The sequence below is a fragment of the Sinohyriopsis cumingii genome, chromosome 3 (assembly GCF_028554795.1).
Source record: "Sinohyriopsis cumingii isolate HCF-2022 chromosome 3, ASM2855479v2, whole genome shotgun sequence".
Classification (NCBI taxonomy): domain Eukaryota; kingdom Metazoa; phylum Mollusca; class Bivalvia; order Unionida; family Unionidae; genus Sinohyriopsis; species Sinohyriopsis cumingii.
The window spans coordinates 47111382-47255560 of NC_142963.1; the positions used below are offsets into that span (position 1 = coordinate 47111382).

The window sequence follows — 144179 nt, forward strand, 5'->3', positions numbered from 1 at the left end:
GTTGCTCTATTCCAAGAATAACACCCTTCACACTTTTAATGAATCTCAGTTGCGTGCCTTTAGCATTATATTACTCTCATTATTTCCACTTAAGCAATTTCGAGTTTGTAATGATGCAGATTTTGGGCTCTAATTTTAATATAATGTGGTTTATATCCGATTTGGGATCATTTTATTCAAAATGCACGAACATTTATTTGCCATTGAATCCTTGGAATTGCTTAGTCAAGAATATGTCTTCGCCGAGCGATAAGAGCTGTAGGCGTTGAAGGAAACAAGTGCAAAATTAATGATCCATATGCCATGATTAACATTTCTTATTCAACTACATATGTGTTGTCTAATACGTTAGTGATAAGAACAAGTTATGAGGTTTTCTCCCAGAAGATATCTACGTTTAGAATTAGAGTTCAAGTGAGAATTTGCATGATTTATAAATGTCGTCAATTTAGTAGCTTTGCTAGAGATGTATACAACGTTAATGTTGAAGTAGAATGGATGAAATCATGTTCCCCACACTTCTGATTGATTTTTATAAGATATGGAACGCATGCTACGTCAGTCTGATGTTTATCGGTTCTTCCTTATTTTTTGCATACTGTAGTGAAGCTCGGCGAATTTTTATATTGCCTTATATCATTGAAGAAATGAAATTTACAGGTAATATTAACTATGGAAAGTTTTACCGAATATCAAAACTGGAACTTTATATTAAATTATGAGTGTTTAATGTCGGAATTTAAAGGTTTGACAGAAACATGTGATTCGTATTTTCTTGGAGTGTTTTTCGACCTATTATTCGACACTTTACTAATAGTTGGAATACTGGTTAAAGGTGATAGCTATAAAAAAATGAATAAGACAAATCAAGCTTGATTTTGATACATAACTCCATGTGTGCTTGCAAATCCCAAAAACAAGCAATGAAAACAGATTTGATTTATGGCTGCACTTTCCTTCATAATATTTTTAAAATTTCTTCAAAATGACAAAATATCAATGTGACAGCATGCATTACTGACCATAATTGCCAATGAAAGGAATGACTAATTTTTTCCACCAAAAATGATACACGGTATCTAAGGTGATGATGTACAGTCAAAGCTATCGACAACCACAGAATCTTTTGTATTTAGATTGTAGCCGTTAAGTTACGAATGTTATCATCGTTGCCTTACAGTTGTTATGCCAGTATAAATGAGAAGTATGCGTCACAAATATAAACCCACATTTAATACATAATATAATCATATAATATTATTGAAATAACGTTTAGATCTCATGTATTGTTTCGTAAATTTACAACCAACTATTATAGAATTACAAAATATTTACATATTATTCTATGATATTTTCCACTCAAATATGAATTCAAGAACAAAAGACAAAATAAATATGCATGTTTGTTCTTCTGAAATTACAGCCAGATTATGAAGCTGAATATTCCGTGATAAAGATAAAATGTATCATTGAATTCCTAATAATTTTATCTCTGAAAGCAAATATTCCGTTGCAAAGAATGTCGTTGTATGAGCTTTTTGATATACTATCAAGCACACTATATCCATAAACATACTAAACTGTCGCACCTAAGAGAGGGGTAAAGGTTCTTTTTAAATTTTATTTGGGTTGTTGACAGACATCGATCTACGTAGACACATATATCAGCAAAATGTTTAGCAATGTATCTCTTTTCCAGATATTTGGGTGACCCTGACACGGACGGTTTAATTTCTGCAACAACTCTCCCTTTAATGTCTCACCTCCCAAGTCAGACTTCGCAAGCCGAACATCTTTGCCCTGATTTATCTCTATTCCAAGACGTTTTAGTGGAGACGATAAACATTAAACTAGGCCCGGCATCGACAACCTGTAAGACCTGTCTATTGTAGGATGTATCTTACAAGTTATATTTGTCTCTTTAATTTAATTATCACTTTAGTACATACTTTTCAAAGAGTCGTGCCATAGGGTCATTGGCCTCGATCTTCCAATGCTCGAATTATCGAACCAGGATATTCTGGTTGTTTCTGTTGTGACGTAGCTGCTGCTGCTGTAAAAACGCCTGCTCAGGGATCAAATTCATATTCTGATTTTTTCATGTTTTCTTGGATCCTCATCTGATTATAGTTTAAGCGCTTTTGGTTCCTATTCCACGTTAGGAGTTCTTCTTCGCCAGGCCGTTTTAGGTTTGCTATATTCCTCATCCATCACTTCTCTTGCACTGTCAGTCAGGGAAGGTACGGAATGGTCACACAATTCCTTAAAACTTTTTTCAAACACCTGTCTTCAGAGATGAATGTCCATGTCTCCTTCAGACATTCTTCCAACTCATTATCATCCATGTGTAGTGTAGGTTCTGACTATAATAATTGATGTGACATCCATAACAATGTTCCATGATGAGGCTTGTGCTTTTTAGTCAAATCACGAACAAAACTGAGATACTGCAATCTGATGTTCAACATGAAGCTGGCCCACCTATATAGGGTGGAAATGTCTTTTGCCACCTCTATCGTCTGGAGTGAAATCAAATCCCCCCAAGTCATATCATTGTCGTAGGAATTAACGTGACTGCTGTGGACACCTAACAGTGATGTGGCCTCAAACAGTGATAAATAAGAACACAAGTAAGTTTTCTAGACATAATTCAATTCAAAGGGTCCGTTTTACATGCTCTGATTATTTAGGGTGACTTCTTTGTTTGACACGTTGACGTGTTGGAACTAGAAAGGATTATGATTGAAGGCTGCATTGTTGACGATCTCAGTGAGCAAAATGTATTGATGTTTACAATCTATCATCATACGTTATTGCAAAGTTCTTTCAACAAACTCCAGAACAGTGCCTTTCATTTCAGTAATATCATTGGTGAAAACAAATGAATGTATATATTTTCAATTCTCTCTGGAAAGAATTTGTTTAAAATTCGGTTACTTTATTTAACATACGAGAAAAGAGTATCGAACACTTTATTTGAAAAGAATCTTTAAAGCTCACATTAACATTGAGTTTCTTCTAAACTTAACTGGAACTACCCAAGCTGATTTTAAAACTTGCCAGTGGCACAATGTTTGAATGTCTCTGCAAACAGCAGCATAATAGGGTCGTGCTAACATTCTGTCAATAAGTGTACAGATGGGATTGATATTGTTGCTGCTCCATCGTAAGTTGACCAGCTAACACCCTTCTTTTCTTCGATTGGTATATGTTGGATTGTCATGCGATATATGTCCGACGAGCTATAGGCATAAAAGATGATATCTGAACAGGAGTAATCGGTTCTAATTTAACATCTGGCGTCACTTCTGTCGTTTTCACTTCTGAGTTTAATGATGTGGACATGTACGTCTTGACCCAGCCAATATTCTGTGTAGTCGTTTTAAGCTTGCGTTACTTATCAACTGATGTTTTTTGCACCTCTTCGTTTTCTTCTTACTCTGTCATCCACGTATATATGTCTGCCAATCTCTTGAATGTGTGTGTGTGCTGTGATGCTTTCCGGCGAAATAAGTGATGACGTTGAAATAAATGTCTCCACCGTTATGAATTGTTTATGATTCTAACAAAAATGTTCGAGTTTTCAGCATTATTCATTCTTCTGTATATATATATATATATATATATATATATATATATATATATATATATATATATATATAGTCTTAACGTTCGTTCTTAATATATATCCAAGCAATACATTACACGTACGGTTAAACCGTAAGTGCTTGATTAAATCATTTCTACTAACCTAGTGTTTTCACGGCTAAATACACACACACACACACACACATCTACTATAGATATACATACATACATACATACATACATACATACATACATACGCTCATACGCACACACACACACACATACAATCTTCTGTTACGTGTTTAGGTCGAAAAAATAACCGTAATAAAAGAAAGAGTCAAAACGGCAAGCTTTGAAAAATGTAACAATTAATTAATTTCCCTGGGAAAAATATTGAAAGAAAACGAAAAAGTAAGAACGTACGATTTTAAGAATCTAATCAAAAAATAATCCAAAAATAATTTACGAATCGAATTTTAGAAGTTCTAATAATGAAATGTTCAAATGAATTCAAGTTTGAGTCCAGACGACAAATCCAAGATGGAAGGCTATGACGTATACTGTATCCTTTTTGGTTTTCTATGGTCAACATTTCAGTGTTATTCACAAACAATAATCCGGTGTTTGAATTAATGAAATGTCTTTGTCCAAGAATTCTGTATGAAAAAGAGTTATCCTTTAGAATCCAAATAATTCGAATATACAACAAATTATAATTCCCCAAACAGGTCACCAACAAACGAACACCTTGACATCAAGTGTTTTAAGCCCAGACTGAGAAAAAGATCTATAAATAATGATTATACAATAACTCGAAACGCAAACAAATTTCCGGAAGAGGGTCAACTTTCCAGAACCTCCGAGAAGTATTTTCGTGTAAAGGCACGTAGTCACAGTATGACCTGGACAAGAGCCAATCATTTTACCCTAAGAATAAGATAAAAATTCTGTATATTTTAATTCATCTTGACCCTGCAAGGCAGCTACTTTCCGCTCGGCAGTCCACTGAAAATAATAGTCTACTATCTATCAATCTATCTATCTCTATATCTTTATGTTTATATTATATTACTACTTCCCCGCTATATGGAGAAATACAACAACAACAAAAAAACATACTTACCCACTTTTGTATATAACAATCCAACTTTAAAAATATTTAGGTCCTTTATAAAATTCTGATGACTAGTTTAGCAATGTTTACAATAAAAGCCTTAAAGGTTAGAGAAACATTTTTATCAACGACTCCTGCTACATAAGACTTTAGATCAATATCACAAATCTTGTTCCACACAAGTTTTCTGGTTACACTCAAATCCGTTTGTTTTATTACTGTGCAGCATATACTTATATGCCACCAATATCCGAAAAAGCAATAATTTTTACTTTCATGTATGTTACTTCTTATAAATACGATGTTCTTTTGTTACGCACTATAACATCTTTTTGTACCGCATGATGTATGGATATGTATCATGGGCCAGTGGCCTATATACAAAATAAACACTATTATTACTAGTATATATATATATATATATATATATATATATATATATATATATACGATTTGCTATGCTAAACAAATGCACAGTCATTCTTCCACGAGTACATTTTAACCTTTTGAGCGCAAACTTTGGCACTAAATGCCATATGCTGTGTTTACATACCTATCGATGGATTTTAGTTGAGACCGATCGCATTAGTTGATATTAGTGGTCACAAGTGCTATATGAAATGGTTATGAAGTTCAGCTTGTACGTCATATACATGGAAAAGGTCTCTAAAGATGTCTGATTACTACCACTTTGCCAAAGATAAAAATGTCAAACAAATATTATTTGTGTGTTATATATATATATATATATATATATATATATATATATATATATATATATATATATATATATATATAGAATTCATGCTGTAAATAATGGATATTTGATATTTTAACAAAAGATTAGAGTTACATGATCCACTTGATTTGACATAAAGAATGAAGTTACTGAGTATATGTTAGTCGCTCCTTAAATGTAATAAATTATTGCATACTATGTCAATGCCATGGAGGTTTTGATTTCGGTTACTTTTAAACTAAATGGTTTACACTGTGACGTATGTAACAATTATCAGTCCACCGGTCTAGATTTATACATCTAAGAAGTAATATGGCATGAATAAAAAGTTGGTAAAATTCTGGAAACACTTCTTCCCTAAATGATGATTCTAGCTGGACGTATAAAATGCATTACAATGTGTGGCTTTTAAATAAGGTATCTCTTTTCAAATTGATTTTTGTAAGCAAAGTTAATGGCGATTGGCTGTTTTATTTTCAGTGTATTTTATATGCTGTGTTTGTTTGGTTTCCATTTTTGTTTTGAACATTCATGTTATCATTTTGTCTTTACAAAAGTGAGTCGCATGTGAGAGAGTCGTGTATAAAGGCGATGACTAACTTTTTCTCTTTTTCAATAATATGTAGTAATTTATCATGTTCGACATAACGTTGGATTTGAAATTGCTTTATTACGTTTCCACGCATCAATTAGGATCTATTGATGCAAGGAATCTGAAATATACCGCATGCTTACGTGATAATTCAAACAAAATTAGATTCCTAAATAATTTTAATAGCTAAAGTTTAACACGACAGCCATATTGTTCGTGTACAAAGGCATGAACTTTTAGCACTGATCGTTTATTTCAATATTACTGTCAGGAACATATTCACTGCATCAAGCCCAGAGCAATTTTACAATGAGTGTTGTAAGGAAGAAAAGCTATACAACTTCCTCTTATAAATCTCTTAGTTGCCATTACATTATTGGAGAAATAATTTGTAATGTTTAGAGTTGATAGATTCTGATTTAAAGGACAAAAAGTACAAAAATGTGCTCAAGATAAAGGTAACTGAGGGCATATTATATTTATTATAACGAATATTTCTAGCCAACATGTAAAGGGATCTGTAAAACAAATTCATCTCAAAAGCTATTCTCGCGAATTTATGAGAATAAAAATGTTTTGCATATGTAACAAAGAACTTAAGCAGTTTCGTCTTTAAATGTTTGCTGGAATGATTCCATGCAGGTCTTTAGGTCATGAGCATTGCACATTTTATATAGCATGTGTCAAAATATCTATATAAATTTCGAAGAAAAGACAATTGACAAACATGTTATCCTACCCAAAGTACGTCAGAGGCGTAATTTAATTGTTTTATTTGCCATATCGATATGTCCCTGATACCAAATCATAAACCGATAAATCCTTTACCCACGTAATAATGAGTACATTATTATACCGAGAGTGGCGTGTAGATTTCGCACTCTTTACCAATAAGTACACTTAGTAATAATAAAGTATAATGGTCTCTTGTCCATTTCTAATGTTAGGCAATTTCTCAAAGTGAGGAAAGCATTGATTTAATTATTTTGCTTTACATAAGGAACTAATCTAGTATTTCTGGTCACACCAAAACCTGAATCTGAGTGTGAAAGAAGAGTGTGAAAGTATAGTGCTTTCTGCCCGCTAGCTCGAATTATTTTAATTTTGAGTTGCATTTTCGTTTCTTCTCTCTGCGTTTGCATATATCATTCCTCTTTCTACATTTACATCTGTCTTCTCTTTCTCTTTGATTTCGGTTTTTCAGCATTTCTTACTAATCCTTAAACTTTCTAAACTCTATTTCCATTTTTATATTTAACAGCAATTCTTTTAACCCAAAAGCAATGTTATATCCCACCCATTCACTCAAAAATGTTTCCTCTACTACTGGATCAAAAAATATTTTTCTTGCTTGCCAAAGATGCTTTTTTTTTAATAGAAAAATGTCTGGCAGGATCAAGCAAACCGTCCGTTTTGAAGACTGTAACCCTTCCAGAATGGGTTTGAAACAAGGTTCACTACATTAAATGATATTGCAAAAGCTTGCTTGTTTCACTAACATTTTCTTGCATATGTGAAATTAAAAGTACGAGGGACAAAGAAGTTTTATAACAAAGTGAATTCAAATTGCAAAGGCAAATTGAGCTTCTCTAAATATTTTTAACAACTTATATCCCGGAGGAGCCACGCATAGTTTGTTACGAATTAATGTTCTTCATCTAACAAACAGAAAGAAGCAAAACAGATATGCTATTTAAAACGTAACACATACTTTAATCATCTAACGTATATAACGAATGTTTAAATCGGAACTTCCAGTAGTGTGAATGAACTCCTAATTAATCCCAACCGATTATTTTCCCCAAAACAAAACTATTGAGCCATCCGAAACAATTCCAGGTCCTAAATATGATGGTCTACGAATAGACTTAAATGTGCTGAAGTTCCAGCAACAAGTTTGGTGTGTCACAATGACCTTGTCTTTGAATCAATTTACAATAATCAAAAAAACAAGGTTTTACTCCTAACACTCATATGAGCCTTTGTAATTCCAGGAAGTAATTTAAATGATTAAAGCCTCTCAAATTAAATCTAAATAGAACATTACTACTTCTGAGGACTGAGTATAAAATACAAACAGTAATAAGAATAGCAAGTGTTATTTGTTTTTCTCCATTTATGTAGCATAAGGACTCACGATTATATGTTGTAATTTATCTCCACGTGACATGTATCGCAATATATTCCCAAGTGACGGATTACGCAATACTCAATCATATCAATGGAAAACTACATTACAGTGTAAGTGATCCGATTACCAAAGCATGCTGGCTCTAGAACTAAAATCCAAGTAAACAACATATTTATAGCACCCATAACTTAAACTATAATCTAAAATCATGGACAAGTATTAACCACGTAATATGCTAGATATACATAACAATCCTCTCAAGCAGGAATATTTAAGAAAGGAACCATAATACTTAATGGCGAATGATTTTACAGAACCAAGTAAATATTACTGGAGTTGCAATATATTCTTGTGCCTAAACCAGATAATACATTCCGTAAGAGTAGTGATTATAGAAGGTCTACAGTGTCACTAAAAATGGAATATTTTAAATGCCAATAGATAAATGCAATAACAAAATTGAATTTAAAAATCGCAAATGTGTTAACAGAATTGATCTTTGAAAGGGATTCTGGCAAATTCCACTCACAGAAGGTGCAAAAGAAGTTTTGGCAACACAAGATGGGCGTTATCAGTATAATGTTTTGCCCTTGAGAATGAAAACAATTCTCCAGTAACATCCCAATGTCGCATGAACATGCTGAAAACTGGTCTAGATTATGGTGATGTATACATTAATGACGTAATCAACTGCAACGAAACCTAGGCAGATCACTTTGGATCCATTTCGTTAGTCTTCTTCTTCTTTAGTGATGCAAATCTGGCGTTGAATTTAAGTAAATGCGATTTTTGTCCTCGCTTGTGTTACATTTTTAGGAGATATTTTGGAGGTAAAATGTGTAGAAGGTAGCGTCAAGCCTAGCTCTGACTTTCCGGTGCATATTAGTAGCTAATGCTATTTTGGGATATGGCTAAAATTATTGGAAATTTTGTTCAAATTTCGCCATCATCTGAAGAATCTGTTTAAAAAGAAATCCTTGTTTCATTTAGCATGAAATGTCTGAAATCTTTTGGCAAAATAAAGACCATATTTAAAAGTGCATCAGTTCTTACAGCTCCAAATTTCAGCCACTTATTGAAAAGGTATGTTGATGCACACAGTGTCGGGATTGATATAGTACTGATTCAAGAATATAAGAATGGTGTTTGCAGTTTCATAATTATCAAACAACTACCCCAACCCAAAAGAAGTTTCAGTTGAGAGATGACATGCTAATCTGCACACGTATCCATTCTTTGTTTTGTTTTGACTTCTATACGGATTAAGTGATTATGTCCGTCTCTGTATATGCACAAAATGTTAAGTAATTCATCTTGAATACTATGAGATAGTGAATATGCAACATATAGCTACTGCATATAACCACTTCATAAATAGTTCATATTGGAACATCCTAAACTTTAACGAACTGACTAGGAATATGACTACTTCTGTTAGACTCCAACAGGAATGAACAGCTTCGAAGAGGGAGATACTTGACATTCTCCAATGTGTGCATTTGGTATTTAAAAAATCATCAAAAGATAACACTTTAATAGGGGTAATTAAAATTTCAGAATATTCATGCTCTGTACGAGACAGTTCTTTATTACTGAGCAGTAACTAGCGCATCCTCTCAAAGTTTTTGTCATTCCACTCTACATACTTCATATGTTTGATTATCACATTACTAAATTTCCATTCACATTTTGGAATATGGTTCATGCACCAAAACCTGTACTTCTAAAATAATTTGTTCCATTTGTATTATCGGACATTACGAAAAATATATCGACGCTATAGCTAATGAACATTACATTATGTTCTGAAAGATTTTCAGATAAATTAATGAAATCACAAACATAACTCAACAAAATAAACTGTTAACATTTCCACCTTTCTGTGCGAACTTTATATTATGTGAATGCATCAGCTCTGCCCTTCTAACAGACTTTCTGAAGGAGCTCAACATCTAAACCTTGTCACATACATTCAGCTATGCTTTGGTTCCAAGTGATGCTTGACGAAATCGTGTTACCAAAGATTCGCTGAGGGATAGACTATTTGAAAGCAGCCATGTTGATGGGAGTGCCGTTTTCCAATGTATGAACAATATGCCACAGATGAAGCTTCAAACTTACATTTAATAATTGGATACTGGGACTGAGAAAGTGTATAGAGATGGATGTGGAGCAAGTTGGTGGATGCACTGACGAACTGTTCACTAATAAATAAAATTTTGTTGTATAGTGCATTAATTTGCATAACTTTTAAACCGCCCGTCGAATAATTAATATATTGTTTTCAAACAGACAGGTGTACTCTTGCATAATTATGTCGGAAAAGAATGTTCTATATCGACATTTGATCCATTTTACAGCTGTGCTCAAGTTTTGTAAAAGAATGTCATCTTTGGAGCAATTTTGAAAGTTGTAGGAAAGGACATAGACAAGTTAATTAGCCCGTGACAAATTATATATTTTTTAACAAACTACAATGCAAATTCCAGGCCCGTTTATTATTTGCATTCGGTGACGCTTATATCGAAAAAAGGATAACACTATCAAATTAATAATGATTCTTATGTATTATGATCCCTGCATCTATTATCTCTTTTTTACAGTTTTTATCCCATGTGAAAGGAATAACTTTCACTAAAGTAAATAATATTTATGTTATAAAAGTAAGATGCAGCATCTAACATTCAATTTTAATCTTAATCTATCTTATTTCAGTTAGATATTATACTGGATTGCGACGAATAAATACTTTAGTTGATTAACATGCTACAATTCTAAGGGCAGTCAAAGGAACTGCATCGAAATATGTGAGATAAGAGAAGTCTGCTAGAAAACTATACTTACATGGCAAAAATTGATTTCATTTTCTAAGCACTATGTGTTACACTTATAATCCCATCATTGTTTGCACTGGTAGGGACTCTGAAAACGCTACAAACAGGGACAGAACGTATCGGTATGATCAATATCCCTTTCACAAGCCGTAGGAAAAGATGCGAGACAAAATATGTATTCTCACAACAATATATATGCAGTTCACTCTTTTGTATATTTTGCCTTTGTATTCACTCATGTATGGATGAATCTTACAGGACTTCGAACCTTGAAAACGAGATTAACATTTCATACACATGGATCCAATGCGGCGAACATATCCTCGTGATAAGATTACCTTGCACACTAACAGCTGTGCCGGGAGAAATGAAAGGTCGTTTGAATTAGGAACGTAACCGATGCTACTTATTATTTTTAGATTTCAAACTGGTCGCCTTCGACATTAGTACAAGGACAAAATTTAATCTCTGACGTCCAGATCTGATGTAAAAATATTGATTAAATTTAGTTTGGGAACTTTAAGTTTGTTTCACTGTAATAAGGAACCCCGTGATAAGTTGTAACTTAGAAATATGATAATAGGGTACATCAATGACCAGTCCATCTTAAGTAATGAGTTTATCATTATGAAAAGAAGGAGCGTTAAATCACTTCTTACTTTTTAGTATGTTTTATAAGCCTGACTTTCTGCTTGAACATTGCAATATTACTTTTCAAACATTGTTTCTCATCACCATTGTACTCATAATGTACAAATAATTAAAAGGAAGCTGGCGGAACGTATTAGCCCTAAACTCTTTACATTAACTCAATCCTTATGCTGGTTTTGAGCAAGCTATATAACGGGATGCTTTTATAGTTATATGAATCCGTTATCAAGGGAACTACTTTGTACCATGTACTTTAATTATTAAACTTCAGTGATAATAAAAGTTTTGCATTTTAATAATGAGAAACAAACTTCCCCCGATCTAAATGTTTGCATCAGTAATTATTGTTGTTCAATTCATAAGATAACAGAAAAGGTCTTACCTGGAGGGATAAACAGGACTATTTTTCACCAAATAAAAATACAGACGATCAAAAGCAAGAATATCTTGTTTATTTTCATCCCAAACTTTAACATAAGTGTCTTGCGCCAGAGCTCGTCACATTTCTAATGTATGTTTTATTTGAAATAAAATTTATAATATATACATTAGTGTAATGGCATATAAGCACAATTCTGATTCGAAAGGCCATTGACATAATTTGTCAGTAAACCTAGTAAAATAAAACTATTATTAAAATGTTAAGGAACACGAGCCCTTCAAAATAAAAGTGAAAATGTAATCCCAAAAGGTGTATGTTACATTTTAGATGTTAAATTCGCGGCAAATCATTTTCAAATACACTATACACAAAATAAATACTCTCTTTGGAATATAGGCTTAGATTTTAATATGGTATTTTATTGTAACACTCAAGGATAGTCTGGTGGCATATTGAGTTCACATAGTGAAATGAAAGCATATTCATTTCTGACTGGTTAATAGCCAGGATGACGTGGGAGATAACGTATGGAATCTATAATAAAGCATTGATTATCACCTCGCCTCACTCTAATTCAAACAAGCCGTCTATACGGACACATTTTGGATTTCTATATAAATGTGTTTCAGTTTATGTTAGTTATTGAAGCAATTTGATGCTATTACGGTTAAGTTATGCCAGACGATTTCGGGTCAATATAAGGAATAAAGGCTTCATGCAGCCATTTTCAGACCACATATGGAATTACTTTCCAGACACGTGATACTTTCGTTTCCAAAGATACTCAGCTAAAAACAATATACACTGAATTTGAATGGCGTATACCAATGAAACGGAAAATGCAATTTTTTTTAAAATTTCTTCAATCATGAGCAACACTGAGACAGTGCGTTATCTACAATGTTTGCAAGCAGTACGAGACATAAAAATGGATTTACCTAATATTAGGCAATATATACAACAAATTAGTAGAAGATGTACACCAAGATGCATGCATTGGTGAGTAATATGCAACTTTGCCAAGGCTCCAGGTTCAATCGATATACCAACAAGGCTTAACTAGATGTTGCGTTGTTCAACATGTATGTTCAAAGTACAGCATTACTTGTCTATATCCAAAACTTTATTTTACACAAAATTTAAATACTTATCTTCATACGAGATATATAAAGTATCAAACAATAAGAATGAACGGATGCAAGTCAGGTCATCAGCAAATGGAGTTAGTGTTGTTGGTGGGTGTGAGACTATTTTTTTTTTGTTTTCATACATTGCAGTCTCAGTTATTCATACCGTGGCGTACACGAGAATATCTTGAGAGTATTTTTACGTTTTAAATTATCGGATGAGGGTACGAGAACTTTTATACATTACAAGTTCATGTAGTGAGACAAATATGTTATTACGGTGGAGCAAAATAACAGATAAGAGATACAAAAGTAAAATAAAATTACAAGTGAATATGGTAAATTTCATCTTTAGAAACTTTTCACTTATTCGAAACTTCATAACTAGCAATATATATATATATATATATATATATATATATATATATATATATATATATATATATATATATATATATATATATATATATATATACTTACTATACAATAGATATTACAAAATAAACCAAACCAATACGTAAAGTCTCGAAATATTAGAATCCTTCATATAAATGTTGTACAAAGGGACATAATTCAAATTTCAATCTTTACAATAACATGGTTTAATGTGTATTGCATTTACTATATAAACTATTCACTAATCTATCAATTCAAAACAATATAGTAAATAAATGATACATTATACATACTAGCAAGTAATAAAATGTTTATCACTATTCATACACTTCTAATATTGCCATATACCAACTCATTGAGAAAAATATATTCTCTCAATGCAACTTATTACGTAACTGACAAAAGTAAATGTTTATAAAAGAGTATATATTCTAATAATGTTATTACATTATCCCTGATGAACTCATAACCAATTTATTCACTATATTAATAAGAATAAAACAAGAACTAATTCTATTTTTAATGGTCTTACCATGATTGGAATATATCTTGGAAAACGAACACTGAAGTGAGTACTAATAGTAATGAGGAAGGGTGTATTCGTGTTCAGTGCTTGAAACACAACTCAGAAGTTAAAATAACGCCGAGTAACAGTTACAAATTGTATAACATCAGTATGTGCAATGAGATATTCTTAAGGATGCAATAGTTTTAGAACCATGCTACATTTTTGGGGTTCCTGAAATGAAAATATCTAGATATTTCCTTGATGAAATTAATGACACAAACGTTTCACAGATGGTTACTATTCGTCCTGAATTAGCGGTTTTGCCAGTTGAAAATGTTTTGCACTAAGGCATTGTTTAATGCTTGTTAATGGCCAATACAAATATTATAAAGAGACATACTTAAACAATAATATATCAGCATCATAGATTAAAATGGATAAGTAGAATTTTTGCCGTCCGGCTACAATGTATAGTTTCCATTCTAAGTAATCAGAATTGACCATGTACAAGATAAATGTATATAAAATATCTTCAAGAAGTAGCAGGGTGTAATACTCTTTAAACATTAAAAATCCAGAAGGAAGATACTGCACAAAGTCAAACCAACAACAGCTACCTATTTTAACCATTTAAACACAAATCCGGGACGAAGATAATGCACAAGGTCAACATGCAACAGTGATATAAACGCTGACAATAACCTGATTATTCATTCAGTTTTCCAGTCTAAAAATCTGATATACATAAGGTAACTTTAAGACATAAACTAGTATATGCTCAAATACTTTTGGAAGACAACAAATTAATTACTATTGACATTAATATTAATGACAGAACTACAAATTCTTAGATTTACAAAACATAAACAGTTTCAGGAGAGAAAATTTAACAGGTTATTTACAAACCTTGCAAACATTTTAAAAAAAGAAACAATAGATGTAATGTCCTGTAATATATACTACCAAACAAGGAGAGGATACACACGGGGAAGAATAGTATAATGAGTAATATCAGAGATAAAAAGAAATATATTGAAGTATACAATCTAAATTGCATCGTTGCAGAATTACTTTAATCATGCAATTCAAAAAAGCGATAAAAAGATTAAATTCTGATTAATGATTTTAACACTAAACTTTGGACCTGATCAACAGGATAACATCAAATTATGCGCATTGACATAACTGAAAAAATGAAAGATGACGGAAAGAATATGGGACATTTATAACAAAATGAACGTAAATAAAGGCACGATCAGAGCTATGGAAGCATCTAAAGATTTTTCTATTACTGATTTTATCTATAAGATCACAATTGTACCGGTGTTATTTTCACCAGTTTTTACAAACAAATAGGATAAATAATATAAATCACAAACAAAAATGCATTTACAAGCAGAAGAACGAGAGTAAGAAAGACAAATGCAGTCATGAAGTGGTCAATAACATCTGTACACTGCAAGATTTCATTGATGCAATGGACAGAAGGAAAAAACGAAATAAGAAATATTTCAGCAAATTTAAGCATTTATTCTAACAGACGTTGTCAGAAACAGATATTCTGCTACTTCACAACCTGATCTGGCGTATTAATAATTTCCGTACTTAAACGCACACACAAACACACACACATGCACACACAAAATTACAGCATATTTAATAATAATATCATATTCCTGTAACAACAAACTTCTCCTTAATAGTCTTTGATTCTTATTTTTCATCTTGCAGATGAAAGTAACGGGGTTATGGTCACTAAACACAATAATCGAAGAAGGATCTGAACTAAGGTAAACTTCATAATGTTGTAATGCCAATATCAAAGGCAAATATTCCTTCTCGGTTGTTGAATAATTTATTTGATGCTTGTATAATATGTTTTAGAACAATAACACACGGGATGATCAATACCATTTAAATTTTCTTGAAACAAAACTGCTCCAAACCCCAACATCACTTGCATCAACCGACAGTTTAAATGATTCACTGAAATTGTGAGGTGTAAAAACTGGTGCTGTTTTAGGTATGCCATTTAACTTGTTAAAAGTCTCCTGAACTTGTTTTTCTTACCTAATTTGACATTTGTTCAGCAATCATAAAAGAATTTTGAAGGACAAATCAATAGTATCTGGCCATACCTACAAATCGCATCAGTTACTTTTTATTTATAGGCACAGGAAATTCAGAGATAGCCTTGATCTTAGCATCAACAGATTTAACTTGTCCATGTCCCACGATATGTCCTAGAAAGGTTACACTAGTACGGCAGAAATCACTTTTGGACAAATTAATTGTCAAACTTGCATCGGTGAGTCTGTCAAAGAATTTCAGATTGTTGCTAGATGTTCTTTTCGGGTGTATTTGTAGATGACATCATCGATGTAAGCATCACAATGGTCTAGAGTAGAGGTAATAACATTCATGAGACGTTGAAATGTACTTGGCAACCCTTTCAACCCAAACGGCGTTATTTTATGTTGGTAAAGTCCACCTGGAGCCACGAATGTCGAAATTTATATTGCCCTTTCCGTTAGTGGAATTTGCCAAAATCGTTTCAGAAGGTCAAATTTGGTTACATACTTTGTATTTCAAATCTTATCAATACAGTAGTCGATTCTTGGCAATGGAAATGAATCTGTTTTTATCACACTATTCACCTTCCTATAATCAGTGCACATACGGAAATTTTATCTTGTTTAGGAACAGGTATGCATGGTGAACTCCAGTCACTTTTACTAGGCTCTAAAAATTAATTCTCCAGCAAATACTGAATTTCATTTTTAAAGTATTCCAGTTTGAGAGGTTGGATCCTGTACTGGTGTTATTTCACAAGTTTGAAATTTACAATTTGAACGTAAGCTTGTTCGTTCTTGTAGGAACATCTGGAAATATGTGCTCATAAATTCAAAAAATAACTGTTGAAGCTCATTTCTTTCTTGCTTTTGCAAATATGAGCTTTCATAATATCTGAATTCCGTAGATTTGTCACTTCAGTATCAGGAGAATTCTATGATATTTCATCACATAAATCTTCACTGAGTGGAACAGTTACAGCAGAATTAATTGCATTTTTAACCTTCTATCTCTTTCCTTATACTATTTTATCAGGTGTATGTTACAGTTGCATTTGTTTACGGCTCCCAGGAGTATTTATGATGTAATTTAAATAATTTCGGTTCCTGTTAACTGTGGAGGGACCATATTCCTTGACCTAAAGAGTATTTTGTGGTATGGGCAATAGAGCCACGACCATATCGCCAGGCTGCAAGCTCCTTTCCATCGAGTTTTCATCATTTCTTGACTTCATTTTGGATTGAGTAGAGTGCAGATCTGCTCTTGCGACCTCAAAAGCCTTTGACAACCTAAACTAAAAATTGGAAACATAATCAAGAACATTAAGATGAGTATCTTCATTAGAAATAAGTTTCTCTTTCAATAAATTCAATTGGCCACGCACAATGTGTCCACAAAGCATTTCAAAGGGACTGAATCCAAGAGATTCTTGAACCAATTCCCTAAAATCAAACAATAGCTGACATCCCAATCTTTATCCGTATCAAAGCTAAGTCTGATGGAATATTTATAATGCCCTTTGCTTTTTATTGTGATTGGCAGAAGATTTGAATTGTTGGATGTCTAATTCCTACATAACTTGCTGGAAAATTCCGGACATGACATTTGAGCATTGATCAGACTGGACAGATTAGGAAAAGACAAATTGAGTGAAAAAAATAACTTTATCAAAGCTTCTACTATTATTTTAGATTTTATATTCCTCAAGGGAATTGCCTCTGGAAACCTTGTTGATGCGCACATAATGGTCAACAGGTATTGGTTACCACACTTGGTCTTAGGTAAGAGACAAACACAGTCTACCATAATTCTACTAAATGGTTCGTCAAGGACAGGAATAAGTTGCAGATGAGCCTTATATATATATTCTCATTGGGTTTTCTACCATTTGATAATTATGAAAAGATCTGCATTATTAATCAACATCACTTTTGATTTTGGCCAATAGAAGTCAGCAAAGATCTTCTGATAAGATTTATTAATCCCTTAATGACCAGCCAAACGAGTTTCATGGGCCAGACTAAGTATTTCCTGTCTGTAAGGTTTTGGAACCACAATTTGACAGTTCACTGACCGCTCATCACAAGCAGGTACCTCGAGAGGTCTCCATTTTAACATAAGAATTATATTTTTAATGAAATTACAGAAAGGAAATGCAGTGGCTTCAGTTCCACTAATGGCCTTTTGAAACAAACAGGAGATCTCAGGAACCTTTTAGTGTTCGACGACAAGTGATTGTCGTTTGTCACCCTGATTAGCATACAGAGAATGAGTAGTTAAAAGACGACCACTGTGATTAATACCTTTTGATTCATCCAAGCAAGGAGTGAACGTTACCTCATCAAACGCTTGACCAATATATGTGTCAGCAAAGGAATACTTTCCTTATTAACATCATCCTCACGAGGTTTCGTTGCCATAGCTCTGGTAACTGCACAAGCTGGGAATAAATCAAGGAATTCTTTTCCAATTCTATCGTCTTTCTGATCCAAGCAAGGTTTGTCAGTTACAAGTGGATTAACCACAATTTTGTATGCAGCTAGGTTGTTGCCTAGTAATAAACGAATGGTCTCAATTGGTAAAACAGACACTGTGCCGACTGTCACGGGTCCTGAGGTTAAGTCAGATGACAACATTTACACCATGGGGAGGAACATTAACAAAGCCGCACTCTACTCCCTGAGCACTCTCATTAGAAGAAGACTTCTCAGACAAAGCCAAAATGCCTGACATTAAAGACCCTGAGAAGCTCCCTTGTCCCTTAAACTTTTAATATGGATAAAATTCGCCGAATCGCCCAAGAGTGATATAGAACCCGTCGATAACAGTGGTTCATAATTATACATAATAAAATCATACTGAAGTCTGTTAGACCCAACCAATGTATTGTTTTCAATATATGACCGTCTCATTGTCCTCTTGAACTTTCAGCATTTAGAATAGGTCTGCCTTGACTATGATGCCTATCTTTCAGTCTGTAGCAATCATAAATAACACGTCTTTTTTTCTTGAAATAGGTGCACGTAGGAAGAGACAAGCTTATCAGAAGCTTCATTTTTTAAAGTTGGGCCAGTCTGAGCTTTAGATGTACTTGTATTCGACTGAAATACGTATCTGCCAGACGATTATTGAGTAGAAGTCTTATTTACAAAAGAACTTTATTAGTAAAAGAATACCCATCACACGAGCAGCATTTTCCAAGTTTTCAATCGGATGCTCGTCAAGATAATAATTAATGTCAAGATGGACACAGTGTTGAAAATCGTCAAGTGATCATAATAATAATAATAATAATAATAATGAGGACTTTGTATAGCGCCTAATCTTTAGAAGCTCTAAGCGCTTTACAACACTGGACAGCGCCTATAAGATAAAAAACATATAATGATATGATTACACACAAAAAACCATGACATTAGAAAACATTAAGAAACATGCTAAGAATATTTAAGGTAGGAAACATTACTAGGTATTTAAGTTTGTTCTTGCAGTCGAAATAAGTGAGTTTTGAGAGCACTGTGTCTTTGTGCCTAAGTTCAGTGGGCAATTCATTCCACGTTGCTGGGCCCTGGTATGCAAAAGAACGCTGTCCATATGACTTTGTTTTCATAACGGGAATAATGAGTATACGATTGTCAGAAGAGGAGCTTAAGTATCTTGCTGGCGTGTAAACATGGGTGAGGTCGGATAGGTATGTTGGACTAGAGTCCGACAGTGAAACATAGCACAGAGAACAAATGTTGTGTTTGATTCTGGATCGAATGGATAGCCAATGTAATGTACGGAGCAGCGGGGAGGTGTGCTTTGATCGTGGTAATCTAAGTATGATCCGAGCAGCTGTGTTTTGAACTTTTTGAAGTTTCTGGAGCAGATATTGAGATGAACCAAACACTTTGTTTGACACTTTCATAAACTCGTTCAACTTTCTTGGCTAAGCACCATTTATCCAATAACTGCTCATTTTCTCTAGCAAATTCGACATGAGTTTGTCCAGCTTATTTCAATTGCTTCTTAGCTTTTGCCAATAAGCTTCAGGGACTAACAAACCCATAACCGCGTAGGATGCATTTCTTAACCATATCATATCAACCACTTTGGTGAACTGACAGTAAATTATAAATCACTTTGGTAAACTGACGGTAAATTATAAATATCACTAGTCTTATCAGTGAGTACACATTGTAATAATTGAGTCCAATACTCCCTTGGTCATTTCAAATTTTCAGCAACTTTTTCAAAACGAGTAACATATTTTCTACATGTTTTCCTCTGAAAGTGGGCGCTAACATTATTCTTTGCAATATCAAAACTTAAATTTGGGTTTGAAGTATGAATCTGCTTTACATTTGCAAGTTCCATTTCTTTCATTCTACATTGATATTCCCTCTCTTATCTCTCTCTCTCTCTCTCTCTCCAACAGAAAATGCATTTGCTTTTTCTCTAAATGTATTTTTTTTCTTTTTGTAAGTGCATTTGTTTTTCTTTCTCTCCTTCCTCCTAATCTCACTGCATTTGCATCTCTTTTTCTTTTGACTCATTTGTCTTTCTTACTCTCGTTCTTCTGCTTGTAAATGCATTTGTGTTTCTTTCTCTCTTTCCTGTCTCTCTCTCCACTTTCACAAATTGAACCTGCGTTTGTTTTTCTCTTTCTTCTTTCTGACGTTCCAGCTTACTCAACTCCAATTCCTTCTTGTATTTTAATTATAATTCCTTTAGTTTTATGTCAGAGTCTGATACAGACTTACTTATCGAAACCAAAACACTGTTATCCAAAACATTCTTTTCTACCAAATACTGAACCAAAATATTTCCTATTTCCTGATTTGTTAAGGAAACCTTTACCTCAGAAAGATCGTATTTTCTGGCAAGTTCAATCAATTCATCTTTTTTTGAAAAGGTCTAATTATCCCTGTGTAGGATTTGAAAGAAAGATTTCCACTGTTTTTGACATTTTAGAACATTTTGCCGATTTCACTAAAGATTTAAAAATTAGGGTATTCAATTTTCAAAAAACATTTTTCTGAAATATAGTTTACCCAAAATTCACAACTATTCGAGGACTAGCGCCTAATTCTTATGTTACCTGTTTAGGCTCAAATAAACAGTAACACAAAAAACAGCAAGCTTTGAAAAATTAACAACTTATTTATTGCCCTGAAAAAATACTGCAAAAATAAATAAAGAAGAACTTACGGTTTTTAGAATCAAATCCAAAAATAATCCAAGAATAATCCACGAAACAAAGTTTAAAAGTCATAACAATGAAATATTCTAATGAATTCAAGTTCGAGTCCCGACGAAAAATCCAAGATGGAAAGTGATGATGTATACTGTTTCATTTATCGTGTTGGAATGTCTATAGTTCTGTGTTATTCACAAACAATAATCCGATGTTGGAATACCGAATAAAATTTTTATAGAAATATCTTTGTTCAAGAATTCTGTATGAGCACTTAAAATATTTTCAGGGAAACGAATTAATATTTTAGAATCCAAATAAACTTAATAACAATTAACATGTAACTCGAACTGGCTACCAGAGAAGGAAACGACTTAACATCAAGTGTTTTAAGACCAGACTGGGATAATTTCTCTAAACCAATGGTTTCAAACCTGAATACTGCGCACAACAAATTCCCGGATGAAAGGTCACGTAATCATGTTTACATCACGTACTCTGAATGTGGCCCTCATTTTACTCTAAGAATAAAATAATAAAAGTTGTTTACTTCACTAAAAACTATTTACAAGCCTAGGGTCACGTATTCAACACAGCCTTGATCTCAACCTCATTACTCCCACAATAAAAATAAATTAAAGAAAACTTGTTCACGTGACTGTTACTAATTTTGAATTAAGGTCGGTAACTAGGTCAGATTTATGTGTTTACAAATGTAACAGTCAAGGTCGAACTATTTTCTGAAAAAATCCAAATCACTTTAACAAGATTATAGTATAATAGCATGCACAATAAAAGTATTTTTTTTAAAGCTGACAAACAAACGATAAAATTAAAATAAACATGAATTAAATCAGATATACGTAACAGATGGTTGCAATTATGTCCCGTAAATGCTTAAAATGCAGGAGTCCTAGAGAATGTTATAATAGTACGCCGTCATTTTTCCTTTCCCTATTTTTCTTCAAAATATCAATGCCATCTAACCAACTCATCAAGTTTATGTACTTGATTCTCTAATAAATGCTGCGGATAGTCGCACTTTTGCAAGTTACGTATTGTTACTAAGTGAAGCTTGATGTCATCTACATCACCTGAGTAAATTCGTTTAAAACGTATTGCAAGTTGCTAGGGTATTGCCCTTTTTGTGTCGTCTAGGTGACTTCATTTAATATGGAGATACGTGTGCTCCGTAATTAGTTTTAGAAACTTTGGTCCACTTAAAATTCACGTTTAACCTTTTTGTGAATGAATGCATATTGAAACAACTTTTGCAGTAGGTCTGGTACTAATGGATTTTGTTTTTCTATTGATGCAACTCAATTATGTATTTCTGCTTGTGATGAACTGAATTTATTATTGCAGAGTCAATGCCGTACCATGTTCAGGTGATTGAACAATGGACTGGCATTAAATCAATCACACCTCTGTTTCTGTTGATTGTTTGGAATAATACTTTGGAATAATATAATGTTTTAATTGAAATTCTCAACAAGGCGCTAATGAATATAAACATTTTTAGTGCCGCCAAAAGAATTTGATTTCTGTTAGACATATAGTCGAAATTACAGTACAATTTCGCGGTGTGTATCAAGTTTAGTATCAAACACATGGGCCATGCATTTGGATTTGCATAAATAAATAAAATGGTGTAGTTTGAGGAAATTCAAGATACATAAATGTACGTATATTTATTGATATTCTTATTTCCAGCTTAAGAAAGCACATATTTATGCCCTGTCACTAGCATGCTTCCTGTGGGATTCCAGTTGTGATACGTATGGCTTATATCGCCTACTTAAAATTAGACCAAAATAGTTAAACAGGAAAATGTCAAAAACAAAAAAGTATCTCTTGTGTGACAGCCCACTTAGCAAACGGAAACAATTTCTTCTTATTGGTTTATTATCTCCGATGCTTTTAGTTTATGCCAAAATTCTTTCACTTGCATTTTCTCTACTTTCGAACGAACGAAATGACTTGTTTAGTTCATTCACAAACAAGTCTTACCAACCAAAAGATGAAGTATCTAGTTCATGAGTGTACATGGTTTGATTACAAAGTAGTTCCTAATAATCTACACTTTTTTTAGTCACACGTGTCGTCCAGCTGGAAGCCGTGTAGCATGGAAAAATACAGCAGATGTCTGACAATGTAAAGACAACTATATATATGTATATATATATACATACATCTGATATATAATAAAGCCTATGTAAGTTCCATATCAATTTCTGTAATTTGAATTTGTTTTAACTGCATAAACACGGTAGGCTTCACGCAACATAAACAGCTAGCGGATAATATTGACGTCTGATGGCCACATTGTTCTGTATGCAAGATTTAAAAGATTTAGTAACTTATGTCAGTAGTTGAATAATTTCGTTTACGTCACCGAACAATGCTTGAAAATAATGGGTTGTATAAATGGATCATCCAATCAAGTGAAATGAAAAGAATGACTTTCAAATAGGGAAAGAGTTACATACAAACTTACAAAGGGAAATGCACATATATGCATATATTAGTAAAAAGTTTATTTTTTATTAATTGATTACTTCATTAACTGATAAGGTAACTGGTCTAGTGAGTAAATGGTCACTTTATTGATGTTCTGATAAATGTTTCACGTACGAAATCTTAAAGTATACCTAGGTCCGTATTTTTGAAGTAATAATCAAAGAAAGACTGTTTAATGGGAGAAAAACACATAAATGCATCAAATATATATATATTTCTATGTTCTTGCTTGAATTGGTACATCAACAATTCTGTGTCATTTACTATAATCAATGGATGCAGAACGCACACCCTGTCACGACCACATCTTGATGTATGTAACGTTACACAAACGTCTCTGGCCTGCGGTTTTTAAGTAACGCAAACTATGAAATATCATTTAATTTGCACAGGTTATTCATACTTACACACATGCACATAAACAGGAATACGTGGAAACAAGTTACTTGCTAGACATTGGTCAGTGAAGCAAGAATTCTACATCGGTCTTTTCGTATAGTGTGTGGATAAAATTATCACCATGAAAAAGAAATTCTTAGCATTGATAAAGAAGTGGCAAAAGTTTATTTTCGAGTTATATTTTTCACCGAGGATGTTATGTGTGTAAACTTATGAAACGAACCTTAGCCAATTCAACCCATTCTTCAAGAAATGTGAAAGCAATTACAAAACGAGCTTTTAACAATGAGCCATCAAAACTAATTGACATATTGACTAGAGCTTTGGTCAGGTAAAGAAAATCAAAACCTTCAAAAGACTAATATAGGAAACGTTAGTTATACATTTACCAATCAAGTGATGGTATTTGAGCTTAATCAAAAATATATATATAATGCACGAAATGTAACAAGATCACAGCAGTATGAGAGCTCATCCAAATTAGCTTTGGAAAACATCAAAATCAAAATGTATGAGAGTAAACTCTCTCAAAAATACAAATAATCAACAGCCAATACTAGAAGTTTAGGTTTATCAATGCTGGAATTAATTTGTTTTCTCTTTCATTGCGTTGTTTCACATTATCAAGAGCAGAAGTTACTATTTTCGTTTTGTTTCCTGAGTATGAACTATTCATACATTCCAGGTCTGTATGATTTTACCATAAAAATGCAGTCTTTCATAATTCTTCGTTTAGTAGAATAAATGTATCAAATGTATAAAAGAATCAGAGGTTATGTTTCCTAGATTTAAACTAAGTACTACATATTGTAAAAGAGCTTTCTGAAAATACATTCTTAGAAAAACAATTTACCGTAGAAATATTAAACATGTAAACTTACAAGGTATATATATATATATATATATATATATATATATATATATATATATATATATATATATATATATGGCACGGTTAATTTGATTCCGCTTAATTGTCGAAATATCTAGGAAATAGCGCTTGCTAATGTCATTCTGCGATTATTTCTTTACATTTTTAAAAATAAAATAATATACAGAGAGCCAATAAATAATGTCACAACAGAAAATCACTCTGGTTGTCGTAGAGAACAGCAATGCAAATTCATTGGTGAAGTGTCAACAAACGTGTATTAAATATTCATGACGGTTATTAGCTAACAAGAGAATGTCGTTTCATCAGTCCTGTTCCGTGCTTCGGGTCGATCTTTCACGACCATCATGTCTGCACCAAGAAAAGTAATGTAGTTATTTCCTGCATTTATTATTGGAAAACATCGATATACAGTTCTTAGTTTTTATAATAAGAACATGTTGCTCGCATCGTACTAATTAATAATAATAATAATAATAATAACGATTAAACTATTCAGTCGAATTGTGAATTTTATTTCTTCAAACAGTTTCAATAACACCACTATTTGGAAGATATCATCTGAACAACCAGATTTCATAAAGACACTCTTAACGTGCACCGTTTTATTCTGAAGAAAGTTATCAGTCCACAGTGCGAGAAAATTCACTACGTAAATATTGTTTTAAATTATGAAACTGAAACGTTAAAACAAATAAACAGTAAAGTCACGTACCATTATCTTCCTTATATTAGTATCGCTTTGAAGCGCGCAGATGGAATCGCTCATCTTCACATCCTTCAGGGGTTTTATCGAGCAATGACTCAAACAGTGACAATAAATAAGCTTTAAAGCGACTATTATTCAAGACATAAAACAACTCTAAAACTTTGTTTTCTTGGGATGTCTGGATAGGAAAATTGTTCTTCCATCCATAGAAATATCACACACTATTGTAGGAAGAACTCCAGTTTTAATTTCAGCATCTTCATATCGTCTTATAACAATGTCCCTCGATACACCGCAAGCATGGCGAAAAGGAATATAAATGCAATGAGCAATAAGAATCCGTCACAGCTCAACATGAAGCACCATAAAATATCACCCACGTTTTGCCAACAAACATCCGCTGTCTTTCCTAGTCAAATTGAAAGCAACCACTCAGATATACGTTTCTCTCGAAAAGACTTGTCTATTTTTGTATCTATCCCGTGATGTTGTAAGACGTTAGTAAGTTCATCTATGTGGTCACTTTCTGACACGTCTTCGTCAGCGTCATCTTCTTCGTAATCATCGAAATCATTCGTCGCCGTAACAATCCACGAGTCACTATGGTATTTTGATATTTCTTTTACTTCACACCTTCTTTCTGGCTTTGCATCCAAAGCTTTGCGGAAAAATTTCATGATCCTTGGAGTAAACCGTCTCCACTGAGAAGGAACGCGAGTTGTTTTCCTCTTTTGCCATGCTGTAAATTCATTGAAATAGATATCACCTAAATCGGCATTTTCCCATGGAAAGTTTCCGGTCATCATACAAAACAGCATTACACCAAATGCCCAAACGTCCCCACATGTTTGAATGGTAATGTTTTCATTTTTGACTGCCTCGCAGATTTCTGGCGGTGTATAAGGAATGCTTCCATTTATTTTTCTTATAACAGTCCCGTCTTTCCTCGCCATACCAAAGTCCATCAACTTCACCTTACTGAAATCGGGTTCAAAGATTAATACATTTTCAGGTTTAATGTCTCTGTGGACTAATTGTTTACTATGCATAAATTCTAATGCAGACGCAACCTGACGAATCACAGTTTTGGCATCAACCTCCTGCATTCCATGTTGTGGCGGAATAGCATCGAAAAGATCTCCAATTGGGGCGAACTCCTGAGCAAAGACATAGGAACTCCTTGTTTCGAAAGCCACGTTATAAGTTTTCACAATATTGCTATGGGGAGACAAAAAGTAACTGGACTGGAATTCTCTCTGAAATTCCTTTAGCTTGGTACTACACTTTGGTAAAACTTTAAGAGCAACATGTGTACCAGTCTCAAGACATTTGGCTAACACCACCTTTCCGTAAGTTCCCCTCCCAAGATCTCGTATTATTTCATAGTGGTCCTTTAAATTTAGCTGAAGGAGATTTTCTGAATTACTGGTCCTGGGCGACTTTGGGGGACTAATATTCATTGTCATATTATGTTTTAACTCACTCTCCTTACACCAATCATATTAAACTACAAACACAATAAACCGAAGACTTGAAATGTAGATGAAGAGTTCGTCTTTAGTTCCGCATTCAACTACCAACAGTCTGAAACGAAAATAGATTCCATGAGTAAATATTTACGTTGTATTTTCATCGGGAGTGGGTTGACACTAACGGAGTTTAGAAATGTATAACAAAGTAATTCCTCCATAACACTCCTTGGAATATGACACAAACTTGCAAGATCATGACATCTTATAAATGTCACTATTATTTTCAAGGTTGATTATAATAAATATAACTTAAGATATATAATAGGACAGATCGCATGCGCGTGTATTTGTGGCTGTGTGTATGTGTGTGTCGATCTTTAACGCAGCTAAAAACTTCTTGAGTCATATCGCTACGATGTCTGCAGTGTGGCAGTTTATAGTGATCTCTAGCACTTGGGCATCATGTTGCAGATACAATAAAAACAATGCCATATTATCTGACAATATTATTTGCGTCGCATATACAGTGGAAGGTGATAAAATATGTCATATATATATATATATATATATATATATATATATATATATATATACAAGATTACCAACATTGATAATCAAGCATTACCTTTAAATAATTAAAGTTAATTATAAGACATATTTGATACCAACGAATGGCCGTTATTGGTAATAAGGCCACTTTTGTCACGCCTCGGTTTTCTAAACTTATATTGCAATTCATTTAGTGCACTATAAACCAATCAGTAATTAGTACACTTTGGTTTAAGAACGTCTTGCATTCCATCTATGTGTATCCATCTCGACTGTGGTACAAATGGAAACCTGTTGTTCACTGACAATACGACAAACGGTACATCAGTAAAAGTACCAGGTATGAAAATGTTTAACAAATAATTGAAATATGTATTTATATTCGCCTTCTTATTGACTGACATATCATCAGCTATCATTCGTTTTCTTTATTAATGTATCACTTACAATATTTAACAAAGAAAATACTTCATATTAAAGGTAGCCATACTTAACATCCTACATGGCTGAGCTGCATATATATATTCAAATTCCATCCACACAGTATAGTGGAAACCGTTTGGAAAATGTAAAATGGAGTACGTAATAATTAAAAAATACCATTATTCCTTAACGTCCGGCTTCGACATACCACTACGCAATATCAAACTCTAACAACGAACAAAACACGATGGAGAGAGACATACAGACAAATGGATAGAGCAAGAGAGAGAGCTAAAGAGTGTGTGTGTGTGTGTGTGTGTGTGTGTGTGTGTGTTTAGAATTATGTACGCTAGGCTGCAATCCCTGTTTATTTCAATGCAAGATCTTCAATACTAACAGAGCACGGCGAGGAGTATGAAATGAGCCTACCACTAAAGTGAGTGCCAGTGATAAATACACATCCAAAAATACCCAAAGTAGAAAGTAATCAAAATTACTTCACCTCATAAATTAAATTACTTTAGCAAGTCGGCATAACCAAAACTGACCAGCTCTGTTGACGCACAGCAATTCATTATCAAGCACGGCCTACTCTCGGGATTCTTAAAAGAATACACCTAACAACCTGTAACACGACCGGTATAATCTTAAGTTATGTTTCCTCAGCGTTGAATCCTTTATTACTATATCGTCAAGGAAAGCAGGAAATGATATATAAACATGAACTGTTGTTTTGTTGTATTTATATTACTTATCCCATCATTGCTAATCTATCTTACTGTCAACTGTCCCCATTACCAGTAACAGATAATCAGCAGAGGACGCTATGAAATAATCGACATTTCCAATCATGTAGTTCGCGACCGTTTATTTTCGATGGGGGTAGATATTGAGGGTCCCGATTATTTTTTTTTTCTGAAACAAATCCAAGCCCTTTTCCAGCCAGACAAGTAAATGTTTGATCCTTTATTCGTAATTTTATCATTAACAGAAACTGCTTTCAAAATGACATACATTGCACAATTAATGAATATATGCAAAGTGACAGCATCAGCATCTCTTGTCCAGACTTTGGGGAGAAGATGGCGACGCTTTGGGCGTGTATTTCGAATGTCACAGGTTCCACCTCCCAGGACGGTACTCTTGTGGACCCATAACTTGTGTTGAATGAGGGGTAGACCCTAAGCGTGTGTGTGTGTGTGTGTGTGTGTGTGTTTGTGTGTGTGTGTGATTTGGATTTTTAACGAAGTTTTAACAATTTTTCGGTCATGTCGCTACGATGTCTGCTGCGTGACAGCTTATAGTGATGTCTAACACTAGGGTATCATGCCGCAGATAGTTACCATCATGTCCCACTCAGTCACATTATCGTGACACCAGGCCTACCAGTCCTAACACTAGCCTCTTAATGCTGAACGAATAGCGAGGAAGCTATTACTACCATTTTTATAAGTCTTTGGTATGACTCTGACTGGGTTCGAACCCACGATCTCCCGCATCATAGGTGGACGCACTAACCACAAGGCCATTGGAGCGGTCTTGGCCCCAAAAGTCAGGGAGGAGGACTATAGAAAAAAGATGAATAACTGAAGCTTGATATAGATTTAAATCACACGCAGCGCAGAGCTGAAGACTGGCCACAGTGGCGTTCGTTGTGGAATTCTTATGTGTCACGTTGGGCACGAAGTGGGAGAGCGATCTATCGACGTTGGGTACGTCTACCTATTTAAACAATCAATTATGACTTAGTGTTAACAGCCATATTAGTCTATGCCCTAGTAAGTAGGGTACATCGGCTCATGCCGCATGTTTATTAGTGTACATATATATGGGACCATTTCAAAAGGAGATCAGAAGAATTCAAATATGCAATTCTTAAAATAGGTCTTGATGACAATACTGTGCACTACAATGATCTTTATTTGCTGCTTATATAAATCAATGGACCGGAACAAAATGAGAATTTATTATAATGGAGAGGAAAACATTATTTCCAAATTAAAATTTCTGCCCGAAGTGTATTTATCTTTGACACAAACCAGGTACTAAATCACCAGTTTATGAGTCGGATGGCCTTTCCTCTGTGAATTTTAGTTCAGGCGCGGAACTGTACATACTGTTATGTGTATGTTAGGAAACATCTATGAGATCAAACTTGCTTCTTTTCGAAAGTGAACTCATCCTATATTTACATGGAGCACGTTTTGACACTATAGTTATATACGACAAAGATTAGTCCATTTTAGATAATGAATGAAAAAAAAATTATGCGTAGTTACGTGCACTTACTAAACGAACCACTGTGTTCTCAAAATGTAGCTATATGTGGTAGATTTTGTGGAAAAGTGGAACACTGATTTATAACAGGAACCGAACAAATTATTTCGCTTAGTGACATATAAATGATCGTTAGAAAGCGCAATGTCTATTTTCTGACAATAAGTACAAAATGCGCAACAATAGCAGCAATAGCAACAACAACAATACATAAAGATGTCTCGGCCATATATATTAAACCTGCTACAAATACTGAACATACTTACATTTATCACTTAATCCTCTATTTTTATGTCTTTTTAAATATGTTAACATCTGTCTCCAAAACCAATACACTCAGTTACCTCCAACACATGTTGCTCGTATTTGTGAACAGTCGGAGTGGTAGAAAAGAATTCGAAGCCAATCCCAAGTATTGTTCAATGCTTACAGTTTCACTATTCATGCTGGTATCGGTTCATGCTAATATTCAAATGTAAATCTCATCTTCTACAGTTCCTTCATCTTAAATGCCAATGCATAACCCTCCGAAGCTTAACGCCACAAAAGAAACCAATTATTTATATATAAGTATTGATTCTGGTTGGCTCTGTTGTCTAGTTCGGATTCCTTCGGCTTGGTTCCTGATGATGCGACCGTTGCGCTAAAATCTCGAAAATCAACTGTTGAAAATTACGCCTGTGCAATACACTAATCTTCTCAGAAGTTTCGACCAGGAATAAAGTGCCTGTCTGTTCAGTAGGCCTATTGTAAAGGTAGCGTGTGAATAGTCAGGAAGGGTTTCTATCGATTTTTCTTTTCTTATCCATCACGAACAGGATCACTACAGACGCCATAACTGATCCTTGAGTTTTCTTCGAATGACTTCTAAATGTATATATTGATTCAGTGTTAATAATATATAAATAATACATACATGTAAACATACTTGTGTAGGTAGATACTTTGAGCGCTTCTAAGTTGTCCTGTTTTCAACAATCTACGCGCGCGCGCGCGCGCGTGTGTGTGTGTGTGTGTGTGTGTGTGTGTTGACAATTATACTATTTCATTGATGTTTAATAAATTTTGGCGCTGGATGGGTATAGAGGTAAATATTTTGGCGAAGAGACGACTCTTAGATAAATGAACCGAGATATATGCACCTAACAAGAAAACAAGATCGCTGATAAGATAGTTCTACATGAAAAAAGATGGCCCAATATAAATTATTCTCAAGGCTGTCTGAAATTGTTGATTAATAACTGACTGACATCATGACAGACTGGGCGTCGTATAACGCTGCAACTCCACGCTTTAAATCTGTTGTCGTGCGTCATTCATTACGGAACCTAAGAGAGGATGGGCTATATTTGGAACAGGACTGTTAAGTTAATAATATCGTAGGGATAGACTGATTAAATCAGAGCTCGTTTATCATCTAAATAAAGGATTGTTAACCCTAGGACTTTCAAACGCATCGTAAACGACGCATCTCGTTGATATATAACTGCTGCCAAACGCAAATGAAAGAGGAATGATAATCATGCATATGAAACAAGACAAATTTTTGTTTAGATATTTTAAATCAACGAATCTGTTTCTTACAATATAATTTTGACAATTATTTATTATTAATTCTTATTTAAAGCCAGTTAAATGCAAGAGATCTTCGTAAGTATTAACAAAATAGCATTCTTATTCTGGAGGTCATTCATCTCATGCCTATATCGACGTAACTGTACGAATAATTCGCGTGTATCCATCTGCTAACAGAATAAACCCAGACCTGACTTTGCAAACAGTCGAGATCTGATTAAGCTGATATGAAGCCCTGGAGTATTTTAAAAATGGTTATTTATTATTAATTCAGGTTGTGGTAGCCGCCTTTCGAGAAAAAAACAAAGAGCGCCAGTTAGGAGAAGTCTGTTGCTTTAGTGTAAAGAGCTGCATATCAGAATCTGCAGTTATTTGTTCTAATTGATTTTTTAAGCAAATAGCGTAGACCTTGATCTACCGGCGCCAAATGCGATGTAACAACTGCGAATATGTCAGTCTAAAAAAGACGTGCTTAATACGCCGATGCGGACGATGCAACATTGATGGTATGAAAAGCGAAGTAATATGAAGCACAGAAGATTTATTTTACATGACAAAATGGCCAAAGATTCGGACAAAACAATAACGAACGTTGTGGTTGAACAATTTTTTATTTTTTATTTTCATAATGTTGACTTTGAGAAAAGAAAAAGAAACGGCCATTTACTTAATCATCGAGGAAAGGTGTCCACTGTTACAAACGCCAGGAGGATCCAATTAAAATAAAATTAGACTCAATCTCAATTTTTCAATAAATCTTTTTTTAGTGAATGCTAATATTTTCAAGCAAGAGGCGTTCGACAATTTACCATGCTGTTATTTAATATTAGTTTGAAAAGCCACATATAGAAGTCCATCAGAGAAAAATCCTCTAGAAAGATTGTGTTGAAAGTAGTGATGTTTAATTATATAATAATTGTACCCCGACCATTATCATCCTATGCTATGACTAATTTAGAAATTAATTCTCGTTATCGATGCGTTTGTTCACAAAGAAATTTAAAATTCGAATTGAAGAAACTAATATAGGAAAAGGACTGAGTAAAACCCATGTACTCTAAACTGTTGCACAATAAACAACTCTTGGGAAGAGCTTTCATATTTAGAATGGATATTGTATGACCACACGCTGAATAACTGTACAATATTATGGCGATTATTATTATTATTATTATTGTTATTATTATTATTATTATTATTACACATTTTTATAAGATGCATCGCATGTTTAAGATGTGGGGTTTTTTTTCGAGAAGAGCATTACATAGAACTAATCTTGCCAATGACATTTAAGAAAATATAATAATTTGGTACATTCATTTGAGAGAGAGAGAGAGAGAGAGAGAGAGAGAAAATGCACTACCGATTTTCGTTTATGAGAAAATGACAGAGACAGAGGGACTGTACTGTCGATTTGTGTTCTGTCAATGTAATGCGAGATTAAGCATATATCCGATTTCAGCCATCATTGGTCATGAGTTTTTCTGCGGGTGATGACTCAATACAGATCAATTCAACAGTACGTGACTTCTAATAAGCTGCTTTGCTATTGGAAACGAATGCAGCATGATACTGACAAAGTACATCACGTGCAGACCTGTTTTTGATTCCATAATGGACGTTATGAGTCTAAATATGAGAAGTGAGTTCAATTGTTACATGTAGCTGTTACATCATCAAAATTCATCTCATTATCTTTGCTTTAAGATAATATTTTTGTTTAATTTGAAGAAGACTTTATAAACAAAAAAAAAGAGAAATACAACTCTTAGTGTAATTTTACAAGAGACTGGTAACACTAGCTATGTTTCGATATCATAGTTCATCTCTTCCTTCTCTTATGTTATTAACCTCTATTAATAGAGAGAAGTGCTAAACACATCAAGATTTCGGTTTTTGAAAGACTTATTATAAATCATATAATAGTAAGACTGTAGACCGAATTATTTCTGGGGGTGGGGCGGCATTTTCGGTATGTTCGCTCTCAGTGCTAGCACTGAATATAAAACACGCTGAAAACTGAATGCACACTGACAAAGAATAATGCCTTACACACAACAGTGCGCAAGGCGAACACCATAAAATGGTCCCAAGAACCTAAGTTGGACCTCGCGAAATAATCTGGTAAACCTTCAAACTTACTTTTAGACAGGAGTATTGTATTATATTCACAGAGAAAATATAGGTTTCCTGACTGTTTATAAGTTCAGTGGATTGCACAACACATTAGGAGAAATAAATTCTCGCGTTAATTTCAAAGGCAGTGATTGAATCTTGGATTTTGAAATTTAATATAAAGAACGGATAATAAAATTCAAGATTGCCAATTAAGTTTACTTACATCGGAATGGTTTCAGTCTCTATCAGACACAATATCTGCGACAATATTCACGTTCTGATACACTGGAATCTTGCTCGTGTTTATAACACCCCTCTAAAATATTTCAATAATTTGCTGTGTCGTCTCACTGGGTATTCACTGCCCACCATGCTGTCAACATATTTTCATATCATAATAAAATACATTCAGCACACAAGCGTGAAGCGTGTAACTGGTAGTTTGGAAAGGAGTGACGCATTGTATGTAACATCAATTTATACCACTAAACTGCTAAAGATAGTCCAATATTTTCTGGGAGCACCATTCTAATAACAGTGTACGTACCTAGTACACCTTTCTGCTTTTATAATATGCCTATCCTCTAGAAAGTCTGAAAGTTATTCTGATAAGGAGGTACTCTTCTGGAATAAAAACAGCCCAAAAATATCCATAGGTAAAAAAACAGTCTAATAGCGAGGTCAATATTGCGTCCTTGAAAGAAGTAAAGGCACAAACCTCTGCTATCAATCAAACGTCTCCCGAAACCACTTTGGAATGGAGGCTATTTGACCGAATTCCTGTAAGTGGAAGAGCATATAAGTTGTCATGGGCATGTAGCCAAATACAAACCATACAAAAGTCCAGCTTTTTTATATTCATAAAGCCACAAAAAGAAGTACAATTCGGGAAAGTCCGTCATAGGACACTTAAAATATACAACTTTTTCACGTGAATGCCTTTTTCAATTCAGCTTTTACCTTTAATTTTCTTTGACGTCACATCAATTCCTTATTCGGTTTGGGTCTTGTACGTGTACGACAGATACTGTTCTGATCAACACTGCTCATGTATGAAACAAACGACGGTATACAGGTACAGTTCCAAACTATTGATACAGAGTGATCTGGTTACCTAAGTGGTCAAAGCGTCCTCCTCGGATGCGGTAGGTCATGTGTTCGAACCCCGGTCGAATCATACCAAAGACTTAAAAATGGTACTTGCAACTGCCTCCCTTGGCGCCCAGCATTAAGAAGTTAGTGTTAGGACTAGTCGGTTGGGTGTCAGTACAATGTGCTGGGTGGGACATGATGATAAATGTCTGTGGCATGATGCCCCAGTGCTAGACACCATTATAAACTGTCACACTGCAGACATCCTAGCCATATGACTGAGAAAAAAAAATGTAAAATGCTATATTAAAATCGACAGCGAGTATCATCTTTGTCTGATGTAACAGTTGTTGCGCCATCTGCATCATTGGCACTTCCACAAAATTACACCTGAAAATGAAACAGTACATCCGTTTTCGTTAATCTCGGTCTTTTTAAGGAGCTATGCAAATAAAAATATTTTTTTTTTACATGAAAGCAGCGAGGTAGATAAGAGAAATTCGAAAACTCCTAGTTCTAATGTCAGATTTTTATTTCATGTCAAAGAGTCGTGTTTCAGCATTTGATAGTTTGTGATGTACTTTGCACACATAATGAGAACAACATTTAAAAATGGGGATTTTTGCATTCGTTCATCGGATTTTTTTTTATGTGATGGATTTAACCACATACGCCCTTAAATCACCGAAGAGAACACTGTCTGTTAAATGCGGCAATTAAGCAAATATCTCAAGCATGACTTCATCAGGATATATTAGACAAGTCAACTAGACTAGAATATGGATAAATATAATTATTATTGGGATTCATGCGGCATATCTGATTAAGAACTAAAGATTTTTCCATCGACGGTGCTTTAGTACAAGTGTTGGCAGTTTGTTACGGAATGAGGCAGTCAGATTACCAGGAAAACCTGAAAATAAATACGTCGAACCTGAGACTGAATGCCAAAAGTCATTCTTCTGGAAGATGAATCGATAATAATGCTCAACGCAAATTTATAAGAAATAGAGGTTCCGGATAACTATCGATCCGCTGCTAATAATACTGGCTGTAGGACGGTATTTGCAGATTTTCCCCGATCAGTGCAACAGCATTTATCATTGTATCATTAAATACAGATCAGCTTGCTTTCACACGTTGAAGTTCTAGATAAGGTAATAAAATCAATGACTCTGTAGTGTCAATTTATAATTTTGTAATTATATATTGGTATAAATCATTATTTCAGACTTTTTCAGATATGTATGAATAAACTTAGAAACATTATATTCGAAGCGATCTTATTGCAATACCGTGAAAGGAAGGTCTAAAATGGGGAGTACCTAGGTTCAAATGTGCGATCTCAGAAGCAATTATGCATCTAAATTTCCCCATAAAACAATATTGCAGCCAATTCAGAGTGTCTCTGAACTGCTTTGTTTTAGTCGTTTTGAGCGAACAGACACACTTTGATCCTGCATTGATAAATAATATCAATCGACTATTAATTTCGTATTGTATCGTTTCTAAATGGGTTGCCGTCTGCTTTATTAACTTCAGTGGTAGCTAACGTAGTAACAAAATCGTCATCTTCCAGTGTTTTCATGGTCCATCTGTCATGCGGAAAAACTACGTAATTGAAGATAACAGGATTTTTTCTGATTTTGCCAAAAAATAAAGTCTAAAATTTGTTTTAAACTTCACAAATGTAATTCCGAGAGCTTTGATTGAATTTAATGGGATAAATACGAAAAAACTGTTGTTTTTGTTATGGCAGTTATTAAAAATGAAACTGTTTAGCTAAAATTGCAAATATGTGAGTGATTCAAATCAGGGGTGGATGGGGGCAGGAGGGACTAAGTTCTTACCATCATGTAGCTCGCATTGGATTGGACAGATTATACTCTTCGTATGAGTAACTACGTACTAAGTTTAGTTGACCACTTATGCAGCAGATACACCAAGTAAATAGTATTCAATTCAGGGTGAGTGTGTTTGCAAAAGATTACTCATACAAGATCAGCTGCAACAAAACAGGTCGACTTATGTAGGGTTTTCAATCTGGCCCCCAAAACCCACTCTCAAGTATAACTCCTACTAATCATATTCGCTAATTGATCTGGTGACATTCTTCACGACTGTAAATATTCTACGTAAATAGACCATCCGCCGTACCTAATTAAGATTTAAAAAAAATAATCAGCAACTTTTGTTTCAGATTGGTACACTTTCCAGCTGCTTATGTAGCTTAGTACCAGAATGCATAATCAATGGAATAGGTTAGGTCGAAAACACCTACTTTTCGTAACATTGAGAATTGAAAACGATCGCTTAGTAACAGTTCTGTAGCGCTATATGTTGCAAACTGTCTTATTTCGCTTAGTAACAGTTCTGTAGCGCTATATGTTGCAAACTGTCTTATTTTACCCTTTTTTATTATTTTTTTTTTTTGGTTAGGTACTGCTGCAGAGTCCTTTGTATATACAGGATATAAAATCCCAAATGTGTGTCTATCTTATCATTATTGTACAATGAAAGGTGACGTGACAGTACTATATATGTGTAGCTAACATGACCACACGACATTATCCTCCAGCTCGTATCCAGACGTTTCGAAATCTGTTTTGATATAGTTTATTGCCACATTGCAAATTAACATAACTACAACAAACACACCATTCTTTAAACTCTCGTTTGTCATTCAGGTTTAATATACAAAGTACTGAATACATACAGTATGTAGACATATTTTGCCATTGGAATCTATTTTAATCCTTCAGGATTCAGGCGGCAACACACTCGCCCTGTCAGCCATTCTTTCACCCAGGATACTTTCCCGCATCAGGAAAATTGAAACTAAATGACACATTATCCTTTCGCATATAATGTTTTATGCACTTAGAATTTTAAATAATATAAACATTCATTGAAATATGACTTATGTGGCTATTAGGATTACTCCGAGGCTGTAAAATGGACAGAATTTGATAAACTGGCGTCTTGACAGCAAGGCAAAGACCAATGTGCCAAAGCGCACCTTTTCTTGTACTCTTACAAGCCTAGTGAGCGACAAGCACTTAAATCCAATGTACGAAACAAATTATTTAACCTCGTCATCAGATAATGCTCGGAGAACAAAGGCAAAGTCCAAGTGTAACTGTCCGCTAACTAGGTCAAAGGATTATCCGCTCGCCTCGATACTTTGATTACGCAGAAGCAAAGTATGGCAGTCGCATGATATAAATTGACCTTTCAGCCAACAGGGGATAGCCACTCTCCCATTTATTCACGTGACAGTTTCGAAGTCAATACTTTCAGTTCATCGACGATTAAGGAAAACTCATCAAACACGTAGAAATCATACGCCAGTATCTAATCTTGGCGATGATCAACATATAATTTTAAGAGCCGCCGAAGCGGACAAAAGCTGGCCCAGTCAGAACGTTGCCGTTGAAATTTTAATGGCATATGTTTAGAATTCGAATTTCACGTATGGTATCAAAAATGCTTGTCCTTACAGTTCCATTTCACAGGTCGAGATTTTAGATTGTTACTGTTGAATTAACAGTAGTGGTTGACAGTTAGATTTTCTATGTCGAGGTTTTAGATTGTGTCGATTGAATTACACGGCGGTGATTGAAATTTCAATGGCATGCGTCGAGAGTTCCTAATTTACGTATTGGTTCAAAGTGTTTATGTTGAAAGTTCCATTTCATATGTTGAGTATTTAGATTTCATATGTTGAAATACACAGCGCTGGTTGAAATTTCTATGTCCAATGTCGAGTTTTTAGATTGTATTTTTTTAATTACACGGCGGGTGTTGAAATTTTAATGTCATATGTCGAGAGTTTCAATTTATCATATTGAATCACGTTGATTGTGCTGAAAGATCCATTTCATATTTTGAGTTTTTAGATGGTATCGGTTGAATTACGCAGCGGTGGTTGGACATTTTATTGTGCTTGTCAGAATTTTTATTTTTTGTGGTGAAATGATGTGTTGGTGTTAAAAGTAACATTACACACTGTCCACTTTAACAAACTTTAACAATTCAAAGTGATATCGAGTATTAAGATACATCGTTCGTGTATTCAATTATGAGGCGCCATTACGTTTCATGCATTTACAGTTTGAAAGTTCACATTCACAGATCGAGAATTACTATGAATTTCTTCGCTAGAGGTCGCTCTAGTGAACGGATTGTGTTATTTTTAAACAAGGAGGCTGCTACTCGTTGCTGTGAAATTCAACAGATGAAATCTAAATACTCGCCATATGAAATGGAACTTTCATCACAAACAGATACATACAATGTGTGAATTAGGGATTCTCGACATATGATATCAAATTTCAACCACCGCTGTGTAATTCAAAATATACACTGTGAAACGTCGACATAGGAAATAGAACTTTACACCACCAGTGTATAATTCAACATTTAAAATCTAAAGTCTCGATCTATAACATGGAGCTTTAAGGACATGCAGTTTCATCCAACACGTGATATTGGATTTCTCGACATACGAAATTGAAATTTCAACTGCAACTTTCTAATCGGACCAGTTTTTGTCCTCTACGGCGCCTCATAGAAATTGCAGTGTGCATAGACACAACTTCGATGTGAAGAAAAATGAAAAAGAAGAAACAGTTGTGTCACTATGACCAGAATAAGACGGGTACTTAATCTCTAGTTTTACCCAGTACTTGGCTAAAACAATCGCACGTCTCACCTGAGTACATTGCTATGAATGTGAAATCAATCATTCTAGACAAACGCAATATTTCTCCAACATTTAACGATGGGTCAGGAAGAAACGTTAGAAGATTTTCTGGAAGAAACTGAAATTCATCACAGTAGAGAAGATAACAGACAGTAAAGCGGCACGTTCGCCAGTCTTGCCTCCCGTTGTCGTTTGATCATGAAAACGAATGAGTAACACCCACGAGAAAAGTACAGATGCTGAAGGAGGCTCTTTTGTATTTACAAAGACTTTCAAAACATGTGGACAGGGTACAATACTACTACCAACTCATCCCATGAAAAAGAGATCATCTCCTTCTTGATGGTGACAAACCTGATACTGGAGGTAATGGAAGGAAAATTTAAGAAAATAAAGAGAACATGGGATGAAAGGGAGGGCTAAATCGAAGTAGAAACATGAGCAAGCACTGAAGTACTTCTCTAAAAGATGGAAAGAGTGTAGCAGCGGTTACGCCATGAGAAGATGCAGTCAACCAACTAGAAGTTGAAACAACGACAGCAGCGCCAACATCAGCAACTTTTCGTCATTACAAAGAAGGAAAATTAGGAACAATAGGCCGCGAAGACTGGCTGTATGGTCTCTGCTTCTGTCGACGGGTGGAACACAGCAAATTGTATCAAGAAGTGCCCGTCTTGCAGAGCCATGGCTAGAGTGGTACTTCCCTTGCATCCCACTATGACATTATAGGGTTGAAGGGCTTTATGGGGTTATAGTCTTTATTTAATTATGTTTATGAAATATATAGGGTATTGCAGCATTAAGGGTAGGAAGTGGTTTAATTTTTGTTTATATTGGTCCTGGTTTATATTTAAGCCGATACCGCTCCAGTAACCTAGTGGTTAGAGCGTCCGCCTCAGATGCGTGAGGTCGTGGGTTCGATCCCCGGTTCAGTCATAACAAAGACTTACAACAATGGTACTAACAGCTGCCTCGCATGGCGCTCAGCATGAAAAGGTTAGTGTTAGGACTGGTCGTCCTCGTGTCAGGATAATGTGATTGGGTGGGACATCATGCTACATGTCTGCGCCATGATGTCCCAGTACTAGACATTACTATAAACTGCCACACGGCAAACATCGTAGCGATATGACTGACAAAATATTAAAGTTACGTTAAAAATCCAAATCACACACACACACGCACACACACACACACACACACACACACACACACACACACAAACATATATATATTTAAGTCTGCTTACTTCAATCACACCCTTACACTTCTTCCTGAGGCCCCGAGTGGCCGAGTGGTCTAAATCACTCTCCGTTACGGATTACTGCCATCTCACCTCTGCCTGCGTGGATTCGAGTCTCGGATTCGGCTAATGTAGGTGTGTGAGAAAGATTGTCAGTAGGTTCTCGTGGGGCGGTGGTTCTTTCCTGGGTTTTCCCGGGTTCTTCCTCCACATTAATACTGTCCGCCATGTATAGCCTATCATGTGCTGAAAAATAGCGTTAAACCCTACAACAACAACAAAGCTTCTTCCTGTTAGTTTAGATACTGGTTAGTAGATGCGGGTACTGGTCAATTTTTGTGATTGGTTTTTGTTAGCTATATGTACAATATGTTAATGTTCTCCTTTGTCAGTTCGAATATAATTACTTACATTATGTAGCAATAATTATGCGTAATATGTATTATAGGATTATATTAATTAATTGGAGGGTTCCTATGTATAATGTGAAATATCTCTATTGTAACTGACACCAGTCTTTTTATCTGTTAGGGATGTTAAAAGACTTTGCAAGCAAATCTTGTATGGGTTTGTACTTTGTTCATAAATTATCCTAACTGCCCTCTTTTGGATTTTATCCCATTTAAATGACATAATAAAATACAGTTATCAAATACAAGTATCAAAGTGGGATATAGTAAATGAGTAGTAAATTATTAGCTTTCCTAATCTGGCCAAACACCTGCCTGTTACTTTTAGAACACAACGATCTTTTGATGTCTACTTATATATTTCTGATAAATTAACATTTAAACCGAGTTGAAACTTCGCCGTAATTTCTTACAATTTAACTTCTGCTTGACGTTTTAGGATAATTCCTTGTAAAGCTTGTGTATACGTTGAAGCTAATAGATATGGCTTATCGATGTAAACCATTCAATACAATATGTAATCAGATTTGTTATCATGATTTGGCCATTATGGAACCCTCTAGGAGCTTTCATGGAGCCTTTACTTACCTCGTCTCCAAGGGGCTAAGCTCTGTGTCAAAACAAAATCTATTTAGGTGTGTTATAATCGTTTGTTATATATTAGTCGATAACAAACTTATATAGTATTACCTTGTATTTCCGAATGCAGGTAGATATTTTTAGCAGCTTTGTGAACTTTTATGAAAGAAATGATCAAACTAGACGTGTTTGATTTAACAGAAGGTTTATTCAGTCTATGTGATGCTATAATGATCATTCATAAATCCGACTCAGATTTATCTACAATGGTACGATGCATCTCTCTCTCTCTCTCTCTCTCTCTGTTATTGATGGTTTAAGTTCCTTATGATAAATGTCATATTTTATTTATTCATGTTTTCTACACTTCAGTATCTCAACAACAATACCGTATGTACTCTCTAGTAAGTCACGTCAAAATGCAAGCAACAAAGATCCTGATGTGACCAGGTGCAATGAACCTGCAGATCAGGAGCTATGTTTTTTCTTCTACTGATTAATCCTAACAAGCTGCACAGACCCAGATGTACGACGATAGATCTGGTTTGAGCCATTTGCAGTTGCATTCATCTTATACACGAGTACAAACGATATCGAAAACACTATTTACTTAATGAGGTTAACGTATCGCTTGGACAGAACGTACTTAGGCCATTTACATACCATCAACGTCAGTCCAGTTTTATCCTTTTCTGAGACTCGTGAAATGTAAAAGTGTACAATTAATTGGCTTTCAGCTCAAATATAGTCATGGGAGGTCGGGATTATCGATCAGATTTACTTACTAACAAGATTTAAGTCATAATTTGCTGCAATAGACGAGTTCCTTTCTGTGCTCATTGATTGAATGCCCCTTTCCTGTTTTCACTTTTTTCTATCTCTGCTATGTACTGAAAGAAAGAAAAAACAAAAACTAAATGCAATGCAAGAGCAAGCGAAAAGTTTAGTCAAGTCTGTATCCCCTAAGTTATTTTGAGCAAACTTATATCATTTTGTTCAAGTTTTAAACAATGAATCATTTGTAACTCGAACACTTGTTTATACGATAAATAAGAAAAATAACCTTTAATGACAGAAAAGTAAACGTGTTTTTCTATACAGAAAAGTAAAGAATACTATAATCATTGGAACAGAGATACTTCATGGGAAATTCCATATCAAATGAATCAAAGAACTTAGCTTGTGAATGAATTTGACTTTTCTGATGCTGTATTTTAAACACTTTACAGGTCTAATACAACCGCTGGCAAAATAACCTTACTGGCCGCTAATATCTATTTGAACGAGATTTATTTAATTTCTTTTTTGAGCAGTCAAAAGTCAGGGCACATTTTTAAATTACATGTCTTTATAAGCAAAAGAAAAGCTGAGCATAATACCGATCCTTTATCTTCCCATTTAATTTTCGTTAATTGTTAGGTTGGTTGTAATGGGTTCAATATGGCCGGCAAATTATTTGGTGGAAGAAGAATGGGGACAAAACAAATTTCTAGAAGAACCAACGACCCACAAGAAGCTTTTTCACTTACCCACGCTAGCGAGCAGGTGACTCAACCCCACGCGAACTTAAGTGAGATGTCAGTTATCTGTAAACCCAAGCCTTAGAACCCTCGACCACCCGGGGCAACCACCCCGTCGCAAGTGCGCAGGTCAAAAGCGCGCCGACAAAAGCGCGCAGCGAAATATGCTCATCAAATGCGCGCCGTCAAAAGCGCGCAGCATGAACTATAAGCCTGTAATCTTATTATGACTTTGATTAATAAATGTCTCATTTCGAATGAAATAAAGTAATAGTCTGAATCACTGTTTCCAGTGAGCAGACATCAAAGTGTGTACACTCTTAATATTGTGTAAAAATAAAGTAATAGTTTGAATCACTGTTTCCAGTGAGCAGACATCAAAGTGTGTACACTCTTAATATTGTGTAGAAATAAAGTAATAGTTTGAATCACTGTTTCCAGTTAGCAGACATCAAAGTGTGTACACTCTTAATATTGTGTAGAAATAAAGTAATAGTCTGAATCACTGTTTCCAGTTAGCAGACATCAAAGTGCATCGTGGAGATGCTATAATGTGATTGTAAATGGCGAATTAAGGTGATCGCTGTGGACACATACACAGTGCTTTCTGAGCATAACCATGCTCCAAATCCGGAGAGCAACGAAGCGAAGAATATTGTAGCAGATGCAGACAGCAGACAGCGAATATACGGCTTCACAGATGTTTTTAATGAGTTGGTATATAGCAGACCTTCGGAACGTACACCAATCAATGGTTACTGGGAAGACAACTACTTGGGAAAACGAAGAAGAAACCGTCGAGGAAATCCGAGATTTCCTGTAAATTTGTGGAACATGCGAGACCGTGTAAATGACAGTTTACCACACACTAATAATTCGGTTGAGGCATGGCATCAGTCATTTCAACAGACAGTAAACTGTCATCATCTGTCTGTCTACAAGGTGGTTGACCACTTTCGCAAGGAGCAAGATCATGCTGAGATTATGATCGAACGATATCAAGCAGAATTTCGACAGCCTCAGGCATCGAAATCAAAGTACGTCAGACTTAATCGACACCTGCTAGCTTTGGTTCCAAAATACGGTAACGGACCATTGATCGAATATCTGCGCGGAATCGCACATAACGTGGCTATTTGAAAAATGATAGACATAAGAAAATGAAAATTACATTAATTTTTATAATTGTTTTGCCTTGTTTGTTTGTCTTGGTTATGCACATAATTGATAGAAATAATACACGGAAAGTCATATTAATAATATTAAACATTTTTAAATAGTGAATATTTGCTTATTTACTTGACATAAATTTTATAATGTATGCCTTGCGCGCTTTTGTCGGCACGCATTTGTTGGCACGCTTTTGATCTGCGCGCTAACGACGGGATACCCCTGGAGCCCCTATCATGATTTGATTCATAGTTGTGTTATTAAATTTGCGCCTAATTTGTTTTTACTTGATATATTCCTTGCGGTAGGGGTCCATATTAAAGTGCTGTAAAAAAATGAGAATAGAAACTTACTTGAAAACTAGTGAAGTTTGTATACGCTTTTTTTTTGGGGGGGGGGGGGCGGATTAGCAAAGGTCGTACATGCTTAAATTTCTTTTGATTGTGAAGGTCGTATACAGTTATTTTTTACTGTGACGGTCGTAGGCGCTTATTATCTAAATTAATGAAGGACGCTTACTCTTGGTTTTGAAAATTAATGAATATCATATGTGCAAATTTGTTACGGTCTTATCCATTTCAGTTAGTTATTTTAGAAATATGTAAAGTGCGTATCCCTCAGTTGGGTAATTTATTGAAGGCCGTATAATCTAACGTTTTTAGGTAGCGATGGGTTTATTTTTACCGTTTGGTTGATATAGTTACCGTCTAAGGTAAACAAAGGAAACGGTAAGGCACTCGGATGACTGGTTAGTTGAAGGAAACCGGAAGGCACTCTGATGGCTAGTTAGTTGAAGAAAATGGGAATACAGTCTGACTGTTGGTTAGCTGAAGGTAACGGGAATATGCTCGGATGACTGGTTCGTTGAAGGAAACGGGACAATACTCTGATGGCGGGTTAGTTGTAGGAAACAGGCATACCCGCTGATTGTTGGTTAGTTGAAGGAAACTGGAATACTGTTGACCCTTATTTTTCATGTTCGTCAACATAATTTGTGTGTGTTTATGTGTGTGTGCTTCTAATTTTTACGTAGATCTAACAATTGTACAGTCATATCGCTTCGATGTCTGTAGTGTGGCAGTTTATAGTGATGTCTGGCATTGGGGCATCATGCCACAGACTTGTAGCATAGTGTCCCACGCAGTCACATTATCTTGACACCAGGCCGACCAGTCCTAACCCTAGCCTCTTAATGATGAGCGCCTCGTCTTTGATATCACTCGGCCGGGGTTCGAACCCGCGACCTCCTGCATCCGAGGCGGACGCTCGAACCACTTGGCCACAGGTAAAGTTCTGAGAAAAATGACTCATGGTTTCGCATATTATTTGGTAGAAGCGTGAAAGCGTGATGACGTAGCCAATGTGTTGAGTAACTTTCACAATATTAAATTAATTAAAATTTGAGAGATTGTTAATTAGAAAACGTCTAAAACACGTATCTACACTAACCATTGGCATGTAATTCCAAGGCGTAAAAAGCACTCAAGAAGTGGTGTAATCAAGATTAGCTGGCCATTAACTGATGCCGGTAATCAGTGTGCTTTCAAATTAATTTCAGTATTGATTGAGGGCTTACAAGATTGCAGTAAGGTTGCAGACTCAAACGAGAAAAGCATATTATAAACGGTACTTGCAATCGAATAATAATTCGGGGTGTAAAAAGGCACGATTAACTGCCAGAAGTTATTTCATTCAAGGAATCAGGTATGTGCACCTTAATCTTGACTTTTATATCCGCTCTTTTATACATATATGTGTGTAGGCATATCCTTTTGAATGTGGATATGTGAGAAAGCTTGCCGGTAGCTTCTCGTGGGTCGGTGGTTCTTTCCGGGGTTTTCCCGGGTTCTTCCTCCACCATTAATACTGGCCGCCATGTATAGCATATCTTGTGCTGAAAAATGGCGCTAAATCCTATAACAACGACAACAACATATCCTTTTGTTAGTTTATTTGGTTATCTTTCTTTGCTTGTGAGTTTTGTGTGGGGGATGCCTTTTGTAAAATATTGTAGTAAGGAGTCGGATTTATATCAAGAAGCTTATCAAAGACATTATTGTTACATCACATGTATATTTTACAGATTCCAACCATCAATGATTCACTCATCGACCATGTATGTATTTTCAGGACAGAGTCTTCGTCTTGTAATTCTGTAAGTACTATCGAGTTAGATATCGTGTTCACAATGTTTTGAAATAGAAAATAGGCAGAATTATAATGAAAATAATACTGTAAAGTATTTTGATTTTTAAAATTATTACGAGGTCTTTGGTAAAATTGGTAAATGCAGCGATACATATAACTGAAGAAAGAATAATTAGATTCCAATAGGATATTTCAAGCTATTTAAATATTTCGACATTTCTCTTTAATATTTAATATTCTTGACACATGTAGGAAACAGCTAAAACATCGGGGAAACAATAACGAATACAAATTACCATGTTCCTTTTATCATCCACATGCAATTGTTTTTATATTTTTTTCTCGTACTGCAGACAGGTCCGTGACATAACTTTTATATGGCATTGTTGATTGGCATTGTAATCTGCCGTACGAATCATCAAATGCACTTGACATTGGCAGATTGGAACCCATCTAAAAAGCAACACACCACAATTATGCAATCTTAAACTTTTAAGCAATAAACAAATAAGATGTTTCCAATACCGATATTTAATGACGTAACGCATTATAAACACAGCGAGAGATAAAACATGACATTCAACACGGCTTTCAGGTAAGCCACTTGGAAACTCTTGAAATAATGAAAAGAAGGGTTGCAAATACATCCACTAATTTAAATAAGCCAGTTTTTAGTACCACAAAATGCCCTTAAATCTACAGTACTATATAATTAGGCTTGTGTTGAAACTGATTTGACATGCGTGCGGCTCATCGACTCCAACCATAAATGCTAAGCGTCTCCTTGTTTGACAATTTACTTTTTCCGTATGAGGGCATGAAATTTCACTACGGAAGGCAATTTACGACATATGAAAAACGTTTTTTAAACAAGCATACAACGAGATATGAAGTCTTTTGAACGAATTTGTTTCCTCCTTTTAACCCCTTCTTCACTTTAGATGAACTCATTTGAACCATTTAAAATTCGTTCAGTTACTTACAATCTCTTTCGAACTAGTTTCGAACTGGTTTGAACGAGTTTCCAAGTCGTTGGAACAAATTTGGATTTAAAAGTTGTTTAAACCACTTTAAAACGTAATTTCACAAGGTTTAAACTCATCCCAACTCGTTAAAACTCTTTTTCAAAGAGCTCCAAATCTTTGCAGTGTCTTTATTTGATGTCCGTACAATCAACCCCTAAGCAAAGTAATGTCGAAATTATTATTCATGGTACCACTTTTGAAAATCTCTACAAGCACTGATGGTTTATAAGAAAGAAGAAAACATCAGCTCTGAACAAGTGATGTCATTTCAAAGGTGGATATTGACCCAAGAAAAACGTCGGCAATAATGTATCGAATATCTTTGAATTTCTCCATATGTAATCAACTAATTTGAAAGCATCATAATGCTCCAAAATGATCAGTAATTGACGAAAACATACGAGGTTACAATATTTTGAAGAGGTTCACTGAAATTAGCATATGCTCGACGGTAAAGATTTATGAGAAATCGTGGTTAAACAGAGCTTTTATAAACTTTACTTAGGTCTTTGAGAATGCGCCAGCACTTTTGCATGAGAAAAAAAATTAGAGAGTAGAGCTTTGTTAAAATGCGCAATTAGCGTGTTATCTAGATTTTCATATTAATTTGTAACAACCATAAAATTCAAAAGAATGTTACTTGAATCGAGTCAATATTGAACAAGTTTTCCTGTGTCACTAATTATCTTTGAAGACATACAATAAACCTCGAATCGAGTCAATGTGATTAACTTTACTCCGCGTCAGTGTGCATGTGTAATGACGTACCTTACACCCACCCTACCCACTCATGTGAAATTCGTAGTGCTCTGTAACGGGGTGTGTATAAATTAATTTAAATTTATTTTGATAACTCGCAAACTTCCATAACTGTATAGAAGTTGATTCTTAGAATAAACATAGGAAAACTCTATTCACTTCAAGCCAGAATGGCCGTGAATTTCAGAACCTTTAATGGGATTAGGAATAAAAACAATGTATTGAGTTGTTCTGGATATATGCAATGTGATAACTGTATCATTATCACATGTAATAACTTTCCTCGTCGTAATTTCTTATTCATAGAAAGAACATGTGAAACAAGAACTTTGCAGCATGTACGTGTATTTGCTTTGTGTAAATGCCATTGATAAGATCTGATCATGAATTGACAACTGTTTGGACAATATGCACCAGTTCATTAAAGGTGACAAAATTAGCCCCATAGCTCTTATTCATAAACCCAAGCAAAATTAAACAACAGTGATTCACGTTTCCGACAACGGTTCTACGAGCTGAGTCGATTCTTCAATTAGGGATAACAACTTCTTTTGTAAAATAATCTGCAATCATGACATCTTGAGGTATCTAGGAATATCATTTAATTTAAAGAAACTTTGAACGAACATTTTAGAGGGTGGATTAACGTCGCATACACACCTGAAATTGTATGGCCTCTCTTTTACATTGTTCCGTAACTGTTTTCTCAAAATGTCGATGTAAAGTCAGAACTGATCCATGTCATGGAGTTAACGCTGAGACGTTTTGATCACATTTTTCTATTCAAAATCACCTTTCCTTTCAACAAACCGTAGCCAAATCCTAGTTCATTTTTTTGTAAGGTAAGATTTTAATTTGGCCTCCTCTTCCTCAAAATGAGACAAAACAGCAGAATATTTAAACACATTGCATACATAACCATTCATATAATATATGCGTTGCACATCACGGTTAATTATTTATTGTCGAAATAAATTCAGTAAACTTCTAACTCTACTATCACCTTATGTATGCTAGTTCATTGTTCACAATATACGCTACGACTATTCATTATCTTTTGTTTGTTTTGATTTTAATCTGCGATATTGAAATTAGTCAGATGCCTTGGTTGATATGTATGGTTTAAGTAATACGAATCGATTCAGTACAAATACTTATATTACCCCTTCCTAACCAAATGAACTTTGATCTAACAAAACAAGATCTCATATACTTTTATGCATGTGTCAAATACAGTACTTCCTAATCAAATGAACTTTGATCTAACAAAACAAGATCTCATATACTTGTATACTTGTGTCAAATACAGTACTTCCTAATCAAATGAACTTTGATCTAACAAAACAAGATCTCATATACTTGTATACTTGTGTCAAATACAGTACTTCCTAATCAAATGAACTTTGATCTAACAAAACAAGATCTCATATACTTGTATACTTGTGTCAAATACAGTACTTCCTAATCAAATGAACTTTGATCTAACAAAACAAGATCTCATATACTTGTATACTTGTGTCAAATACAGTACTTCCTAATCAAATGAACATTGATCTAACAAAACAAGATCTCATATACTTGTATACTTGTGTCAAATACAGTACTTCCTAATCAAATGAACTTTGATCTAACAAAACAAGATCTCATATACTTGTATACTTGTGTCAAATACAGTACTTCCTAATCAAATGAACTTTGATCTAACAAAACAAGATCTCATATACTTGTATACTTGTGTCAAATACAGTACTTCCTAATCAAATGAACTTTGATCTAACAAAACAAGATCAAGAGTTAGATTGGCCATTAAGGAAGAATAACGTTCTAATTAAGCATCTTAAGTACGTTGCTAAATTAAGGCAACAAAAATAGATGACATATATCATGGTTTCCGGGACAACCATTCTAAATCAAAGGCTCATTATAAACTTTCCTTTTGAAATGTTTGTAACAACAAGATGATATCTCATTTAATACGTTATGTGGACTATATAAATAGGTCTTTCCTACGGAATAAAATGCAGGCAAAAACCTTTTTAAAAAGTCTAAGCTCTCAAATAAAATCGGTTTCACATGTATGTGTCTCTACAACTCATATCTGTACTTCTAACTCTCCTGACTAAAGTATATTGAATGATTCAGCTATTACTGTAAGCAACTTCATTTTTATATTGACTACTCATTTGAGTTGTCCAACATGATGAAATTCTTACCAACACCAATGCATTTGATTTATTATGCAAAGCAAATATTTTACTACTGGAGTGTGCTCACCTGGGCAAAAAGTGCACAATGATTCTTGCCATACAAAATGTATACAACGTGCTCACGGTCACTCCCTGTATTGGCATTTTCAAGTCTAAATAGGTATTAGAACTACGTGACCCATTGGAAATTGAAAGACTGGTTAGTCAATACTTTGGATGCGATAGTTAGAAATTTTCGTGTCGCTCCTTTCCTCATTCGATGATTAGAAAGTATCAGATGTATATTTGCCTTGTAATCATTTAAATGCTACGTTACTCTGAAGAGAAGATTTAATAAATAAACAAAACAATTACATTCTTATCTCATGCTATTGGCAGTCACTCAAGTCACTGATTAATATTTAGTTCTTCTATTGTGTGATAGATAACCCTCGTTTCTTGGCTCAGTATCCCTATTTTGAAACTGTTTTGCTTCAAATTAATATTGTTCCATTAACAAAATCTGTATCAATGTGATACATGTAATCTCTGGAGGATGTTTCCTCCTTTTCAACAAGTTATTATCTCAGAATTGTAGAACTCTAGAAAAATTTCGATAATCTTACCACATCCCCTTAGTCCATCTCCACATGCTTTTGATTCATTAAACAGAATCAAAGCGAACAAGACATATATTTCGCTAACGTGATACATAATCTCAACAGACCCTATCCCGAATATTGAAAATATTTCAAGATATGAATTGTAAAAAAAAAGATCCGTTCATTAAACTTTCATGGCTACAAATAATGGAAGATAAACCAATATTACCTCATGCGAATTCCAGTCTGTACCTACAAGTAGCAAAACGCGTACATGACGTCAACAATATGTAACGATCATATATGGTCAATGGTCCTAGCGCTAGCAGATGCATAGTTCTACTTCTGCAAGACGATTCATAGACCGAGCCATAGGGCGAATAAAGCTGCATATCTAGTTCAATATTCTTCTGCCGGTAAATTTAACCAGCCTAAACTTTGATCACGTGGCCTGTGATTGTCAACTGCGTTTAATTCAGAACTTTTAGTTTTACAGTACAAAGGGTTAACAAAGTAGCAACACTCGAAACCCAAACCTACATTGGAGAGCCTGCTTATTCAATTGCTGCTCGAGCCACCTGAGTGAACACCTGAGTTTTAACAGAGCATGGCCCTAGAGTATTGCTCAGGTAAGGGGTAGATTCGTAAATTTGCCACTGTATTCTTAAGTCCGTGAAGTGAATTTCTCACCTACGAATATTTAAAGATAGGGATATATTTCTGTATAAGATATTTTCGGACTTGTTTTGTTCTTGACGCTAATATCCCATATATTCCTCTCAATGTTAATGTACAATATTCGTACACTGAGATGCAAAACTTCGGACAAGATGCAGAGTGTTTATGCATGTGTTAACATTTCACGACAGTAGTGAATAGTGACACCCTAGCGTCAATGGGACTTACCATTAAAAACCACCCTGGGACACTCTAGCGTCTATGTAAATTTAACATGGACGAAAAACCCTGGGACAATATAGCGTCAAGGGAATTTAACATGGGAATAAATCGTGGGACTGTCTAGCGTCAAGGGGAATTTAACATATGGAAATTGAACATGGTGGGTCTGTATAGCGTCAAGGGGAATTGAACATGGTGGGATTGTCTAGGGACAATGATGGTAGAGGGTCAAACACAACAGAGACAGAGACATACATACACTGGTACAAGCGCGAGATTTTTATATAAAGCATTACCAAGACCTGAAATCTTGCTGGGGTGTTCAAAAATTTGCATAATTAATTGTAATGATGCTATAAATAGCTATAATCAAGGAAATGCTCAACGACAAAATGGATGTGACTAAAAGTAACGCTAAAATGACGAAATTGTCCCAGAATTTAAAGAAAAATAAACATATCCCCGAAAATTAAGTTACAATGGTTTAGACTAAAATGGATAAAATTAGTAACTACTTACAATATCAACTTGTGTGACGATCGTGGATAAACACCCATGTATCTATTTATAGCTATAATCAGCTAAAATTCATATGAAATCCCACTATCTATTTATACTACAACTTGTGGGTTATTCCTTTGGAAAAACCCACAAGCTTTTTATAGCCTCAGCTTGAGTGACGTTCCTGTTTATGAACTCTAGTACATATGTATAGCTACAACCTGTGGAAAACCCCAAGTCCATATTTATAGTATCAAAATTTCCAGCGTCAGTGACGTCACTGGCATAAAAGGCAACAGTGCTGCAAGTGGCTGACCTGAATACGCGCTACTGTAGGTAGGTAGGTAGAATGTATTTGATAGGGATAAAGGGAGTTTTATAGGGACAAACAGAGACCAATACACACACACACACACACACACACACACACGCACACCACAGACGGAAGAAGAAAAACAAACCCAAAATATACTATTCACACAGGGAAGAGGAAAAACCCAACAAATATACTATCCAGACGTTCTTACACACACACACACACACACACACAAACAACAGATCGAAGAATAAAACCAAAATTAAAATATAGTATCCATACAAATGTATGCTAACGCGTACAAACCCCAAATATACTATCCATACAAACGTACGCGAACGCATACAAACCCCAAATATACTATCCACACAACGTCGCTAACGCATACAAACCCCAAATATACTATTCACACAAACGTACGCGAACGCATACAAACCCCAAATATACTATCCATACAAACGTACGCGAACGCATACAAACCCCAAATATACTATCCACACAACGTCTCTAACGCATACAAACCCCAAATATACTATCCACACAACCGTACGCGAACGCATACAAACCCCAAATATACTATCAACACAGAAGGGAGATAATACAAACCCCAAATATACTATCCACACAAACGTACGCGAACGCATACAAACCCCAAATATACTATCCACACAACGTCGCTAACGCATACAAACCCCAAATATATTATCCACACTCGGGAGGAAGAAGAAAAAAACAACCAAATATACGATCTACACAACGTACGCGAACACACACACACACACACAAACACACGCACACCACAGAGGGAAGAAGAAGAAAACCATTATACACTATCCACACGGAGTGAAGAAATAGACCTTTATATATACTATCAACAGAGAGTGAAGAAAATAACCCATTATATTCCATCAACACAGAGTGAAGAAGAAAAAGTTTTTGGAAAGCACCTAAGCCCTCACCTGCAATTGCCAACTCTGCCAAACACCTACACCCCCACCCCCCACCCCACCCCCAACACTACAAAACCCATTTAACCCGTTATCTTATGGCATCAGTGTGTGATTTAGGAAACATCAAGACACAAAATGATGGATGAATAGACTGACTATTGTTTACCGACTTGCATGTCTAAAGAGCGTGAGTGAAGGAAAACATCCTTCCATTTCAATTCTAACTAAAACATGATCCAGAGGGATAGAGAGAGGTGAAAGAGCACAATTTCATAAAGTGTGAGTAAAAACAAAACACGCCATCCTTATTATACAATGTCAAGACCAAGAGATACTTACGTTTTCTTTCTGGTCTATTCTCTTTTAGAAGGTAGTATGAAATTTCACATCAGGGCCAACGCATCGGCTCACATTGTCAATTTTTCCATTTCCATGTCTTCACTGGCACAAGTTCTTCCTCATCTTCAATTTCTTCTTCTTCTGAATCCCTCTTCTCTTTTTCGTCTTGTCTCTGTCTCTTCTCTTTTCTCTTAGGGCACTCTGAATCCCAGTGTCCTTTCTCCTAACAACGATATTAGGTATCTTGACTTTTGTCTCTCTTTCTTAGACGAAGCAGGTATTCCGGAGACAAATACCCATTTACTTTTGCAAATATAGCAAACTTCATCAGCACTTACACACTTTCGTATGACTCTCATCAAATCAACGACCAAAAAAGTAAGCTTGTTTGCCACTTTCGCCTGTGAATTATGCTTTCGTATGACTTTTAGCATATATTTGACCAGCAGGTCGATCTGTGCTGACTCTTCCATCTTCTTGATCGTTTGAGAGTGGAATGAATACTCTGACGCTAAGACACTCTCCTTATATACAGGGACCTGCTGCGTATGAAACCTAGTTAAATGTAATTTTGCAATAAGATGAAACGATTTCATTGAGAAAGTAAAAGGCAATGACGTGCCGTGTCGCCTCACACAAGACCTGAAGTGTTAGCTCAGATCCGTGTCAGCGATTTCGAAGACGACATAACTGAGCTTTAATCAATGTTCTCCATTTATGCCACAAAATCACGAGTCCTGATTCACGCCAAAATGAAATTTCGTTCGGTCCATAAAAAATAGTATCACATCTGAGACACGCAAAAACGAACTTCCAGAAAACTGAGAACGACGGCTTACACCTACAACGTGAAATGTATGAGTTCAAGTAGTGCGTAAAACTTAGTCAAATTAAATTTTTATAGTCAAGACGAAACGATTTCTTTTCGAAGAAGAAAGCAGACACCAAGCGACAATGGCGATTAGTGTCACACAACACTTTTCAAAATGTGCATTATTAGAGGTTTGTTCTTGCGATCTGCACGGTTAAATTAAATGTTGATGTATTTTGCAATAAGACGGACACAATTTCCATGGGATCGCCCATGGTACCATTGTTCGTGCATTAGTTTAATTTTTTTAAATATTTTTTTTATATAAATCGCCTATAGGATAGACCCAGTAAAGCATGGCCATTCTCGTCACTGTGTGAATAGCTACTCAAGTCAATTCGAAGTGAACGCGGTAAGAAAATAAGTATAGCCAATGAAATGGCTTACAACGGGTGATGCATTGTTTTGTTCTAGGACTGTGTGGCATAATAATCCCTACGCTCTTGCGTTGTTACCATTACAGTGCAGACAGACTGGAATGTGAACTTACAAGCCCTCTTTGTGTATTGTACCATTTCTTCTTACCACATCAAAATACTGAGCGTCACAGTATTGGTTCGCGTTTTCAAGCTGACCATTTTTTATATCTTACTTAAACATTTTAACATAAACACTCACACTTACATCGGTAGAGTCAGTACAGACGTGTTACAGTATTGAGGGGCATGTTAGCTTTTTTTTTCTTCAAACTAATAAATTTGGGGTTTGTATGAAGTAAAGAACCGAAAGTACAGTGAACCTCAAGGATGATGACCCAATCTGTCTGTCTATTGATGCGTGTATTTATTTAAGAAGAAATATGACCTCTAAAACACAAAGAGATACGGCAAGCATGATTAGAATGAACATAACGATGTTTTCCTTCACGCCCGTGTAATTTAGAGTTTCAATCCTCTTTCAAGACAAACTTGGTCTCCTTTTGTAGGGCTTGAAATAAAAAAAAAACTGAAAAATCTTAAGCACTTTGCTATAGATAATTTCATCAACAGACTAAACAACATAAATACCGTTACAACACTAGAAAGCCTTAAATCTTCTATCAAAAGGAAATGTATCAAAAAATTAAAGATTAACGATAACTAACCAATTAAACCGAATTTAACAAAGGCGATGACATGTGAAGAAATGTCTCTCACTTTGGAAAGGTAGGCGAATGTAATCTGTCATGCACCATCAACTTGAAAAAAATTATAAACAGAGAGAAATCTAAATTCAAAATTCAGTTGTTTTTTTTTTTTTTCAAAATTGTTTCGTTTCTTTTTTCTTTTTTGGAACAAATCTAAGTACTAATATAGAGTGGAAATGGGAAAATGCACATAAAAGCTTTGATATTTCTGAAAAAATGAGGGGATATTCCTAATGTTCATAATCACCTATATATGCTTGGACTTGTCTGTGACGTATCCACAAAACATGATGTACATATTTCTGGTCAAGCTGCAAGTGTGTGCGTGTTTTGGAAAATGGTAAAAATTGGATATACAATTTTCTCGTGACACTTATAAAGTGAAGAGTCTGTGCAAGTGTCAAAAGCCAAAGTTATATAAGTTTTGTATTTTGTACGGCTTGTAAAGATTTCCACTTTAGAAAATGTGAAGTATCACAAGTTATTATCACAAACAGAAGTGGAACATAGGGGCTTGCAAGAAAGAAAATAACCCAGACAGTTGGTGTCATCAAGAGTGCTAGAGACGGTACCCGAACTTGCTTGCTTGCTTACTTGAATTAAAGTCATTTTCGCTCCAATGGAGCATGTATCACTGGTTTAATCACGCACCGCGTGATTTTTAATTACTCCTGGGGAAGGAAAGAGAGTCTCATCCCCCAGGCTTTTATGTACTCACAGACTACTTTTAAATTTAGCCACTCAGGTGTAGGACTAACTAGTCCTTAACAAGCTGACGGAAAGGCTTTAAACATGAGTGGGAATAGTCTCACCACACACACATTTTTCTTAGTTGGTTTGAAATGCCTCAAGTGTCAACCCAAGCAGTATGTAAAGCCCGACCGACTGGTCGGTAGCGATGACGTCACATTAGGACACATGGGCGTGTGGCAGGTGGAAATCGTTCCACATTCTGCCACGTGTACGATGTTCGAGCGTGGTAAAGGAGGAAAAAAGGTGCTCAGCAAGCCAGCGATGGATGTTAAGTACTCCCCAAAACGCTAGTCCGTACTTATTTCAAATCAAGTCCCGTTTTTGCTAATGGACAATAAAAAGTACCAATAATGTGTTTTCCACCTGTGCAATTAGTTCAAATCTAACGAGTCTGTTAAATTTCCTACTTCCTAACGTATCTATCTAATATTAGTACTTAGTATACATAAAAATAACCATACTGGTCTTATTTAAATTAATGTCTAAGCGACATATACAAGTTTTGTCACTGTTAGGTTTAACAAGTTAAGTTTGTTGTGGTGTTCCAATGGGTCAAGTTTGTTTCGAGAATAGTTTAGTCAAGGAGGGATACCAAGCCAAATATGGTTCCCTATTTAATAAAAGGCAATCTTTTGGAGCCCTAAAAAGGGCTGTTTTTTCTGCTAGAAGGTACCACGTCTCTCTTTCGCCCACACGATCTTTCCCGCACTCCTAGTCTCATGATTCTTGATATCAGGAAATGCGTAGCCATGATGGGCGACAATGTAAGCAGCAGCTTCTACAAGTTGACTGATGGGGTATCCAGTGTAGGCTTGTCTGTAGAATTGGGGGGAGAACTCTGACCCCAAATCCCCATTGAGAAGGTCTTGGTTTAAAGGTGTCTAGAGATTTGCAAGCAACGTATTGTATGGCTCTTATACACTGTCTTGCTTTGTTGACGTCATACAATGCTTGATCTAGCCCCATTTCGGTGTACTTCTCAACTAGTGTCAGCGTCTCCCTCCTCCTCCTCAACCGCCTCTATTTCCTCTTCTGGTTCTGATACTAATTCTTCAGTTGAGGTAGATAGTTTCAAATCCGCTGCTATGGTGTCTGTCGCTGTTATTGTTATTGTGGTTGTTATTTCAGCTGGGATTGCCTGTAGTATCGGAGTGAGAGAAGAACGTAGTGCCTCCGATAATTGAGTCTGAGTTTGCCATTCCTTTTGTCTAACATAATTGGCCCTTTGTTCTGCCACCACTCTTTCCGGGGTGGGTTGTTTGTTAGGTATAGTCGGCTGATAAGACCAGTATGGTTATTTTTATGTATACTAAGTACTAATATTAGATAGATACGTTAGGAAGTAGGAAATTTAACAGACTCGTTAGATTTGAACTAATTGTACAGGTGGAAAACACATTATTGGTACTTTTTATTGTCCATTAGCAAAAACGGGACTTGATTTGAAATAAGTACGGGCTAGCGTTTTGGGGAGTACTTAACATCCATCGCTGGCTGCTGAGCACCTTTTTTCCTCCTTTACCACGCTCGGACATCGTATACGTGGCAGAATGTGGAACGATTTCCACCTGCCACTCGCCCATGTGTCCTAATGTGACGTCATCGCTACCGACCAATCGTAGCGGGCTTTACATACTGCTTGGGTTGACACTTGAGGCATTTCAAACCAACTAAGAAAAATGAGTGTGTGGTGAGACTATTCCCACTCATGTTTAAAGCCTTTCCGTCAGGTTATTAAGGACTAGTTAGTCCTACACCTGAGTGGCTAAATTTAAAAGTAGTCTGTGAGTACATAAAAGCCTGGGGGATGAGGCTCTCTTTCCTTCCCCAGGAGTAATTAAAAATCACGCGGTGCGTGATTAAACCAGTGATACATGCTCCATTGGAGCGAAAATGACTTTAATTCAAGTAAGCAAGCAAGCAAGTTCGGGTACCGTCTCTAGCACTCTTGATGACACCAACTGTCTGGGTTATTTTCTTTCTTGCAAGCCCCTATGTTCCACTTCTGTTTGTGATAATAACTTGTGATACTTCACATTTTCTAAAGTGGAAATCTTTACAAGCCGTACAAAATACAAAACTTATATAACTTTGGCTTTTGACATTTGCACAGACTCTTCACTTTATAAGTGTCACGAGAAAATTGTATATCCAATTTTTACCATTTTCCAAAACACGCACACACTTGCAGCTTGACCAGAGATATGTACATCATGTTTTGTGGATAAGTCACAGACAAGTCCAAGCATATATAGGTGATTATGAACATTAGGAATATCCCCTCATTTTTTCAGAAATATCAAAGCTTTTATGTGCATTTTCCCTTTTCCACTCTATATTAGTACTTAGATTTGTTCCAAAAAAGAAAAAAGAAACGAAACAATTTTGAAAAAAAAAACAACTGAATTTTGAATTTAGATTTCTCTCTGTTTATAATTTTTTTCAAGTTGATGGTGCATGACAGATTACATTCGCCTACCTTTCCAAAGTGAGAGACATTTCTTCACATGTCATCGCCTTTGTTAAATTCGGTTTAATTGGTTAGTTATCGTTAATCTTTAATTTTTTGATACATTTCCTTTTGATAGAAGATTTAAGGCTTTCTAGTGTTGTAACGGTATTTATGTTGTTTAGTCTGTTGATGAAATTATCTATAGCAAAGTGCTTAAGATTTTTCAGTTTTTTTTTATTTCAAGCCCTACAAAAGGAGACCAAGTTTGTCTTGAAAGAGGATTGAAACTCTAAATTACACGGGCGTGAAGGAAAACATCGTTATGTTCATTCTAATCATGCTTGCCGTATCTCTTTGTGTTTTAGAGGTCATATTTCTTCTTAAATAAATACACTCATCAATAGACAGACAGATTGGGTCATCATCCTTGAGGTTCACTGTACTTTCGGTTCTTTACTTCATACAAACCCCAAATTTATTAGTTTGAAGAAAAAAAAAGCTAACATGCCCCTCAATACTGTAACACGTCTGTACTGACTCTACCGATGTAAGTGTGAGTGTTTATGTTAAAATGTTTAAGTAAGATATAAAAAATGGTCAGCTTGAAAACGCGAACTAATACTGTGACGCTCAGTATTTTGATGTGGTAAGAAGAAATGGTACAATACACAAAGAGGGCTTGTAAGTTCACATTCCAGTCTGTCTGCACTGTAATGGTAACAACGCAAGAGCGTAGGGATTATTATGCCACACAGTCCTAGAACAAAACAATGCATCACCCGTTGTAAGCCATTTCATTGGCTATACTTATTTTCTTACCGCGTTCACTTCGAATTGACTTGAGTAGCTATTCACACAGTGACGAGAATGGCCATGCTTTACTGGGTCTATCCTATAGGCGATTTATATAAAAAAAATATTTAAAAAAATTAAACTAATGCACGAACAATGGTACCATGGGCGATCCCATGGAAATTGTGTCCGTCTTATTGCAAAATACATCAACATTTAATTTAACCGTGCAGATCGCTAGAACAAACCTCTAATAATGCACATTTTGAAAAGTGTTGTGTGACACTGATCGCCATTGTCGCTTGGTGTCTGCTTTCTTCTTCGAAAAGAAATCGTTTCGTCTTGACTATAAAAATTTAATTTGACTAAGTTTTACGCACTACTTGAACTCATACATTTCACGTTGTAGGTGTAAGCCGTCGTTCTCAGTCTTCTGGAAGTTCGTTTTTGCGTTTCTCAGATGTGATACTATTTTTTATGGACCGAACGAAATTTCTTTTGGCGTGAATCAGGACTCGTGATTTTGTGGCATAAATGGAGAACATTGATTAAAGCTCAGTTATGTCGTCTTCGAAATCGCTGACACGGATCTGAGCTAACACTTCAGGTCTTGTGTGAGGCGACACGGCACGTCATTGCCTTTTACTTTCTCAATGAAACCGTTTCATCTTATTGCAAAATTACATTTGACTAGGTTTCATACGCAGCAGGTCCCTGTATATAAGGAGAGTGTCTTAGCGTCAGAGTATTCATTCCACTCTCAAACGATCAAGAAGATGGAAGAGTCAGCACAGATCGACCTGCTGGTCAAATATATGCTAAAAGTCATACGAAAGCATAATTCACAGGCGAAAGTGGCAAACAAACTTACTCTTTTGGTCGTTGATTTGTTGAGAGTCATACGAAAGTGTGTAAGTGCTGATGAAGTTTGCTATATCTGCAAAAGTAAATGGGTATTTGTCTCCGGAATACCTGCTTCGTCTAAGAAAGAGAGACAAAAGTCAAGATACCTAATATCGTTGTCAGGAGAAAGGACACTGGGATTCAGAGTGCCCTAAGAGAAAAGAGAAGAAACAGAGACAAGACGAAGAAGAGAAGAGGGATTCAGAAGAAGAAGAAATTGAAGATGAGGAAGAACTTGTGCCAGTGAAGACATGGAAATGGAAAAATTGACAATGTGAGCCGATGCGTTGGCCCTGATGTGAAATTTCATACTACCTTCTAAAAGAGAATAGACCAGAAAGAAAACGTAAGTATCTCTTGGTCTTGACATTGTATAATAAGGATGGCGTGTTTTGTTTTTACTCACACTTTATGAAATTGTGCTCTTTCACCTCTCTCTATCCCTCTGGGTCGTGTTTTAGTTAGAATTGAAATGGAAGGATGTTTTCCTTCACGCACGCTCTTTAGGCATGCAAGTCGGTAAACAATAGTCAGTCTATTCATCCATCATTTTGTGTCTTGATGTTTCCTAAATCACACACTGATGCCATAAGATAACGGGTTAAATGGGTTTTGTAGTGTTGGGGGTGGGGTGGGGGGTGGGGGTGTAGGTGTTTGGCAGAGTTGGCAATTGCAGGTGAGGGCTTAGGTGCTTTCCAAAAACTTTTTCTTCTTCACTCTGTGTTGATGGAATATAATGGGTTATTTTCTTCACTCTCTGTTGATAGTATATATAAAGGGTTATTTCTTCACTCCGTGTGGATAGTGTATAATGGTTTTCTTCTTCTTCCCTCTGTGGTGTGCGTGTGTGTGTGTGTGTGTGTGTGTGTTCGCGTACGTTGTGTAGATCGTATATTTGGTTGTTTTTTTCTTCTTCCTCCCGAGTGCGGATAGTATATTTGGGGTTTGTATGCCTTAGCGACGTTGTGTGGATAGTATATTTGGGCTTTTTATGCGTTAGCGACGTTGTGTGGATAGTATATTTGGGGTTTATACGCGTTAGCGACGTTGTGTGGATAGTATATTTGGGGTTTGTATGCGTTCGCGTACGTTTGCATGGATAGTATATTTGGGGTTTGTATGCGTTCGCGTACGTTTGTGTGGATAGTATATTTGGGGTTTGTATTATCTCCCTTCTGTGTTGATAGTATATTTGGGGTTTGTATGCGTTCGCGTACGTTTATGTGGATAGTATATTTGGGGTTTGTATGCGTTCGCGTACGTTTGTGTGAGTAGTATATTTGGAGTTTGTATGCCTTAGCGACGTTGTGTGGATAGTATATTTGGGGTTTGTATGCGTTCGCGTACGTTTGTATGGATAGTATATTTGGGGTTTGTACGCGTTAGCGTACGTTTGTATGGATACTATATTTTAAGTTTGGTTTTATTCTTCGATCTGTTGTGTGTGTATGTGTGTGTGTGTGTGTGTGTGTGTGTGTGTGTGTGTGTGTGTGTAAGAACGTCTGGATAGTATATTTGTTGGGTTTTTCCTCTTCCCTGTGTGAATAGTATATTTTGGGTTTGTTTTTTCTTCTTCCGTCTGTGGTGTGCGTGTGTGTGTGTGTGTGTGTGTGTGTGTGTGTGTGTGTGTGTGTGTGTGTGTGTGTGTTGGTCTCTGTTTGTCGCTATAAAACTCCCTTTATCCCTATCAAATACATTCTACCTACCTACCTACAGTAGCGCTTATTCAGGTCAGCCACTTGCAACACTGTTGCCATTTATCCCATAGTTTCCAGTACAGTGACGTCACTGACGCTGGAAATTTTGATACTATAAATATGGACTTGGGGTTTTCCACAGGTTGTAGCTATACATATGTACTAGAGTTCATAAACAGGAACGTCACTCAAGCTGAGGCTATTAAAAGCTTGTGGGTTTTTCCAAAGGAATAACCCACAAGTTGTAGTATAAATAGATAGTGGGATTTCATATGAATTTTAGCTGATTATAGCTATAAATAGATACATGGGTGTTTATCCACGATCGTCACACAAGTTGATATTGTAAGTAGTTACTAATTTTATCCATTTTAGTCTAAACCATTGTAACTTAATTTTCGGGGATATGTTTATTTTCCTTTAAATTCTGGGACAATTTCGTCATTTTAGCGTTACTTTTAGTCACATCCATTTTGTCGTTGAGCATTTCCTTGATTATAGCTATTTATAGCATCATTACAATTATGCAAATTTTTGAACACCCCAGCAAGATTTCAGGTCTTGGTAATGCTTTATATATAAATCTCACGCTTGTACTAGTGTATGTATGTCTCTGTCTCTGTTGTGTTTGACCCTCTACCATCATTGTCCCTAGACAATCCCACCATGTTCAATTCCCCTTGACGCTATACAGACCCACCATGTTCAATTTCCATATGTTAAATTCCCCTTGACGCTAGACAGTCCCACGATTTATTCCCATGTTAAATTCCCTTGACGCTATATTGTCCCAGGGTTTTTCGTCCATGTTAAATTTACATAGACGCTAGAGTGTCCCAGGGTGGTTAATGTTAAATTTCCATTGACGCTAGAGTGTCCCAGGGTGGTTTTTAATGGTAAGTCCCATTGACGCTAGGGTGTCCCTATTCACTACTCACGACACTACAGAAAAATTAAATCAATATGGTTGAAACTAAAAGGAATGTTAAAAAAAACCATGTAAAAGTGAAGAATTGCATAAAGCTTTTAGGACGATAAGCCCTTCCAAAAAATGTAAACATTAAGTGCCACAAAATAAACCTTTAAAGGCAAAGGTGTTAAAATATATGAATCGAAATGGAATTAGTCACCAGTAGCAGAATAAATCCAGTTTGTTTTAAATACAGCCCCGACCGTTACCTCGATAATTACCATCTCATCCACAAAAACAATATTCAGTGTAACATTTTCTGGACCTGTGACCGCTGGTAAATCGCTCACTATTGAGATCGCAGTTACAACGTTGCGAGTTTATTACGGTTGATCAAATATCTTATATGGTGGTGTTCTGCTCTCGAACAGCTCATTTGTGTTTTCAGTAGGCACTTGGGCCACCTAGAATACTACTGAACTTCCCTTTAGGGTGAGACATAGAATCGATCAGTGAAGAAGTTCGATGAAGAATCACTTTAAAGACGGGCAAAAACTGTACAATTTCCTTACGTGCCATTGGAACCATGCTCAGATTGCAAAGTCGTCATTAAGATTTGTTTTAGGTCGGCATGGCAACATACCAGGTGATAAACGATTTTGTATTGTGCCTTATTTAACTGTGACGCCATCAATTGTATTTATGAAAGATGGATTGTAGTGTAGTTAGTCAGAGCTACATACTATTGGGATTTCACCAACGGTCGAATCCGGGGGATTTAATATCGATTACGTCCCAAGCGCACGTATCTCTTCAATACCATAATAACTGGCTAACACATATTCTTCTATTAGTGGATCAAGACGGACAAGTTGTTGATATGTGCAGTGGAATATTATACAACTGCTTATCAGAGATCGACGTGGTGTTTAATAATAATAATAATAACAATGTCTTACGTTGACGTGTGCAACCCGTTAGTGTTTTTAGTGCGAGAAAACTAACTTGACATAATAGGGAACTCGCCTATGTGATATTGTTCATTAGCTATGTTTGGGAGCATCAAAAGCACTCACAGCCCTATCATCGCGCGCTCCACCCATCACTAAGCAAGCAGCAATGCGAATTATGGATAGCACTAACAGTGCTACTGTGGCTCAGTTAAAACAAATGGGCTCGCAGGCGGCTCAGGAGCGTCGAGATTGATTACAAAGATAAGTAACAGGATCAACATGAAATGAAGTTATGTTGCAAAAACAGAATCAATACAATCTGCAGTTAGTAAAGTCATTAATGAAGCCGCTCATCAACGACTAGCATATTCAGTGCTTTCAGATTTATAAATGGGTAGTAGACTTAGGGGTGGTGGGGTAAATGTATACAGGAAAATCAATCACGTATTGTTTTGCCATGACTCTGTTCAAAGATGTATTTGATCCAGTATTTAACACGGGATGGCCTGTGTTAGTGGATCAAAGCAAAAGGAATTTTCTCTATTAGTCGTATCCAAGTGGGGATCCCAATCAATTAAATAGCGAATTGATAGTGCAAAACAAATCTAGATATTTCCTTCCTTGCGAGGTATTCATGAAAGCTAAGGAAAAACTGGAACAGGCTCACCATATCAGTTACTCTGCCAAGAACGGTGTCATGGCGTTTTTTAACAGTGCACGTTACACCATCGAATCAGTTTTGAACAATGTAGACAAGGTCTCGACGATCCTCTGACGCGCCAGAGACGGAGACGATTACTTGGGAATAGCTGGCCAAAAATCGATGCTTGTCAAGGACGCAACTTACAGTGCAGGTTATAGGCCGAGCTCTACACTTATTGTAAATCAGGATTCTTGAGCATACGATGCTGCTCACATCACGGTAGTCCTTGGCCCAACACAACCTTATACATTGGATTTCCACAGAGTCGATCACAAGTCATTGCTGATACTCTGAGATTTTCGTGCCCTATTCCCTTCTGTTACATCCTTGGGATTTTGTAGAGATGTTTGTAAGGTTACATTTGGAGCCCAACGCATAGTAACTATGTTTCGTAAGAACAGCTCCAATGATACAATCTGGCTTGCAGGAAGTGCTGCTAGTAATTTTTTATTAGATGCACTTACTTTGTGGATGCCTGCATAAAACCTTAAGTGATTGCAGAAGTACGTTTTCTATCGTTGATGCAGTCAGAAACCACTTAAAAGTTGAAAATTCTCAAGTATACCACACATAACAGCTGCCATTGAGGCGCAAATTACTTGGCAAATAAATATTCAGCATGGACTTATAGCACCAAAACATGCACTTATGGCGTTTAAAAATGTAAATCGAGATAATAGTTAAGAGCAAATTAAGATGATATTGACACATTTGAGTGACTGAAGATTTGTTGCGTGTAAACGATCATCAAAAAGAAATTTGGCTTGACCATGCCTAAGCCACCCCTCATATTGCAAGTGCATATCACAATATGTAGCCGTAAATGGACCGGCATCAAAACATCGACAGGGGTCTGCACATTTCACAACAAGACATCCGTACGTTGTACCCGATTTATTACTTTTCAAGGAACCCCTGGAGTTATTTAGACATTCTGTTGTTGACATGTATTTTCATGCATGTGGATTTCTCTCTCGTGCTAATTACAGATGTTTTTGTGATACTTCCTGTCCAAACACTTTGTTGGAGGTGCTGCTGATCGAATGAGGGTGATTTATGGTGGAAAATTCATAATTAAACTTGTTATGTATTTTCATAAAAATGACCATTAATGAACTGAAGGTCGGCCTTACTGAAAATGAAATTGTGAAAATAAAAGATGCAATCAAAGACAAGTGTGGGTTTACACTTAAACGTTTGGCACGTAACTGAAAATATCCCTGAGAGGTTGACCTAAACATAGTTTGCTCAGCATAGGTCTCACTGGAGAGTTTTGTATTTTGACACCTCCCTAATTTTAAAGACATGAACCTAATTATCACAAGCCTGGCATTTATAACTTCCCACAGAAGCTAAATATGTAATGTGGTTGAGATTTACTTTGAGTTAGGCATGGAAATGGGTTGGTTTGTTGGTGACTGCCTGTTACAGTTAGACGAGCATTGGAGATCAAATGTGTAACTTGGCAGGGAATGAGCAGCCGACTTGGCTTATGTATTTACATGCGTCTGCTACAGAGGTAAATATCTAAAAATCTTGATGGTTGAAGGGTGATGAAAGGTATGCTAATTTGTAATAGTCCTAGTGAACTTTATTCATGCATAAGGCACATACTGATTCTTTTAGCTGCCTTGTCACAGGAAAACATCCAAAATAGCTCTTTGCTGTCAAAAATGAATGTAAAATATAATGGATGGTGGCAGTGTTGGTTCAGTATAAAAGCCACCAGTTGCATTAGGAATTAACCTGATTGCCGTAGTCAAAATCTCACATGTATGCTTTCTACTAAAATCATTAGTTTGTTTTTATTTTTATCTTCACTGTAAAATTATTCTCATTTTTCTGCAATAGGTTATTGACGGATGAAAATTAACCAGATACACTGTCCAGTGATACCTTAACCAAAGTCAAAGGGGAAACAAATGCAGGAGACTGGTGTAATATTTCATTCCTTGCTGGGATACCAGCATTTCTGGCAGCAGCTGCTGCAGCGGTTAAGAAATTACGGCAATTGGGTCTGTCGGAACTGCATCAGAAATGGAAATAGAAATAGAACAGGCGTCGGTGGTTTTATAAATAATGGACGAGGCCTTCGATTTCCAGGCAGAAGTCGTTGAATATTCTCGGGCAATGGTCTTCCATTACAAGCTCGCAAAGATCACGCAGTTGATGAATCCTGATTTACTCACGATGCAATAAACAATTAAATATGTTCGTGCTGTTTTTTGCGAACTGAACTAACAACAACGGTGTCACATGTGAAACCGGACACGACAATCTATATTTAACAACAGGACCTGACACACAATATGAGGCATACCTGGTAACACCACAACATGTTTCTAATTTGATCAGAAAGGTCCTGCACCCCCAGTCCAAGTTGTTAATAATTTATCCAAGCATGGAAAATTCGTTGTTTATTTCGGATATGCCAGTACAAACTCAATTGGATGGCCTCATATGCGTTCATCTTGTCCTTGAAGCGTTGCTTGTACTGTAGCGTTCACCAACCCTTCAATACCTTATTGATTTTGTATTAAAGTAAATCTAGTATTATACGAATTGTCTATTAATACTTAGGGTCGTTACTCTACCAGATGACATGGTGATGATGTAGATTTGAGCCGATTTGTCACCAAAGCCGATTTGTCTCAGTTTGTTGTTGTAGGGTTTAACGCCATTTTTCAGCACAAGATAGGCTATTTATGGCGGCCAGTATTAATGGTGGAGGAAGAACCCGGGAAAACCCCTGAAAGAACCACCGACCCACGAGAAGCTACTGGCATGCTTTCTCACATACCAACATAGGCCGAACCCGAGACTCGAACCCACGCAGACAGAGGTGAGGTGTCAGTGATCCGTAACGGTGAGCGCTTTAAACCCCTCGGCCACTCGATGCCCTTGTAATTTTTGAAGACCACGCTAGTAAATTGAAAATATTTAACGTTGATATTCAATATATTATTGTCAAGCTCATGGAATCAGATTATTAGGATTTAACAATACGTGGATAAACAAAATATCAAACAAAGCAACGTTTGATCAACAGACCGCTAACGTGACAGGATCACGCGTAGTAATATTTGACAGAGAAATTACGGTAATATTACGGTAATATTAATCGTTAAGGAAAAGAAAAACCAGTTGCCAGGGCAATCTTAGAAAAAGGCCGACTTGTTTTTACTTTTTGTCTTGAAAATTGGTTTCGATAGACCTAAAAGTCACATCCTAAACTTTAGCGAGTCTGAGCATCCTTATGTATCCTAACCGAAAATAAAGGTTCGTGTGGTCAAATGGAAATGTTGGTAAATGATCAGAGGTATCTTGACAGTTTACCATCAAGATCATATATCAGCAAACTTTGGTAATGCTCAACATTTTTACAGTTGCATTAATAATATCTTTAGTGGCCGGAGATAAAATTCAGTTCAAAACACTCAACGTTTAACCGTCTTTTGGTGTGAGCAAAATCTAATCGTAACTAAACGCACCAAACACGGTTTAACGCTGAGTGCTTTGAATATATATATATATATATATATATATATATATATATATATATATATATATATATATAGAGAGAGAGAGAGAGAGAGAGAGAGAGAGAGAGAGAGAGAGAGAGAAATAGGATACAAACCGAAGATATTAGGTTGCATGATCTACCGAAGGGGTGTTGGATTAGCTGACGAACGGTGCTAACATTAATAACATGTTTTCCCCACTTGTTGAGGAATATCTGCATCAATTTGTTGTTACCAAACCCTTGTATGAACTATCATTTTGCTAAGGATCATGTAGAAATTGCTCGTTGGAACAACCCTGACGCAACACTACCAACTCAATGGCAGCTTGAGATCATCGCAAAGGCAAATACAAAAACGTTGATTTTTACATTCAGCTGTAAGTCTCTCCGTGATTGCTTATATAATGATCTAGTGGCGTTCAACAACGAATATTTCAAACTATGACTGACTCAGCTGAGACAAAAAACAATCTCGGCTGTCATTCATTAAGGAAGCACTTGTTCGGGTAATAGTTATTACACCAAGACGATGCAAAAGGTTCTGGCGTAATCGGTGTGTTTCGCAAAAAAAAAGGTGCTTGATTCCTAGAAACGCATATTCGCCGGAGATTGAAGTATTTCAGCAACAGAGGTTTACTATAACTGTGTCAGAAGTGTGTCAGTAAAAAAGGAAATTGGCTATAGGTGCGTGTTTGTATTGCGTCTGCGCCAGTTGATGAGACCTGGCAAGGTATGCCTGTCATACAATTAAAATAAGTGACTGTATTATTAATATAATAACTATGACGGACCCTAAATACAAACGCGGGTGTTTGGTCGTAGATGATATTTCAGATTTGCTACGACAACGACTGTTCATCCTGGTGTGACTGGAATCACAGACACATCGTAAGTGCATCAATTGGCATCATTGTCGGAGCTGTATCGAGAGTGGCCGGCGTATATGGTGGAGTTACCAAAATAAATTCGATGTGGCTACATTCACAAGTACGCACTTATCCCGAATTGTCAGCAGCTACACAAAGCAGTATGAATACTATCAGTAAGATAACACATCAGTGCGGCCGAGTTTGAAACCGTGCTAACGTAAATGTAATATCATCAACAATTACGATCACAAATACAAACATCGCGGAATCGCAAAAAGTAAAAGCCGAATTAAAGAAAAACACAACATTTGTCATTGTGAGTTGCCTGGGCACTATCGAGCGATACCTAATCCACAAGTAATATCAAATTCTGGGTTTTCACTTTTTGGAAACCTTTTGGGGCAATGTAATATGTCAGAGACTCTAACCCCAACGCTAGCTCACGTGTGTGCATAACTAAAATTGATATACATGCATGGGTCGAGTGTGGGCTAAGGATATAATGGGGAAGAGGGGTGGGTGGAGGCCAGAATGGGTGGCATGGACCCAAAGAGGACAGAAAAGTCAACACGAACACTCTGGTACTACTCAGACTCATTGAAATCGGGTGATTTACGTTTGTGTTCTGTAAATATTAACATTCTGCAAATGGCTGTAATAAACATGTCAAGACCACTTCCTTCTATAGTCTTTTACCGAGACGACTGACTGATATATAGAAGCTAGGAAATGATCATTTTTTTATTATTCTCTGTTGAGATATAGATAACAATATACTTGACAGATCTATGTCCTTTTTTGGTCTCCTAGCGAAAATCATATATGTTGCGTAACCATGGCAAACGAGAGAAAATTCTTTAAGCATAATGAAAACTTTCCAGGTTATTGATTCCATTAGCGCAATCATAACCACTGATTTAAGAGAGAAAATGTCCTATTTGATGACAATCATCCCATATTTTCTAAGAATTGTAGGGACCACATGATCTCAATTCGTTGCTGAACATGCAATCTCATGCATGAATTCACAATATCTTCAAAATTACTTCTGTATTATTCAGTATAAATACTTTAAATCCTGGGGTATAAAAAGAGGTTGAATGAATGCATTTATAATTGAAATTTTCGCTGATCATCAGCGGTGGATGCAAATGGTCGTATAGCAAGCCTGGAGGGGGTATCACAACCAAAATCATACAGACCTTATTCTGTGCCTCAAATGTTGAATCAATTTATGATCAATTTATCTGGATGTAATTACTTTCGTTCAGACAAAAATGGTATTTTCGACCTTGCCCAATCACAATAGCTAGGACTTATCATCTGTTTCGCTTCCCAAGGAAAGAAATTGGCACAGAAAACGAACTAAAGACGTTTACAGTAACAACATAAAATTTCTTTGAATCATATATATTGTACGATACTTATCATGTTTAGAAACGCCTGTATGGATATATATATATATATATATATATATATATATATATATATATATATATATATATATATATATGCGATTGAATTGGTTATGGAAAATGATGAAGTGGCTCATTACGGAATTTCAGAATTAATTTCAGTTCCCTAACGGTAAACATATGGCTTAAAAAGGACAGATGGATGAGAAGTAGTAATCTGGAGATATGTGAAGATGGTGTGCTTACGATAAACGTTGTAAATAGTAGGAAGTGCTGCTGTTTTCAAGTAAAGTTGATAACTTGATTTGTGTGATCGGTTTTTTATTGACATAATTACAGAGCCATGAGATATTTTTTAAAAAATGTGTGAACTATGTAGGAAATATCTTTTATCTTGTATGGGTCTGTACTATTGTTTTTGCAAGAATGGAACGAACCTAATGGCTTCCACACCAATGTACCATATATATATATATATATATATATATATATATATATATATATATATATATATATATATATATATATATATATGGTTGTTATCATATAAGTGATGACGTGAAATAGGCCACAATCACAATATCAAAATACTTTGGCATCCATGCATATTTCCCATGAGGAATTTCATATCCAACCTTCTTAGCTTGTCTGTAAGGTCAAATAAATCTAGTTAGTCCTGAAGACATCATAATTTGCATAACTGACGTTACCTCAAGTGTTTATATCATCTGGTGATAGTTATTAATCATGAACGATGGAACAATTCCTGGTAGACTGAGTAAGAGTGCATATTAGAGATACACCAGCCATTACAAGCAAAAATTGTTGAATACAAAAATACTTTTCGCCGCAGATTGTCTCAAAGTATATTGATAAGACGATACTTTGTATGATGATGAATGTCATCAGTGACGCTTGTGACATACTGCTTTTATTGTTTCATGACTAATCTTCTACTGGTTTCACTGAAATCATTGCACGATCGTTTGAACTTATTATAGAAAATGTAGCATACGCATTAATTATTTTGCACGGTTCCCTGTGACACGTGTTATGTCACAGTAGCATATATCATAATGGTGTAGCAGATTTCTGTGAGGCTTACAATAGCATATTCGCATATAGCATATCACACGTGGACACGTACCATAGCATATCAGCATGTAGCTTGTTCCTATTGCATAGTGACATGTGTTATTATCATAATTCTCTAGAACATGTACTAAAGCGTAGTAGCAGAGATTATTATATGCTCATTTTCTCCGTCAGCTTTGCATTGTCAGAATAGTTCAGTATTTTACGATATTGCACACCTTCATATTGCACTCACGTGCAGGACACGTGTGCCCAATAGTGTATTAGGAACTACTTTGTAAACAAATCAATAACACTCATGTAGCAGACGCTTTACGTTTTTGTTGATTAAATTTGCTTCTCAAGGAAATAAAGCAGATGTTTCACTGACTGTCTCATATCAGCTGCTTTGCTGCATTCCGCGTTAACCTTTTTGATACAATGGTTCGGATGTTGGCGATAGACGCCAGATTTCAAACAATTGCTGGGTACCTATAAATAACAGGCAAGTTACAAGGCATAAACTGTCTCCTTTAGCTGGTAATAAAAATGGCAAAAAATATACTTAGAGTTTTACATCGTGTATTTCCTCAAAATGTACTTTCTTAGTTCTACAAATCCGGATTACATGAGCCATGTCAAGGGTTCTCATGCCTGAATATATATTTTGAAATTGTACTGTAATTTCGACTCTATTCCAAGTGCAATTACATTCTCTTTACTGCACTGAAAATGAAATAAACATTAAATTTCATAGCGTCTTTTTCATAATTGCAATTGAAAGACTTCGCAATTGTCCCACATTATGATTTCAAATAGTCTTCTGTCACGTGTTTAGGCTCAAATAAACAGTAATACAAGAAAGAGTGAAAACAACAAGCTTTGAAAAATATAAAAATTTATTTCCCTGGAAAAATTCTGTAAAACTTGAAAAAAATATGAACTAACTCTTTTATAGAATCAAATCCTTAATAATCCAAGAATTAAACTTTTGAAGTCCTAATAACAAAATGTTCGACTGATTTCAAATTCGAATCCCGACGAAGAATCCAAGATGGAAGTTGATGACGTATAATGCAATATGATAATAATAATGAGAACTTTGTATAGTGCTTAATCTTTAGAAGCTCTAAGCGCTTTACAACATTAGACAACACCTATAAGATAAAAAAAAAACATATAATGATATGATTACAAAAACAAACACCATGAAATTAGAAAACATAGAAAAAAAAACATGCTGAGATTATTTAAGGTAAGAAACATTATTAGGTCTTTAAGTTAGTTCTTGCAGTCGAAATAAGTGAGTTTTGATAGCACTCTTGAATGGGATCATTGTGTCTTTGTGTCTAAGTTCATTGGGCAATTCATTCCACGTTGCTGGGCCCTAGTATGCAAAAGAACGCTGTCCATATGACTGTTTTCATAGTGGGAATAATGAGTATACGATTGTCAGAAGAGGAGCGTAAGTATCTTGCTGGTGTGTACACATGGGTGAGGTCGGATAGGTATGTTGGACTAGAGTCTGACAGTGAAACGTAGCTCAGAGAACAAATTTTGTGTTTGATTCTGGATCGAATGGATAGCCAATGTAGGGTACAGAGCAGCGGGGAGGTGTGCTCTGATCGTAATACTCTAAGTATGATCCGAGCAGCTGTGTTTTGAACTTTTTGAAGTTTCTGGACAGATATTGAGATGAACCAGACAGAATTGAGTTACAATAATCAGTCTTGAACGTACTAATGAACACAACAGTATTTTAGTGGCATCAACCGAAAGATATTTGCGAATTGAGCTGATGCGTCTCAGCTCAAGATATGCAGCTTTGCTCATGTTCATGACATGTTGGTGCAATGAGAGAGTACTGTCCAGAGTAACGCCTAGATTTCGTACTGATTGTATGGATTTAATGTTGGTGTCGCTGATATTTATTGTTTGAGGTAAAGGATGTGAATGAGAAAGTCTTTGTGTTGTGATCAGAATGGCCTCAGTTTTATCATCATTCATCTGCAACTTGTTACATGTCATCCATGATTCACATAAGAAATACACCTCTCTACACCTTGGATAGTAGCATCAACTTCAGTTGGGTGGCTAGATTTGTATATTTGGGTGTCATCAGCGTACATTTGATGAGACACTGGATGATGATCTATGACACTTGAGAGCGACTGAGTGTACAGAATGAAGAGAACAGGTCCAAGAAAAAAAAAACCCTGTGGAACACCACAACGTAGATCAACTGGGCTGGAGTGTATTCCATTTGCACATAGAATTTGTGTCCTGTTGACCAAGGAGGACTTGTACCACAGTAAGGCTGTATCATGAATGCCAAATACATGCTGGAGACGGTGAAGTAACATATCATGGTCTATTGTATCAAATGCTGCAGACAAATCAAGGAGGGTGAGGACTGTAATCTTTCCGCTATCCAACTCAGAGAGAATGTCATTAACTACTTTTACAAGAGTAGTTTCAGTATTGTGGCAAGGGCGATATGCAGATTGTACATTGCTAAAATGATCGTTTGAATTCAGATGAGATACAAGCTGGGATAGAACAACCTTTTCTAAGATTTTTTATATGAATGGGAGATTAGAAACTGGGCGGTAGTTCTTTAAATCGTTATGGTCTAGTGTTGATTTCTTCAGCAGAGGCTTTACAATGTCAGTTTTGAAAAATTATGGCAATTCCCCGGATGAGAGAGAGGTATTAATAACATCAGTTAGTGAAGGAAATACTGGATCTAAGCACTCAAGCAGCAGTGATGTTGGAATTGGATCAAGTTCACATGACTTTGGTGCACTCTTTATCAAGATTGTTTTTACGAAATCCGTAGAGACAGATTCAAATGCTGCTCATGGTTGCCGCTCAAATTCTGTATCCCAACTGTATGGAGACGACGAGTCAACTGAAATTGTGGTGTCAAGCTTATCTGTAATGGTTTGCATTTTGTCACGGTCGAAATTTGCAAACATGTCAGGAAGATCAACTGGAGAGAAGGTAGTTGGAAGTGGTGTAGATTTGTTCCTTGTTAGTAATCTCGATGTGTTGAAGTCTACAGTTCTTTGTAGAAACAAGAATTATCACTCCGGTTTCTGATGGCTGAATAAACGTTTATAAAAAATGTTCTTGTTCCACAATATTACATGAGCAAACGTATTTTCTAGAAGAAAAATAACAGAACTAATCCTTTTGAATCCAAATAATTTGAAATAACTCCAAACCAAGTAACTTGAAATAACTCCAAACAACACAATTTACAACTAACAGTTTAACATCCCAGCTTCTACTGAAAATAATTTTCAAAATGAGGCTATATGGTCTTCAGAAATGTAAACAAGGGGTCACGTGATCATCTTCTCAAAGTTTATAGAAACTACGTACTTGATAAAGATCACGTCTAATAAGTGTGATCCTGACGAAAACCGATTATTTTACTCTAAGAAATAAAAACAAATTGTTTACATCTTAAAGACGAAGTCCCATCATGACCTCGACAACAACCAATCATTTTAAAATAAATAAAACTTGTTTACGATGGTTGCTGCAAATTTTGAAACAAGGTCAGGACCTGGTGTTTATAAACCAACAGTCAAGGTCAAACTATTTTCTGAAAAAAGTATCATCTCTAGTGAATACATTTACACTACAATATCATGTCATGAAAAAAAATTCTTCAGAAACTGACAATTAAATTGAAATAAATATATATTAAATCAGATATAATAAAATCAAATATACATAACAATAGTCAATGACAGAACAGACAAAAACATGCAAATGTCAACACGCTACTCCCTCGCTGATACAATCCGATGCATTTCGTGTACAAAATGCACTGATGAATCAATCCATGCATAATCACGAAATTTCGTAGAAGCGACAAATGTATCAAACTCTATTCATTCCAGATCAAATGGAAAAGTTGTTCCAATGTGCATTTATTCACAATATGACTCCAGCTTTCATTTTAAGTAGACAAAAGCACCATCTTCTTTCCAAAGTTATGCCTAGCCCGAAACTAAGTTCAAATTTATATGGGCAGAGTTATGTGCACATAAAAAATGTTGTTGTTGTGTAATGATGAATCTGAGCTTGTGTATTTAGTTGGAATATTGCATATATTCAGTTACTTTGTTTCTTGTGGTTTATTGTGTTTATATAATTAAGCCTTAGGTAGAATAAGAAAATGAGCATATAATAAAAAGTTTACTGCATTTGTATGGAAAAATATGAACTCGTTTTGTCGGATGGATATACTGCACTCCCAAGGTTCATTTTTCCCCATATAAATGCAGTAATTTATAAGTATACTGCTGTAAAATATTTTCCTGTGAACCTTACTACAGCATAGTAGTACATAGCATAATACTATATCATAGTGCTTTGTGACGCATACTATAATATAGTAGTCTGGAGCATATTGCTATAACATATTTATCTGTGATCCTTACCATATGATAGTAGCATACAGAATATTACTATAGCATAGTGACATATATCTTATTACTATATCATAATTCTCTGGAGCATTGTAGCAGATAGGGTGTTGCTATAACATATATCAATGTGCGCCTTACTATAGCATATTAGTTTGTGGCATATTACTATAACATAGTGACATATAGCATAGTATTATATCCTAATTCTCTGTGACGCGTACTATAGCCTAGTGGCATATATGATACTACTATAACATAGGGGCATATACCATATTTTACTTCAGCATATTACTATAACATAATTCTCTGTGGCACTTAAGACTGATCCATTAAAATTCCTTTCTAATCTGTTATCTTGCATATGCTCTGGAAACTGCATCAGACAATGTTTATCCTTCTCACTTAACAATAGGTCATATCAACGTTGGAATCACTATTACACGTTTAATAACCCCGTGACGGATATTGGGCAACATAATAGCAATAACCCGGCATAGAAAACTGTTGAGTCATGAGATTGCAGCGAAACTATCGCCTTACGTCGTTTTAATCCTAGATCCCAACACCAATTCTTCCGCAAATAAAACTCATTTTTATGTAACAATTCTGAAGAAAATAAACTTTAAAAACGGCACTTTCTCTGACACTATCAGCATGCTTTAAGAATAATTCAAAGACTCTGCTATAGTTAGATAAAGGTTTGCAATAATAAGTGAACAACAGCTTTTCATAGTTAGCTTTCAAAATAAACTTGATATTGATTTATCGTGGTAACTTTTGCAAACCAGAAAAGAACCATTGTCGTCACCTTGGCACGTAATGAATGCTGATCTTCTTTACAGATCAATACAAAATCAATTTATTTTATGTCAGCAGCTGTTCCTGTACCTATTCATGTGTTGTATGATAACAATTTTGATTTGCAAATATTAACTCTCCTACCTCTTGATTTATTTACATTTCGTCCATCTGAAATCTTTTATGATTTTTACTTTTGTTCTGCAGGCTGGTCATGCTAACTATTTACCCTTGGAACTCATAATTTTAAGCCTTGCTTATAGTTTACGGTTAAAAGAATTTTGGGTTAGAATATGTGTACCCTCTACTTGAGCTTTATTGATTTACTTTAATTACCTCCACCCCACACCCCGGTAATGGTAGATAAAAGATTTTAGAAATTATACATAGTTTCCAAGATAAATTTAATACAGTGTCTGCACGTGCAGTTACAACTATTCTGACCAAATAATAAAATTTAAAACATACAAATAAAATTAACATAAGAAAACGTCCGCCATTATGTTCTGCAATCTAGCCTGCTATTCTAAGAATGAGATATTTCTTAAAATATTGCTCCTGGTAACCATAATGTTCAGCACCTTGGACTGAAAAGGAGAGTTAAAAGTATTTATATCAAAATCCGCTCCACGTTAATTAGGCTAAGCTCTGTCTATTTATGTTCAAACCTCAATACGGTAATTGTACGACACCGTTAGGTCTCACGATGGCAAAGACTGAGATCAGTAGGTGTGAAAAATTTAGATATCCAATACAGCATTTTATATCACTGTTTATTTCTTGGTCTCTTGATCTTATCTTGTCATGTTATATCATTTTCCTCAAATTACCACCCCTACTGTAAGGATGTAGTGATTATCTGAAGGTGTTCGCTTGCCCGATACAGATGCAGGTTTATCTGAAATTTAAAATAGAATTTCAGTCATCTTACCAGAAATTAGCTCATAAATCCTCCCAAAAGAAATTTTTAACATCAGTGCGGTGTTTTCACAACAATTCAATCATTCACATCAAAAATGTCAATAATAATAATAATAATAATAATAATAATAATAATAATAATAATAATAATAATGATAATAATAAAAATGTATAGAGAAGATACCTCTAAATTTGGCTATCACACTTTTTGGTGTTCTAAACTTTTGACAATAAATCAGAGGGTAAGTTGTAGAATTATTAAGTAACTGAAATACCGCTTGGTTCCCCGAAATGGTTAGGTAGAGTATGATATTTATTGACTGTGATCGATAGAGTAGCTGGAAATAAGTTACCGGCCCTTTCCAAAACATAAGTCTGCATAATACAATATTAATGATGAATCATCTTGTGTGGTGAATTGTAGGCTCATCACATTCTTTCTATGGCCAATTAACAGTTACATATCTATGTTAAGCGTTAAGATTCACCTATCCATAAGTGTGTTGAATACTCTATACTGCCTGGCAGCCTATCAGATCTCGGTAAAGAGCAATTTTCCTTGACGACAACCAAATACAGATTCAGATTCTTGGAAATCGTAACTTGCTCTCTTCTATAACGAGGCTTCTACCTTTGAAATGGTCTAACATTAATACAATTAAAATAACAGGACGTTTGCAGCATTTTCTTTACGTGACTAACCGGGCTCGAGAGACGTACGCGACCTGTGTTAACTAGTTCTGATCGATGATGAAATTCAGCTTCTTTTTGACAATGATGTCACATGTTTACGCCACGCTTTTGTACGTTTAGGAGAGATTCAAGCCATATATAATGACTGGGGTGTTTATTACTCAAAAAGAATTCCTTGCATTTTTCATCTTGTACCTTGTGCAAAAGATCAAAAAGTCTTGATCGTATCTGCAAAGGTATTATAAAGATTTAAACAGTTTTAATAAACATGTACACATGACATAAAAAAATGTTTGAAACATTCCTTTTATAAATTACATAAGAATTGATGCAGTTTAATATTTTCAGGTGGTATAATCTTAAATCTTTGTTTACATCCTCATACACACCTCGCAAAAAGCATACATTCGACAAAATAGCCCATGTCACCCGGAAAGGCAAAACATGGTCCTGGGTAACAAAAAAGATACGTTTGAAATTTAAGGACTTTTAGACGATCCTGTTAACCTTTGTGTAAGGTAAATTAATTTACTAATCGAAATAAACCAAATCAATTCAAACCTTTAAGATTAGCAAAAGTAAAAGTTATATTACTTAGGACATATATTGGAAAAGCTATTTGTTTGTATATGAGTCGGACGTCTTATTTACGCCTTTCACTTTATTACGTCGCAATCTTGATATTGCGACTTCGTTTTAAAGGAATGAAATCACAATGTAACCGTTTGCTGTAAATTATTCGGAAATGTTTTTATTGACTTTTTCCCCAAGCAGATACACTCTGTGCAGTCTGAGGCTAAGGAATGACTGCCAGGTCTGAAACTCAATAATAATTAAGTCTACAGCACGTCTACAGGAAGAGTTATCTACCTTATTACTTTTATGGAGTTCAAGCTTTTCTCAGGATTCACAGACTAATTATCAAATACATCCAAATCAATAAGCTTTCATTCGCCAACAAGGGTTTTTGGTCGGTATGGAAATATAACTGAGTTAACCCTAGGTTTGGAACGCAAATGGGGCTTAGGGGAAGTTAGCATTATATTTGGGTCCTACATGAATTTATCATGGATGGGCCTGTATGGAGCGTATGGAAATGTTGCATTATGAAAGGCATTATGAGGGTTTATATAATTAATAGTGAGGACTTCTACGGAACCTATGTGAATTTAACTTTACAGCAAATATGAGGAGATATGTGGTCCTAACAGTATCGATGACTTAACTGCCTCCTATGGAAACTTAACACTACGCATCACCTTATGTGGCATTTAACTTGATTGACACTCTAAGATGTATGATCCTTAAATAGTGTGGTCTGTTAGTGTTGCTGTTGTTAATGTTGTTAATGTTGTTGGTGTTGCTTCTGCTGCTGCCGATGATGATGTTTGATTGATGTTTTTCCTGATGATCTGTTTTATCGATCCTTTTCCTCATTCATGAAATTCATTAGCTTTAGCATCCCGTGAGCATATCAGAAGTGTATTAAATTCCATTTCACCCAATTCTGCATGTTTGTTTTATAGTGTAGTACTGACTGACTTTTCAGTCGATCCAATAAATTATGGTGCCGAAGGTGCTTGCTATTGCTGTTGGAAAACTTGGAGAATTAGACCAATGAACCTCACTTTCCATTCTCAGTCGGCGCCAATGCATAAAGGCAAGATCGATAGGCAATGATGTGTACTCACTGTGGAGTCCACGACGTGCCAACATTAAAACAGTCCCATTTCAGTCTACACCAAGGGTTCTTTTCAAAGACACGCATTGCTATATAAACAGACTGCAGAATAATTATTATCAACTTGTGTATTTGCCTTACAATGCTTAGATTCAAAATAAAAGTCAAATAATCCCACTTGTAACACAAATCACCGTTTGCAAATGCGTAAGTGTTGGATATTAAAGCTTTATAGGATGCGTGTAATTGTCTCCTTTGCCTTATCCCGACTGGTCACTGTTGGGTGATCAGTCAAAATATGTGCTGATGAGTCAGAATAAGTATCGGTCATTCAAAATGGGTGTTGGTCGCTCAGAATATGTGCTGGTCATTCACACTAGATACAAGTCACTGAGGGTGACTGATTGTCTGTTATTGGATGTTTCTAAACGCCTCTTTGCAATGCAGAGCAGTCATAATACATATTAGTCAGTCAAAATAAGTGTTTATCAATCGGAGCAGGGGACGGTCCTGTACAATATGTGTTGGACCGTCAGAATGGGTGTTGGTCAGTCATAGTACAGGTTAGTAAATTAAAACAAGCGATGCATCGTCCGAATGAGTGCCGCTAAGTCAGAACAAATATTCATTGTTGAAAATAAATGATGGTCAGTCACAGTGTATATCAGTCCGTCATGGTGATTCGCTGTCTGTTATTATGTATTTCTGACCATTTACACTCAATGTTGGTCAATCATAGTGGGTATTGGTCAACCAGAATAGATATTAGCAAGACAAACTGAGTTGGACAGTCAGAATAATGTATGATCAGTCAAAGTAAGCTTTTGGGCATTCAAAATAAGTGTTGATCAGTTCTTAAGGCAAACAAGTTTTGGTCAGTCAGAATAGGTGTTGGTGCTTATCAGCCAGAATAGGTGTTGGTGCTTGTCAGTCAGAATAGGTGTTGGTGCTTGTCAGTCAGAATAGGGATCATTCATTAACACTAAATATTTTTGAGCCAGAATCAGTGTTGATCAGTCAGGATATGTGTTAATGAATCCAAATAGGTATTGGCTAGTCAGAATAGATATGTGTTACTCAGAATTGGTTAGTCAGGGTGAGTATTTTCTGTTATTAGTGTCTCACCCAATATTGGTCAATGAGGGTAAGCATGGGTCATTCGGAATATGTGTTTATCAGTCAGGATATATACTGACCGGACGAAACTATAAGTATAGGTCAACCAGGGTCAGCCTTGTCTGTTTTTATGTGCATCTGCCCGGCTCTCTTCAACTTTCATAAACTCAAAAGTGTTCCGTCACGTTAAATTTCTTTACGGCCCCATAGTTTATCAGTAAACTCAATTCCCTTACATCCACAATGGGGCTCAAAAATAGCTGCGCAGTAAACTTAATTCAAGTAGAAAATAATACCGGCAAAAAATGTAATAATAAATCCTCACAGGGCCACAACGTCGCTCAAAAGTGTTAATTCCCGTAGGGCCCCAGATTTGCCTAGAAAACTGTTAACGTTAAACTCCCATGGGATTATACAGTGGCTCAGACCTAATGTTAAAATTCCATTGCATCTACATTGTGATCCATACATTTTCATTCATCCCCATAGTGGTCCAGTAATGTCATTATTATATACATCTTTGCAGTGGTTGATAATGTTAAATTTGCATACATCCAGATAGTAATCAGTTAATGTTAATTCTAGAACATGTGCACAATCCCCCCCCCCCCCCCCCGCATAGTCAGCTTATACATTGTAGTATTGTTTGAGGCATAACGTGGAATTTGGGAAGCTCTAGAAGCAAACTGATTTGTCCATAATATGAGGGAATAATGAATAAGATAAATAACAATTTATATTGAGACAAGCTATATGTATGTATGTATGTATGTATGTATGTATGTATGTATGTATCTATGTATGTATGTATGTATGTATGTATGTATGTATGTATGCATGCGTGTGTGTGTGTGTGTGTGTGTGTGTGTGTGTGTGTGTGTGTGTGTGTGTGTATGCATGCATGCATGCTTGTTTGTATGTACGTATGTATGTATATATGTATGTGTGTGTGTATGCATGCATGCATGCATGCTTGTTTGTATGTATGTATGTATGCATGTATGTATGTATGTATGCATGCATGTATAGCATAGCATAGTATAGTATAGTATAGTATAGTATAGTATAGTATAGTATAGTATAGTATAGTATAGTATTCAATGGCACAACATCACAATACATGCTATTTAGTGTCAAATAAAACTAACATTTAAGAAAATATAACGATGAAGAATTACCCAGAAACCTGAGTCAAATTACGTTCTTGTTGTTGTTATTGTTGTTGTTGGTATCTTTCTCTCTTTTTTCCTTTGGGTGGGTTGCGGGGGGAGGGGGGGCGGGCTTTTGTAGTGCCTATACACAATACATGTGGATATAACAACACGATAACAGATAATAACCTTATTTCTATGGGTTTTTATTTTTTTATTTTGGTTTATTGGAAGGTTAGAATGAAGCGAATTTCTGTCTGTCCCTAATGCTGGAGGTCGGGGGATCGAACCCCGGCTGAGTCAGACCAGAGACTTCTAAAAATGGTACAAGTAGATACCGTGTTCAGCGCTCAGTTAAGAGGTTAGTGTTAGGACTGGTAGGCATGGTGTCAGAGTAATGTGACTGTGGGGGGGGGGGGGGACACGGTGATTCATCTCTGAGGGATGGTCCCCCAGTGCTAGGCATTACTATAAAATGCCACCCTTCAGACATGATAGCTATATGACTGAAAATTGTCAAAGCTAAGTCACAAATCTAAATCACACACACACACACACACACACACACACGGGTATCAACAGGTACATTTGGAATGAAAGTTTAATGGAATAAGTCAGAAACAAAGAAGAAATGGACTGCCCTTGAAACAATTTAAAAATTCAAACGACAGTTACTCATTCATCAAAATTGTTTCGTCATGTATGTGATACTAATGTAGAAACCAATGCAGTGTTAGAAAAATCTTCCTATAAAGGTTTACATGCTTTTTGGTGAAGTGCGCGACATATTATCGAGCACCAACTTTTGGCCTACATTCCTTTGCTGGCATAAAATAGGGTAGATAGGTCATTTTTCCGAAAATATTGGTTAAACCTTATCTCTGCATTTAAGCTTTTGCAAATTTGTACACCACTGACATACGATGACAACACGATTAAGTCCCACGGTCCCCATGTATTAATTAGCTATTTAAACAACATTTTAAAATGCCTTAGGAACACAACTCGTTGAACACAACTTGTTTGAAATACGCTCTAAAAGATCCTTGAATTTATAAAAATTGTCTACTAACCTAGTAAAATATAATTCAATAAATCAATTACGAATAAATACATTTATCCACGCCAGATATGGAGTGTCAACTACAAAATCATATATAACCATGCTGAACTTAGACGATCTTTTAGAAAGGAACGAAATAATTCATAATATTGTAGCCAAGCAGTAGCTAAAGAAACATATATAGTGTTACCCTGCTATAGCACGCTCCGCTATAACACGATTTCGGATATAACACAGTCGTGGTGTGACTCCCAAAATTTATGTACACGTATTGTTCTCGTACACGAAAAAAAATCTTAAAAGTAAGAAGAAAAGAAACGTAAGTTTATTATCACTTTGGCCAAGAGATCGCGTGTGAATGATAAAAGATGACCGTGGCGTGGCTCCTGAGCTGTTATATATATTTTTTATGTACACGAAAAAAGTAGATGGGTCTTCTTAAAAGTACAAAAACAGTGCATTGTTATATTATAATCCGCTTATCTTGACATCCAGCATGAGTAGTGTATGTTGTGAGAAATCTGCTTCTTTTGTTGTTGTTGACATTTCTGGTAACGGAGATCAACCGGAAGAGACATTATCTCGTAATTTATCTTTCTACGGATTTTCGGCCCCTTTCTAGTAAATAATATATTTACAGAGACCGACATTTTTATGTGGATGATAAGTAAAATTCCTCTTCTTTTCACCCAGAATTAAATCCTACAGAACACTCAAATTTTCTTTAATAATAATCGCTGTCATCAGACCAGAACACCTGCGTCTCTATCGTCCGTTGACCCTTTGTTAAATTTCTGAAGCATGTGAGGAAGGCAGCATCACGCTGCTACCACAACTGTATGGAAAAAACAAAACACATCTTGCTTACTGGTTTATTCAATAGGCAGGGAGTGACAGTGACTAGAATAGACCAAACGACGGCCAATTCCGTTTTAAAAATATACCCAGATAAAATAGTTTGCTGAAATTTCAAAGGAAACTTATTACCTTTGAAGCACCGATATTTATGAAAACGTATTAAACAAATGATATAAAAATCAATCTCAAATATGCAATACAATTATTTGATGTTGCTGCCACAATACGAAAAGGGCATTTCTTTGGTTCTCTAAAGCTTTCATTTAGCGGTGACTTCAATAATGCATACACCCTTCATCAAAGAAAGCCGACTACAATCTTCAATAAAAACAAAGAACTTTCTTCACAGTAAGTCAGTACCAAACTTAAATAAATGTAATGGAATCTGATTGATCTTTGCATTTTACAACGTGACTGGAACACGTTAACTGTGCCGTGAATGTTTCCTTTCTGTAGAGAAAGCGTTTATGCTTATGTACGCTACCAACGGCGGCTTAAAACGCAAACTAACTTTTACGGACTTGGGACGTACCGAATGGTAAATGCGCTTCGTCATTCGTTACGTCATTGTGCTATGTTTTTCGACTGAATTCAGTCCAATATGACCTGTGACAAAATTATTGAATAGTTTAAATCCGTGTGTGTGTGTGTGTGTGTGTGTGTGTGTGTGTGTGTGCATATTTTTGATGGAATCACTTGTATTGTGGATTCAATGTATATGATGAGATTCGTGGATTAGTACACGATATTGATACACTATTCATGCTATACATTAGACATGTATATATAAACAGCATGTCACGTATATGTATCAATTTGTGGTTCTCTAAATAAAGTAAACTATTATATATACCCTCCGTTTTCACTACAGGTGTATTTCTTATTTAATATGCATCGATTAAGGATGGTAACTGTGCCGATGAAGCACGTATTTTACCGCCCGCATTTAGTACCTACCCGCCCCCCGCAAATGTTTTGCGATACATGCATCATTTTCTTCAGCTAACTGACCTGGTTGCTTATAACACGGTTCGGTCTATAACACGGTAGGGTTAAATGGCTCCCAGCTACCGTGTTATAGCGGGGACACACTGTACATGTATGAATTTTCGAGTATACATAATGGGAAATAATCTATATTACATAGCTGGATGGATACAGTTAATGTCTGAAATAACTTGATTGAATTTATAATGTCATTAAAAAAAACTTATAATGCTTTCGGTATTAAAATGATTATTGAAATGTACATGGTAACACTTGCCCATTTGTACACCAGCTGTGTTGTTGCTATTTTTTAAACATCTTCAGCACGAAGTGGGAAAAATCGGAACCTAAAATGAAAGTTGGATGATTAAAAAAATGTCATAGCACTAAGTACATATTCGGGTGACCTACATTCGACTCTCCTTCGAGAAATGTATTGCACAGCAGACATTTGTACATTACATTATTGGGTTAATTGGTGGGAAGACGTCTAATCGATATCGACATTTCTTTCGCATCATGCCATGGTCGATAGCGACAGATGGTCAACAATATGAGTCAACACGAAAGTCAACAAATTACGACGCAAAGTCTAAATAGCTGCATTTGTATATTTAATATATTACTGTATAAACATTACACAAAAGACTAAACTGAACCTATGCGTGCATGTGTATGTCCTTGAGTTTGAGAATGGGATTGTATATATATCTTCAATTGCAAATCCATAAGCTGACATACACACTACAAACAAAATTACTTCTTACTTTTGGCTTCATCTTCTTATTCTGTGCGTTGCATACATTTCTGTTGATGATACTATTTGCTTTTTTAATTTATTTTTTATTTTTTGCTTTAGCATAACATCCTAAGTTGATATAGGTACTGTCTAAGGGTTCGAAATATGATTTTATTAATATGCTTGGCCCTAAAACACTGAGGAAATACGTTAGATAATGAAAAAAAGCCAATACCTCGGATGCTATGTAAGATAGATGATAAAATGTATCCGCTAGTTTCAGAAATTGTCTTTCTACCAACTCTCTGCCTCTTTTACGTACACCAGAAGCTGAAACGATTAAGTCCCCATGAAAGGCATTTACGTTGCAGTATCATATTAACGAACAATCTCATGCCTTAGAGAATGTGTTTGAAAATGCAGTTTGCATGAGGTTATAAGATAATACGCAAAAGACGTAATTCCATTAGTATCATACATGTTATGGTTTATCATTCATTTTGTATCATTCACCCCTAATCGTTCATAGCTCATCGTTTCTTGCTTGCGACAAACAGCGTTTGACATTTAGCGTTCGTTCTTCGTTAATTCTTCGATCAGTCTGCATTTGCTCAGCATTGTGTAATATTCTGTTCATTAACGTTTCGTCATTCCATCTGCGTTTCATAAGACCATAGGGCCTTACCTAAGCTAAAAGGAGATTTTAGGATATATATTTTGTAATGACCGAACAACATTATTAGTGACTGCTTTTGAAAAACTTCACCGTCACACCAGTAATAGCTGTTGTAACTTTGCTTTAAATTTCTTCAACTAATGGGGATAGAATGATTCCTAGCAACCATTATGATAATGCTAAATCAATCATTGTATATCAAGGACAATATCATCTAAGTTGTTGTCTGCAGGTGCGATATCAAGTCAAATGCTTGGCGAAATTAACTGAGCTCGAGGTACTTAGTTATACTACATTTGCTAAGTAGTTCCGGTGAAGTCTATCAGTTGGCTTTTATTTGTAACATAATCACAAATCCTTTGCCCTACTACCTCTGAAGGCGTATTATTATTGATTTAAACATCCATTAGCACACACTGCATCAACATAATCCGTATAGTAAACTAGGGTAATTTGATCATCACATATACAAGCAGGAATTCACTGAAGTTTGTAAAGGTCTTCTTTTTAAAACATTTACCCTTCAATACTCGACTTAAAGACGAAAATATTAAATATCTCTAAATCTTATTTAAAATGATACTCTATATAGTGAATAAACTTTATATCATAACGCTCTTCCTATCAAAGCCATCGTTGCGAGCTTGAGTAAAAGCGTGAAAACCACCGATTAAATTTGTGTTGCAATATCGTTGATTAGACCATCTCAGCGACACATCAGACTAGTCAATGTGACAGTCCAGATTATGCCGGCATGGTCATACTCATTTTCATTTTGTAGTCTGTTTGTCAGAGCACAAAGCACTACATTCTTCTTTCATAAGATACGACACTACATTGATTTTATATCTTTAATAAAGTTAGATTAAAGCATGAAGCGCATCTTTCAGAAAGCGAACAAAACCATAACCCTGTGATGCAAATATGTTATGTCAAACTCAAAGAGAATCAAAGAGAAATTAATCTAAATGTAAAAATTAACGCAGTAAATACTTTTAATTTAGACCAATATATGAAAGTAACACACGTAGCAAACATTTTCTTCTGTGTCATGGAGGAAGTTTAGCTGACATTAGAAATCCCTCCAGTCAGAATTGCTACGATAAAACGCGATACAAGTTGGTGAATCATTTTATCAGTCAAGTTTAAGAAATAAGCAGAATGATGTATGCCAAACTTAGTGATTGCATTTCATCGAGACAGAGCAGATCAGAATCACGTGGTGTGTTGGCTGTGTTGCAGAATGACTAAATGGTGAAGTGGATATTTTAGCAAAATGACAAGTTTCATTTTCTTTTTGTAGTTGAATAGTGCTATTTCCTTGATATTGATATTCACATGTCATCGAGGGCATATGCGATTACCACTGCATTTGTAACAAAAGATTAGCTCTCTGGCTTCACCAGATATTAGGGAAATGCATTTGGATGTTTCTAAAGGGATAATGCAAGCCATCCTACATGCCAATCAGCAATATATGAAAGATCTGTGGAATTCGTCTATCTTTGATGTGCCAGCCTTTGTAGTAAGGGATATTAGACGAAAAGTCCATAATGTAAAGATTTCCTCTGCCGTATGATATATGCAATACGTTTCTCAGACACGGCAGCAATGTAAGCAATGTACACCTGGAAGAATCCGTACACAAATATGCTACATAAGCAAAGGAAACGTGCAAATGCTCTTAAAGCAAAGTAAAAGGCAATTACGTCATGTTTGAATGAAGTACACAGAAAAACATATATTTGTCTATATGATGGGCATATCCAAATATGATACTTTACATGCGGGCCATGTTATAATCGCAATGGTAAAATGATCATGTTTTGAAGAAGAAAAAAGTAAAATGACAGGTTGCAACACCGCCGTATATAAGCTGATATTACATTTATAAAACTGATTTTATATTCGAGTGAATATGTGACAGTGCATTTCATCGACCATGATGATATTGATGAATAATATTATCAAAACAGCCTAAATTATATACATGATGTGGTGGTATACGGTAACAGTAGTTATTAGAAGCGATATATTTGCATGGTGAACAAGAATGCGAGTGACGGTGTCAGAATAAACACAACATGTTCCTACAACATCAAGTTAAATCTTTTGTCGTTTAAATGTTCCATTATCACTACCCATTTCTGCTGTCGCCAATCCAGAAAGTTTGTCCTTACTAATTGAGATAGCTATTGAAACAGTCAGTTTAACGGAGTCATTTCTTTAAGTGTGTGTGTATGATTCAGATTTTTAACGTAGCTTTAACAATTTTCCAGTCATATACGTTGTCTGCAGTGTAGCAGTTTTAAAGTGATGTCTAGTACTGGGGCATCATGCCGCATACATTTAGCATGATGTACCATCCAGTCACATTATCCTGACACCAGATCAACCAGTCCTAACACTAACCTCATGATGCTGAGAGCCTAGCAAGGCAGTTGTTAGTACCATTGTTTTGTAAGTCTTTGGTATGACTCTGCCTGGAATCGAACCCACAACCTCCCACATTCAGAAATGTTCTAATATAATCATTTTGTCTGCAGCATGATGCCCCAGTGCTAGACACCACTATAAACTGCCACACTGCAGACATAGTAGCGATATGACTGCAAAATTGTTAAAGCTACGTTAAAAATCCAAATCACACACACATTCATTTCTGAAAAAATAATTTTCCCTATATCTGGAAGTGGTAGAATAGCATGGCGGGCTTTTCTTGATATTGACAAACAATAAACTCATTATTTCGTGCAAATATCACTCCATTGTGGCAACTTTTGTAATTCAGAAGAAGACAAAAATACTATTTTTAATTGTACAAAACTTGCTGGTTTACGCACTTTCTTGCCAAGCAATTTAAGCTCCTAAATATCCAAGCAATTAATCGCAACCACAAAAAATCCAGATTTGTCTATTTCAAAAGACATTGAAAACTTCACGTGATTTTGTGTATTTTGAAGAGTATCACTAGTTACACTATTAAGCAATTATTGAACTTTCTTAGGATGAATATCAATTGTTTTGAATCATTACACCATTTACTGATCAATGTCATTGTGAACAGCTTTTATGTTCATAAACCTTCTTAATTAATATGATACTGAATGCAACTTATATCACATTTGGAACAACTGTCTTAATCCATTTAGAAAACATATCTGTTCTCACGTATGTAAATGAAGCCTGTATTTCCATGGTCGGGATTATTTAATTTTTCTTCTTTGTTTGTTTCATCTCTTTATCCGATCCTCCCTCTCCGTCTCTCAGTCAATGAATCAGGATGAACAGATCTTAGAATGTGTAAGGACTGAGGACGATCTAGCATACATTGGACTGAGAACCATCTAGCGTACATTAGTCTGAGGACTATCTAGCGTACATTAGACTGAGGACCATCTAGCATACATTAGTATCAGGACCATCTACCGTACATCAGACTGAAGACCATCTAGCATATAGTAGTCTGAGGACAATCTAGCGTACATTAGACTGAGGACCATCTAGCATACATTAGACTGAGGACCATCTAGCATACATTGATCACATCAATGTGCACGCGCCATCGGGAAATGAAAAACAAACTTTTCCAATCAACAAATGGAGCCATAATTATGTCTGAAAACGATGGAAAATTATAACACTGATGAGTATTGGCTGCAATCGTAAATTAATCGACAGTCGTAAATTAAATCGACAATCGTAAATTAATCGACAGTCGAAATTAAGATGTAGTGTGTGCAAGCAAACTTGAATGCAAGCTTGCCAAGTCCGCACAAGCATTCAGTTTACAATATAGAAATAGATGGATAAAGAACCAAACTCCTAACTAGCAAACTCGCAGCTATTAAAATGTTTTCTTTAAAAGATGTTACGCTCTGAAGTCTCTCAGATACTCCCTGTCTGTTATGTTTCTACATTAGCCACCCCAACCCACTCCCAAGAAATGTTCACCGTTTCAATCTGCCCATGAAATGAGTTAATGAAAACAAACGTCTAATTTTGGTATGAAAACCGTCATTAATTTGATAAAATCTACAACTGTAAGGACTCAATACATAAGTAAAATTTGAAAAACTTAGCCTTCCTAAACTTGCTGCAAAAACTCCGAACTTCTTTTTATCGATGTAGTAATGTAGCTTTATATCACACTGGCAAAGAATGGAGAAAATGATCAATGCAGATCGAGGGTTTTGCCTTATAATTATATAACGCAGACTTTGCCACTGGTGGGAATATAATTATTTCACTTCACTGGTGAAAAATTTCTTTACATCTACTCAAAAAGGAGATTTCCACTACATATTCATTCAAATAATGGTATATAATTGGTTTTCATGACTTATGTGCAAAACTAAACTGTGTACAAAAAGTGAAAAAGCTATTTTAGTTGTATGGCGCCTCCAAAATTAAGTTAAGACGTCACGGTAACATCCCTAGCAATATGATTAAGGGAGTCATACTACCGTGTTAATCAAACAACTTCTGCGTGACTCTGGTTTTGACAGCCCATGTTTTCCCTATTCCAAAAAACCTCAGCAGAACAGTCATCGTCACCTGAAAGGTCATCAAATGCTCGAACGCGACCAATTATTCTCTCTATTATCCAAACATCACGAAACTCTAGTAATTTCACACTTGCACGGTTTTGTTTCCCAATTATATGATTCACCAATGTGTGTGTGTTTGTGTGTGTGTGTGTGTGTGGATGATTTGGAATTTTTACGTAGCTTACTTTTAGTCAGATCGCTACGAAGTCTGCAGCGTGGCTACACTGGAGAATTATGACAAAGACATGTAACATCATGTCCCACCCAGTCACATAATCCTAACACCAGACCGAGCAGTCCTAACACTAACCTCTTAATGCTGGCGCCAAGCGAAGCAGCGGCTAGTACAATTTGTACAAGTCTTTGGTATGACTCGGCCTGGGCTCGGACCCGCCACCTTTCGCATCAGAGGCAGACGCTCTAACCACTTTGGCCACCGGAGCTGTCTATCTGTTTTTATGAAATAATGATCATTGTGAACTACGAACCTATCTAGAAATTCTCTTCATTCTACCTCTCCAAGGAACAAAAACAACAACAACAGAAAAGAAAGAAAGAAAAAGAAAGAAAGAAAGAAAGCGCCAATTCTGTTATTATTTCCAAGTTCTAACCATTTAGGCCACCGGATTCGCCAATAAGTACTTCTAAGTCGAATGTTGCCTACTTAACGCCCTGTAATATAAAGCACGACCCAAGCACCCGGTAAAACTAATTATTCATATTTCAAAAAACGAATCACGTATACCTAACAATATCTGGAGAATCCGCTAAGTTAAGAAATTAAGGAAGATTCCACTTGACGAAAGTAATCCACGCTGTCATAAAGTCTCGTGAATGCAGTACATTATGAAATCTGCTCCTAGAAACTGGTTAATAACACGAAGTGGGAAATATCTTCCTGATACCGACGTCCGGTAATCAACAAATAATCACAAAAATCTTACCACGCCATAAACGGAGACGTTAATACAAATATTATAACCCTAGGCTTATTGCAATAACATTACGTTATCTAATCAAAATATATTTCACTGGAATCATGCAGTCGTACATTTTATTAACTGGTCTGCAACTAAACATTATACTCGCTTATAAGACGAGTCTGACTGCAAACTGCACAGACCCAGATCAGCTGCCACATAATGCGCCAGAAGATCTGAGTCGGTGCAGTTTGTTAGGAGTAATCAGTATAACAAACAATGTGGACCATGATCTGCAGGCACATTATTCTAGGGCAAATCAGAATCTTTACTGTTTGCAGTTTGCCTTATCTTATAACCAAATATAGACGGCAAAAATAAATCGTTGACTGTATGTACAGACTTGTACTCTGCTATTTTTGCCGCACTGAAATAATGCCGCGAAGTTTTGTTGTTGTTGTTGTTGTTGTTGTAGGGTTTTAACGCCATTTTTCAGCACAAGATAGGCTATACATGGCGGCCAGTATTAATGGTGGAGGAAGAACCCGGGAAAACCCCAGAAAGAACCACCGACCCACGAGAAGCTACTCGCAAGCTTTCTCACATCCCCACATCGGCTGAATCTGTAACGTCAAATAATGCCGATAAATTTTGTAACGTGATTATTTTAGCTTGTCGAAGGGCGCTAAATATTGCCACCTAAAATCAAAATGTTTATTTAACATATGAGGTCGAATGGTTTTTATTCTCATACTACATTGGTAATTACATACCGTATGTACTCACTCATAAGACGAGTCCAACTGCAAACTGTACAGACCCAGATCTGCCGTTGCAAAGTTAGCCGGCAGATATGGGTCTGTGCATTTGAAGTAATCAGTATAACAAACAAGATGTACCCTGCTACGACAGACCAGGATCTGTAATAATTGCTGTTTGACTAGAATTGTGAGAAAGTATAGACAGTATGTGATTTACAGACCAAGATCTGTGATAATTGCTGTTTGACTAGACTTATGAGAAAGTATAGACAGTATGTGCTTTGCAGACCAAGATCTGTGATAATTGCTGTTTGACTAGACTTATGAGAAAGTATAGACAGTATGTGATTTACAGACCAGGATCTGTGCTATTTGCTGTTTGAATAGACTAATGAGAATGTATAGACAGTATGTGATTTACATAGCGCGATCATCATTACGCACAGCATAAAACGAAATGTTGTTTTAGGCCACAACAAATATTTAGCTGGTAAGCACGTGAACTACTGGAAAGACACGTACTGGACATAGTCCATAGAAGCATTGGGATATCCAAGTTTGCAGAACCTAACAGTTTACAATGGTGCCTATTTTATCTGAAGAACAAAATACTTTAAATGAGAAACCAAAAATAAAAAGTTTATGCTTTTCAAAAGAGTCATGGCACGCTCTTGAATGCAATCAATTATCATAAAAGAAATAAGCAAGCTGTAAGGACAACAATGAGAAGACTCGACATTTAATTTTCGCTCAAATGAAAACGAAGATCCCAAACATGACTGACAGTGGATGTTAGTTGGTTTCACTAAATGTGTCAGTTCTGTGCTTAATTTCCTCTGAATATAATCGAAAATATCTAGATCAAACATTTCTTAACAATAACTGTATAATGTTCTTTAAGAAGCCGATTTAATTGCTCTGAAGCACCTTAGTAAAAGCAGGTGGTAGATCTTAATTACTTCACTTCGTCATTTCACGCATTCGCACGCACATAGGCACACACGCCAATACACATGTACACACACATACATATATATGGTGAAATAATACGCATATATAAATATTATCGCGACCGTGTGCAGTTGAGTCTAGATCAATGATGAATTTTCACACATTAATAATTAGTGACGAATGAAAATAACGATAAAAGTATTAACTATCCCCGTTTATTAAATAATTTTAATATGGTACACATTTTCATTGCAATCATTTCTGCTTTCCGTTTCCCCTCTCCTCTCATGCATAAAGGACAAACTACGCAGAACTGTGCAGTGAGACGGAACAAGAATTTGGGTTAAATTAAAACCTTGAAATAGAAATTACACCAAGTAACCTACTAGAATGTATGGTTCGTCGTAACGATGCGTGGGATTTATTTACAGTGTTTATCAATGATACAAAGTTGCAAACCACGTCGACATCACACGATACATTTTTCGGTACCTTGGTACACATACTGTGGTGTGTGTTTCGTTGTTGTTGTTTCTTAAACATATTATAATTTTGTAAAGATCGATTATTAATAATTAAATATGAAAATGTCCAAAGGTCTCTCTCTCTCTCTCTCTCTCTCTCTCTCTCTCTCTCACGACTGAAAATTTGTTAAAGACTTGAACAAAATGAAATACCCTCTTTCCTGATGCATTATATAAATATCATTCTTCTTTTAGTATCTCCTCTTTTGTGTCACATGAAAAAAGTAACGAGACAACCTAAAATAAAATTAATTACGTGCAAAACAAAATTAGAACAGTTCTGATCGATGAAGAATAAATTAAACGGAATGTATTATATAAGACTAGGCATGTGCCATTGGTATCTAGATCTCCATTTTATAGTTTTATTCTATTTTAGCGATTCTCTGTTTGATTATGGGAAGACGGTGTTGGGAAAATATTTCTCAGCCCGAGTGAATAGCCATTTTCTAGAGCAAGTGTCAATGACTGCAGTGTTGATGGGATTTTATGATGGCATGGTTTAGTTTCGTAGCTGAGTTCAAGTAAAAGCCGGATAAGTGGGCATGGGCCAAGCAGTTCCTAATTAAATATAAAACTCTTGATTGGCTGTGTATCTTCATGAGAAATATTTGTGATAGGGACCGTTATTTTGTACAATGGAATAGTTGAGAAGGGGTTGTACCATTACCTTTATCGTTGACCTAATGGTAAATATGGTATAAAGTCACATATGAAATGAGGTTCAAAATCGTGGTTCAGCCGACCGGGATATAGAGTAGGAAAATAGCTCACCGTATTCAGTGCTTGAGTTCCAATTTGTGTTTTATGTTACTTAAGTTCTGACGTTACTCCACGGAATCCTAACATGGAGAAGCCATGCTCGTGTGAGGTTGCCATGCAATTGTGAAGTTGTGCTGCAAATGTGAAGTTGGGATATTTTGTGGTGATTGATTGGCTAAGGGAAAATTCAGTATAGTCTTTGCGCGTTATTAGAACATCCATTTGACAGCGATTGTTGTCGAAAAGTCCTTGGAAATATGAGAAAAAAGGGATTTCGATCCGAACATACGCAAGTGATTTATTCACTTTTAAAAGCTTTTCTTTCTCTTTAGACCCCATTGCGTATAACAATACCTTCGTGCCAAGGCTAAATATCGAAAAACAGTGAATATGGAAAACTGTCTGGAAAATGACACTATTTCTTATTTCATTTGCAGTATGTTCGGTTGCTCCTAGCCCGTGAAATACTATTTACATGTTAATAAGATTGGTTGCAAACCAGTCAACCTCCTCATCCAGGGTCTTAAGAGAATAACATACTCCAAATATTATATGGTACAGGGACCACACAAATCTGATGATCCACTGCTTTCAACACATAGATGAGTCAATGTTTTTGTTACCAGGGGACGTAGGCTGGAAATAGAATGCACACATGAATTCACTTTTGTTGCACTGCTAGCTTCTTTTCTTTTTATGAAGCATCATACCAAATAAGAACAACAGTGTACATGTATGAATAACGGCGTGTCTTGTACTTTCAATGTTTGCGCAACTCTATTTGGATAAATGTAATCACTTGCGTAGAAATAGCATTTGTTACACGCGAAGCAAATTCGATTCCCCTTTTATCTTGAGGATTCCTCCTTGTGTTGATGGAGGGGATGTTTTTATCAGTTATTATGGATGTTTGACAGAATCAATATCTGACAACAGATCCCTATAGACTTGTACACTGCTACATTTGCCGTACTAAAATGATGCCGCCAAGTTATTGTAATGTGATATAATGCCGTCAGGATTATTTAGTTTGTTGTAGGGCGCTAAACATTGCCAACTTTAATCGAAATATTAATTTATTATATGACGTTGAATGCTTTTCTTTTTCATACTACAGTACTATGTACCGTTTGTACTCACTTATAAGACAAGTCCAACTGCAAAATATACAGACCCAGATCTGCGGTTGCATGATTCGCTGGCAGATTTGGTTCCGTGCAGTTTGTTAGGAGTAATCAGTAGAACAAGCAACGAGGACCTTGATATGCATGTGTGCTATGTTACGGCAATTCCGTATCTTTGTTCTTCGCAGTTTGTTGCGGCTTATAAACGAGTACGGACGGTAACAAGAAATCGTTTGCTGTATCTACTTATCAGTGACTAGAGAGGTCCCCTTTGAACTGTTGAGGTCCCCTTTGAACTGTTGTAAATCTATTAATCACGCGGTGAGTTACTCCATGGGTCACAGGATCAGTATCATGGAATTCAATTAAATATTTTGAGGAGGTATCGGACGTAAAGACATTTTGGCTCACTTTCCCCTCATGTTTCCCGTCAAACACAGTGAACTCTGAAGTCTCAGTACTAGAATACAGCCATATGGTATTTTCCAGAAAGAAAGAAGCAACTTTTATCTAAAACAAAATATTCCATTATCAATTTGAATGTGCATTCTGGGTGTTAATGCTTTTCAACATGATTAGTTGCGATACCACCGGCTACATTTACTACGTAAGAAATCATAAAAACACCACACTATCGCCTTTTGCATGCCACAGCATGTTAAGCAGGAGCATCCTCATTCTAATTGTTCCGTTAAGAACCATTATTATGCCTTTATTCTTGTCCGCAGGTTATCCAGTTGTAAGTGTCAAAATATTTTGCAAACATACTCTAAAAATAAATATGATTTCTGGTGGACTGTTTAAATTACACAATCGATTTAATTCGTATTAAGCATACATACATACATACATACATACATACATACATACATACATACGTACGTACGTACATGCATCCATCCATCCATCCATCCATCCACCCATCCATACATACATACTGACATCTAGACTGTTTGTCTAGATAATTTATACAGCTATATAAACGAATTAAATTACAAAATTAATGTACATGTTTGAAATCAATGAAATATTGTATGTGTATAATATTAGTATATAGGTGTAGAACAATGTGCTTCTTATTAGCTTTCTCTGTGCCAATGTGCGTTCTACTATAGTAGCTTAGTCATAAACTGAATCAGATATGTCAAATTCATTCCTGTCTACTCCTAATTTGCAAGAATATGTTGCATGCAGTTATATGGAGTAATGCCAGTAAGTACAAGATATAACAGGTAGATTCCTGTCTAATCTCCATCCTGTAAACAAAATGTAGGAAATCAGTACCTCGCACAAATGCGTCGTCCGTTACATGCTATTACACAGAATTTTACCATTGATTATGAGTATCGTTTCATAAGGGACACAAGGATTCAAACATTTACTTGCTATGATTTAAATTGTAAATAAAATGTATTTTGTTTGTAGAAAAACAGCGGTAGAATGGGAGCGTTTCCAATTGAATGCGCTAAGTTGATAGAGCATATACGAATAGTTGAATTTTACTTCTGTGTGTGCAATCATGAGTTAATGTTGCAGGAGATAATTGAAAAAGAAACTTTTTTAGACTGTTGAGCAACACCAAGTGCGAGACGACCCGTTTACTCATGTGTATTCGAATTTTAATGGAAAACATAAACTACTGACGATATCCATATATCGTTTAATTACATAGAGTTAACAGTGTAAATAGTGCTTGAGAGATATGCTTAAACATAACGATGTCGGAAGGAATGTCTTTATATATTAGCTTCATGTATGTTGGAACGCCAACACTTATTCTAATAGGAGAAAATGGCACCTTTAAATAAGGGCCTAATTTTTTGTTCTCTTTTCTCAAGGAAGATAATAGTCAATATAAAAATAAATTAACTTATAGAAAATATGCACGTTTGCAAGCCTTTAAAAATAAACATAACTTCTTTCTGAGAGCTGGAGGAAGAACCACTGAATTTACTGCAAACCAAATATGGTTTTCTTTATCTTAAGACTAAAATCGTTTTAGAAACGTATATAGATCTGTTTGTGATTACCTTAACAGTTCATATGTATGCCTTATAAATACGTACAAGAACATGGTGTATAATGGTAGTCCTTACAGTAGTAAAAACAAACCTTTTAAATTAGAGGTCCTCCTATACATTTCAAGCACCTGATCACTTACAAGTATTGTAAGTAAGCATGATTTACAAGTAATTGGCAGTATTTGTGCCAAAATCTCGGGCAAAAGATCCTCGTGTTCACCATGCACGCTTACGAAAATAATCAATTAAATAAGAATGCAAGCAACGAATCCCAGTGCAATGTTTTCGTTCATAACCTGGACTCCAGTCCCAAAACGTAATCCTTAAACTATCGTCCATGCTGGTTTATAAGTCGAGTCCAACTAAAAGCTGCACAGACCAGATCTACCGTCGCATAATACTCCGGACGTTCTTGGTCTATGCAGTTTGTTAGGAATAATCAGTACAACAAACAAAATACACCTCCTCTTGTAACTTTCACATCCTAAACGTCATCATAAATTCCCATTAGATAGCTATTTTAGTTAAAGGTAAATATATTTCCTTTCAGAATGACAGCCTACAAGGTTGATCGTTGCGACACACGACTTATCCCATAAAATTTGGCTTTAGATGGGAATCCTAGAAGATTAAGCTCACCAAGCAATGCAAAGGATATAGTCACACCGTCATGACATGCATACAAGTTACGAAGTGTTAAATATAGAGAATATATTGTAATATGTTAAATTTCAAGTAACACTCCCATGCCCATGTCGAGTTGGAGCATTTTAGATATGCGGCGCATGATCTGTTTCTACAGATACGCGAACACTCTAACAACTATTTATAATTAAGAACAGGTTTTAATTATATCCCCTTTTCCCTCTCCTCAAATATGTTAATTCTGACAACTTGTAAGATACAGTGTGTCTCTAATGAATAAGAATATCGAGGAGTTGACAAGTAATTTTAATAGAAGCAGACCGGAAAATACCAGTGCTAACTTCTTCAAGGTAGTCTAAAGTGACTTCCAAAAGCACAGAAACAATAAAAACAACTTCATCACACACCCTCTCCAGCACCACCATCACAGCCTTGTTTGTCATCAAATTGAATAACGTATATGTGCTGAAGAACTAATCAAATACCTCCAAGTGTCTTCTTTAGAAGTACCAAATATGCGTCATATCCTTTCTTAATGACAGAGAAAACAAAATGCGAAGATAAAAATACAGCGAGAACATATTTCCTAAGCATGAGGGTTTCAAGCAGTCAGCCCATATATCAGAATGATGAATTATAATCCGTGTTTATCAGGCCACACTGAATCCGCATTCTACTTAAGAGCAAGTATACATCCATCATCGTTACTACCGTGACCTATGTACCTTCTAGCCTGATTGGGGGGGGGAGCCAGAAACCGTGGACACCACCCCCGATCAGACAGTCACACATGTATGAAAGACTTTTGAAGAATCGACCTGAATCCTTGCTGGTCTTGATTGATAATGTGTAATATTTTTTAAAAAGAAAGATCTTTAGCCATATAATTTGCCACTCATAATTCATTTTCTTTTGTTCATGAATAGGTGTCTAAGTTTACATGTGCAAAGCCATTTTATTGAAATATGTTCTATTTCTTTTAAATTAAAATTAATGCAATAGAATTCAGTTTAGTATAACTGTCTCAATATCTTAAGAATATGGATGCCTTTATGTGATTTAAAATGATACACCTTAAAGCCTCAATGCCGCCTTTATCATAAATTTCACAGTTCTTCCAATCTAACTCAAGCTTGAAAGGAAGGAAGTGACTTGTAAAAATAAGCTATCTGACATAAGCCGCTCTTTAAAAGAATCAAGATGCTAAATTTAAATAATCAGGTTAGAATTAGGAGGTGCCACCCTTTAATTATTTCAATGATGACGCTCGTAAATACCGTTTATTTCCCGAAGGCTTTAAAAGTTGTGATGTGACTTTCGACGAATTACGTAAGTGACTAATCTAATAATAAAAACATTCGCACGTGGCGCACAAACTGATTCGAAAGGGAATAAAGAGAGGCATGCACGCTTCTTTAAGCGGATCTGAAAAGAAAAAGTGTGCATTAGATATTGGTGATCTACAAGGACGCTGGAATATTATGTGAAGGGCGAACGAGGACTGAGGATAATTCGACATAGCGTAATGTTAGCGTCTTATGTTTGCAACGATCGCGTCATCAAATCCTGTGTTTCAGCTTTTGACTGAAATCGTTCACCCACGGGTGTCGCCAAACAGCATCGGATTAATTCGTTTACGTGTGAAAAATGGCTGGGATTCTCAACTCCAGGGAGAAATCCAAGACTCATACTATGGTGAAATGGTGACATCCTCAGGTTTTAAAGGAACCCAGCAAAGTATAGGATCAATATTTGTCAAGATTCAATATTATTCAGTTGAATTTTTACTGGGTCTTTTTCTACCTAAATGATTTTGTTAAACAGGATTCCGTTTGGATTATTTCCTCCATAAATAACTTTACAAACTGCTAAACATATTTCTCATATTATTGTGATATTATTATGATAACTATAACATTAGGATAATAAAGCTATAATTAAGTTCTCGTTTACATATTTTAATCTATGGTTTTGGCCAAACTCCTCGGCCTGATCGCCATTACACCACTAAATCCTTCTTGTTTTAAATCTCCCTCATTCATTTCCATCCACCACCACCGTAAATGTATTTCACATGCCACCCGATACGTCCTGAGTTACAGCCTACAAGCCTGGAATTGTTGATATTTTTAAGGCCTTCAACCCTCAACAACGTATATTTTCGTACGATGCAGTATACGTTATGTCGCTACCAAGCCTTAATAATGTTGTGGGTGCACATGCATATAACTAAACCTTTAAACGTACGCTAGCAGATACGAAGTCAGGCACAACTTTCCATCGTTTCTCCCCTACTCCAGCAAACAAAATGATGTGTATTATTGACCCCCACCCCATCCCCAAAGGGATGAGAATCCATATCTTTGGTAATTTTAAAGTTTTGGGTTACTTTTAACTTCAGAGTCAGTTTGTTCTATTAAGATCTGATGCTCTCTATGATTACTTTTTAAGTCTCTGATTTTTTTATATAAATATTTCAAATGTTGATTCATCTGACAGGGGGTTAATTAAGTTACCACTATTGTGAATAAAGACATCAATATTGTGCATTTTTAACCAAAGTACCGGTGATCACCGCCATATTGGCAGATAACAGGATTCGTTAACATCTGCGTTGTCACTAGAAAAGTAAAATATGCTTATATGTTTACCTTTATAATTTTAGCTTGTGTTTGAGTATGGTGGAATCCTAAAATGTCTGCGTTTCTCTCAGGCACGTATGCGAGGTAGGGGTGATTTTAAGATTATTTTAGAATTACATTTGGTAAAGTGATAAATAATAGTGTGCACATGTATACGTGCTTGGGGAAATAAGAATGTTTAGTTAGAACAAAATGGCATGGTCACTGATAAAAAGCTATGTTCACTGATTTTAGAATTTACATATCAGAATTGAATCTAGCCGAATCCGGTAATATTAGATAATGTATGGCTATATGTTGTAGGATACCGTAAGCACAGGATATAACAACATGATGGCATAGTTCTAGGAATTGCAAGAAATCATTTGACTCGACAAAAGCAGTACAAAAGTGCCTAAAGATAATTGTTTCTATATACAGCTGAAAGATTATCAAATAGAAAAGAAACTTTCTTCAATTATGATTTATCTTATCATTAATTGCAGTTACCACTCATATATGTGTGGTTATGTGTATGGTGGCGGTGATAGTTGGGGCACTGTGGCTAATTTAATTTACATCTGTTAGAGGATGAGAAGAATACCTCTTTAAATAATCATGTGTAGTGTGACAAATTTGGGTTTTATATTTTTATTAATTCCAATTATCATTCATATATAACCGTCTTCATGAAGGGCAACCACATCTGCGAAAGGCGTTTAACGTACATTGTGGCAGTTACAGTAATGTAACATGAGGACGTAACTTTCACACGTCAGTAAGAAATCATCACTTTGACCAGATAAATTCTAATCCCACTTGGCTTTACTCATTCAGCGATGTTAACACGTGCCGAAATATTTTTTTGAATTGTCTTAAACACATTGTAAACCCCATATCCTGATTAACGGCTGAAGTACTGCTATTCAGTTTATTGCTGTTGCAGTTGTTGCTTCTCAACCCACTTAACTAGGGCGAAAGATCCAAGACATCCCGAGATATAAACAACTACAGCGAATGCTGAAGGGTGTACCTTGCTTATAGCAGTCCCAATTTCGGATTTCATAACACCAAGAACAGGAGTTCCGTCCTATATCTAATGACTTCTACACACATTTTTAAAAAAAATAGAAATTAACAATATTATATTGGCAGTGCCAGAAAAAAAAGAATATGCAACCATCCATTTGCTAGTGTACAATTACTATAAGCAACTGTTCTGTGTTTATCCTGTAAGTGTCAACAAAAAATGAATTTGAGGAATACGTCGATGATCATAAATTCAATAAATTGACATGTTTTACCCTACATTTCTTTAGAGGTTTGCGAGTCAGTCGAGACAGACATATCAATAAAATTTGTCAATTCTCTTGAACCTGATGAGTAGAATAAAAAACATGGCAAGATACTATTTGATTTTTACCTGCTGTAAATATTATAAATCGTATATTTTACTGACCTATATTATTAGCTATATAGGGGACAGAGTAAATGCATTCTGCGATTTAAAACTGAAGTCATCGTAAGTAGTAACTTTTACTGAGAAAACTGAATGTTTGGTTAAGTATTGTATTTATTTCTTAGAATGATTCAATTATTGTTTGATCATAAGAGACTGTCTGAGTCAGTGATTTGAGAATATAAATTAAAAACTTCTTATATGCAGTATTCATATATTATATTAACGCACCATTTGATAAACGTAAACAGAAACTGTATTTCAAGTTTTTAATGGGCTAATTTACTTCTAGCCACCTACTCTTACAAGGGGGATAACTCTCTACTGGGATGAAAGTATTCCTAAACACTTGGTAATGGGTAGTGGAATAATGCAGTGTATTTGTTTTCTAATTCAGTTTAGTGGACTTGAAAGTTGCACGTTTCTTCAATCTGATTCTGCTTATGAAAACTGCATTTTCGTAATCATAGGAAGTATAATAAGTTAGTATAGAATTGCAAAATGTAATAATCATGTTATCTAAGTCCAGAAGCAGTCAATGTTTCGTAAATATCTTGGGGCTCAATAGCCGGTTTCATTAGAGAGCGGAAGTAAACCATGGTAAGATCTTTTTGTGTTAAGTCTGCGCGTAAATAGTGGAACCAACAAAAATCATACGATATCAGGGTGTTTACATAGTTTAAATTAAACAAGAGAAATTCTTGTGTTCTTACCAAACAGCTAATATCCTCATCTACTGTAACATAACTCATGTAGATCGGGGTCTATGCTGTTTGTTTTACTGATTACTCATTAAAAAATTGCACATGTTTGTCATTTTACTCTCAGAACATTTAAATTGACAAGAGAAGAAATTTTAAAATCTAAAGATATAAAAAACAGTTTGTCAGTGCTTGGAAATGTGAAAGTATTGGAAATGTGAATGTACAGTTTTAATTATTATTTGTTTCCTTACAGAAAACATCGAATGGCAGGTTTTTGCTTCAAATATTCGTATCAACTTTGTTCTTTTCACTTTTAAATTCCCTTATGAGGACTAACTCAAGATAAAATTTTATCGTAACAAGTTTGAAATTCACTGTTCGTTCAGGCCATTCCGTACATTGTGAAATAATTGATGCAAATAACTTTGGCAGCCTTGCTTCCCTAAAGCCAGTTTGACAAACACTGGCTGCTTGTTGTAATAATTATCAGGAATTTAACTCGAGATTCAAAATGATAGGAACTTTGGTAAGTATCCATAGCATTAGGCGCTAATCCTTACAAAATATACTTTACAAGTTAAAATGGTTAATTTAAAAACAAACTTAAGCGAGATAATGTGAAATGAATTGATGTTGACAATTTAATAAATGAACTACAATCTTTTTATTGCCACGGAGTAAGCAATGAACTATGAAATTTATTGGCTTGGCATATTATGTTATGATGGAATTCTATTCCAAACTTAATTAAATGTCAATTACTGACATGGATTATGTGAGCGACTTTCCTTTTTACGTTTTATTTTACAGGTTTTTGTCATTACAATCAATATGGTGTTATATTAATATGTCCATCACACTGAAAGCAATGATTATGTATGTATGTATGTATGTATGTATGTATGTATGTATGTACTGCTCTGGTGGCCTAAGTTGTTGTTAGAGCGTCCGCCTCGGATGCTTTAGATCGCGAGTTCGAACCACGGTTGAATTATACCAAATATATAAAAATGGTATTAACAGCTACGCTCAGCATTAATCGGTAACTATTATAACTGGTCGGCCCAGTGTCAGGAAACTGTGGCTGGGTGGAATATGATGCTCCGTATCTGCGGCATGATGTCTCAGTGCTAGACATCTCTATAAACAAGGCAGAAATCGCTGCGATATGACTGAAACTTTGTTAAAGCTACCTTAAAAATCCAAATCACACATGTATGGATATACAAGTTTTAACATCACACAAGGACAGTCATCTGTATTCAGTTGCGAGTGAGTTTGGATATACCAGAATAGTTAAAGAAAAGTAAGATAATCCAAAAAAAGCCCTAATGTATAAAGTCGAGTGTCTGATACTTACCGAACACATATAGCACGTTGAAGAACGTATTCGGCTAGAACATCATCACAGGGCACATCTCATTAAAACAAAGATAGCTCTATTACATATCCGAGCCAAAATGGGGAAACAAGGAATGAAATTAATGATGAAACTCATTTAATAGTCCTACTTAAAGAGGTCTGAATTTCATTTTAAACAGAGCATGATGTTTAAGTTGTAGAAGATGCAGAAACGCTTTCATTTAATCACATTCGGATGGTAAAGATGCAGAACCCACATATGTATCAAACAAAAAGTATTTGTCAGCTTAATGTGTATTTGTAAACTGTCATGCTAAACATCCAGACACCTTTTGCGTATTCGTTTGCTCACGCTCTTTAGCTCTTTTTTAACTTAATGATATAAAATAATTATCGTTTTAACTTGTATGAGCTATTTTCATAATCATGATTTCACTCAAATTCTATAATATCACGATTTCTCATTTTAAAATATTTTTTTAGGCAACCTTTGAGCATCAGTGAATTTACTTTTTTGATTTAACTTAGTTCCACGTTAATTACACATTTTATTTTCCGTCAATTTTGAAGAGTCTACAAAAGGTGATATCCATTTACATCGTAATTAGATACGGAACGTTTACAATGATATTAGTTTTTGTTCAAACAAAGAAATCTTATGGCATTAAGATTCGTCGGTCTTTCAGTGGTTGAAAGCAATGCTATCAGCTACAAATAATTATGCAAAGACATGAATGCATAACAACAACTTTGGCTGTTGCATTCGGTTATGTATATCTATACTATGTCTTAAAATAATTTATGTTTTAAGATCAATCTTAATAATAAATTTGCTGGTAATTTTTGGGGTAATTTCCCAAATGATGACTGAGTCAAGTGGGATCTTTTGGGACTCGAGATATGGTGAAATATGTCAAGTGGTAGGTATTGCGACAGAGATGGAGTAGGAAAATATTGCGATCTAGATCCGTAGTGTATGTATAAGACGCAGAAATGGACAAATAATTCATTCTTTGTTTTGTTGTTCTTGTTTTAAAAACAGTCTGCCGATGCATTTAATATTGTGCTAAATATAATTTGAGAGGAGCCACTTGTTTCTGTTATTCACTGGAATTTCAAAGTGCTCATTTACTCTGGATTAACTGTGAATTCATCCAAAGGAGTTTTGGACAAATCCATTGTGGTGGCATTTGATATTCAAGACTACTGGTACATCAGCACGTTCAGGACTTGGAATTCATTTGGAACACTCGAGTTCTTTGAACATGTGTATAACTTATCATTTTTTGGGAATGAAATCGGAATAACGTAAGTTCATCTTAAATGTTCATTTTATAACTTAGATAACAAAATAATTTGTTAAGCTTAACAAAACTTGTTGGTTTTGCTTCTTTCTGTTACTTAGTTTAAAATCATAGAGTTATAACACATTATTGACTACACATATATTATTATTTAAAATAAAAATTAAAAAATTGAAGATAGTTTTCGCTAAGAAAACTATTCGAATCATTAACATAAACTTTGTCGTTTTTTAGTGCATAGTATGTAATCCAGATCCAAAATCGTGTGTGAGAATGTTTGCGTTTTTGTATTAGTAACAAGAAACGTACCATTTCTACAATTCAAAGAAAACTGGCACACACGAGAAGGATGAACAAATGGAAACCCAGAGGACCAACGGAACAAAACGAGTCAACCATCCAGTCTAAATGTTTTCTACCGACGTGTCTATTGTACAATAATGCCCAGACGAAACATTACAAAATATGTCTTGTTATATTAAACACCCCAAGCCAAATAGCCTTCACCGTGCGTAATTCACCTAAACAGTCACGAGCTTATTTGCTTAATAGGAGCAATCTGATTAAAGTCAGACATCCACTATCAAAGGTGATGATCTGACAGCGACCGATTAGGGATCATAGTCTGGTAAACTTTTAATTAGCCAAAGTAAATGCAGCTTTAAAAAATATGAAAGCGAATCAAATCGTTCGAACAAACTGATGCGCTGCAGTCTCCCGAAAGCAAAAATATAAACCTTCATATGATTGGCTGATAAACTTAGCGTTTACAATAAAACAGGTGCCCAAAAAGTGACCCTACGTTATCGCTAACCAAATTTTGAAAAAGATAAGACATTAGAAGGGTCGAGGTATGGTGCAAGAAATGAAAGGATGTGGAACAGATATAAACTTTCTGTCGGGTCGGATTCTGACCCGAGGGCCGTATATTGGACAACCATGCGTTAGATCATGTAATGAAACTGGGACTAAAAATTGCCAAAATACCAAAGAACTATTTCTACAGGAAAGCTTGCCTATAAGTAGTCAGAAATATACGAGAAACTCGTTTAATATATCAGGGTGTTTGTTAAAAATAATCGTTAAATTAAAAGCATTTTAAATGACTAATTCAACAAATATTATATAAAGCAAACATCAGCTAGTGTTACGTTTACAGGCGAATATTAATACACATGATGACCTATAATTTTGGCTTCGAAAACAGAAATGTTTTCTCACCGAAAAAGACAGCTTTCATCTTTTTAAAATCTTTGTGAAAAATGTATTTTTAATTTTGAAAATTCTCGATTGCTTACTCTGTATGCTATTCGCTATTAATCAGTATTATTTACTAACTGAAAATTCTGCTCACAAGAATTTACATATTTCGCATGAAGACAACTTTAATTCAAGACTTGTAAGGTCTGCGCTAGTGCAAATCATCGGCATGAAGTAAGAATATTTTCATCTGATATTGTTGTGTAGGAAATATTTTCTGCAAGTGAGTAGCGTAGTAGGAGGGATTTTTTCTACATGGTGGTGCCTTAGTAACCTTAAAACTTGTATTTTTTTTAATAATTTCACTGTTTATACAGGTAATGATCAATATTGGTTGCGGATAGAAGAGTGCTAGGTGAAGAGAATAGAAAGATAGATAGACAAATGGATGGATAGATATATAGATGGATGGATGGATGGATGGATGGACGGACGGACGGATGGACTGATTGACGGACGGACGGACGAACGGACGGATGGATGGATGGAAGGAAGTAGTGGATCGAATGATTTGATTATTGATTACTAATTGCAAAGGAAAGAGGACATTATTAAGAAATGCAAGATTACGTTAACGCATAAATATTGTACCCTAATGATGCAAAATGTAATTAAATAGAAAAGGAGACATACTTATGTTTTTATAGATTTGTTATAAAAACAACATTATATTGATCATAACAGGTTATTATTTTTACTACACAATAGTTACAACAATCTTATAAAACGTACCTGAATTGCTCAGCGCCCTGTGATGTTGATGCATAATCCATACAGAAGAATAAATGAGAAGATGTTTGTAAGTAGTTTTACAAGGCTGATATTGAGCTGTACTTGTTCTTTAACATTTGCCAAGAAACAGCAAATAACAGGTAGATTCCAGCAAACCTGATGCCTTATGTCCTGCTATTAACTGAAGTAAGCCAGCATACACACTTTCTTCACATGCGTCATAGCTAAACATCGTTGTGAGAAAGCACCGTAGCGACTGACAGACACTTTACGCAATATATCAGTTAGTTACAATACTGCTTTATACACAAATGCATGAGTTAGAAATGGGTTTTCCGGGTTGGCCGAGTGGTCTAACGCGCTCGCCTTTACCGATCACTGTCATCTAACCTTTTTTCCGCCTGGGTTTTAGTCTCGGACTCGGCCAATATGGGTATGTTAGAAAGCTTCCACTAGCTTACCCTGGGTCGGTGGTTCCTCAAAGGGTTTTCCTGTGCTTTTCATCCACCAATAATGTATCGTGTATCATGTGCTGAGAAGTGGCGTTATACCCCAAAACAAGAATTATAAATAGTTTAAGTAATCTTTACCCAACCGTTTCTAATACAAATCTAATGTCGAACGGATAGCTATTATGGCTGTCGCAACCTTCACTGCACTATTATATTGAAAGACGATTTACTATACACATTCCCTGAGCATGCCTTTATCAGAACAGTTATAGAAAATGCAGTCATGATTCAAATTCTCAGCTCTGTGCTTCGCCCAGCCGTGATCAAGCTTACACCAGAACAGGTTGAAATTCAGAAATTGCCTAAGGTATAGATAGTACATTAGTTTCGCGCAGCTCTCAGCTTAAATCATCAGTTCGTTTTATCTCTCTCTCTCTCTCTCTCTCTCTCTCTCTATATATATATATATATATATATATATATATATATATATAATTTAATTGGAGCGGAATCATATGCTTGGATTATTCACCAAAATTACACAGAGTACGTTAACTTTGGACTAAAATATTATTCTGTGATTGCCAAGCATATGAGTCCGCTCCAATTAAATATATAATAATAATGATAATAATAATAATAATAATAATAAACTATCTTTAACGAGGATAACACATTTGGTCATGGCTGACCCATCTGTCATGTGGTCCTCAGATTTTGTAATCGGCTATGTTAAAAAAAATAAAAAGTATTTCAAACAAAATAAGAAGAATTGTTTTTTTACAAAATAACAATAGAAGACCATGTACATAACCAGGTATCGTCGCACACTCAGGACTCTATGACAAATTCATCACTGAGTGACATATTTCACAAATCATCCCACTTGACCTTCCTGGCAATATTGAGTCATAAAATCAGTATATTATCTAAAACTGTGTACATGCTAATTTGTTTAGAATTTAATAAGGTCATAATCTAGTAGAATCAACATCCTCATTATATATCAATCGGACGTGAAATGTCTCTAAAGGAAATTAACATTTCACATTCTTTTCATTCTCTTTAGTAACAACGTTTCTACAAGTGAACAATTTGTTGCACGTAGTATAAATTTTAACAATCGTTTTGTAAATCCGTCATGCGTAGCATCTACAAATGCTTTCGGAAGGACGCGCTACCCAAGATAGTTTCAGATATTTGGGCCGCTACACAACATGGCTTCAGCTGTTTGGGCTGCTACCCAACACGGTCCGGAATGGACTCTTTCATAGGCAAAGTCCAATGAATGTCAGGACTCCTGCGTATTCTTGGGCTCGAGACCTGTTATAATTGGTGGATTGTATTGCCCTTCCATGTTCATTTATAAACTACAAGAACAGTATATACTCAAGATAAACAACTTGATTCTTTAATTTTTCAAATAAAAGTCGCCTAAGCTTCCACACGTTTCAAATGATGAAAACGAGTCTGACTATTTCGATGATGACGACGAAAAAAGTACAACAAATTTGGGAAATGTACATTTTCCACCACTATGGTTTTTCGTTTACTTGGGATCATCTGTTTGGTTTTTCTTACGCTGTATACGAACTTTGGAAAAAAACACATGCTTCAAAAGATGATGTGAAATGCAATAGAGATGATGAGTTATGATTATCTGGCAAATAAGCCATTCATGCCGGTGCCAGGATCATCTGAATTTCTCGTACAGTAAGTCTGTTTTCCTACTAAGTAGTCTGGATGAAAATTATAGTACGTGACTCCTTGGGAATGTATTAATGTGGAGTAGGTGTGAGCGTGATTTTTATTAGAGCCACATACAGTTCCATTGTAAAATGGTTAGAAACAAAATCAGAATATATTCACACAAAATGAAACAGGAATTGGGGTTTTATATAGTGTATAAGCATATGCGAACACTCCCCGTTTCGCTGTCCTAATCTTGACATAAGTATACATTGAATTCTATTCATTTGGCTTGCATTTTTAATAATGCCTCCTCTGACGTACGTAGCCAGTTTTAATTTATATCATCTTTACTCTGACATTATCTATTATATATAATAGAGAAACGCGACAGTAAGACTTAAAATATCCTCTCAACTATAGATTGGTGAGGCACTAAAAACCAATTCACAGATTGTATTCTAACTGTAACCTCCATGAAAATGAATGAGAACCTAAAAACCAATTCACCCATTGTATTCTAACTGTAACTTCCATGAACATGAACGAGAACCTAAAAACCAATTCACAGATTGTATTCTAACTGTAACTTCCATGAAAAAGAATGAGAACCTGAACACCATTTCACAGATTGTATTCTAACTGTAACCTCCATGAAAATGAATGAGAACCTAACAACCAATTCGCAGATTGTATTCTAACTGTAACTTCCATGAAACTGAATGAAAACCTAAAACCCAATGCTCAGGCTGTATTCCAACTGTAACCCCCACGAAAATGAACGAGACCCCAAAACACTAATTCGCAGATTGTATTCTAACTGTAATCTCCATGAAAATGAATGAGAACCTAAAAACCAATTCGCAGACTGTATTCTAACTGTAACCTCCTGGAAAATGAATGAGAATCTAAACACCATTTCTCAGATTGTATTCTAACTGTAACCTTCATGAAAATGAATGAGAATCTAAGCACCATTTCTCAGATTGTATTCTAACTGTAACCTCCATGAAAATGAATGACACCCCAAAAATCAATTCGCAGATTGTATTCTAACTGTATCATCCATGATAATGAATGAGAACCTAAAGACCAATTCACAGGCTGTATTCTAACTATAACCTCCATGAAAATGAATGAGAACCTAACACATAATTCACAGATTGTTTTCTAACTTAACTTCCATGAAAACAAATGCCACTTTGTACAGATTTCTTACTGAATAAAGATCAAAATCCGAATGTACAAATAAAGAATGTACAAATGACGAAAAAATTTTAAATTTATAGAATGTGTGAATACACAGAAGGATTTGGATAATTCTGGTACGTCCATGCAGAAAGCTTTCAATCATACATAAACCGTTCTATGTCCAGTTACCTTGTAAATTTTTCTGACCGACCATTGCCTAAAAATGCATATGAATTATATAACAGCTGTCTTTATCTTGACGTATTTACTCTGAATAATGCAGACACTATTTTTTACTCTAAGGAAATATTTTGTAAACTAACTGCTGCTTTTCATTGCCATTGATCTGCAACTGCATGTCTATGCAATTTTGTTTCCTGCTATGTTTTCTTAGTCTATTACGGACTATAAATGTGTATAAGTTGTTGTTTATTGTATAATTTTCTTTTTATTTTAATTGAGTGATAAAAATTATTATCCGCAGAGTCGGTTTGGGCTGTTGTAATGAAAAAAGTGGTCTTCTTATATATCAGTGATCAAATTAAGAATTATATGGTCCACACTTTAAGGGATTTCTCTTACATTTGTGACGAAAGATTTTCAGCCGTATGATTCGATCAATGTTAACTGAATATTTATTTGTTCGAAAAATGAGATGCAAGTCTACCTGTCTAAACATTGATTTTTTTATTGATGCATTTCTTGCTACAGTTGTTTGACTGATAAGTATCCGTAATTGAAAAGAGTAAAAGACCCCATTCGTCACTATTTGAGTAAATTCATTTTTACTGCTTGAGTAAAACAAATCATTCATTTCGTCGTGTGAAATTGCTGTGAATCAGTCACCTTTACCCTTATTATGTGTAAGGTCATTTATTTGTATTTTCATTTGTTACATGATTAGTTTCGTGTGGATTATGTTAATTTGTCCAATATTTGGACCTTATACACGCACGTATTAATCATAATTCTTTTCTCATTCAAGTCATTCATCATCAAACATTGTATTTGTATCACCATCAAAAGAGTTATGCTATAAATCCGAAATCCAACCTGGTTATCTTGTTACATATATATTGGTGGTGTACTGATGAGTAACGTTCTGGCTGGTCCGGTTGATGCTTTCATTTTACCTGACAGATGATTTGCCACTTTAACAGGTTTCAGTATCATACCAACATCTGTGTCAGTATAAATGTCTAAGATAACGGACATCTGCGTTCTGCTCTTTGCAATACTCAGTATTACAAAAAGACATCTATGCACGGATCTATACAGTAGTCAGAATTACAAAAGTAATTATCCCGTAAGTTCATATCATGTACACATGCATAGGACATATTGATTCCGTTGCTGTCATGGATAATGAGTCTAGTAACACGAGGTCTCTTTTGATGAACTTTTGTTGCTAAATTTAATAATAACACGTCAAGATCTGGAGCAAAGATAGACATTGAAACAAATATTGAAAGAGAATTAAGTATATACCAAATTATAACTTTTTACGACACTATGGTCTTATCCCAAGTAGCAGAAAAGAGCGCAACCCAAAAAGTGTTGTAAAATTCAATAAGTAATTTATTTACATAGAACAAAAAAGTGAACACTAAAAAGAACTTACAGAATCGTGAATGAAATACCAGTCCTAAAGGTTTCATCACAAGTCTAAGTGTATAAAGTTCCAACTGAATTGCAGTGTTATTCCGAATAAATTCCGATATTCAATGTGTTGATGTGCTTGTAGTCTTAAATGTACTAATGTGCCAATGGCCTAGAGTGCGACGTTGTGCTAACAGCTTTTTGATATATCAATAATTCCAAATGACCCTGTCTGAATTTACTATAATTCCAAAATAACATTTCTGTGCAAGAAATATCCCTCTACTTGAAGTAGGTCACAATTACCATTTCCTGAAAACACTGTTCCTTAACAGAAATATTCCATTCTTGCAGATTCTAATGTCAGAATTAAGACTGTCCCTTTAACTCAAATTGAGATAAACGTGTTCACTACTAAAATAATCTGAAAAAATTAATATTTTCCAAAAACAAACTATTAGCTTTGGATTATGTTGCTAACAAGATAAATGTCCATCGTCAGGTACGCCAGTAACTTAATTTTGGACACGGTCGAGTACAAAGTACAGCTGTACATAACATATAATCATTGAGAAAAACCAGAACATAGTACAAATTAATTACGTATAACAGTTTACAATTTCTATTAGTTTCAGGTTCAAAACGTCACAGCCTGTAATTTTCAACAATATTTTATCTTTAGAAAGTTACAATCTACTTCCTCTAAATGAGAGCTGGGAAAAGTACATCATACCATGTACATGCATTATACTTCTTTATGACATAACATTATATTTTAGCGTTTCTACACGAGAGGAAAGTATATATCCACAGGACTGTTACACATGGCATAGTGCTTTAATACTCTTTTTCTAGAGATTTTTGTTCCCTAATGAACAATAATTGATATATCATAACCTTGATTTTATATCAGACGTGATTTGTAATCTCACAAAAGCACATCTCGTGCAAGGTAAGACAACACATTTATTTCTGGCTCATTGAAAACAACATGCGGTCAAACGTTCGTAATGCTAGCGGTCTCTGGTAAGGTAAAACAATTATAATAAACAACCAAGTACGGTTACTATCTATATTCACGTTCTGTCACACTCTGCATTCTACTTGCCATTTAACTACTCTGCGCTCGGATTATACTGTTTTGTTTAATTGGTTTTAATGGTACTCTCAACAAATTTACTATTTTATGCCATGGAATCGGGAAATAAGTACTTTTGCCAATGGACATAGTGAGGCAGCCGACCTGGCTGGCCTGGTCGAGTACTAAAAAAGCGATCATTGGATTTCAAACCTGAAGCTCTACCAACTGAACACCCATGCATTCTACATAGGCTGGTGCGTATTCATAAATGCATTCATCGATACAAAACTATTGTTTTGACCTAATTTGATCAAGTAACTATAGTTATCACAAGAGTGCTCTCTGGTATAAATTTATATATGCCATCATTGTTTTCGCAAGATTTTCCTGTTGCTCTCTGTATGATTAATTTTAAACTTTCAAACACCAAGGGGTTCAAAAGCACAAAATCAGCCACCAACTCACATACACAGCTTAATCACCAGGAATTGATTTTGTAACTCTCACCAATGGGAACACTTTCTTATATTGTGTAATAGCAACCACTTCTAGGTGTGTATAAATTTGGACCCGTATATAAACTAATTACGCTGTCGCCAAGTTTACACGTTTCATCATAATTAATCGTATGCATGGGTATATTTCATACGTATATGCTACTAGTTAAAACACTAATCTCTCCGTTTTCTTTTTTTTTTTTTTTTTTGTTTTTTTTTTTTTTTTTTTTTTTACAATAACTTATAACCTTCCAGTTAGTTGCAAGATTATAAAATTGACGAATGATATATGTCGAAACAAAACGAAATTATATGCATCAGTTCCATGTTTGTATCTCTTATGAACCTTTAAATAATCGTTTCTCAAATTCGTGCACGTATCTGAAAAATAACATAAAGAATGACTTTGAAATCCTTGTACAATGAAAGCAAGACGCAATACACAAATTACCACCATACGCACCCCTGTTCCCGAAAAAATAAAAACGGGAACACACCATATCAACAAAATAAAAAATAATAAAAATAACATACTCTTAAGATATAAAATATTAGAAAGCATGAAATCCTCGAAAGGAATGATACTCTACAGACCTAAATATAGTTACACGAATCCTCGATAAGTTCGTTTCTTCTGTATTTGTATTCTCTGTCACTTCAGACCATGTAGGATATTCTTTAGGAACTATAGAATGCCATACTCGGCATCAGTAATATTTTCTTTTCTAATATGTTTGAATTGTCATGTTGAAAGCAAGAAACGTTGTAATAGCTTCTGACTTTGACCCAAATATAATGGGCAAAAAATATCAACTCTTCTTTGTCTCAGGAAAACGGGTTCTTAGTTTCGTGTGTACTTTTAATGAATATGCTTAGTGCAGGAAAACATATACAACCGTTGTATTCACGTTTACTGAGTTGTTTAAAAAATATGTTTGGTTAATTTTTTATAAATTGTTTTAGTTGTCTTAGCTACGAAAGTGGTGGATCTAGCAGCGATGCCACTAGGTTTCATCAGGTCTATCTCCAACACATTGGTGTACGAATTCTATCTCTCATAAAAGTGCTAGAAAAACATGACGTTGATAAATAAGGAATTTTCTACTGACTTTAAGTTAATTCGGGTGGTCATAAGTAACTTACGTTTGTTTGACTGCTTGGAAAGGTCGGAATTTGGAGTATCTGTTGCATATATAAATGTGACTGTTCATGAGATCAGTGATGTAAATAGAATGAAAACAATAACTCCATCGTGTTGATGGCAAGATCCAGACCGTTTTCGCTCAGAATCAATTATATACTACTGGAAGTGTGAAGCGAGGAACGCAAATCAACCGCACCATTAGTTCAAGAGGAGTAGCTATATCACGATATTGTAGCTGGCCACTGTGTTTACAACAATGGAGGTCAGATCAGTTGGTTTTTTTTACAGTTTACATTTTCCAATAATGTTTCGACTGAAAACCCTTTACCAATATGGCCAGCCATTAAGGACAAGTAGCCATAAATTGATTTTCAATTTTGCCGTCATAACGGCTATATCGGAGGTGATCAAAATCATTTTCATTTAGGTCCAACAAAACTTAATATTAAATCATTATTTGAAAACCACACGAAGCAGAAATAAAGCTGACCAAGAGGCTGCCATGGCCATTAGGTTGGAGATTTAATTACATTTTAAAGACGAACTAAACATCATAAGAAATCGTTTAATTAAAACTCAATCCATTCCGAACGACAAGCAAAAGCAAGGTTTTCATGCTGGCCACTGTGGCAGGTACGCACATATTGGCATCAAGGTTATTTATGTACAACTATGCATCTAAGAACAGGCCTTCCAGCGTTATTCTATGTCGGGCACAGTATCTATAGCAAGATTATCGCCCCCTGAAGTCATGTTCACCGTCAGATTTAATCGTTTTCATCTAGGATCGGACTAACTAATATCATCTAAAGTGTTTAGTTTATGATGGCAAACGTTTTATTTATAAACAACTAGATATAATAAATCTCTTAGTGAAAACTTTCTATTGATATGACTGTCCGATAACGAGTAGTAGCGATAAAAACGATTTTCAAAACGTCTGCCATTTCAGCCATGGCGGATATCCATGGGGCGCCCTTTTCATTTAGGACCAACTGGATGTCCGAAGAAGTACTTTGACAAGTTTCGTGACTGTCCCACAAACGGTTTTTTTAGAGTAACAACAAGGTTCGTCTAGCAGACTGACGGATGGATGAACGCAGGACGACGGGTATCTCATATACTCTTGCCGTTTACTAGTATTGCTAAAACAATCTCATCTCTTACACCAGCCACAATCTCCCACATGAAGTGAAAGAAGGATGGGATAAGATTAAATCACATGCTATTTTGGCAAATTTTAAAATACCCAATCAAAACGGTGTTAATCACTATTCATTTAAAACGGTACTAATTTATAAAAAAAAATCAGATTTGCTGTTGTAGTAAGCGTCCACCAAGAACTTCTTTCCATTGTATGGAAAGCAACCAGAACTTGGCGGAGTACTATGTTGTATTTGCTCATAAACCTCATTTATTTCGAACAAGAAACGATAATTTAAAAATGTGTGGCAACTGTTTTCTCTGGCGATTATAGAGACTGGATTTATTTGTAATGTTATATGTTGCAGCAATATACAACACTTTTTTACAAAATAAAAGAAGTTCAGTCGAATATATATATATATATATATATATATATATATATATATATATATATATATATATATATATGCAAGACAAAGACCTTAATAATAGAAAACAAGGCCTTACAAATCTAAGATGTAAATACCATGATCGGGGAAGGTGTTAATTTTTCCGTTCTTGCAATCTATTATCATTAAAAAAAATTTAAACACAATCTAACTTAAAAATACATAACACTGATTTTGTTGGAGAATAAAGGTGATATTACTACTGAGAGTAATATCACATTCAGTCATAATTTAGCATAATTCAGCTCCTTCTTCAAAGGGAACTTATTTCGGGAAATCTCCAGCTATTCGTAAATGTACAATAGGCTAGACACGCCCTCTTGCATGTCATAATAGGCGACTAATGGATGCAACCTTTCTGACCAATGAGTCTTATCGTGATAGTCTTGCTTAGTGGGTTTGTGGCTTTTAAACGAGGCTTATGGCAAGAGGCTGACTTCGTATTTTGATGATTGTATTCTCTATTGTGATGATTTTTTTTATCCTTTTTTGCCTTTATCTTTGTTTTGTATGCTTTCTTAGGGTATTACTAAAACTACTTGACAGCTACAAAGTCATAAATGTCGCTATGTGTCATTAAACTCTATACATACATACATACATACATACATACATACAGACAGACAGACAGACAGACATACATACATACATACATACATACATACATACATACATACATACATACATGACCGCTCCGGTGGCCTAGTGGTTAGAGCATCCGCCTCGGATGCTGGAGGTCTCGGGTTAGAACCCCGGCCGAGTCATACCAAAGACTTACAAAAATGGTACTAACAGCTGGCACGCTTGGCGCACAGCATTAAGAGTTAGAGTTAGGACGTGTGGGCCTGGTGTCAGGATAATGTATCTGGGTGGGACATCATGCTGCATGTCTGCGGTATGTTGCCCCAGTGCTAGATAGACATCACTATAAGCCGTCACACTGCAGACATCGTAGCGATATGACTGAAAAATTGTTAAAGCTACGTTAAAAATCTAAATCACACACACACACATACATACATACATACATACATACATACATACATACATACATACATACATACATACATACATTAGGTATTTAGACAGCCATTGTTAAGATTGAAAAGGTAATAATCTATTGTTTTATTGGACATGTACATACAGCAATACGTCTACAAAAAGGAATCGTTTCATTTACAGTCAACATAATCAGTACGATTGCAATTCAATTTTTCAATATAAAATAGGACAGGCTTCAAATGAAATTTAATATGTATGTTTTAGCAAGTTTTCTTTTCGTATCTTTGTGACTACAACATCGAGAAACCAATAGGAGAATCACATTTAACAACAATGTACTCTTTTTAGATCGAAGACGGAAAAAGAAAATATTCCCTTGACTAAAAATGAGATCAACACTATAAAGATCTCAACTTTGAACTTTCATATCTTTCGTAATCTATTTTTTATGCAATTCATCAGACTGTTACTTGGCATCCATCCAGTTGTAGCGTATGTTTACATTCCATAAATATGTGGGCCCTGGCAATAAAAGATCCTCCAAAGCTTATTGCAGTGTAAAGGTTACTACTCCGTTATAACTTATTGTCAGCGATTATTCCTTCCTGCCCTTTCCTTCATCTACTTAGTAAGATTGTTTGTAAAAAAAACTGAAATTAGATGGCAGACATGCACGTACGCTGCATGATGGCGCAGACAAAAATATTTGAAATTGAACTGCAGTTCTAGTATTTATTAAATGGTGTGTATGTTTTTGTGTGTGCATGTGTGTATGTGTGTGTTTGTGATTTTGGATTTTTAACGTAACTTGAGCGCTGTTTCAGTGATATCGCTATGACGTCTGCAGTGTGGCAGTTTTTATTGTTGTCGAACACTGGGGTATCATGCCGCAGATAAGTAGCATCATGCCACTCCCAGTCACATTATGACAGCATATTTTCTTATGGAATGAAAAAAACACGGGACTTGAATAATTTTCCTTAAACATGGAGTGGTGTCATTGTACAGAGTAATTCATTTCATGTAAGCAAAGTGAATAGTTTTCTAAGCCTTTCAGTAAAGCGTTTTTATTCTTCTATTTTTCTATTTGGCGACTGTTTCTGAACTCAAAGTTCATCATCCATCAAATAAAACAATAAATGAAAATGTTTTTGAAAATTAATTGTTATGTCATAGCTACATAATTTAATGAACAAATGCATGCTAAATGGTTTAATGAAATTCATATTGGTAACAACGCATGCATATATATATATATATATATATATATATATATATATATATATATATATATATATATATATATATATATATATATATATATAGATAGATAGATAGATAGATAGATAGATAGATAGATAGATAGATAATCTGCTGAGTATATGAAACTAGAAAAGAAAGTAAAAAGATATTAAAGATATTATATGTTTCTCAGAAAGTCACTTATATCGACTACTCAGGCAACCATTTATAGCTATTTTGATGCTTTGACAGAGTGGCAGTTTGTCTTTTTTTTAATTTGTAAGCAATTCAGTAGAAACACTCCCAGAGTTTTTTACTGTTTGGACCAAATATTTTGCTCGTTTGACTGAGATGCGGCTAGTTATACGTTCAAATACGCATGAATATAATTATAGCTTGAACAATATATCAATGCCTCTATCCTGTCTATGCTGGTCGGCCTGCCGGTCTGTCTCTCTCTGTCTCTCTGCCTGTCTGTCTGTCTGTATGTCTCTGTCTCTGTCTCTCTCTCTCGCTACGCATTTATGAAAGCAAAACTGAGTGGAGTCGACAAAGGGGTGGGGGAAGTTGTAGCATATTTAATGGTCAGTAGCAATGTTAAATCAAGTAAAATAATGACTTGGATCAACTTTTAAATAACTTTAAATGTTTGAATTACCCACTGTTTGTTCGTCATTTTGCATGACTCATGTCCCAAACGAATCAATGTTCACACCGTAGATTGATCATTGTTCTCACTGTTAGGAACTCATGCCGCACAATGTTCGTAATTACGTGATTTAAGCCAACCTTCAGGTTTACATATAACGTGTGTCATTTACTGACTTTTAATCAGCATCACTGAACCTATGATCTCATAAAAAGCAAATTAGAAATTTCCAGCAAAATTGGATAAAGCTGCTGTTCTATATTTTTAAGCGGACACACTCGACATGTATGTGAAGAGTTCAACTTTGTCAATATCCAATTTCTTGTATTCAGTCTTAATTAGATAGGAACTATAAATATTTATATTTGATTGTGGCATAAATAAAACATGTAGTTTATAACAAATATATCGTACAAATAAACTTCCTACACCGGTCACAAGTTGACCTTTCCGTGTTATGCAGATTGGAGATTTATAGCGGAGGAGCAAAACTGTTATACAGTTCAGCAAACTTCAAAACCCAAATTGTCCTAAACTTTTGGTCCTGAAACACACAAATGCATACATCGAGATATTTGTTGAGTCCGACGGATATACGGTTGGATTCAGTGCATCCGCCTATAGTTGAAATGGACAACGGAGGCTGCCTCTAACTTGAATATTGTCCTGGGACAGATGGTGAGAGGGCATTCTTTCCTACAGCTTTACATTCAATGTCTCCTAAATTATATATCAGTATGGCGCTTGAAACTGCACATCAACCTATGAATTTTGTGGGCGGTTTTGGATTGATTGGACCCTCTAAGACAAATATATAAACAAGTACCCAGTTTTCAAACAATTACTGACTCCAGCATTTCCGATGAGCTCTTTCTTAAGCCTGGAACAAGAATGAAAATAAATTACATAAAAAGCCTGCATTTTGGTTATTTACATCAAAAATGTTTTGACCACATGTTAAACTAAGTTACTGGTATATATATATATATATATATATATATATATATATATATATATATATATATATATATATATATACCAGTATATACATATACATATAGATATACATATATATATATATACTCACAGTGGCCAGCATGAAAATTTGCTTTTGCTTGTCGTTCGGAATGGATTGAGTTTTAATTAAACGGTTTCTTATGATGTGTAGTTCGTCTTAAAAATGTAATTAAATCTCCTACCTAATATAGCAATTAGCAACCTCATTTGAAGACCAAATGTTGTAGTTGTAGTAACTCTCTCTTATTTATCTGTCTAAAGCTGTTTTACGAAAATTAGGCGTCCGGTTTCATTATATTAATCATTTATGCACCAATTTAAGTTTATAATTAAATAGGGTAAAGTTTTCTACGAACGTAGAGGCATTTCTAATCATGTATATCATCATGACATGATCTTGTAAGTCTTCTTTACTTATCTGGATTTTTAAAACTCTATATAAGTACTTGTTCGATCCCTCTTTATCATATTTGTGTCAGTTGAAAACACTAGCTTCATATGAGAACTCGTCGTCAAAAATATTATCCAGAACGACTTGTAAACCTCAGGTATGTCTAATTTCTCAGCGGCAGAAACCGTGAAATGCGCATGTCCTAGTAGCTACTTCTGATACATCCCCATTATTCCAAGCAGCAAAAGGCGCCGTATTCACTCATTATTAAAATAAATGTGTCGGCATATTTTAATAATTTTAAATGTTTGTCACTATATTATTTTAAGTGGACTATCATTTAATATTTCAAGCTGTTAATATAGTCCAAATAGTTTAAATACATAGTTCTAGGTACCACAAGATGAAATACATCCGGTATTGACGTAGGAAAGTATTTTCTTTTTATCATATACCAAACGTGCCTCCAAATCGAAGTTTAGGAGATTAATCTCGCTCATTGGCACAACATGTTCTCACCCTAACCCTCTTTCATAAAATCAACTTACTTTTATAGCCTAATCATATAAATAAAACGTGACTTCAGAAAGCTGTACTGCAGAATTTGGTTAACCTAATCTGTTTAAGTGAATTACATTTTTCCATTTTGTAAACTGGTTGATCCTACCTGAAAACAAAGCAAGTCGGATTCAGTTAGTCATCAAACTGAGTTTGTTGATGTTGTCAAGGAAGTAAGGGAAAAGAACTTCGGAGACACGCGAACGGCGCCTGGTAACATTTCTTTAGCATAGATTAATTTCCATGTCTTAAATGTAAGGCAGTAACTATTTATTTCCTTTAGCTCACAAAGTGCTCGTTTATTGTTTTGCCAAATACAAGATTTGTAGGTACACACAAAATAAAATTCAAAAAATGTAAAAATTAGAATTGCACATAAGCGGAAGCAAATCAAATATTTGTATTATAATTCAAATGTTCAAATAATGACTGAATTGATCGTAAATGGCAGTTTCATAAGAACATACCTTTCAAGAAGCTGTGACACCAATATGAAGAAAACAATGAAGGACATTTCTGGAACACATTCCTCTATATACTTTTGGATATTAGTGAGTAATTAATTATTATTTGTTTTTCTTCCTTAAGACATACAAATATTTACAAAAATGACCATATTTAGATATCTCCACTTACATGTTCAAATGTACAACAGCAACAGTGTAACCATATAAATTTGTTTGTAAGTAGAGTCCAACTGCAAAATGCAGCTGAGCCAGCAGATCTTGGTATAAGCAGTTTGTTAGGAGTAATCAAGATCGTTCTAGTGTTCTACGTTCTTAGAACGTCCGAAACAAATCCGGGAGGTCGAGTTTCGAACCCCGGCTGAATCATATTAGAGACTTGTACAAATGGAACTAACAGCTGTCTCGCTGTTCTCTCAGCATTAAGAGGTTAGTGTTAGGACTGGTCGGACTGGTGTCATGATAATGTTACTAGATGCTATATATCTGCGGCATGATGATTCAATGCTAGAAATCACTATAAACTGCCACACCGGAGACATCGTTATGCTATGTATATTTGATTTAATAATATCTGATCTAATATTTATTTATTTCAATTTAATTGTTTGTTTGTCAGTTAAAAAAAATTCACTACATGCTGTTGTAATGTAAATTTATTCACTTGAGATGATGATAATGATACTTTTTTCAGAAAATAGTTTGACATTGACTGTTTGTTTTGTAAATACCAGGTGTTGACCTAGATACTGACCTTGATTAAAAATTAGTAGCAACTACGTAAATAAGTTCTATTTTTATTTTAAAATGATTGGTTGTTGTCGAGGTCATGATGCCATTATGTGTTTAAGATGTAAACAATTTTGTAAATTTTTTATTTCTTATAGTAAAATGATTGGTTTTCGTCATTTGATCTTGCCAAGAATGTTAGATTAGTGCCCATTTCAGAGAAAAAGAAGTAGGCAAATACTTTACTCGTTTCGAAACAGTTGCTGAAGATCTGAAACGGCCAAGGTAGCATTGGACTCAGTTATATCAATGTGTACTAACTGGTAAGGCTTGTTATATTTACAATTCACTGTCAGTACACCAACGTGGTGACTATGCGGTAAAAGATTGCATCTTAAGGGGTTATGAGTTAGTCCCTGAAGCTTTTTCGGCAAAACTTCAGAAACTATAGAAATTAAAATGGACATACTCGTGTCGAATTTGTTAGAGAAAAAGAGAAGTTATTTGAGAGATGGTGCTTAGCCAAGAAAGTTGAACGAGATTATGAAAGTCTCAAAAACTTGTATTACTTGAAGATTTCAAAAATTGTATCCATAGTGAAAAATAGGCATCAGAATCAAGACATACCTATTTCAAATGCTCTTATTTCTAAGAGGGCAAGGTCACGGTCATGTATTGAAAGCAATACATTTGTTGGGTTTAATAAATCCCAGTCTGATTTTCTTATAGAGAATAATGAACCATTCATATCGATGGGTTCTATATAACTCTTGGGTGATTCGGCCAATCATATCCCTTTTTATATTTTAAGGGACCCAGCAGCTTCTCTGAGTGTTTTATTGTCAGATACTTTGACTTTTCTGAGAAGGCTTCTTCTAATGTTCATATTCAGGAAGTAGAGCGCGGATTTGTTAATGTTCCTCTCCACTGTGTACATTTGTCATCAGATTTAGTCTAAGGACCCGTGACAGTCGGAACAGTCTCTGTTTTACCCGTTGAGGGCAATTATTTATTACTACGCAACGACATAGCTGGAGACAAGGTTGTGGTTAACCCACTTGTAACTGACAAGCCTTGTTTGGATCAGAGTCGATCCAATTGAAAAAGAATTCCCTGATTTATTTCCAGCTTGTGCAGTTACCAGACCTATGACAAAGAAACCTCTTGAGAATGATTCTGATAAGGAAAGTATTCCTTTAGCTGACACATGTATTGGTCAGGCATTTGATTAGGTCACTTTCACTCCTTGTTTGGATCAATCAAAAGGTATTGATCACAGTGATCCTCTTTTAACGATTCATTCTCTTCATTCTAATGAACGTGATAAACGACAATTACTCGTCGTCGGAGAAGAAAAATATCATGAGATCAACTATTTGTTTCAAAGGGCCATTAGTGAAACTGAAGCTACTGAAGTTTCTGTCTGATATTTCCTTAAAAATGGAATTCTTATGTTAAAATGGAGACCCCTCGAGGCACCTGCTGATGACGAATGGTCAGTGAACTATAAAATTGTAGTTCCGAAACCTTACATATAGGAAATACTTAGACTGGCTCATGAAACCCCATTAGTTTATTATTTAGGGATCAATAAAACTTATCACAAGATCTTAAATCACTTCTATTGGCCAAATATCAAAAGTGATGTTAGTAAATACTGTAGATCTTTTCATACCTGTCCAATGGTAGGAAAAGCTAATGAGAAAATTCCCAAGTCTCATCTACAACCTATTCCTACCTTCGACGAACCGTTTAGTACAATTATGGTAGACTGTGTTGGTGCCTTACATAAGACCGGGTTAGGTAACCAATACCATTATGTGTGCATCATCAAGGTTTCCAGAGGCAATTCCCTAGATAAATATAAAATGTCAAACAAGAGTAAAATCTTTGATAAAGTCTTTTACTGAATTTGGCCTTCCCAAATCTATCCAATCGGGTCATGTGTCAAACTGTAGGTTTGGAACATTACAGCTTATTATGCTTGAATCTGGCATACAGCAATTCTAGTGAAAAGTGAAATTATGGTTTGACAGAACTATAGTGGAGAAAACCTTTGAGTTTTGTAATAATAGAGTTCTGTCTCTCTTGCTCATTCTTCAAATCTTTCTTCAGATTAGATAGTATGCCCCATACAATGTTAAGAAGAAAATGAATTAGCAGTTTAATTATAATATTAGTGCTGCTGGGATCTAAATATATTATAGGAGTACCAGTATATTATGAGGGATAGCCAGTTTAAACATGCAATACATTTAGTTGTACCTGCCCCCCAGATTTATGTGAAGGAATATCATCTGATTGCACTGATATTGGAGTGATAACTCTTCGATATTTGCAAGAGCAAGAGAGAGTGAACTTAAACAGTTATTATTTGAATATGAGCACTTATTTCCAGATGTTCCTACAGGAACCAAACAAATTTTCCATGACGTTGAAATTGTAAATTTCAAACCTGCGAAACAACACCCGTACAGGATGAACCCTCTCAAATAGGAATACTTGATAAAGATATTCAATATTTGCTTGGGAATGATTTTATAGAGCCCAGTAAAAGTGACTGGAGTTCACTATGCATACTTGTTCCAAAACAAGATAAAACTTTCCGAATGTGTACTGACTATATGAAGGTGAATAGTGTGACAAACACAGATTCATTCCCATTACCAAGAATCAATGATTGTATTGATAAGATCAGGTATGCCAAGTTTGTTACCAAATTTGACCTTCTGAAAGGATTTGGGCAAATACCACTAACGAAAAGAGCAAAAGAAAGTTCGACATTCGTGACTCCAGATGGACATTACCAATATAAAGTAATGCCGTTTGGGATGAAAGGGTCGCCAAGTACACTTCAACGTCTCATGAATATGGTTACCTCTGGTCTAGACAATTGTGATGCTTACATCGATGATGTCATTATATACAACGACACCGGAATGAACATTTAGCAACAATTCGGAAATTCTTTGACAGACTCACTGATGCATGTTTGACGGTTAAATTTTCTGAAAGTGAGTTCTGCGTGCTAGTGAAGCATTTCTAGGACATATCGTGGGACATGGACAAGTTAAGCCAATAGATGCTAACGGCAAGGCTATCTCTGAATTCCGCGTGCCTGTAAATATAAATCAACTGATGTGCTCTTCGTGAATGGTCTGATACTATCGAAAATTTTGTTCCAATTTTTCTATACTTGCTGAACCTCTGAAAAATTGATTGAGTAATAAAAACAAGTTCCTTTGGACTGAAAAATGTCTGGCCATACTTAAAAGCGCGCCGGTTCTTACAGTTCCAACTTTCATCCAATCTTTTAAACTGTCTGTTGATGCAAGTGATGTTGGGGTTGGAGCAGTTTTGATTCAAGAAGATGAAAATGGTATTGATCATCCAGTGTGCTGTTTTTGCTAAGAAATTAAATAAGCACCAAAGAAATTATCCAACAATCGAAAAGGAATATTTAGCTTTGATATTGGCATTACATCGTTTTGATGTTTACCTTAGTTCAGCTCCTTCTTCGATTATTGTATTTAGTAACCACAACCCCCCCCCCCCATACTTTCCTCTGCAAGATGAAAAATAAAAATCAAAGACTACTCAGTTGGAGTTTGTTGATACAGGAATATAATCTTGACATCAGGCACATCAGGGGAAAAAGATAATTTAATAGCAGACGCACTCTCCGGTGTATAACAATGTATTATTTAATGTACACTGTATATAATTTATATGAGTTCTTTTTAACCTCATGTATAATTAGTGTGTGGTAAAAAAGAAAGAACTGTGTATAAATCTTTCTTTTTAATGGGGAAAGTGTTATATATATATATTTGTTTAATTATATTTGATCTAATATAGATTTATTTCAACTAAATATTTTGTTTGTCAGTTTTATTTTTATTTTGTTTTTATTACATGATATTGTAATGTAAATTTATTCACTGGAGATGACATTTTGTCCAGAAAATAGTTTGACCTTGACTGTTCGTTTTATAACCACCAGGTGTTGACCTAGATCCTGACCTTGATTCAAAATTAGTAACAACCATGCAAATAAGTTATATTTTTATTTTAAAATGATTGGTTGTTGATGAGGTCATGATGGGACCACGTGTTTGAAATGTAAACAATTTTTTAAAATTGTATTTCTTATAGTAAAATGATTGGTTTTCGTCATGGCCACACTGAGTGTATATTATCTTTAACAAGTACATAATGTCGACAAGGTTATGGAACATGATCACGTGATCCTTTTTGCGTTTTAGAATACGTTATAACCTCTGTTTTGTAGAGATATTCTCGGTAGTAGTTGGGCCCTTACACTTGAAGTTGTATTTTGTGCTGTTTGGGATTATTTCAAATTACTTGGATTCAAAAGGAGTATTCTTTATCCTTGAAAATGCGTGTGTTCATTTGAAATTGTTGAACATGGACAGCTTTTATAAAAATTTATTCAGATTTCCAAAGCCGGAGTTATATTTCTTTTTTGTACCACGAACTATAGACTTCATCACACCAGATTACAGCATACGTCATTGTCTTCACTCTTGGATTCTTAGTCGGGACTCGAATTTGAAATCATTAGAACATTTTGTTATTAGGACTTCAAACATTTTATTCGTGGATTATTGTTAGATTAGTTTTTGATATGATTCTTAAAACTGTAAGTTCATAATTTTTTATTTTTACAGACTTTTCCAAGGAAAAAAATTATTATATTTTTCTAAGCTTCTTGTTTTCACTCTTTCTTGTGTTACTGTTTATTCGAGCCTAAACACGCAACAGTTACCATGATTACAAATCACAAGAATCAAATCATGATCAAATTGAACGAGAATGGAATTTGCATGTAGCATAGCATATGTCATAGACACTTTTCTTATTGTTGTATTGAATGATTAGACACGAACTGTGCACCACTTACATAGTTATAGGCAAGTAGTCCAATATTGTGGCTTTAACCTTCAGAATGAAAATCAAGGTACTCATAAAATGTGTTCGGATACCTTTGGACAAGACGCGTGCACAAATATTATCCGATATTCTATTAGGCGTGTCTTAGAGTCTCGTTTCAGGAGATTGATCAGTATTTTAAATCTGGAGCTAGACGTTTCCCATGTTTTCATGTCATTTATAATGTTATTTACTGAAGTAAAAGTTAATATTTCTACTGGTTGCATTTTTATGGCAATTCACAAAATATAATTTATCTGGTTTTTCAACATTACAAATTCTTCAAGGATAAAGCGCTTTACTGCTAGCAAACGTAATCATTATTTGAAAAGAATGTGTGATTTTAGAGAGATGAACTAATAGACACTTTCATACTTAAGGTAGTAAAAATGCTAAATCAATACTACATGGCTCTTACATTCTAACATGTTCCACAAAATTATCAGGATTAAGCAGTAGAATCTTAAGAATATTAAAATTGATGGCTGGAAGAAAATATTTTTTTTTTAAAATACCAAAACTAATTAAATTCTTGGATTAAAACTAAATAGTTTATACAACATTGTAGGTCTTTCGTGCGTTGTGTACCTGCAAAATAACTGAGGCAAACATCCTAGAATCGGTAAAAACAAAATTTATGAATTCTCTGATTGTAATTTTGCTAGATGTGGGCATCTACTGGCACAATATCCGCAAAGCATTAGGTTGTCGAGAGAAAAAAAATGAAACGTTTAGGCACAGAGAAACAGTATCTTAACGGCTATCATAGTTCAAGCGAGCTTTTGGGTCAGCTTATTTTTGTTCCTATTATTTGTTCAGAGGGTTATTAATATGATTAATATGATAAATAAAACTGTTGTAGTATTAATTATTTTGCTACAAGTGCAATGACCGAATTAAATCAAATTTTCAGTAAGTCCAGTCTGTGTATTATTTTTGTATTTCAGGGAATACTTTATCGACAAGCGCTTGTTTTCTTAGATTAAAAGAGACAAGGCAGAAAGCCGCACCTTTCTACACTTGAAGATATATCGCTTCATTCCTGTGATTAAGCAGTATATTGATGTATATAAATAGGATATGGTAAGCCATATTAGTTCATGTTCAGCTAAACGTTTTACTTCATTTCGTATTTTATCTATATATGGCCTTATTGATGATCTTCGCAAAGCCAATGTTTCGATATGTTATCCCTTGTTCATCTTGACGGATCGATCAGATATGTGAGTACTTTGCACAAGCAACATATATTGGTTTCACGAGTTTCCTCCCTTAGTATGTAATACAAACCAACCAACAGCGTGCAACAGTAGCGGCTGAAAATGGTGGAGGCAGTTGAAATCAAATGGATACTTCGTAAATTTAATGTCGGAAGTCTGACAACAGACCATAAATAAACTGTTACGTGTGTATTTATGAGTCCCTTTCAGTTGTTAGCACCCTTGTCTCGATCATGGAGTAACAGTGTTCAAATTTGAATAACTTAATTTTGATTGGATGCTTGTCACCGTATTCACTCAACTTCACAGACACGAAGCACTGAAATATCGGATCGATCCGCCAAGGATATTATATCGTAACTTTGGCTTGCGAAGATGATGCTCTAAATATGCAAGAAACTTGAAAGGCTTGTGCGACTGGAATCCAGACTCATTATCGCTTTCATATTGCTTATATTAACTTGTGTAAATGTCATGCCAAATTAGATTACACGGTATCGGGTATTTTGCATAATGTAATCGAACAGTTACATTAGATGAATTTCGCCATATCCGCCAGAAAGGCCCATTATTGATTGTTCAGGATTGGAAGAGCACCATTATCGCTTATGGATATTACGGGATCATGAAAATGCTTGACAGATAGTGTTATTGTACAAGAAATAACGCCTTCGAGTGCAAGCATTCTTCATTGTTGTAAGCTTTCGTTTTCTCCACTTACTCTTTATTCTTCCTCAAAGACATATTCAATGTCCAATGTTCAAAGTGTTGCTTTCTGAAGACCATGCTGCATTTATCCAATAATTTTTATATTAGTTTTATAATTGTTGGGCAAAAATTCTGAATTTTTTGTTTCCTTTTGTTCGGTTAAGTTCAAAACGTCTAACTCTACAAAGCAAATGCAAAGCATAAAGGGCATTGCATGAAAAGAAAAGTACATGTTAGCAACGTTAGTTATCCTACATTACAAGACTGTGTATAGAATGCTAATGTTGAAATGGTATATAATGAGATGTATATTTTACGGAATGCATAAATAAATCTACATCTAACGAAATATACCATATTTCCCATAAATCTCTACAGCGGACACAAAGTATATTAAAGACCACTCCTTCTAACCAAAATACATAGTCTCTTAAGGTGGCGCTATACAGTTTCGCATTTTGCATAGGGTTACGATTTTAAAGAAAAAGAATTTCCCCGGCTCTCCTCACTGGTTATACTGGTTATTTAAATAAGACCTTGTATATCTTAGGTATAATGCAAAGAACCTTTAATTCCCTTTATTTTGGTGTATGATTAATGGGTGTACTATAGGTTATAGAGTAGACAGCTTGGCCTTACTTCAAATGTGCACCTTTCAAAAAAGTGCTAGCTCTGCTTAGTCATTTTCACTTCCTGAACTTCAGAGGTCAATTGTATAAAAAACAGCCGATAACTTTTTTTTACATTTTATATATTTGGTAATTCATTCATTGCGCTTTCAGAAGCTGGTATTGTCTAGTCTGGCAAAATTCATTTTCCCTATTTTAATAGCTGCTATGTATAGTGCACTTTAGACTAATTCAGACTGATTTTTTAACACAAGGGAGCAGTCATTTTAGTTAGCAGTGTACTTAAATCATGTAAAATTTCCAAAAGTACAATATCCAAAAGAAATATCATCCACATTACATTAATGTAGCATAGAGATATGCCAACATTCTCTCCACTGTGCATGTTTTAAATGCGAACTACTTCACCTTACATATGTCACTCTCTCAAAAGTACATATTATCTGGTGAGCGCCACCTAAGAAGGTCTGAATGCTATCTAAACAGTAAACCCGTGCATTCCGAATTATTTTTGACAGAACCGATGGTCTCTCATAGCAGTTGTATTCTCTCTCTCTCTCTCTCTCTCTCTCTCTCTCTCTCTCTCTCTCTCTATATATATATATATATATATATATATATATATATATATATATATATATATATATATATATATAATGGAAAATTAAATGGTATATTAAGGATACAGCGCACCTACATTACATATATTTTATTTATAACACATACAAATGCATATATGTATACTTCCCTTCCCCAGTAGGATTGCGACTGATTTTTAACAAATCTACCATCGCTACTGACTACAAAGCTCGATTATTTTATAATCCGAATTCTCTATCTCTCTCTTTCATCAGACATCGTAGCGATATGACTGAAACATTGTTAAAGCTTTGCTAAAAATCCAAATCACACACACACACACACACACAGAGAGCATAATTATATGCGAAATCGAGCGACTTAGGAGTATCATGACTTTATTTTACTAGAGTATTTGTATATAAAAGTGCTTTATACCAACACTTAAATACGATATTAACTTTAATGTATTTATTGTGTGGCGGAACGACTTAATCTTACATCATCTAAATCTGAACGAAGTTTTATACGGAATCTATTCTTCAGCAAATAATTATATTTCTGCAGAAACAAAACGGGAACTAAGTGCAGACTTCCAATAATATCACTGAACCATCAATGACATGTTTCAAGGCGATGCAATTGACTCACATAAACGGTCGAAAAACCACTTAACTATTACCAAGAAACGGATTTTAATCAATCATCTTCTCGAGGCTAAAACAGAAACCCAGGCGATCAAAATTCTCTATCGATTTACCACTAGATCTAAGCTTGTTTTGCCTGGAGTTATACAAGAATAGACTATCTTAACAAAAACAACATGAAGCAGGAGACCACAGGCAATGCATCACCGTTTTGGATAATACCAAGCGTGAAATGTTGAACTCAGGTTAATAAAGACATCTTGCTCGGACTTTAATTTAAAAGAAATCCTAGCTTGTTATTTTTATATTTGTTATTTTACATTTGGTTCTCCAGAGCATTTTAATAGAATGTTCAGGACATTTTTTAGAATCAGGGCTCTAGACAGTTTTGTCTGGTACATATTAACCCATCCGAAGAGTTTATCTAAAGTTGTGATGGTGTGTCTCTAACTAATTCAGCATTAGAAGCAAGATAGCCGGAGACCAAGATACACACGATGCTTATATTGATTTAGATTTGTCCGTTGTTTTGCGGCACTATCAGCAAAACTTGATTATGTAGTACCATGCCTATGGATAGACCACGTAAGCCGATACGGCTGCTCCAGTGGTTGGATTTGAGTCCACAACCATTCGGTCATGAGTCTGGCCTTTCAACCACTACCTCTGTTTGTCGCCTCGTACGATATTCATGAATGCGGGAGTGGTTGGCAGGGGGAGAGGAGTTCCACTTTGCATCCCAGAGACTGCAGGGATATGACATTTGGAACAATTAAATTTTGTTTCAATAGTGGCACGTAATGAATAATGCAAATGAAATACATGTTATGTTTCTTCTCGTTTTATATGTACAGCAAGAACGGTTTCAGCGAAATTAAAGTGAATTTGAATATTTATGTTTTCCATGTACCCTTTTCATTGGTTAATAGTGTTCAAGACATTTGAGTGTCTTCGGGGTTTTCGCGAAAATAAATTGACTTTAAGTTATTAACATGCAAAAAAAAAATTCAGTAAAAAAGAAAAATATATTTAAAGATGTTATTTATATTAAATTTGCATTGTTTGTTAATTATTGTTTAAAAATCATTATATACTATTGTAATGTAACATTGCATGTTGGACTTTACCTTGTCCAAAATCAAGTTCATTTTCAAATTGACCTGAATCATTGAATTTTTAAATTCTGTAAGCAACTAATAAATTGCTAAAATAATCTCTATATATAGATTTAATATTAGGATTATTATTAATAGAAGTAAACATGCTAATCTGGAACTTTAGTCTAATTTATTGGATATCCCTATAAATATACCCGGCTTCTTCTTATATTCCACATCCTATATTATAAATTTAGTAACAGATATTCAAATTATGGCTAAGATTTTATTTTGTAAACATCAAAATGTTTCTAGAAGGTTATTTTTCGTTAGGTAATAGTTTGTTGCTGTTTTTAAAATGCTAATTGTAACCCGAGTTCAAGTAAACGACCATGTAGTTTTGTTACTGGAAAACATTATGCATTCATGCTTTGCAGAATCAATTTATATTTTTATTGTGTCAAGAAATTAATTTGGGCTGGACGTTTGTTAATTCAAATTCGTTGATTCAATGCATTCGTCCAGGGACATACAAAGTGCTGCTCAAAAATAACTTTCTTGAAATAGAGACCTGAATTTATAGTGAAATTTCAAATAAGGATTTAATAATTTGGATTTTATTAGTCTGATACAACAAATGAATTTTGGCACATCAGCATTATAGGGGCCAACACAAGCACATCAACACTTTTAGCGATGGATTTAATTTGGGTTTCCACTACTGCTAATTCATAAATTTAATTATTATGACTTGCGTCTCTAATTATATGATTATTAGGGATTTAATTCGCAAAACCGTAAAAAAATCGTGCATTACATTTTCACTTTGTATTCATGGAAAAAAACATTATTTGCTGAAATTTTCAACGCTTGTTGCTTCTTGCTCTTTTTTATTACTTATTTAAGACCATAGGGTGGTATCAAAGATTTTAAGCAATTTATTTATTTTGTTACTAAATAAATATATTTAAGACATTTACACCCTGCAAAACAGAATGCAAATAATTTCAAACTTTAAAAAAAGGCAATTTTCTCCACATTAGACGTTGCAATATCAACTGTCAAGAAGTCGTGTAATAGCTACCACAGTGCGTGAGAGCATCAATTATTTTCCGTCAGCTCAAATTGAAAGTCATACGATGATAAAGTTTATCGATTTACTATTAACATAGTGATTATTTTTGCCAGGAGAGAAACCAGAATAGAAAATGTGAACGTAATCGACAGGGTTCGTGGGAAGAAAAGCAATATGTTACTTGTCTCCAAATATACACGCGACATATTTCAGTTTATTCACGTATATACTCTCTTATATATGCAAGTCGAGTCGAACTACAATCTGGACTTCATGTGACAGTACATCTGGTTATGTTGAGTGTGCAGTTGGTCTCGATTTATGAGTATATACGATAAAAGTATAGATGGAACCAATATTAAAAAGAACTTTAGTATGGTACACCAACATCACCGTCTTTGTAATAAATCTGTCCATCGAGACGGATACCCATTTATTTGATAAACACTCTCGGACGATGATTCAAGATTATATTTTACTGAATATTATTCCATTGGGTAGTCATTAAAAACTGTATCAAACCTTCTAACGATGGCTTTTGCATATGGTGATGTTAGTTTTATGTGTGATACGTAAAGCGCAGATGAGAAGGATACACGTGAATTTTGAAACACGAGTCTCTCATTAATTGTGATTAGATAAATTCGTAACCCGAAGTTACTGCTAGTACAAAACGATGATAAAGGTTTAAAAATGATAAAGCTAGTTATGGGAACACAAATACCGATTTTCCCTTACCATCCTATTTTATAAAATCCCTCAATTTCTTATTGGATACATGGGTATAAACTGATTGATTACAAAGTGGCATTATCCATGCCTCTAATTGCTGTTGAATATACTAATATACGCCCAGTTTATGTTATATAAATTATCTATTAACTAAAATGTGATAAGTCACATGTTGTTGTATGTCTTCTTGTAAGTTTACAATGCTTCTGATTGGACATAAGGCAAAGTCAGATATGGCCCAACTAAACAATTATAGAAACGAAAACATATTCTCAAAATAGATGCCAGAGACCTTAAAACGGGTGTTTTTTATTATGGTTTGCTATCGTAATTGTTTGATCGTCTAAAAGGAAGAATCTGCCAGTTCAAAAACATAGTACGTAAACCTTAAATAATTTTTCCAAGGTCAAATAAACTAATTCAAACGCAGAAAGAAAGGTCATTTTCCCTTCTTAATTGCGGGGTTTTAATTAGCCTGCCAGCTTTCTCATGAACAAATGACCTATTACATGGCTAAAACTTTCGTGAGGCATGTGCGGTTTCTATGTCTTTCTTGAAACATGAGTGGAGTATGCTTTTCTTGAGTAGTAAGGTAATAATGTGAAAGCTTTCATACATTCAAGGCTAATATGATACAAGATCGTGAAGGTTTTCATGTGTGTTATGCTATTATGAGACAAGATCATGAAGGTTTTCATGTGTGTTATGCTAATATGAGACAAGATCATGAAGATTTTCATGTGTGTTATGCTAATATGAGACAATATCATGAAGGTTTTCAAGTGTGTTATGCTATTATGAGACAAGATCATGAATGTTTCCATGTGTGTTATGCTATCATGAGACAAGATCATGAAGGTTTTCATGTGTGTTATGCTATTATGAGACAAGATCATGAAGGTTTTCATGTGTGTTATGCTATTATGAGACAAGATCATGAAGGTTTCCATGTGTGTTATGCTATTATGAGACAAGATCATGAAGGTTTTCATGTGTGTTATGCTATTATGAGACAAGATCATGAAGGTTTTCATGTGTGTTATGTTATTATGAGACAAGATCATGAAGGTTTTCATGTGTGTTATGCTATTATGAGACAATATCATGAAGGTTTTCATGTGTGTTATGCTATTATGACACAAGATCATGAAGGTTTCCGTACGTGTAAGTCTCATAAGGGACAAGATTAAAATGAGATTATGCTTTTCAAGTATACAAACCTGCTGAATTTAAAATCAAGATAATTTATAAAATGTGTGAAGGTTAAGTAAACAGATGTTTAACATTTGGTTTCGCGTTTAGTTTTGTTTTAGTTGAAATTATTTATTTATTATTAATTATTTTTAATCAGAGAAAGAAAAATAAAATTGGAAATTTGGATGCATAGATACTAGCACAAGTATTTAAGTGCTCACCGCGTTCGAAAAGGTACGCATAATACATTTTTTTAAAAAGGTTTAAATCTATACTAACTTAAAGTGATGCATATGGTGCGAATTACAAATATTCTTGGTTATATGTAAGTTTGGAAAACATATATAGGATAAAGCAAAGTAAATATATATCTTTTTTAACCGCGTAGTCACAATAGAATGTAAAGAGAACCCACGCGAATCAATGATTTCCGCCTTAAAATATCTCAACAAAAAATAAAATTTAAGTATTATGTGTAGAATTAAGGAAACATAATGCAGCATTTGGGCTGAAACATATTTATTTCATATTTACAAATTCTTGACGGATGTATGTCATCCGACCTTTATTGTTCCACTGAACCCTAAATAAGTGCTGTTATTCGTAATTTGCTAAAATGCATCAACAAAAAATAATTGATATTAGGTAAGCCAATGAAATTTCATGGAAGTTACGTGTGCTTTATTTTCCTTCTACCTGACTTGGTTTTAAAGTCTCTAAAAGTAGAAACATATTCGTTTGAAAAGTTTTAAAACGGCGATGAAGAATAACTTAGAAGTTGTGGATGAAAAAAGTTTTAAAACGGCGATGAAGAATAAGGTAGAAATTGTGGATGAAAAACACCCGTAAGCAACGCAAAACAGCATTGTCTTTTGCTCTGGCAACTCTCAGTTGGGATGCTGGAGTCGATAATATTACGTCACCCCCGTAAGTAACCGAATAGGCGCGGAAATTTTAGCATACAAGGTCACGGAAATTCAGCTCCTAGAAGGCATGCATGTATTTAAATATTGGCATTACGGTCGCAGATGAAACTTCAGAATCAGGTCTTCTTCTATAGTGCTTTTATGGTTATGCTGTATTTCCATTGGTTTCTGTTCTTCATTAATATATTCTTGCGGGGGGGGGGGGGGGGCGGGGGCTCGTGATGTATTCTTATCGGCTTTATTATCATCATTACAGCATATTCTTTATTTCCTCTTTAGTGTTTTGAAGTTAAAAAGAATCAGAAAATAAAGCTTCCACAAGGATACAACTTATATATAAAGGTTAATAAGGACACCTAATCTCTCTGTATTCCCCTCCCCCTCCTTCTCTCTCTCTCTCTCTCTCTCTCTCTCTCTCTCTCTCTCGTACACAAACATTAAAATACTCATCATTAAATATTAAGGCACACACACATGCACATATTGCTATATATTTACAGATCTCTGCATTGCGTATTAATCGTCCAAAATAAGTTTATTTAAGTCATAAATGATGACATTTGTGTTTTAATTCATTCAAATTCAGAGGCTGGCTTGTCTTATAGTACAAGGCAATGTTCAATAAGTGTAAAATTCCATTCATAAATCTAGGCCTATTGCCATGTTCAAATCAACAACTATGTCTGTCAAAATAACTTAACACAAGTACATTTGATATACTATGTGTTTGTTATAATTTATGACTATCAAACTTTATCTTCTGACTGCAATATATAATCTATTGGAGCAGCTGTCTGCCGTCCCCTAAACAGCCTCTCTCAGTCTATAGCAGATAATCTGAAAGTTCGCACAGTTTAAAGTACAAATAATTGGTAATGATCAGTTATAATAGAGGCAATGTTCATGTTTCGACCAGAAACAATTTTATGTTCGTGAATAGTCAATATTATTGCAAAGCATTACAGTACCATCCCTATTACCGGAAACTGACAAATTTACGAGTTATTGGGAATATAACAGCGCACGTCAAAGTGTGCATAAAGTGAACTGATTACATTCCAAATGGACTGATAAGTCTTTTGTGGGTTTTTTATTGACATTGTTTCATCTGTAGATGCCCATTTTGTTTCAAAAGATAGATTTTGACACAATGACCTGGGTAGTTATTTGCGTTCGTTAAATTATGTTGCTAACTGTTGAGGAAAGGCGCAAACTATAAAAAACCAGTAATGAAATATGTTTTTCTGTCAGCTTTGACGTAGGAATATTTATCTCTTTACAGTTTTTGTTGTTTTTCGCCTACACTATAATTGGTTTTTAACCAAAATCAATATCGGCGTTCAAGTTCTTGCTTTTTACGCAGATGCTGGATGCTATCAACATGTAAAGGTTGTTGAGTAGACTTGATACTGTGTGCATGTCTGTTTGTTTGATAGAAAGACATATACTTATGCAACGGCTTTTAAACATTTCGAGTACTTACCGTTTGATTAATATGATATAATTTTGAGAACGCACATATTAGTTTTGCAGCGTATCTTTATATCTCTCTTCAAAGCTTCATAATTTATAAAGTCTAAATAGCAACTAGAGTACGACTATAATACAACGTGGGAAGCAAAACCGGGCATATTTGATTTTACTTTTATCATAAAAAGAAAGATAAGACATTTCATGTATTAAGGGATTCAGTTGATTCTGGAATAAATACTATTTTCATCCTTCTTCATAGGATGCAATCCCCTTAAGATCAAACAGTCTCTAATTGATTGCTGAGATCAAGAGGCACTGAAGAACAATTTACACGTTAACATCAAAATTAATAACTTCGTCTAATTCTCAATACATGCAGTCAAATCTCAATTGCAAAACACTCATAAATTATAATGTATCGATGGAAGATCATGGATTAGCAACACTTAAAATGTTATGCTCAGCAGTGCTTGTCATAAAAGTACAGTTTACCATTTAGTTTTTTTTCCGCCGACAGACCCAGCTGACAATTATTGTTATTTTCTTTCATAGTATTTCACTAACATTTGTCTTTCATTTTGAATGGCCATACAATAAAACACTGTCAAAAGGGTATTTTTGATAAGGAAAACAATATTAGAAATCATTAATTAAATGTTTATATTATAAGTAAATGCTATTGATGGTAACATAACAAATTTGGTTCATAGCTATAAAAATTTTTTTATTTTCTTTTAATTATTTAGTGTTACTTTATAAATGTAAATAAAAGCGTAATCTCATCTAATGAACAGCTTTGGCTTCACCGTGGAATATACAGTGTTGATATGGTTGAAGTTTGCTTATCTTTCTTTAGGTTTTTCTACATTTTACGTAATATCTGCAGAAAGTTGATGGTCAGTATTCTCTTTTTCACCATGTGACCAAAAGGAAGAATTAATTATATTTTGGTAAATTAAGATGTTTTCTGCCAGTTCGATGTACTACAGACTCAATCATGTTTAAAGTATATGACAATAAATTTTCCGAAAAATACTTCCTTTCTAAGATATCTTTGAAAATTCATAGTAGCTGGATTGTTTCTAATTTTAATCATTATGCTATTCCATTCTCTTATTTTCACCTGAAGAAACCTTGAATTGATCAGTCGTGGTATGCACACTATTGTTTGTGCATTTGCATCATTGCGAGAAACACATGAATTATTACCTGGCTTATATGATATAGTCTAGAGGCGGGAGACATCCTCTGTTATATATTTTAAAATCACTGCTTATGTCTGTACATCTTCCGTTTACTTCAAGTTTGTCGGAATCATTTTCAGTGAACAATGAGTCATTTATTGCTTGCCATGTCGATCCATTGCCAATTTTTATATTATTTTACTTTTATGTCATATGATTTGTGTCATGTGCAAGCATACAATAAAAAGTCAATTTATTAAATAGCAGGACGCATAAAACAAAATGACAATCTTTGTAATGTAGAACGATGTAGGGAAAATTTCAAATTTCTTATTAATTTCTGACAGGTGAAGCAATTGAGATAACGTAACAACGTGAATACCATGCACAGTCCTGGAAAATCGAATCCTAAAATAATGAAAGTCACCCTTAAATACTATTACATTATTTAGGCTCATTCTGAAAAAAATGGTTTGTTCAGTTTTATAGAAACAAAAAAGCATTGATTTAGTTTTATTCGGAATAAACATAACAAACCGGTTCAGATACTAATCTTAAATTAGAAAAATCCGAATGTAAAATATTTAGCAACTCCTCGTAATACAAATATTGCTCTTTACGTATTAACATCAATATTATCAGTTTATTTTTGTATTGACATTACTTTGGTCTAGTTCTATTGGCAGAGTAACTGAGACTTATTGTGTGGACAAAGAAAATACGTGGACAAAGGTTTAGCAAATATGGTTAGATGGTGAATTGTTTTCAAATTCTGGGCCTGACTAGTAACCAGTAGCTTTATTTGTATTAGATTTAAAAGTACTTCCTGAACATCATCTAGCTGTTATTATAATAGAGTATGGGGTATAGTCAGTTAAAATGTTTTCGCAGGGTATCTTTTTTTCCTGCATTCTGAACATCAGACTGTAAAGATAAATAATCATTGAAAACCGGCATTATTGAATTTTGTTTTTTCCAAGGACTGGGAAATGAGGAAAATTAGAGGATAGCCAAGCGAACAGGAAATTTTGTTGAGCAAAAATGTATATAACATATGCCTATACTTGACATGTACGTCAGTATTTGATAAGTTGTTCGAACATGTTTCTAAATACTTCCACGTTTCGGTGGGCAGAAGATGAACAATAAAACGTGTACGCAGTATATCAACAGACTTGTACACAATCGCAAGCTAACGAAAGTTCTCGTATTACCTGGTTAATCAAAATGGGGTTCAGTGTGTATTATTCATGTCAGTGTACAGAAAACAATAGTGGATTATTGTCGAGCAACCATTTTAGATCTGTTACAGAATATGATGTGATCTATCCTGAAACGAAACCTTAAAAATTCAACGAACAAAAAACAATTAATTTAAAAGGGAGGAGGATAAATACTTTCAAGTAGCTAGGCTTGCCATTCAGTCGAGTGCCACGTGGCTCTTTAAAACAAACGTGCCTATTAAGTTAGAGTTCAATCAGTGCATAATCTACATATAGACTTTACATGTCAACAAGTATATTAGATAAACAACATAAATTATTTCCTCTGTATAACTGTCATCAATTTTGGAACAAGGTATACAGTTAGGGAAACTCAATGGTGGAGCCATGATACATTGGGGTTTTGATTTTCTTTGAGATGTTTAAGAAGGAATGCATCAGTCAGTCTTAGAGGAATGGATAATATGAAATTAAGATTTTGTGAAAGGAAAAATGGAGGCCTTAAGAAAACTGGAATAATACGGTGCCGTTCTCGTCTTCCGTATGACTGGCATCATCTAGCGTGGGTCCAGTTGTGGACGTACCTGTCCTGTTCTTTGATCATTGTACGAAGTAATTTATATGGAGAATTATAATGAAATAAAATAGACTGGTTTATATAGCTAAACTGAGTACCCTTAATTTATTTAAAGCATATTATATATCGACAAGTCTGATAGAGTACAATAATTTGCAAGGTATCAAAAAAGTGCATATAATTTTATCTTTCAACATATTTAAAAGAAGATACAAATAACCTTTGCCTCAGTGAAATGATTTGATTATCATATTAAGTGTAATGTATCCAGTTAAATGAAATCACCAGATAACGTGCCGTGGTAATTTTTGCGTTCTCTTGATGATGCAAGATGGCTTTGCTAACAGGAGAAAGTTTCGTAAAAAAGCCCCTGTCACTGTTCTTAACTTAAGGCTAACAAGTGACATTTTTAGTTCTTTAATGATTAAAAAATTGGATATATTTTTGAGTTAGGTATCTCGGACAAATGATGTGCTTTCAACTGATGTGAGTAACGCGCTCCAACCATGGTTATTTGACGGTTTCTATCAACTGAAATAACTGCAGTCGATTAGGATGCAAATATAGCTAGCTTTACAGCATTAAATAATATAGGCTTATAACAAGCAGCATATCTACAAGATATGGCCTGAATTGCCTCTATCGCTAACTGATTTATGCTATTTGGTCATCCATACTTTTAAAAACATATCACTTACGGAAAGGGCTCGCGTACGCACTGCAATGCTTTGTGTCAAAAGTGAGTGTGTGATATGAGCATTGCATGTAATTGTGGTTGGGATGCAAACACTTATTTTGTTGCGAGCTTCAATTGACTTGTTAGGTCAAGTATATAATAAATAATGTTATGTTTTGACTTATCGCAGCTAATCCATAATAAGGACCTTTCTGCTTTCGCTGGTGTATTGTATTCCTTCTGAATGCTTATCTTAGGTCCCTTTAATGGCACTTCTAGCTTCGTAAAACCAGTGAACAAAAGATTTCCCTTACACCGGGTTCTGACATGGTCTATTCGCCGGGAGAATAGTATGCTTTACATATTCTGAGATAATCCGTTCTGCAATAAACGTGTAGGTTAAAGATTCGAAATGAATGGAGTT

At 35.1% G+C, this 144179-nt stretch overlaps 1 protein-coding gene across 3 annotated transcripts; it reads right to left on the bottom strand.

The window, feature by feature from the left end:
* Window positions 1-25624: 25624 nt before the first annotated feature.
* Window positions 25625-109945, bottom strand: LOC149802800 (serine/threonine-protein kinase SBK1-like). Of its 3 annotated transcripts, XM_089952233.1 has the most exons (3): window positions 109563-109945; window positions 43063-43167; window positions 25625-27418 (listed from the first exon to the last, which is right to left on the bottom strand). In XM_089952233.1, exon 3 carries the CDS (start codon window positions 27298-27300, stop codon window positions 26248-26250), a length of 1053 nt encoding a protein of 350 aa, XP_089808359.1. In that variant the 5' UTR covers window positions 27301-27418; window positions 43063-43167; window positions 109563-109945; the 3' UTR covers window positions 25625-26247. The 3 variants fall into 3 exon arrangements, with proteins under 3 accessions (XP_089808359.1, XP_089808360.1, XP_089808361.1); XM_089952234.1 differs by lacking the exon at window positions 43063-43167; XM_089952235.1 differs by lacking the exons at window positions 43063-43167; window positions 109563-109945 and adding an exon at window positions 30822-31195.
* Between the last annotated feature and the right edge of the window lie 34234 nt (window positions 109946-144179).

What these genes read in the sequence shown, in the direction of transcription:
- LOC149802800 (XM_089952234.1), bottom strand. Translation starts at nt 27,300, where the DNA reads ATGACAATGAATATTAGTCCCCCAAAGTCGCCCAGGACCAGTAATTCA.